Genomic DNA, 135,113 nt, shown 5'->3' with positions numbered 1-135,113 from the left:
AAATAAATAATTTGAAATTATTCTAGCCCCCACCTCTTGCTGTACAAAAGAAAAAACAAAGGAGAGCTCTCTGAATAGGTAAAAATAAGCTTTTAAACTTTTACAAAGATAGCAGAAAGTCAATTACAAGTATCCTGAGCAGACACTGCCAAAGTCATGGAGTCTTTTCTAGAATAGATATACCTTAAGCCGAGACTGATGTTGTACATGAAGAGAGGATTGCCAGCATGCTGAAAAGCAGTATAATGTACTTGTTAGTGAGTATAGCAGAAATGAAATCTTTCTTCTTCTTAGGGTAATAGAGAAAGAAGAAAACCATTGTTACCACTATGATTTAATAGCATTTTGTAGCCACCTCTTGCTTGATACCAAGCTTTTTCTCTGTTTAGAATAGCATTTGTTACTTTCTTATAGATCTCATGCAGAGGAGGGATTCTCACTGATCTGTTAGTGCTCACACTGGGATCTTGTTAAATGAGTCTAGAAAGCTGGCTGCAGTGACTGAAGAAGTTAGCGCCCCAGCAGTTGTGCACCTCTGGCAGACATTGCGATTCCTATAGCAGTGTCAGCAGCATGTCACTTCTGTTTGCCACTTGGTGTTGCCTCAGTGCAAAATCTAACCATGTTTCTTAAAGCTATCCTCATTAGGTATTTAGTAGAGATGCCAAACTGAGCATTGGACTGGTAGACAAAAACTGATCTCTGTTTTGGGACTCAGAAACTCAGAGTACTAATATGGCTTATCCGTAAGGCAGTAGATGCCACAACTGTTCTGGATATGAAGAAGATTCAGTGTCCCAAATTAGTTAGTGACATGTTAGTTAGCATCAGTTAGGCTATGCTTCTAGCGTGTGCTAAGTTGGAAGGTAAGGGGGAGACAAATGAGATAATCTTTCTTTAAAACTATTGTAAGCAAAATCAGGTTTCAGCCCAGATTTAAACACTATCACTAGCTGAAAGCTCAGATGGATGAAAGCAATTAACAATAGCAGTATCTCAGAACATCTCTGTACTCAGAGGTCAGTTGATAGAACAGAGATCCTATTACCTCATATCAAGAGTTTGTAGAGTTAGAATTACAAAAAAAAAAAACAAACAACACTTCACCTAAACCAGATATTATCTTTTGGAATAAAATCCTGCTCCAAAACCAAATTGACTTTCCATTTTAACTTCTGCTGTCATTCCTACAGAAAGGTATACTCAGAGGCTGTGAAGCCTCCCATCTCTGATGGCAGTTGTGCTCGGTGCTTCATTCTTCCTCTATAATTGCTCTCCTTTATGCTCAAGAGCCCTTCTTTTCAACCTTCTTGGACTTACTTGGACAAGTTTGCACACCATTCAGTACAGAAGGACTAGCATGAAAGGTGGATAAGTTGCTGTATTAGTTTGTTTAAGTAGCTTACCTATTATTTCCAAACCAGTCATGGGGAGTTGCACAAGATACTTTCATCTTTTAAACAATGATGAACGCAAGCTGTACTACCTTTGATACTTAATTCTTAGATGGCATCCTGCCAACCACTTCAGTTTTACTGTGATACACATTTAATGTGTGGACTGATGGAGGAGAAACTAGATTAACACAAAAAATAACCCCTCACAAAAACTTAAATTACATTTTCACAAAGCGTGTAACAGAATCTTTCTTTTATTAGCATGTCACACTTCTCACAAGGACAAACATGCAACTTTTATGTTGTTACATCTCATTATGATGTTCTGCTACATTTAATACTTCTGTTTCTTCTTGATTTCCTGAATAAATTGCAGGGGAATATATACCATATGATCCCATTCTGCCATGCCAGTCACAGCAGAAATGTTTCACCAGTATGTTTTGGTGGAATTTTTCAAATAAATACACTTGGTACGTGTACCTAGAAAAGGCTCATTTACCTGGATTCACCTAGAAGACCATTTCACATGTTAATCTGAGAATGACTGATTTTTCTATTCCTCATCTTTCACTAGTACAGTTGTTCTGGAATGCTACCACTCTTCACATAGATGGAGATACAGTCACAAATAGCAGTGGCTAGTGGTTTTCATGATCAAGACCAGGGTTTTGACTTTAGAGTAGAATAAAAATGAGAGTCAGTGGAAGCTGAGAGCATGGAGTATGCTCTTGCAGCATGCTGAAGACGCTCACAGGATGATTCTGTCCAAACTAGAATCCATTGTCTCCATCTGCATTGAACCAAAAATTCGAGCAAGAGATGATGATGAGACAGCACACTGCAGCTGTATAACTGCAATGGCTCCAAATTCAGGAGCTGAATGACTTTCTTTTCTGTCATTGATTCTTTGTGGTGAGTTAGGAAAAAGGACTATTGTCTTGGCCTATGTCTAAAACTTTGCAGTATTTCTGTGTTTCGTCATCATTATAATTATCAGCATGCACAATTTTTATATGCAAATATTAATATTCCACAGAAATAAAAGTCCATGAAATGTTTTCAAATAGTGTTATTTGCTGTCTTTAAGTGTCTCTTTTGTATTTGGCTAATTTATTGTCAAGATCTGGGTATCTTGAGTTTGGGTATCGGTTTGCAGAAGTGGTTACCATATACTGTTGGTTTTATCCCAATGCAGAGAACATGTGTCATTTCTGTTGCTGAAAGAATTTACTGAAGTTCTTATCTCTGTGCTACTGATACTACAAAAATGTAGTTTGGGTATTTTTTTGGTTGGTTGCTTGGTTGGTTTTTTGGTGTTTGGTTTTTTTTTTTTTTCCCAAAAGCAAGGTGTCTCACATCTGGGTGCTATTTGCAATAATCATGCTATCAACAGCACCTTCGTCAGTAATATATTTTGGATAACACCTTTATAACACTACTGTCAGTTCAGCAGACGGCTTGGATTAGTTGGACTTTTTTTTAGCTAGAATTCCCTTGCAACATACCTTTCATTTTGAACATACTCTGATACGGAACCCCTTTAATTTTATTCACCAGTGCTTTATAAAATGTCAGGCTTTGTTATTTAAGAATGCAGGAAGGCATTTTCTGGACCACATACCTATGTTTCTACACCACAGGTGCCTGGGGTTACTTCTCTGCTTTCACATCTGCCATTGGTATGAATTCTGAAGTATGCTGTGGATTTGTGATTACACTGCTGAAAAATGATAGCATTTTTGCAGATTGAGTTCCTGTAGACTGCACTACTAAAGCTTATTCCTTCCTCCTTGCTGTCCTCTTTTTGACCTTCCTTGTCAATATTCAGGTAAAATATAGCTCTGTGCAAAGAACTTGAAATCTATTTCAAACACACACATAAAAAACCCCTACAAAAGCTGGTGGCAGAGGTAGGCAACTAATGCCAATCATAAGCTTTTGCAAATGAGCTTTTCTTTGAGGGTGATTTTGAAGTAAGAGAACAAAGCTGCTCAATGCTTCAGGTTTGGGGTGGGATGTAAGAAGACAGGAAAGTAAGAATCCCAGAAAGACACTGGCAAAGAGAGTGGGAGTTAGTAAGATGCAAGAAGGAGGCAGAGTCAGAGCCATAAAGACCTGGAGGATAAGCTTGGTCTCAATGGAGAGAACAAGAAGGAACCCTTGGCAGATGAAAAGAGAAGGTAAAGGGAGGGAGAGCCCATCTTAGCTCAGACGTTCAGCTTCCTTTGCCCTGAAATGGAAGAAGTCCACCACACTGCAAATGTGTACCCTTTGGCTGCCCAATAGCTCTGTGTTAGGGGCTTGGTTAATGAGGAAATGATCCCTAACCAGTGTTTAGTCTAGTCCAAATAACTTCTCATTGTCACATATATAGGTAAAAGGAAAAGATCAACTCTCTTAGCTCAGTCTTCAGAAATAGAACCTGGAAAAGCCCTGGAGCTCCCTGCTGGAGCTGGAAAGCAGCAAATCATCTAAAAATCTCCCCAAACCAAGGCAAACTATCTGAGTAAAATCTTCAGACCAGAAGTTGTTGCTCTGTCAGCTGCTGCATCTCTCCTCTGCTTCAGGATAGGACAATTTAGGAAAGGGGATCCTCTAGCTTAGGTGCTGCATCATCACTATGTGCTGATACTGTGTTGGTTTTCAGCAGCAAAGAATGAAGAAAAGAATGGAAAAATATGATTTTAAAAACTGTAGTGTAATTCAATTAAATATGTTAAAATAGGTAAGGTCTACTCACAATTTTAGTAAGATACACAAAAAACCCCACACCACCACCCATAGGGAGGGTCAATACAATTAGCAAACTATGTGTCACATCTGGCTCACTTCACTATTATGTAATTTTCTACTTTATATATATAGATATATATATATATAAAAATAAGGTCTTCATACCCAAATGGAGGTTTGGAAAATGTCTTGCACTTTGTGAATCTGTGTTTCACCTCAGCCTGCTGCTCTTCAAATGTCATTTCTAGATCATCTGTGCATGAGGGTCTCATGTCACCCTCTCAGACACATTGTGGGCTGGAAACTGCCAACATACAGCAACTAATGACATTCTTTAAGAGCCAGCTGAAGACACATTGGAAAATCCAGCTGTGTCCATGTGTAAATTCTAAGGTATGTGTCAATGGTAAACTTTACTGTCATGGCTTTTATACTTTGTTTCAGGTTTCAGTTGGTATAAACAACCTCACTTTGGCTGCCTTTCAAAACATGAAAACTGAGCACATGTGGATTCATCAAATGGGAAATTAGTCACCCTTACTACTTTAGAGAACCCAATCATTTTAAAATCCCTGCCATGTCAGTATGCCCCCCCCTGAAAAAAAATATAATAAATGCCCTAGAGGATTTCTTGTTCTGAACGTTGTCTTAATGCAACTATCTAACTACTAAACCACAGTTCACCTGCTGAAGTATGGAAAAGCATCCTGAAGTATAGCTTGTTCAGTCAAAACGTCTGGACAGACTTGGAATCAGCACAGTGTTTACATTTTTGTCTGTTATCTAAAAGTGTTCACTGCTAGAAGCTGTCTTTTTCCAGGCAGCCTCACATGTGATATAGTAGTGGGAAAAAGAAAAAAATCATGAAGAAACCCACTGTCTTTTTATACTGCAATTAGTAGCAAATCTAAAGCTGTTCACTCTCACATCACATGGATCCACACATTATTTCCTTAGCTTTGCAAAGGCAAGCTGTTTCTCTAGGTGTAAGAAAAGAGTGCAGGCTCAGAAGATGAAGTGTTATTGCCATGGTGCAACACACTATGGTGGTACAACTCAACTCCCCATGCTCTATAATAATGACATGTGGCAAGCAGGTCGCTGGGACTCTGTTATGGGAAGCCTTCCCTGGTCTTCCAAAAGGTGAATCAGGCTAAGTGACAGCAATTGACCAAAGAGAACACTAATAATACCCACAATGGCAAAATGACTTTGGTCAATAGCAGAGCTTTCTGGCTCTGAGTCTGCTCCAAATATCTACGTAGTCATCACTGAGAGAGTGGCAAACAGGCTGTTTTCCTTCAGAGTGCCTCCTAGTTGAAGATCCTTGAAGCTAGGCTCTGGAGCATCACTCCTACAAAAGACATGTGAATGGCAGGCTCAGAGGCACTGAGAGGGAAGGTAGGGGATAATTTGCACCTCCTGTTTTGTATTCACTTGTATTTGTCATAGCCAGTTCTGTTCCTTCACTGAGGCCCAGATCCTGGTTGCTTGTGAAGCCTTGGTGAGGAGCACAGGCTTCCTGACCACTTCTGATAAAACCAATGGCAATTCAGGTTTCAGGTGAGATGAGTGATGCTGCAGTGGTGTGCTGTCTGTAAGAGAGCCTAAGGCAAATGGCTTCTCTCCTAGGAACTCAGTTACATACCATAAATTAGGTGGGATGGATCTAAATGACAGGAATAACTTAATGATCTCTACTATTTCTCTCTTGCTGTGTCTATAACCAGTAAGTGGAGCAGACCAGCTTACTGGATGATTTTCATTCATTGCACACACACCCGCTTCCTTTGGGCTACAGCCTAGGAATAGTGGCTAAATTGACTTGCTCAAGATAATCTCAGATCTGCTGCTTTTCCAGATGGCTGCTTGCTTTTGATGCTTCTTACAAAACTGAAGATGAATCTGATCAGCCTACTCACTTTTTTGGGGGACTTAGTCATGGTCTTGAGACAGAGAATTTCTTACGAAAACTGATAGCAAGCTCCACTCTGATTCCTCTCTTTGATTAGGTGGTTCCTCAAACTCACAAATCTGGATTTTTCATGCATTTACAATTGTATTATTCACAGTTTCAGGTTCCTCACAGCATTTGGTATTGGCTTCTTATTTTCCTTAATAATGAGACTTAAATTCTCTATGCCAATATTTCGGCATAGTTACTAGCCATTAGGTTCTTTTATTGTTGAGGAATTTCACAATTGTGTGATTGAAATAACAGTGTATGTATGGCAGCATAAGAAGCTCTGAGCCACGGAGTTATGGTTTTGGATTTTAAAACTAGTCATTTGAGTGTGCTCAGGGCTGTGATAGCAACAGATTGATAAGAGCAATTCAGGGACAAGGTTTCACTAAGTCACTGTTAATAATACAGCCTGCTGAAGGTTTTGCTTTACCCAAAAATAGGTTGAGAAAGCCGAAAAGTTAAAGCCTGCAAAGTCTGAAGCAAACCAGCAAATATTTAAGTACTCTCTGAAGCATCTTTCTCCAAAGAAGAATTTCTAGACAAGTTCCTGTGTTTTGCTGAACCTGGGAGCCAGGTAAGCAGCCTAAGGACAGCATATGCTACCACATGAAAGAGTTCCTGGCTTCTTGGGGAAGAACAAACTGGTGGGGGGGGGCGAGGTTGGGGAGAGAGGGGAGAAGGGATGGGAATGACGATGACATGACTGGAAGTAGTTTCACTTTCTTTACTTGGTCTTGGCTGTAACTGCCAGTTCAAATGACTTTGTGGCCCATTTTCTCCTTGTTTTTCCTCTCACTTCACAGCAGATAAGAGAAGAAAATGGGGAACACCTTACATGGAGAAATATATGCAAAGAGCTGCCAAAGACCGTCAGTCCACTGGAAAATAGTGTACTGAGATACATACATTTCCCCCTAATTTCTTTAGGGCAGCATTAGTAATCTGAGGTGCCTATGTGCTTCACAGGAGCAGGTATGCTCAGGTAACAGTGGTTTTTAGCCTGAATATAAAATATCAAAATAATAAAAAATAAAATCTGACTACAACTTTCTATCAGTCACATCTCTTCTTGTTAAATATAACTTACCTGCTTAAATTTCACATGCAGATTACTTCTCTGGGGTATCCAAGGGAAAAGTAATAATTTACCAAAGTATTCACCTGAAAGTTCCTAAGATTATTTAGCTATCTATTAGACTCTAGACAGAATAAATATAGGCATGGGGAGGGGGCACTTTCTTTAAAATCCAGGCCTGGAAGAGTAATTCATGTTGCAGCAGCAGCCAGCAGGGCCACCCTCTTACTGCAGCTCTGGGCTTAAAAATGTTTTAAAACCTCTGTTTTAAAACCTTTCTTCACGTGAGAAAAGTATGAATCAGGGAGGGAGGCATTGCAAGAAAGGCCATCTGAAACAGAGCAAACAGTACACACAAATCTTACCCCAGCTCTCTGAGCAGGCGGCTTTGGTAAGGGAGGGCTTAAGAGGTGAGATCATCCTTCCTGGAGTAGCAGTGATGCTCTTTGCAGCTAGTTAGTTGTATCTCACTACTCCTTTACCCCTCTTTCCACAGGTATAGACTGATAGACCCTGCCTTAGTTCTACAGTATAAATAGCAATAATAGAGGCTTATGGCTTTCTCTATAGATAGCATGACATTTTTGCTACTTTTGCAAAAGGAGAAGTAGGGTCTATCTCAAAGTCTTTCTAATTGCAGCCTCATAACTTCTGTCTATGCACTCAGTATAGGTTGTTGTGTTTGTAGGTTTTGGGGTTTTTTTGGTTGTTTGGTTGGTTTGTTTTTTTTAATTCATTGCCTTATTTAAGGAGAAGGTTTAATTGGTCTGTTCAGCTGCTACCTGGTAAATGAGGCAAAGAGTAGTTTGAATTAGTTGATTACAAATACCTGGTGAACTCGTGAAATTTTCTAGGTGTTTACATTTCTAGTCCATCTTCTAGCCAACTTTCTCCAAGTGTTTTGCATGTGTTCCTGTGTAAGTACTCACAAAACCTTCCCTTGCTTGGCAAATTTCTTCAGCATCTGCAGTGAATAGTTGGAGGAACTGGGGTGAGGAGTCATTTAGACATTGATCAATGGGACCAGTGATCTGTTTAAAGCCAAGCACAAATTTAAGTGATTTACCACACCAGGCCTTCAAGTCTTTGCCAAGTGTCATCCAGAAAGTTGATTCTAGTAGCCGTATCTCCTACAGCTCTGCCAGGCTCGGGCTTAAATTATTATAGCAAACTAGTGTTTAATTTAGTGAAAAGAAAAAATCTGCTAAGCTGGGAAGAAAAATTGACTGGGTTGGTGATAGACTGTTGCACATGGAAATCTTGTATGACAGCAGTACAAGATGGGACTCAGTCTGGTTACTCCCCAGGAGAAAGGACCTTAGACTGTTTGCTGAGAATCTGTGAAGTAGAGGGATGGATGTCTTCTGGGTAAATCCTCCTTTGTCAGGCTGTAGAGTTTTTAAAATAAGAGGCAAATTTCACCTGCTTTCCTGAGAGGTGAAAAACATTAAGATATCTCTAGCTTTTGTTGCCTAAACCACAATGGTATTCAGTAATTTCTTATTAGGCATGGGACAGTCTATTTTAAAATCAATACTTTGTTTCATTAAAACGTATGTTACAAGCAAATGTAAGGTTGCTCTGCACAACTTGGAAGGAAGTAAAAGGTAAATGTCAATGAGCAGGATAGAAGAAGACAATATTCTTGGCAAGTTTTGTTTCCTGTGGCAGCCAGGGCTGTCAGCCCTACAATGTGATATGCAAACCCCAGAGTGGCCATGTTGCCCTCAGCTAGCTCAAACTGAATTAGCCCTAATGATGCCCTTAAGTGCCTTTAGCTCTTTGAATGTGATTCTTTTTGTTCAGGAGGTGCAGTCCTCACCGTTAGTGGTTCATCAAGAAATGGTTCATCAAGAAATGATGGCCTAGGAGTCAATTTGTTGGGTATAAGTCTGTGTGCCTTTTCTTCCACATACATCCCTTTAGTTACAAGGGTAACACGGTCTCTCAATTTTCAAGTGAAATTAATATAATTCTTAATTCCCCCTTTTTTCTTCTTCCTCAAAGGAAGAAAGGAGGTTTCCCTGCTCACCACATAGAGTGAGTCTAGAGCACCCCATTTTAAGAGCCTAGAGCACATCTTACCACTGTCATTTTTCCTGTACTGCTGCATGGTGACACTCAGAGGCACTTGCAACCACAGTATAAACACTACTGAAAGCAACTCCTTCTCCATTAAATTCAAGAGCTGAAGTTAAGTGTTACACTTATGGCAATGCTGTTCTCTATTCCCTCTCTGGTTGGCATGTAAATGACATAATTTGGCCTGCTATAATAATTGCAGGATGATAAGCCAATTTGAAAATTCTTTAGCTGATGTTTTAATTTTTTTTTTTCAAGTGCACACTGTTCATACTCTAGAATTTAATCTATTTATGCTATTATACTCTTATTATATGAACCAAGCTAAATCAGGCCAAGGATGTCTGTGGTGCTGGGTGGCATTAGTGATGTATTTGCCAAGTGCTCTCTGATGTCACCTAACCACAGGTACTTGATACTGAGATGCCATGTATAATACACCCTGAGACGACACCCTGAGCACTAATCACCTATGAGTAGTTCCTGAATAAATTCCTTGTCCTGTGAGTTTGTTTTCTCAGGCAGAGTTCTCTTTTGCAATTGAAGCAAGGGATCTGATTCTGCCCTCCAACAGGTATTACACTTTGTGACACTCCAAATGTGTCATGTGGAGGACAAACCCCTTCCAATGCCTGTATAGCTCTGTTCATGTTGACAATAAATAATATATTTTCTCTAAGTTGTACTTGACACATATTTTGGCTAATTCTAGTGTTTGGGTTTCTTTTTCAGGCAAACTTCAGAACCTTCACATGGTTTTTTGTCTTCCTTTTAAGGTGTTTAAAAATTAGGGATGAACCTTGCAATCTGCTTTATGTACATTGGGAAATAGCTGACCCAGTGCTGTCCAGAGTCTTTGGGCACGGAAACACCTCTGGCTGCAGCATCAGCCATAGTGGGGGAGCTCCACGCATCAGCCATAGTGGGGAGCTCCCCACAACAGCTGTGGTGCAAGAGCCGTGCACTTCTCAGCCAGTAGTTAAAATTGTCAAAACAAGGCTTGCTTCATCTCTATGAAGCTTGTTCTTGGCTCTTCACATGGAAGGACTGTAATCCCTCATCCCTTACCCGTGGTCTGAAGAGCACAGGGCCCAGAGCATGGCCAAAGTGCTGTGGGAGTCAGCTCCAGATGGGTTAGCGCAGCCCGTTACATGGTGTACTCTTTTCCACTCTCTCTCTCTGCTTGGAAAGATCTGTATTCCTGGCTTTTTCGCCTCATTTCACAGCCATATATTTGTACAGGGTTTTTATCCTGGCTAGTGTGATTACGAAGGAAATAGTGCAGTAGCCCCTCAAATAGAGGGAAAAGAGAAGATCAAAACACACATCAAACTCCTTAGCCGGCATGCCAACTACCACAATATTGGGGAAAATGCAGTGTGCAAGATTTTGCTGCATGTGAAAATGAAGGGAAGGGAAATGAAAATATATACTACCACGTCCTCTAAAAATGTGTACCTACAGGGTTGAAGCAACCATGAGTGATGCTGTGCAGACGGTTTTTCTCTTGCCAGGGAGAGTGTAGTGGGGCCAGAGTCTTTTAATCTGTCATAAGTATAACCTAAGATTTACAGTTGGAATCAGACTTGAAAATGTAGATGGATTTTCAATTACAGAGTCTGTTCTATCATAATGGCTTTCGTTCAAGGCTTTGTCTGGGTAGAACAACAGCTGTTCTGCCTGTGTTTTTTCATGTTTTATTTTATTTTTAGACTTTTCTCATATGTAAAATGCCAGGAGATGGACACAGACTGGGAGACATCATGGTGATGTCTGCTAAATAAATAAAGTGCTCCCTGTGATACTTCAATGGAACTACATTTAAAAGGTGTTTTCCCATCTCTAACATTGCAAAACACAGAAGGAGAGAGTTGATTTCAGGTAATGAAGAGGTCTGACCCAGAATTTTGACCATCTTCCCACCCCTAACATGGCTAATCTGGATAAAACAGGATGCGGAGCTCTGATCTTACTTTGAAATTAGCATTTTGCTTGAAATCACCAGCTGATGATTGTTGAGAGTCCACAAAAGCTTCCAAGTTTTGCCTCTGAAAGTTAAAAATTAGGGAGCCAGTGGTCAGTCATTTTAATATGCCACCTTTAAAACCACTTCAAGCACTTAGGTATTTGAAATTGAACTGTCTGGTGTTCAAATTCAACAATTGTCTATCTGTTTGTTTAAGCTAAGCAACCTTTTTGTTTCAATAATTCCTCTTTCCACATCTGTACATTTCTTCTGTTGTTTATTATGATTTTTAAAGATGCATGTTTGACTTTTCATAAGGTACACCTGTTCAAATGCAGATATCAATGAAAGTTTAGTACAGAAATAGGAGTTAGAAGTCCAGATACTGCTGTGGATCTATTTCCCACAGCAGACATTGTTTTGTTGCTTGGAGACCTGCTGTATGTTCTTGCTTTAATCTGCCTTCCAAAGCTGAGCTCTGTGCTTCTAATACAGCTGGAAAACTAGCAAATATTCTGTGTTTCAAAACTTGTGTAGGAGGAAAAGGACATGTAGGAAAAACCTACCAAACACCAAAACAAAAGCTCCAACCCAGCTCCTTTGAGACCTGGAGCCACCAGGAATTTTTGTTTGTGCTGGGAAAGTAATACGTAACTTCAGGCACCAACTGAATGACATGCTTCTCATGCAAGGCAGGAATGCATTCTTTTCACAACCGAGAACAGGAATTATGAGAACCACGACAGAGCCCTGTTATGCTGTTTCTGAGAAGAGAGCTCCTCTGTGGTTGATCTTACTAGAAACCACAATGAGAACATCAGGGTTCATTTTCCTCCTCAGTCATTCTTCATCTATTTCTCTCCTCCCTATCTGTCCCTTTCTCTTTCTTTTGTTACTTTTGTTCTCTTTCTGTCCTCAACTCTTCTCTCTTTCTGTCTCATCTTTTCTCTCTTATCTTTGAAACACTGCAGGCCTGCCTGCAAGGTTGCCCCTGTCCATTAGAAGATAGAGCAGTGACAAGACTGTACCTGCGCTGAAGTTCGCTTCCACAAGCAGGTAGCACTAAGCTGTGTGCTGTTCAAATATCAGTTCACACTGTTCTCACAGGCATTAATCCAGGACCACTATTTGCCTGATACAGTGCAATACTGCAGTGCCAAAGGATAGGTTTTAGTATTTCCATTTCCAGGCTTTTATTCTGACATAGAAAAAAAAGTGGACAAAAGTACATTGTTGCCATTCAGAAAAATAACTCATCTGTTTTACATGAGTGCTGGTAATAGAGATGGAATTAAGGAAATGTCATCTTTGCAGTATGCCCAGACTTCTGAATGAGAGGGATTCCCGAACAAGCGTCTTCCAAAATCACATTTCAGACTCGCAGTTTCCATCAGCAGGACCTCTGGCAAGGCTGGCAGGAGCATGACTGCAAACGCGGGGAGTTTGGAAGCAGCTCTCAGAGCGTGGAACCACAATGATGCCTGATCCACGGATTTGCGCCTTGGCAAGACAGACAGATCAGAAAAAGTGGAATTGACATGCTTATCTCTGAATCGGAGATTTTAATCTCCTGAAGAGCAAGGGTCTAAGTCTGATCTGCATTTAGATTCTGCTCCGGTGTAAAGCCAGAATAAATGTGCTTAAGCTCAGACCTACCAACTAGTTTTTCAAACCTATTATAAAACATGGCATTACCTTACAAAAAGCCAAGCTCTTGTAATCTACTCTAATTCAGCAGCAAACCATCCTCTATACACATTTTGTTGCTCCCTGTCCTCCAGCAGTACTAAGAAGAGAAGAGTATGGAAACTTCCACCCTTCAAAGAAGCCCAGCATGTCCTCAGATAATCCCTTGTGGGGCTGGACAGTGGGACCAGAGCCAGGCTGTGCTGTCAGGGCTCCCCAGCTTGTTAGAGGGATGTGTTTGTTCCCAACCATTCCTTACTGTCTCAAGATGAATGGCTGCACTGACCACCACAATTGCTTGATGGTCCCAGAAGAGATGCTATTTAAGCTAAAGGACAGCACTTGGAATGAGAACAAATGTATCTAAACAGGCCATAATTACTTTCATGCTGGTTATTAAAAGAAGGTTCGTAATAAAGTTTTGGAGGATCAGCCAAAATGATTAAAGGGGAATCTAATTTTTAAAGTAGACCTTGGTTCAGTTTTTGGAAGATTTATTGAAGCTGGGCTGCAGGGGAGTCAGTAGTCTCAGCAATGCTTGAACCTCCTTCCTTCCGATCAAGGGGTCTCTTGGTAATTTAGTGTCATCTGTTAACTCTAACCCACACAAGACATTGCTCTTTACTGGGCTGATATTGCTGTCCTGTAATCACACTGAACTCTACTCTCCAAAACAGCAGCAGAAATGGCCACCCCCCCACAGTAATGTGGGAGAGACACTATTCTGTTTAATTGAGCATTGAAAAGCCCACTCCATTCACTGAGGTGTATGAAAACTAATTTTCTTTATGCCAATACTGGTTCTGCTGGGAAAAAAAAAAAAAGGAAAATCGGTAAAAATCACCTCCCCAACATATGAAAACAAAATCTCCCAAACTGAGACATCCAAATGAATCATATTCTTGAAAATCTTCTTTTTCCTTCAGTCACAAAATCAGGCTGGCAACACTGACATGCCTCTGGGCAGCCCTTTGGGTGAGAAAATCCTCATGGCATGCAAGATCTTGTGTAAAAAGAGCATTATTTGCCTAGTGATTTGCTTTTATTGTTTTAGTATGAAATAAAAATCTCTATGCACATTTTGGAGTGTTACACTGAGTTTATTTTGAAAAAGATATCAAAGAATGCTTTTTTCATCTCTGAGCCAGACGGAAAGAAAAAACAAAAGTATTTCACCCTCAGAAAGAAAACACATCAGAACTTCCAGAAGTTATTTTTGCCAAGATTTTTTTTTGTTTGTTTTTGTTTTGGTTGGTTTTTTTTTCACTAAACAGCATGGAGAAAACGAGATGAAGATGGTGAGTGAACAAATAGGCTCTGGTTTTAGGAAGGTCTGGCTTCTGGGAAACAAGGGCTTTGTAAAGTCACTGTTCTTTCCCATCTATAGGTACCCGACCTACCTCTGAGTGAGTGCAGGTAAGTACCGGGAGCCTCCTCCTCGCTCCTGCCCATGCCCTGGGAGCAGAGGTGTGTCCCAGTGCAGGAAGAGCATCAGCAGCACAGGGCCTGCTCCAGGGGCAGCAGTTATCTCCAGGGTGCACGGAACACCCACAGAAGTGAGGGGTGAGAAAGCAAAGCCTGGAGGCTGGGGCTGGAGACATTTTGTTCCCTTTGGATGCTACATCTGTGTGAGCCGCTGTGCTTCTAATGCAGGAAGCTGCGCTGGGGAAAAGTGGTTTTGTTTTCTCACACATGAATCAACTTGGCCACCTTTCCCTTACTTGCTGCAGAGCAGTTTCCTCTGACTAGCTCCTTGCCTTGCCAGTGATCAGAAACCAACTCCTGCTACTTGCTAAAAACAGGGGAGCTACTTGCCAGGAACAGAAAATTAAAAGAGGAGGTCAACCATCTGAGAAAGCGAAAAATAGCAAGATCAGATTAGCCATTATAAACAGCCAAATTAAGGTAGCTGCAATAATGGCTAATCTAGGAACTGATCCTGCTCTACTCAAGACGTTCCTCACTTGGGGGCCCATCTGCAGTGCTTTGCATGCTAGAACAGTGAACTGCAAGAGGGAGTTCTTGGTACTTAAGACCTTCTCAAAGGTCTTGCACAGCTCAGACCAAGTTTCTAGCACCTAGGTGCTGCAAAAACAATGCCCCAAAACTGCAATTAAGGGATAAAATAGCACAGTCATTCTTCAAACCAGGATGGTGTGAGAAGGAAGGCTTTAATGAAAATAATTCTCATCAGTTTGACTTTTAATACCTACAAATAAATGCTTGTGGCTCCACATCTCTCCTGGTTACACAAGCACGCACAGAGTAAACAACATTCACTTCCATGTCTCCGCTTACTGCTTCCTTTATTGAAACATTTGCACATATTATTTATAGACATCAAATGGGATGAAAGTTTGAGATTTATAAGCTCTAATCAGCTGAAGATGTTTCCAAATAAATTAATGAAGGAAGTCAGAAATTACATTAAGAAATCCAGCACTGGAGGTAAAACACAGTGACTTTGCACCCTCTCTGCCTTCCCCTCCCCTTCTTCCAACAGTCCCAGTGCTTGCCAGGGTATGTGAACTTGCATTTATGTTGATGTAAAACAAGAAAAAGGACAATGGAAATGTGTACTCAGCATACCAAGTTACAGCATTTGTGCGTAAGAAAGAAAGCCAAAACTCAAGCTGGGACAAAATAATTTCTTATAACTTAAAACTTTCCATACAACCTGCATTATTGCTTAGAACATACAGAAAGTGTATTTAATGGGGATGTTTCCCAGGCCCCTTTCTGGTGTCTTGTTTGCATCTCTGTGAATCTCTCCTTTCTGTGGCAGGTTCTTGAAGCTGTCTTAACACTCTCCCAGTCCTCCCAATGATTTCAATCTGTGTTGCCATTTGACACCTCTGTTTCCCTCCTGCAGGAATACTGGGTCAGAAGGATGATCTGTCTCAGCCCACCTGGCTGCTCAGGCCAGAGTCTAAGGATGACTGGATACTCCAGACATTCAACTATAGCACTGCTTTCCATCCAGCTCTGCAGCTACACTCTTTGCTTCAAATGTGTGAACAGAGAGCTTGAGCAGAGGCACATGTTTCTCAATTAAAGGTAATTAGAACGTTATTATAGATAGCTACAACCCAGCACTGAAATTCACTTTGAAATTAATATTTAATTCATAAACATGTTGCACATTTAAACTGTCCTGGTTCAATGGTTGCTTCCCAACTGCCCATAAATTAACATAGCTGCTGTGCTAGTTTCCAACTGATTAAGGAGCTTTCACTGATCAACGGCCATTCTGTAACCTTATGCAGCCGTAAGTACAGCTATAGCTGTTGATCACTGCTGTGCAGAAAACCTCTTTAGAGGGACCGGAGGATGCTAGACGATTCTTGAGCCATCTTATCTTAATATGCACCATCACTGCTGTTGCTGAAGGAACAGAAGGATGAAAAGGCCAAAGAAGCAATATAGCTGGGGCTTACACAGAGGTTTCTCATTAACTTCTTTTGTCAACAGAAGTCTATCCCATCAGTAAAAAACAGGAAGAAGGTCATTTAACATGGCAGATGTTCAGAATGGACTTATTTCACCTAAGTAAGCCAACACTCAAACAAAGGTAGAAGTGCTTCTAATTCAGTGTTATCTCTGCAAAGCTGCACTCACCAGGATTTGTGAAGCTATCTGGCCATGCAAAGTAGTAGTATCTTGTTCCCCAAATAGCAGTTTAACATTATCTCCACAGACACTGTGTATAAATATATAAACACTACAGTGTGTATCTACACACAACTAGGTACAGCATGACAGTGTGTATAGCAGAATCGTGTTGCATCTAAGACTTGATGAAAAAGCCAACAGAGAAGTCTCAGGAAATCCAGACTGTCTGAAGAAAAGTCCTACCTCAAAGATGGTGACACATGGTTTCTGCAGCTGTGATACACAGATCTTTCACTTTTAGTTAAACATATGCAATTTTCATGTTGTTCCTGTCTAATAGCTAATATGTACCATGAGACAGATCCCCAAACGTAACATGTTATTTTCTTTAATAAGCCAAATGAACACTGGAGGGAGTATGGGATGTAGGAAAGCAACAGTCTTTAATTGGTTGGTCTTAGGATCAGTATTTGAAAATCAGAAGTACAAAATCTTGTCTCTTTCCAACAGAGCTGGAGTATTTCAACAAACTTAATCTGCATTCAGCCAAGGTAAACGGCAGGTCAGGAGGCAATGGAAAAACAGCTCTCCTTCCCAAGAAGCCAAAACAACTTCCTTTGTGATGCAGAGTTTGGCCATGTGAAGAGTATAAAAACTGGGAACCAAAACCAGGGTTTCTACTAATGAACTGGTTCCTAATATTTTTTTAATTCCTGATAAGCTGCATGGGACCTTATGGGACCATGGAGGAAACTGGCTACATGCCATTAGACACACTGCTTTCTGTTTTGCAGTGTATTTTATTTTCTACTTTGTTTGGGAGAGTAGTGGCCCAGAAAACAGAGAGATCGATTTACAAAGCACTCTGGAGAAGTTGATTTGACTTTTCTGAGTATGGCGTCTTTTTCTTACCACATTTTGGAATCTGTCTTAAAAAGAAACATATTTCAGCGTGTGCAGCTCCTTTGATTCCGTTTTCATCAAATCCTTCACCTGGGCTTGACTTGCAATATGGGTAGCACCTACTGGGGCACAATTCCTCATGAGAAGGGAGAAGGAATGGAAGCATGTCAAAATCATTCTTAAGAGCTGGTGATGTACTTCAGTGGCATTTTCTCATGGGTAGGTGGAAGGCAGGAAGGCAAGATGGCTGGCAGGCAGGAAAGCAGGCAGACAGGAAAGAAGACAGGCAGGTAGGCAGGCGGGATGGAAAAACTTTTATTACCATGGTCTTTGCATAGTACCCCAACGGAACACTGGCTGTGATCAGAGCTATAATGAGTATCTAGTTCTTAGTCAACTTACTTGTTACACATGCAGATTAGACTGCATATAATATGAAAAACACTACCTAAAATCTGCTTTAAAAGTTATTTAACCAGAACAAATCATCTGGGAAAGTACAAACATTTCTAAATGGAAAAATGTTTCTCTATAGCTGAGCTAGGCCTGACAGCAAACCAGCAAAAAAATTAATGAATTATTAGTACCTTTATTGTTTTCTTTGGCCCCTGTGCACTATATTTGTAAAAAAAGTCAGTAAAAAAGAGAACAATTGTAAAAAGCAAATATTTTGTACAAAAATACAAAGTTTTAAAAGCTCTTAAAAGTATATTCCATATTATTGATAAGAGTTGGACTATATATATATATTTATATAAAATCTATATATTCGTGTATCTGTATAATTTTCCTACATTTGGGATTTAGCAAATGAAACATACTGTTTACACAGTTGCTTTATACGTTTTTCTATATGAGTGACCAACAGTCTTATTCAGATTGATAGAATGTCTTTTCTTAGAAGACGCAAGTCACTTATGTATGTGGTTACTGGTTGGGAAGAAAATCTGTAACAGAATTAGTCCAACGGTATTTCTTGATGCTGTGGGTTGAAAGGCCTTGAATAATTGCAGGATGCTGGAGAAGAGCTGCTGCTGAATTCCTTTATACACTTAAACCAGTTTTGAGTTCTTGCTTTTGTTTGTCTGGGTTTTTTTCCCCTTTCAATTTTGGTAGGCAATGTTGCTCTTTCTCCCAGGATTTTCTTCTTTAAGTAAATTTCCATAGTACATACATATCTGTTAAGTCACAGCCTGTTACACTCCAAATATTTGCCCTGCAGCATAAGGGAAAAAAAGAAAAACAAAGAAAAAAACCCCATGTGTAGTTGAAGTGCATTTCCAAAAAGAAAAAAGAAAACTTACAGAGATCAAGGTATGTGCAAGTGGACTCATATTCAGCTTCTTTAAGTCCTGGAGGGCAAATATTTGTAAACCATGAAGTTTTCCTAAACTAACAAATGTATGTAGGAAAACGAGCAAATTACATTACAAGATTCTTTGCTCTGGACATAGAAACAGAGTTATACAAACACAAAGCTTGTTCAGCACTTTGTTTTGGTTTCGTTTAGGGGAACATTTCAGTGGATGGGATTTAATTTTGGCTCTAGCTGACATTTCTGTTTGCCTTCACTGAAATTCAACCTACAGGCTTTCAACTGGAGCAGCCGGGCATCCTTGGCAAAGCAATGTTTAGACAGGTTGTATGGAAGAGATAATGTTTTAGGCAGAGCCCCACCACGAACACAAATACCACCTAGCTCTGTGATGATGGGGCCAGGCTCTAAGCAGCCATGTGAACTACTTCCCGTCTGCTGTTGCAGAAATGCATGTGTACCAGAAAGAGATGCCCCGTGGCAATCACCTGCGTGACTGCTGGGCCGCATTGGCAGTTTGTAAGTCCTTCAGTCCAGCTGCAACAGATGAGTTACTTACAGCCTGTGGGCCCGGCCTCTCAGCCCCATGGCTGAGATGAGTGGTGGGAATTTTAAGATCTCCTTAGCAGTCACCAAGTGCCTCCTGTTGCACAAACTCTCAAAGCAGGGTCTTTTTGGGGTTTTGAGGCTGGTTCCTGAGCCATCCTAAGGCCAGCTTTCCCTCTTGTGTGGCCACTGAGTCTATAAATACAGCTTGCAGTATGGCCAGGGTCTGAAGCATGTGCCAAATCATGCCTGAAATTTTAGGCATGTTTAATACCTGCAGGAGACAGTCAAGATGCACAGCAGGCCATGGCTACAGCCAGAGACTGCCTGGAGACTGCTTTTACCAAATGCAGTAAATCCAGCATCTGCATTGCACAGGGTATTAGAAAAGTGCATGCCGGGCAGGATCAGAGTAGAAGTGCTCCACATGTGTTTCCCCTTCTTCCTCAAAAGACCCTGTCATAGCATCTAGCCAGGATCGTCTGCTCTCTAGCTGCAGAAAATTTACTGTGGGTCTGGTGAAGTAATCAAACCAACTGCCTTGCTTACCTTTGTCCATGTCTTTTTCACAAATGAAATTGTTAACGTCTTCACAGTAGAAGTCATTCCAGAGCCCAGCATAGATCAACCCAGCACAATCTTCCCCTGGCCCGTGCCCATGGCTCCAGTTATCAGGTTGCCCAGTTTTCCAGTTCCTTTCAACCAAAAAGCAAGAGATATGATTGCACAACACAGCACACATGACAGTGTTTCACAGCAAGAAATTAACAAAAACATCATGAGATCCGTTCTGAATGGGAAATACACACTGAAACAAACAATACGTGACTCTTACTGAAAATGAAAAACAGATGTATTACTAAGAAGGGAATCTATTTGGCCTCAGGCTGCCAAAATTTACAGACCTAAAATTAGACTGATGAACTTTATTTTAGTTTCTGAATGTACATGCACATAGAGTGGGAGTGCTCCACGCTCCATGTATATTACTCCAAGCTTGCAAAGCCTGCATGCCACGTTCCTGCCGGCAGATGGGACTGAGAAGAGTCCGCAGGGTCATGAGTCTGCCAAGATGGCAGCACCCTGCCATCACTCACTGCAAAGGAGCTCAGCCCTCTGACTGCCTCTTGGGAGGGACAGCAAAAATCCATGTGTTTTACGGGTAAGTTTATTTTTGTACTTACAAGGAAGGTGCAAAGGATATATAGATATATCTTTTGATATCAATAGGTTTGGTGGTGAAACTTAATGCAGCATGTGAAAAACTTACAGCAAGTGTTTCCTCATCCTGTTTTTGTTTAACAAGTGAGAAATACTTCCAGTCTTAGGACTTAAAAGCTCTATTTTCCTGCAGAAACAAGTTGTTGAAGGGAGCTTGTGATTGCTGGCTGATATGGTCCATGCTCAGCTAAAAAACATGCCTGCCTGACACAGGGCATCTGACCAGGCACCTGGGAGGACACAGGGCTTTCCAGAAGTAATGGAATACTGTGAAAATCAGTAACTGACAGCTCTGAGGTTATGACAGGGCACCTAAAACCACGGTGTACTGGAAACCTATTGAAAACAGCAGTTTAAGTGGGATTCAGTCACAGTGCTGCCATAAAGAGAAAGGAAGATGAAAATGGGGAGGGAGAAAAAGGGAAAAATATTACAGCTCATTGGAACTGCATCTGACTTTTTCCATGTTTCCCATCAAGATAAACACCAATGAGATCACAGCTAATCATTTCGTAACATGTGACTGACTGTAGCCTGTTTTTCTGAAGCACAGCATGCTCAGCCCTATAAACTCTTTAGTCCACTCCTCAGTATTAAAACTTTGGGTGGTTGTAATCTGTTCCATTTAGGACAAATTAGGTGTAGCCCTAGGATTCCTGGAGAGCTGCCAGTTCAGCTCTCAGCTGGCCAAAGCATAGACACCCTTGTTTCGTGCATTTTCCTTATGTTTAATGCTTTCCATTTGGATTTGGGCTTTATCTAAAGGCTGGTCGTTTTTTATCAGAATGAGTGCTCTATTTATAGCCAGTTGTAATGCAAATAAGGAAAATTCAAACCAAGACAGCAAAACTGTCTGTCCTTTCCATCCCAACTTTGTAATAAAAGTCAGGAGCAAATGTTTTGGCAAGAAACATTGTGCTGCGTAGTTATGTGATACTTTCATTCAACATTCAGTTTTCTTCCTGGCAGGGAAAGAAAGACTTGTGCATGGAGAAGGGAGGGAGCAAAAACGCAGTTCAGCAGTACCCTCAGTAACAAATTATTTCATTGGCATCCACAACCCTCTGGATCCATTGGATAATTTCTAGATGACGCTTTTAGAAGTGTCAGCAAGAGTGGCAGCATCTGCAGAAAATAAGCACCATTGTTTTTTATTTACGTACGTGTAAACTGGTAAGGATCCATCCAGCCATCTCCATTCATTTTCCTTCTCTGAATCTGTTAGTCCAATCCAGAAGCTGCCTTTTCCAAAAATCTGTCTTTTTATCCATTGCTGTGGAAGAAAGATCTTGGTTCAGGACAAACACACACAACCATCTTTGCATAAGCTGCTCTAGATCCATGAGCATCTTTGTTATGAGAACAGGAAGGGACAGAAAAATTTTTCTAAGCTGAGGATACGCTTCAGGAGTCAGCCTTGACACCCTGCACCCACATTAGAATCCACCACAGTGTTTTCATCTGAGGTAGAGAGAGCTAGGCATGAAAAATAGGTTGATGTAAAGTCACAGGCAATGTCTTACAGATACAAACAAGAAAAAAAACCCCAAAGTAAGCAGTTGTATCTTGACAACCCCATTCCTATGTAGCCACCAAATAATTATGTTGAACAATTGTAAAAGTATAGCTACACTTACAGTTGGATTAAAAATATTTTTTGGTCACAGCAGTTTTAGGCTGCATGTATCAAATCAGACAATTTAAAATTCACCACAGCAAAAAAATACATTCTGGATAATATGCAAGGCATAATGGACTACATCTTCAAAGGTTCAAAACACTCTGCCCTTCTGCTCATGTAGAAGCTGCTGAGCAGGCAGAGAGTGAACAAAATGATAACTGGAGTCAATCACTGTGTCTGCTTCACCATATGAATTCATAAGCTTCCCACTTGCCTTGTAGCTTCCACATGCTACATAACATCAAATTCTCTCCTTGGAAAGCAAAAAGAGAAGGTGATTACCTGCTCCTCTTTGTTGTTTATGATAACCAAGCGTGATGCCCTCTCTTCACAGAATAACTTTGCCTCTTCAAAAATTTCTCTTTCAATTGAAAAGTAGTAGCACTTTTCAGTATAGTTCTTCCAATGAGGAGAACAACCTGTGATATGAATTTTTTGTGTTAAGTTAGTTACTGGTAACTCAAGGGGATGGTGGTAACTTTCTGCATAGGGCCAATAGTAGGTGGAGGATCCCACACCCATCTACAGTATGGTGAGACCCGAAGCACTTTAGGGATTTGTTTAGAACCACGGAATAAACTAGGTTGGAAAAGACCTTTAAGTTCATAAAGTCCAAACTTTACCCCAGGCCTGACAAGTCCATCACTAAACCATGTCACTAAAGGCCTCACCTACACAGCTTTTGAACACTTCCAGGGATGGTGATTCCACCACTTCCCTGGGAAGCCAGTTCCAATGCCTGATTACCCTCAATGTGAGTAATTTTTCCTAATATCCAGTCTCAGTTATTAGGATCCTGACTGTGTGCAATCAAGGCTGAGCTGTGTGGTCAAGGGGATTATTTATTACTCACAGTATTGCTGCTTTTTCTTTAGCTGTAAACATTAACTTTCAGGTCATCAGAAGGACAAGCAACAGGTGAAGCAACATGTCTTCACTTAACAAGGCTCTTTGTGATAAATCCCAGACATTTAGTCTAAGGAAGCAGAGGTTATTTGAACTAGAAACTAAGTGGTGAGCACCCTCTACTATGTATATTTGTATCTCAGTAAAAGACGCATGCAGTTTGTTGATAGCTTACCATTAGCCTCAGGCACTGACGTAGGTTCACTCTGTAGGGCCATTGGCATCCCTGGACCTGGTGGCCCTGGTGGCCCAGGTGGGCCCTTTGGACCAGGCATCCCAGGGACTCCAGGTAGCCCAGGTAGTCCTCGAGGTCCTGGTACCCCTGGCTCTCCCACAGTTCCTTGCAGCCCTTGAAATCCTGGTGGACCTTGTGGCCCAGGTGGACCATCTTTGCCTTGTGGACCTGGTGGTCCTGGGTCTCCACTTTGTCCAGGCGGACCGGTCTTGCCTGGAGAACCTCTCTGACCTTTGGAGCCAGGTGATCCTCTAGAACCTTTTCCTCCTTTTTCTCCTGGTGGACCGGTTGGCCCAGGTGGGCCCTTCTCACCTGCAGGTCCTGGTGGTCCAGGCTCTCCTTTCTCTCCTTTTTGTCCTTTTAGGCCAGCGGGGCCAAGAGGACCTTGAGGGCCTCTGTCACCTTTAGGTCCCCTTGGACCAGGAGGTCCTGAAACAATGTAAGCATGAAAAGTGGGGATATGGACAGAATAAAAAGCCCACGAGGGGTCCTCATTTAACGTGTCTCAGACCAGCAACGCTGGATATTCAGAACTGTGAAAACCGAGTTAACAGTTACTTTGAGTAACGCTTGTACATCTGCTTCTTGGGCGCTATGTAACATTGATCTTTCCTCAGCCTCTATGAAATACAGGATGCAGAAGAAAATAATCTGAAGCACCTTGTCCTGTGAATTGGACAATGACACTGTGCCCTAGGTGACCAGCTGAGGCACCAGTCCCTGCAAGGCACACTCTGTCTTGTGTGTTGATGCTCCCATTCCTTCACTCTGCTACTTCCTTCTAGCCCCACCTCTCCTCTCTTAGACTGTAAGACTCTTTCTCTTGCAGTGACCTTGTTCCCTGCTTTGTCAGTAATGGGTTGTCAAAAAGGGACAAAATGATGAATAGCAAGTAATAGGCCAACTGTGGGAAAGACCAGAAGTACAAGTTGCAAACTGGTCAGCTATAACATGAAAGAGAATGATACACACATTAGGAAATGGCAACATTGTGACATTAAAAACCAAAATAATTTGGGATTCTGATCATGGATGAGCAAATGCCTTGCCATTATTCTTCCCCCCGCCGACCTACGTATTTTTAAATCCTCCAGAGATAAATTCCTAAACTGAAATCAGAGAGCTTATGGTTACAGACATGAAATCTTGGCTCTAATTCAGCCTTAGTTTATTTGGAGCAATGGATTTATATTTGTGATTAGGCTTTTAGGCTTGACTGCTTCACATCAGGTTGGAAATATGAGTGTTCTTTTCATTTGGGATAATACTTGGCTGGGAGAAGCTTCCTAAACTTGATGCTATTTATTTCTGGAGAAAATAAAATATCCCAGGATTAAAAAACTAAGCAAAGTAGGATGTTTTCTGGCAGACTAACAACTGGCTGAAAGTGAAATAGCAACTTGTTTTTCAGTAAGGGCGGACCTTGCTGGGAATATTCCAATGTATATTTTTTAGCCATTTCCTCCTTAGCAGGCATTGGTTTTTTGAGGTTCCACACCTTCACTCGCTTATTTTAGAAACTAAATCAAAACCAGATCCAGTCAGTCAGTCAGAATAAATTTTGCTAAGTCAGAACCTTCTTTCATAACATCCCCATTGTAGCTATGTAAAGAAGGCATAGGAAAAGTAATAAGGAAAATTCAAGCAACATTTACATTCACAAGGTTTAGGATTAGATAATGAAAACCCCAGAACTGTGTGCCAGCATACACTATCTTCCACAGAACTAAACAAGTAATGCAAGGAGGAATCTGGCATAGACTATTAGAGGCATCATTAGGGAAGCTACATACCTTGTAGGATAGTGAAGTTCTTGATGAGCTGGCCATGTTTGGAATCCACCAGCTTCATTTCTTCCATGATTACTGACAAATTGGCAACTTCAACATCTAACCTTGACCTCATCAAATCCTGTTGCACCTTGAGAGATGCGGAGTCTAAGCGAATATTGGCTAGTGTGCTGTTCATAAAAATCAGCTCATCTGAATGTTTACTTAAGGTGTCTGTACAAGTTGTCCTGACCTCATTGAGATTGCTAGTCAGTGTTCGTAGATGATGAGCAGTGTAGCTGATGTTGCTAATGATATTGACTATATCAGTTTCGAAGACCTGGAACCTCTCTTCTAGCTGGTTAAATTTGGCAGAAGTTCTGTTTTCATATTCTTTATGTTGTTCCTGGAGATCCTTTAGATTTTGTTCATTGGCTTGGGCAATTGTGGTGATGTTCTCCATTTGCCCGCTGAAGGAGCTGAGCTGATTGTTCATGTCTTCAAGTGTATCATTGTTAGCTTTAGCCAATGCCGAGTTGTTGGCAGCCAAAGTCTGCAAATTTTGTACTTTCTCCTTAAGCCCATCGGTGTCCTTCCGGGCTTGAAGGACAACCTGCTGCAGATTTTGAAAGTCATTCTTGATTCTTAGAATAGCCAAGCTTGTATCTTCCATTGACTTCTGCAAGACACTGATAAGATTTCTTTGCTGCATTTGTGTCAGGTTTAAGTTGTTCAGGTTCATGATGACCACATTATGAGAATGCACTTGGTTTTGCAAGTTTGTTTGGATATTACTTGTGTCTTGTTGAAGATTGTTGATATAGCCAGTGTATGCCTGAAGAGTCTTATTAACACTGATGATCATGATAGAGTTACTATCTAAGGCACTTCTCATTTGACTCTGTCTATCATCTAATACATTTCCAGACTCTTGCAGCTTCTCCAGTGTATCTTTGTTTCTGGTAGTTTTCTCTGCAATATCATGAAGCTGCTGACGAAGAGCCAGAATGTCAGATCTGAAGCTAGACAGTTCAGTGTTAGTGTCCATGGCTTTTTGCCCAGCTTGGTCATCTGTTGTACATGAGAAAAAAAAAAAAGGAAAGGCTTTAGGATGAGTTTTTAAAAACACAGTATAAGAAAGCACAGTGTATTTTAAGTACAGTCAGGCTGCCAAAATGTTTTGTCAATAGACAGAATGCTGTATTTTTCCAGAAAAGAGAAACCACTAAGCAAAGTTCTGTCACTAGCAGAGCTAAAATCAAAGAGCAATCAATGAAGACCTTGTGTTTTTTTAAGGAGAACAAAATAGCGATTCTAGCATCATATATGGGAAAAACTACCACTGATGAGTAAATGCAGTCAAGTAGTGCTGTATTCTGAATGAAAACTGAATGGCAAACAGAATTCAAAATATTAGAGGTATCAGTAAGTATATGTTTTGAAGCCACAGTTGGATTTTGCTGAAAGCTCGTAACTTTAGCTGCTCATATTTTATTCTTCTTTTTCCTGGCAGGTGGAATATCTTCATCATGATTTAGTATCTATAGTTCCATTTTTTTAAAAATCTTTGGTTTAGTTTTAAAAAAGTTCTAATACTACTTTTAAAACAATCTGGGTTAGAGACAAAAGCCTTGCCAGCAGGCTACTCCAGATATGACAGGATATAATGTATTTCTGCTTTTCTCTCTAATATATTACTATTGCTTTTAATGACATTTGTTTTGTTATGGTTTCCTCATGTTCTGAGTTTGAGGAAGGCAAAACCTTTAACCTTGAGGACCATCTCTGCTCTTGCTTACACTGCCCTACAGAATAGTTCTGGAAGCTTGTCTGAATATGATTAAACTTCTTCGGCCGCACAGCTTATCAGCCAGGACATGGAAACCAAGCAATTCAATGCTCACTTGGAAGATTCCCTTTCTTGACCTCAATCACTTCTCTCTCCTACATGCAGTTCATATATGATTGTCCTCATCTAAGTGTAGCTATATTTATGAATTACACACTCTGAAGTCCATCATTTCATATGTTCCCAAGAGAAAGCACTCTGGTTTTCATGAACTACAGTGAATACAGCTGTGTATGGAGCTTTCTTCTGGTGTGTTTGAACGAGTCATGATGGCAAACATCAAATGGTGGCTTGTGAGACTTCAGTCTGAAGTGTTTACAAAGTCTTTTGTGGATGGACATCTTCCCAAGCACAGTTCCTCTCCCCGGCACTTGTCTCATTCCATGATCTTCTCAGCTCTGACTCTGTATTTACCTCTTTGTTATAGCTCAAATTATGTTGTGTTCCTCACACAGCTCTGACAACTGCCAGGTTCACACAGCTAATCCCTGAAGGCCTGTCTTTTATTCACCACATGCTGTTATCCTTCTGGCCCTACAGCAGTTCTCTTACCTTTATGCCTCCCACACACATTGCTCCATGACTTTTTTAACTTCCTCCATGGGCAAGTCCATTTAAATGGGAGCTGAAGGTCCTGAGCATTTCACTGGCCATCCATCCAGCAGCGTGTAAAAATGTGTGGGCATGAATGAATCAAAGGCACTCCAAGTTGTGAAAATTTAATCAGCATAACATAATAACCCAAATATAACCCAAAGGTTGCATGTGCTTGAAGGTGTAACATTTACTTCTGTATATTTATCAGTAAAAGCACATGCAACTGAATTACTCCATGTCTTTGAACTAAATGCACTGTGCAAATAGCTCAGAATCCAGCTATTTTTTTGAGGGGAAAAAGTTGTAAAAATTTACGATCAAGCTTCAAGCAAGTAATTTTTCCTAGAAAGACACATCTCAACATGTGGTTTATGAAGCTAAACAAAATTTATTTCAGTCTTCAAATAAATTGCACATGCGTTATGCATATATTAATAATATTCATATTAAATATATTTATATTTATATCAGAACCAATTATTTATTTTTACACTAAAACTCATTATATAAACTATATGTCTGTGCATATATAAATTGATAACAAGCAGCTATGCTTCCTTTCCAGACAGGGAAGAAATGTAGAAATGTACACTTAGTGAGTACAATGATTTTTTCCATCTTCCTGCAAATTGAGAACTGCAATAGCACTTGGGAGAGCTGAACTCATAACAAACTCATAACAAACTTGTGTCCTGTGGTCCCTGAGTTGATTAAGAAATATTTTATGGAAGTAATCAACTTGCCTCACACATCAGAATTTTGAACACCTCACTGCTTGTGCACCCTTTAAAATGGCCTTCAGGTTTGAATCCCAATTGCTAAAACAGCATCAGGATGACTGGGTGACACTGATTTCTAATTTATGTAGAATCTGTTGTGCTGTGGAACAGCTTCTGCTGTGTTTTACATCTCTACCTCAGAGAAGACTCTCTGCTGAGGACAACCTTTAAGTATCTGTTTATTTTAGTATAAATGATTTCACAGTGATTTCAGCGGGAACTGTAAATACTGAAGTAGGCTTAAAATGCTGTCCTGAGGAGAGCTGTTCTTAACTACTTTGAAGTGCTATCCCAAGTACTTGAGACATTAGAATAGAAGTGCTGTATCTTGTCAGAGCCACAGATTTTTCAGGCAAATTTCCTGCTGCTACCTTCCAGGAGAACACCTTAAAGCCATAATACAAAGGGGCTTTGCTTGTGTGTGTGTGTATTACCTAATTTCTTCAGCCCACTCTCCACTTCTGTGAGCTTTTCTGTGTATCTTCTGTGGGATGTTTCCAGGCCACCTGTCACATTGTCCATTTTTTCTACAACTAGAGGAAAGAGAACAGTATGTTACGGAAAGAATAAAAGTAAAATTATTTTAAAAGTCTAGTAAACAATAAATGAAATAAAAAAACACCCCTAACATCAAACAAAAAAAGAAACCACCTTAAAATTGCTTTGCTTACCACTACACTCTTCTGTGGCTCTTTAAAACGTTGGAAGGATGAGCTCCTATCTGTTGGTGGGACCCACCATTCTTCCAGTTCTTCAGTTTACTTACAGTTCCCAAACATTTCTTTGCTCATGAGCCATATCTCTCCTGAATGAGGAAATCCTTCTTTGTGGGTTTTCCTCATGAACCAAATCCTTTTAACAGTATTTCCATGCTTCAAGCACAGTGCCATGTGGCAAAGGCCGACTGATTCCTAAAGGCTCAGACTCATGAGCCAAGGCTTCCTTTTAGTTTGCTATGAGCCATTTTTCCTTTAAAAGGATTTTTTTTTTCCTCCAGTGCCTTTTAATAATTAAAAAATACCACCTGGATAGCAAACTTTGGACTGAGATTGAAGTTTGAAGGTGCAAGTACCAGATATTTTGGAGACAAACTGTTAAACATCTTGACAATGGTACAGATATCACTCAAAATGGTCTTGAAACCAGCCTTCCTCATTAAGATTGAAGGGACAGTCACTCATCAAGTGCAGATTTTTAGCTCATGTGCTCCTTATTTTGTCATGTCTGAGTCGTTTTCTTGTCACTGAGGCAATCTGATTATTTGATGGGATTGATATTGAAATGGAAAAAGCAGAGCAACAAATAAAGAACTAAGGGTAACTTCCGGGGGCAAAAATGGGAAATGCTTTCAAGGTCAGAGGCAGCCTCCAGCTTCCACAGCAAACCTTATCTCATTGGCTTTTCATTCAAGCCACAACCAGGGGCATAAATTGCTTCTAATCATGAGATTATTTAACCTTTTTTCTACACTGGGAGCAGAATGGATCTGAACCAACCATGGGAGAGGCTACAGCTCCCTCCTTTCCATCAGAAGAAATAAGGTGCTTCCCATGTCTTGAGATAGTGAAGCCAATTCTGTAAGCTGGTATGGGTTAGGGGGTAACTTCTGTGAGATAATCAGCTAAGAAACAGCTTCATGGAAGTTGTTGCTATGTAAAGATTTGGGTTTTTACTAGAAGTGGAAATTTAGGCAATCTGCTGCTCATGAGCCACCACAGGAATCCTAGACCTTTAAAGTGCAGTCCACCAGCCGCTCCTTCTGTATTAACCTTTGTCCTTGTTTTTCTGACTGTGGGTACTACAGTTACACATGAGGTCTTTACTGCTTCCCCCAAACCAACAAGAGAAAATGCAGACTGAGATTTTCACTGGTGCAACTGAATTGAAGTAAATAGTGTTACAACAGAGAAAAAGTCTCAAGGTTTTCAGAGAGACCAGACACCCTTGGTGGATTACCTGTCTGCTCCCTTCTGTATTGCTAACAAGCCAGTAAAACAGAGACTTCACTCTGTGTGCAAAGATACAGTCAGAGTTTGGCTTTCTGTATCTGAGATGACAGCAGATTGCTAAAGAGTTCCAGGCTATAATAATGGATTTGCTTTTTCAGGGGAATCATTGCTCAATAACTTCTGCCTGGCCTACTCCAAGTGTTTCTGCTGGACCTGTGCCTTGACTAGCAATGTCACATTACCTATGGGTCTTGTTAATCAAGATTTAGTGTAATATTCACCTGTTTTCTGCAGTCATGCAAAACACTTGGAATTGGAAAATTAATATATACATTATCAATAATGAAAGGAAAATGTAGCTCCTTCCTTTTCCTGTACAAATAAATGACAGTTTGTATGTCAGATCTTAAGTTTGTAAAACTGAGATTTTATACTGTCCTATGACAACAAGAATGTTTTCATGGTTGAATGAATTCTGACACTAGAAACTTGGGTTAAAATATTCCCCCGAAGAGTCCAAAGCAATCCTATCAATATGTGGTAGCCTGTATTAGCAGTTAGTTGAGATAGGATGGAATTAAAGATACAAAAGCATATGGTGTTTTTCAGTGATGAAAGTAAAAAAAATATACAAAACCACGACTCCACACTACAAAGACTGAAGCTGGCCTGTGGCTATGGATATTCTTTGTGTGGAACACCCCAAAAATTTGTTGAAGTGGGACTTCAATCAGAAGCCTTACTGGTATTATTGACAACTGGCCATGATATGTGGAGAAGACAGTGCCTGGGCCGTGTATGAAAGGTCACTAATGAAGGCCATTAAAAGGTCTTTCGGTCCCCAGCAGCTTGTCTCCTGCAGAAGGTCATAGCTTTTAATTCTCACTTTTAACTGGATGCCAGACAGCAGCCCTGGGCTGAAGTGCTGACACAACATTTATCTAGACGATGCTGGTTTAGAGGCTGCTTTCAAATACAGAAGGTATTGATTTGTATTTGACACTGAACAAGCGATGACTTATCCAGATTAACTGATCAAAGTGCAGAATTAGCTATATCAGGCAAATCATTTCCTTTATGTTAATTCTGTTTCCCCCAAGAGGACAAGTCAGTCCTGTCATGTGAAGTGTAGAGAAGAGAGGCTAGAATCAAGTTCAAGCCATCCAGCTCCAGCAGTAAACCCCATAGAGATCTCTGCAAACGTGAACTGCAGGGTTTGTTCAAAGATTCTTGGTGATGCAGGCTAAGCCGAATTTTGTCATCCCACAGACCAATGCATACATTTACTTTTTGCAGGGGCAGGATGTTAGCCTCCATGGTCAAATAAATGGTGTGCCTGGAGGACTTGATTTTGTACACATACGCCTTCCCCAAGTGAATTGTAGCTTCTTTCTTGCTAGAGCCCTGCAAGAGTAAAGTATGAACTCTGGGGAGAACAAGTAGAGAGTTGTGGCCAGAGTAGGTTGTTGCTCTTGCTGCCAAAAGAGATCATATGGACAGATGCCCTGTTATTTGGAATGCTTTCCCTTCCCTGGCAGTAGCTCCCACCACCATCTCTGGATGGAACCTTCAGTGGCAGGTGAGCATGTGAAGCACTCTCAGCAGTGGAAGTCAAGTTCTCAGGAGTGCCCCCGGCTTGAACAGCCACTTTCCATCTCCTACAGAAAAAGGCAAAGGTGAAACATGCAGACCAGCCCAATATCCCTTATGAAGGCCACTATGCTGCTCCCAACAGTCTGCTGATCTCAGAGCCTTAAGCTTGCTTTTGGATATTCTCAGCTTGTCAGAGCTGTCTACATTGTCATCTCACTTTATGACCAGGTGGCTGAGGAAAATGTGGTAAAGATCCTCCCTAAAGAAGGCAAAATTTCAAGTAGTTGCTGACTGGAATAGTGAGGACTGTCTGCATACGAGCCATTATTTCAGAAGCAGGGACAAAACGTGCCATCTCACCAGGATGTGCTGGCCCTGGCTAATGGCAGGCAAACTCTGCCTGGGAGACATAAAATGAGTAGATGAAAGTCACGGTGGGCATTAGTCAAGAAACTTAAGAACGAGGACTGACTAGAGAATGAGAACTATCAAATTCAAGCTGAAAGCAAGTTAACTTCCCTCACTGTAGTGAGTCACAGGGAGATCATTCACGTTCAACAGGCCAAGCTGACACTGGCTCATGCCAGAAAAAGTGTAACTTTGTATTTTGCATTTAATTTAAAGCGTAAAAAATTACAGATGTTTTGAACAATATTTTAATATGCCTTCTCAAAGCAGATTAATAGTAAACTTAGCTTGTTATTCCTTCGTGACCTTGATGTTTAATTCATGTTTTGGTTTCAGGTTTCTCTAACCTACTATGTAATTTTTACCACCAGTTTGGAGGCTTGTTCTGTGTTGACTTTGCCTCCCATTGAGTTATTTTTTTGCCTGCCATATTTAATCCACTGATTAGTAGTTTTAACATTTTAAATCACAAAGGAGATCTAAATACCACGTAGGAAATGGAAGTTTTAAAAGCAGTTTTGGGCTTTATAAACATAAGTGTGGGAGGCAAATTTAATGGAAACTCAGCTAAGAGAGTGAAAGAATCCCTGATGCCAGCAAAATTCCTTCTTTCAGTGTAATATTTCAATAAAAAAGACAAGCCAAACTCTGGTGCAGAGTGGAGAGTTCAAGAGCTCTATAAAATGTTGAGTTTTCTTCTTCCTTGAAGGTCTAATTCCTTCCCAATGATCAAAAATATTGCAGTAAGTCCTCTGAATGTGTACTGTCAGCTGGGGTTTTGTCTAATTCATATTTTGCCTGCAAATCAGCACTTAAGCACTGTGGAGTCAAAGGTCTTCAGCTGCAGGTACAAAGGGTTGTACCTAACATGACCATTTGCTGCTTGGCTTTATAGAAGTAACACCTTGGAGTAAACATGACTTTTCTCCAGAGTATGCCTCTTGCCCTTGACATTCGGGTGGAGCATTCGGTGAGTGGTGGAGCTGTGGTCACCAAGATGTCTTAAGGTGTATGAGCAAGATGTGCATTATCCACCTTCCTACAATCTTCTTTTATTTCCATTATTTTGTGGGAAATTCTTTTGTCCTTGCCCTGGATGGATGTGGCTTGGAACCGCTATGACAGAAGGACTAGTCTCTAGTCAGGCACCAATGACTACTCAGTACAAGAAAGAGTTTTAAAAATGAGTGTAGCAAAGGTGGGTACTCCAGAGCAAAGACTAGGGAAAAGATAGTGCTACAGGCCCCCATGGAGAAAGAATCTTGAGGACTGTGGATTGAAAGAGAAACTCCCTCTCCCGGAGAGATCTTCTGGACAGTTTCCTTACTGCTATAGCTTCCCACACAAGAACAAATGCTTGCCAAAGCAAGCTATACAGCAATGTTCCCTCCAACTTGATAAGCTGTTTCTGATGCTGAGTGAGATCAGAGTATTCTGGTGAGCCCCAGAACTGACAGCCTTGTATAAAACTCTCTTAGGAAAAGTTCTGTTACATCCCAGGTGTTTACTGGCTGGGTTACAGCCTAGAAGGATTCCAACCTCATCTGCTGTAAGCAGATCTCTGCAGATTTGTATCTGCAAAAGTTCTAAGTTTGTCCTCCCCATTTCCATATAACCAAATGATCTTACCTCTAGAGATGAAGAACAAGTTTTTCAATCTGGGCACCCTTTTTTTTCCTCAGAATTTGACTTTCAGAGACCAGTTACACATTCTTCAAGAGAATATGTGACCAATTATATATGTACTGTATTTATTTGCATTCAATTTTGACACATTCCATCTGCTTTAACATTAAAAAGGAATACCTATATGTCTCTATCTGTCCTTCACATTCTCTCATCTCCCTGGATGAATCTTCCATATAAACCAAAAAGTTTTAATTTTCTTCCCACTCAAAACTGTACCAAATCCTCTTAAATAATTATTTATCCCTTTCTATTTCCACAATTTCCTTTTCTTTCACTGGCAAAGGACCAGAGGTGATGTCAGCTCTGCTATGAGCGCAGCTGCTGGCGGCACAGGATGCACTGCATGCTAATCCCATGAATATTTACCCAGCTTCTTGGAGAGGTTTTGAAGCTACTCTCAGAGCTATACTCAAGTAGCTTGTTTAAAGCTAGCTTTGTTTTGTATGCAACATACTGCAATGCCCTGTCATAATACTCACAATGATGCTATTCACTTTGTTTTTCTTACCAGAAACTCATATCTTATTTATTTAACTTAATATAGCTGTGACTACTCCAAAACCAGACATTTACATCAAAACATTAATAGGAATGCCTAAGTGGCAACAGTTAATTACTGCTGAGGACATATGGGAATTTTAAGTTCTGCTTTCTAATACACCCTAGCAATGACTTGCACAAATGACATTTTCTCCATTACTGGGTTGCCTAACTACCAGGATCTTTGAAATTACTGTCGAAAGCATCTAAGCATCTTTTGTTCATCAAAATAATTGTAGATAATACATCGACACCTCCTGGTTCAATCTTTCTGCCAGATATTTCAAAGTAATATTGATTCTACACTTTGTTACTGTGATAAATATTGTATTAGTAAGACTATTTCTGGCTCTCTCATTAAGGATATTTATTCTGGAAAGGTGAGGTATAGTAAAACAGCTCAGTGAAATCAAGGTATATGTTACAGAGCTTGAAGGCTTCCAGTTAGTACTCCTTCATGGTAGAAGAATGATCACTTTGTTCTAACATCTTTCTTTCAAATGTCCAATCTAGTTTCAAAACTCCACAGCTGTTTGAAACTCTAAGGTTGCAGTTTGTTGTTATGTGTGTACAAAAGCCAACGTTGCCAAGGTATTGATATTTAATGTGATAAATTGTCTGTCTACATACGTGGGAAACATGCTTGGCTGAAAGTGAAATGTAGGATTCAATGCATACATACCTTTGTATCCCAGAATGGCTACTGTGATTGTTAACAGGGCACATAAAACATATAATAAGATGATGGAAAACTTCAGTGCCCAGTTATTTTTGCATTTGGTACATTGAGTCCCCTCCTGAATACCTGCAAAATAAGATTTAAAGAATTTTAAAACAACCCAAAGAACACATTGCTAGTTTTATCTCCCCATTTCCTTTCCTCCATTTTCCAAAGAACAAGTTCTTTATGTAAGCAGATGATATACAGGGGCCTGTTTCCCTAATCAGCCAGGAGAACCTCCATGGCGGTTAAAGCATCAGCTTAGTGATACAGTCACTTTAGGATATTAGCATGTGGAAGAGAAGTCAGTTCTGCTGTAGTGGAAAACCTGTGGCTTTCCTGAGAAACAGGACTATTTTCCAACTGTGGTAATAAGACCATGGTGAACTTTGGAAGCCAACTGTTCATTACTGTCTCCTCTGTCAGGTACCACATCTCAGCAGCTCTTTCTTATCATTCAGTCTCCCCACTGGGGCAATAGGAGATGGTAAATACTCTGGTGGAAGGAAAACACAGAAATAAAACAGCATTGTGAAACTCTGGTAGGAGTACCATTCCTGCTTTGCAGCCATTACCACAAACAGTTACCATGTGAACACTTTCTTTCCATAATGAGAGAAACTTTTTTCCTTCTTTTGGGGGGTTTGGAGGATATCCTATTTCCACAGAAAAGGAAGGGTGCTATCCTGGTAAAGCTAGTGGTCCGCTTATACCAGCAGAAAAATGCTGGTGAATTTCCCCTTGTGGTAAAGTGTAAGAAAAAGGGCCTCAAGCTTATGAGAGAAAACGGGCCTTTATTATTCTGTATTTGAGCTTTTTGCAGAACAGTTTGATATCTTTGAGTCTATTAGGGAACCAGTATTCCTCTTTTGTCTATGTGTTCCTTGGGAACAGCTCGAGACTGTTGGAAGCATTAAGTTACCAAGAAATTCATCAGAAACACAAATGTGTAAAAACATGAAAACTGGACCATTATGCTGGAACAAACGGGTGGGATTTACCCCTCCATCCAGTGTGTGTTACACAGGCCAGGATTAACGTAGCTCTCTGTGTCTGTCAGAAAATGCATTTCTTTGATATTTTACTCTATTTGTGTACTATTAGGGGAGTCCCACAGGAAAGCTTTAAGCTCTAATAAATTCTATGTACCAGATTACTTAACTAATCAAAACTTGCTCTGTAGGTTTTTATGAGTAACTTATATTTCCCCTGAGGCCTAACCCACAGCTGATTTTACTTTTCCCAACTCAAGACCTTCTGCAGAGCGGTTTTTTATTTTTCAATTTTAAGAGAAAAGCAGAGGCCACTTCCCCTGGGTTCACAGAGGACGGGTGACCAACATATCAAGTTAAGTTAACTGCATTTCTGCCTCAAAGAACAGAGTTTTCCAGCGACTTCTTTAAGCTCAGGGTACTTGAAGGAGGGATTACTGTGCTGGGGCAACTCAGTGAGAGAGTTTATGCGAAGTTTATTTGACAAGGCACTTTCCTCAGTTCCCGCTACATGTACACTAGCTGTGCCTGAGACAGAAATGCGTCTGTCACAGGTCAGCCCATCCTCCACATTATGACATCACATGTTTTTTCTAAACATTTAATCGGTGACATCATGTTCTGTTGGCATGTGATGAAAGACATGTCATAGATTTGGGTTCCTTGGGGTTTAGGCATAAAATAATTTGGGAACATCTGGGTTGTTGGGTTTTTTTCAGGAAGAAGAACATAAGGGGAAAATGAGACAAAGACTTGTAAGCATAAACCTCCCAAGAACAGAAACTCCAGAGGCTAAAGGCTTCTCTCCTGCCTGTGTAGGTTGGAAGGAAGGGGGCTGACAGAAACAGGCAGTTGCATAGCCCATTTATTGGTGACTTAGATTTGGAAGGCTGGTAACTCCTGAACTACAAAAGAAAAGGGGATGTGTCCATAATTCAATAGCCAAGTTTGCTTATGGATCCTGATGTGTGGGCTGGTTTTCTTTGGTTGGTTGACAAGCTAAAGGAGTTTCCTAGTGGGGAAGTGCTGCTGGAAATGGAAAGTACAGTTTTCTAAAGGTTTGCAGTAGGTATTCAGAGACTGAAATTTCATAGGGGGAACTCGTGGTGTCTAGAGCACCATTTCACTGCTTTTAGCCGGTACTAATGGGTTCATTGAACCCCTGTGTGCTGAATGGAAGGTTCTTCCTCCAATGGATTTAAAATTCAGATTCAAATCCTGTAAGTCTTTGAACATATCACATACCAAAAGCCAGGAGAAGCTTGCGCAAAAAGCACATCACATTTACCTTCTAAACACACAGATAACAGAAAGCTTGATCCTCCCTATTTTAATGTTGATGGAAGCAGGACCGATCCATAACTGAGAAGACTGATAGACTGCAGAGGTACAAAGCACAGAGAAAGGCAGAAATAGAAACAGAACCTTTGACAGCAACTACACATAGAAAAGTTTCACTTGATTACTGTCTTGCATTAAGATTACTCATTTTATGACACGACCTGCTTTCTGTCACTGTACTCTGGCTTTCTGTGTAGTGTAATGAGCTGAAACTTCGCTGATGTCACTGGATGTATCACAGTTCAGCATCTAGCATCATGTATGTTCCAGTGCTTCTTAAGGATCTTGTTTCACTTGTCTCAGTCCTCTCCATCACTGGTTCAATAAAACAGCACTTTGGCTTTTCAGAACTTTTACTTTCAGCATATTTCAATTTGACATCAGAATACCACCCCAACAAAAGCCAGACCCTTCCATCCTTTAACAGTCCAGTGCTGTTGGTATCGATAACATAAACACAGTGTATTAAAGCGATCGTACAGGCTAGAGCAATTCCATTAAGCTGGGCTGGAAGTGTGTATTGCATTGCCTGCTGGCGCTTTCTGGATGTCAGCTTAAAACTTCATTTGACTGACACTGAGCCCCTGCTACCCTCATCTAACATGTCCCAGGTCCAGGGCTGGAGTAGAACGCCAGGAGCTCTCACACACTCCTTTGTTTTCCTTCACCTACAGATGGACACAGTAAAGTCTTCCAGAGGTTTTAAATTTACTCTTTATTGCAAATACATAGTTCTTCACTCTGCTGCTAGTTAACAGATGACTTTCTAGTCAACTAAATATATAAAAATTACTAAAGACAGAGGTACCTTGAAGGAAAGATTTGGGAGACTCATTCTGATGTCTTTCTGTGCAGTTAAATAATCCAGGTTATAAGCAATGATAAAAGCCAGGAATGCAACCCTGTCTGTATACGGACTAATTACAGTGTAATCAGGGCTCCACAACATCCCCAAGCACTGAGCCTGGCTTCAAATTGCCCTGTTGCTCTTCTCCACTACCCTGTTTAAGGACCAAGCCCAAATAAGACTGTTCTAATAAAGGAGGGCAGATTTAGTCTGTGCTGTGAGGACACTTATTTTTATTGAAGGGTTTTATTGAAGGGTTGCTCTGAAAAGATGTGATAAGCAAAACACTAAGGAACAACAGACAGGAGATGATTCAAATGCCCATTGTTATTAAACCCAACAGGTTGGCATAAAATCACATACAGGTTTATCACATTGGAGTCGAGACTCCAAGGAGCCCATGCTTGGGCTTTAATTTGACAAAACTTCCCCAATTTTACCCGCTTTCGTGCCTGTTTTCATGGCTTACATAAAATGAAGAGATGTGTAACCTCTCATCTAGAAACCTGTAGAGTAAATGTACAGGGAAAGACCCTACATGCCCAATCCATCAATAGAACATACATAAAATGTATTCTATCCCCTACAAAAAAGGGATTTTCAGATGAACTCAGCTCTTCTCCACTTGTTAATGTTGCTCTAGTGCTGCACACTTCTCTGTGTGTCCTGTACACATGTTTTCAATGCTGGTCTGCTCACAGACATTTGTCACTGACTTCCAAACCCAGGGAACCAGGGTCACTTCCGCATGATGTGCATTGCTCACTGCAGATTTGATCAATGTTTAATAAATATCAGATGGGACACAATGTGCCTCGTTTCGCTGGACACATGCTTTTTTCCATTCCTTTCCCTGACTTATTTTAATAAGAGCTCTGTTTTTTCTGTCTCACTGTTGGGAAGACATCTGGCCAAACAGACAGCGACCTAGTACAAAGAGATCCTGCTGGCTCACATGCTTTGGGGACCCCCTTCTCTGCAAACCAAGATGGTCACAAAAAAATATGCAAGTGAGACATCCCCCTGTTACCAGGCTTTGTAGTATTTGTTTTTATAGCATTGCATTCCAGTGACTGAAGACTTTGTTCTCACACAGGGGGTATACATCTGCAGATTCCTTTTGGGCTCCAGATAAGCAGAGGTTTTGCTAGAGGAGGAGCTGGGTTTTTTCGATTCTTTTTTTTTTGTTGTTGCTGTTGTGCCATGTTTTTTAATCAGAGACTAAAAATCTTTGCTTTTTGGCATGCAGTATAACCACCTTATAATGCCTGACTCTTCAACTATATTACACTTCAGGATCACATCTTCGAACACTCAAATACGATATGCACACACTTCCTTTTGCTGAATAATTCTTGTAGAAGTATTTGCCTCTGTGTCATTTTCTTGGCTCTTGCTACAGAGTGGCCTCAGAATCATAGGTGGCCTCAAAATCATAGGTGGCCTCATAATATTTCTTCTAGCAGATCAGTTGACAAAGATGCAAGGTTCCCTTCGTAGCCCTGACAAAAAATGTACTGATAAGATGATTGAAGAAATGTAGGGCAGGAAATGAAAATACATACATTACTTAGGAGGGGTTTTCCCTGGTGTGATTAATTGAAAAGAGATAAGGTCCCTTGAATTTCGGAAGGAAGACTTCAAGCCTAGTTTGCAGCCTTCCAAAGATAAATTTCTCAAAACTAATGTCTTCAAAACTGATGAATAGAAGACCTAATAGTTATATTTAAATGGGCTGTGCAACCTACATATATCTAGTTCCAACTAGAAACAGCTGGAATCCCTGCCCATGGTAGGTGGGTTGGAATGAATGATCTTCAAGGTCCTTTCCATCCCAAACCATGCAGAGTTGCAACAAGCTCCCAGTGGATGCCTATCTCACTAGCAAAAGATTATTCCATGAAGAATCAATCTCTAGGTTTAAATAACTGAATGACTAGAAAAAAACAGCTGTAAGTGCTTAAGTTCAGGCACTCAACTGTAAAATTGTGTGTTTTTACTAATATGTATGATTAACCATTAGGAAAGTAAGTCTGTCTCTTAGGACTGAGAGGATTTTAAAATTCAGGCATATAAGTGTGTATGTATATAACTACATATACACACACATTTATGTTCAAATATATAGAAAACTATGTGTGTGTGTCTGTTTTTCACAGAGAAGCTTTTGTACTGACACAAAACCAGCATATTAGCACTCTCAAATCAAAAGCAGACGTATCTTTGCCCACAATAAACTTTGTATAGCTTTCAGATTACTGGATCCAGCCAGCCACAAAATTCAAAGTGAGACTTTTGTCTTCTCTTCTGTGTGATGTTAGAGGTTACTAACCTACCCTTCATGAAAACAATTCCTATGGTCCTCCATGAATGGTTTTGTTGCTGTCAGCAAAACTGATGATTTGATGGCTCCATATGAGTAACTTACCTCAGAAAGCAATCGATCTTTATAATTATAAATGGCAAAACCTGAAACTGGTTCATGTTTCTTTAAATTACTCTTTTGAGGTAAAAAACTTTCCTTCAGTTTAGAGTCTATTCTCACAGCATAAAGGCTGTAACTTGAGCTAAACATAAGAAGATGCCCCACATTTTTTATTAACTAATATGTAAATGTCCATGCTCATGCCTAAGTTATTGAATGGAGTTAGCATGAGCAGTGGTCCCTCTAACCCCTCTGCAGGTCTGTAACCTATATGGTGTTGGACCACCTCCTGGTGGGTAAGCCTGGTGAAAAGAACAAACATCACGGTTAGTGCATGACCAGTCTGCAGGGGGGCTCTGAGCCCTTAGGTTGCAGTTGTGAAGTGCCTGGGTTGGGAGGCCCAAGCTGCTGCCTTCATTCAAACTGAGCCATTCCTCATGCCACAGCTCTCTCATGTGTGCACATCTATTCTCAGGGCTTTGTGGGGAAGAGCTCTTGACCAGGCAGACCAAGGCCTTTTATTGTATGCTATAAAACAGGGGTGATAACACCAAATTGTGTTCACTGCTCCCTCCTTCTTCACTCCTCATTCAGTCTCTTGCCAAGATTTCCTTTCCATTTGGCCCTAGGGGGAACGTGAGTGCCAGCCTTCTTCCCACATCTACAGTCTCCACAAACCCTGTCTCCGCAGCGGCAACTGTCCTGCTTGCCCATGTGGTGCAGTGCTGGCTTGTGGCAGGTGGATTGCAACAGCCTGTTTAACTGCACTGCCAGATTTTTACAATGCCATTGCAAAAACATGCTGTCATTTGTCCTGGAATTTACTAGTTTTACTTCTGGTTTTGTAATCAAATAGGGATAAATGCAAGCTATGTTTGTTTTGAAAAGCTTTCTGGTTATCTATTAGGAAGCAATAAAAGGAGGGAAACTTGACATCTAAGCGGTGGGTATGTACTCACCTAACTTGTGCCAGTTTTCCTGTGCCAGGTGGAAAAGAAGGAAACATGCCAGCAGGACAGAGGCTGAAACAGTGACTGTATTTCAAGTAAACACTGCAAGACACAGAGCTTCTTTCTTCATAAATTAATAAATAAATGGACTAACCCCAAACCGTTCCATCCTCACAGGTTCTACAGTGTTCTGCAGAACCTGATTGCCTTGTCACAGAGCTTGTGCTTGTACGAACAACCTCTGGAAAGGAAAAACACACCTTAAAAGCCTGTTCTGAGAATCTGTGCCTCAAAAGAGGTGTGCAACTCCTGCTGGGGCCAGTGGTGCCAGTTCCTGTGATTTTATCCTGAGCTTCACATTATGGGATTTCTTTTCTGTTCTGGTCGCCCTTTCTTTCCAAGGTCAAGGTCCTGCACCTGGGTTGGGCTAACCCCCAGTTTCAAAACAGGCTGGGGGATGAAGGGATGGAGAGCAGCCCTGTCGAGAAGAACTTGGGGATACTAGTGGATGAAAAGCTGGACATGGAAAAGGCAGCTCTATGTGCTCGCAGCCCAGAAAGCAAATGATACCCTGGGCTGCATCAAAAGGGAGGAGGATTCTCCCTCTCTGCTCTTGTAAGACCCCACCTGCAGTGCTGTGTCCAGCTGTGGGGCCCCCGACACAAGAGGGACGTGGGGATGTTGGAGTGAGTCCAGAGAAGGGTGAAAAGATGCTCTGAGAGCTGTAGCAGCTCTGCTATAAAGACAGGCTGAGAGAGCTGGGCTTGTTCAGCCTGGAGAAGAGAAGGATCTGGGGAGATCTTAGAGCAGCTTCAGTGCCTAAAGGGGACTACAAGAAAGACAGGGACAGACCTTTTAATGAGGCATGTTGTGACAGGATGAGGGGTAATAGCTTTAAACTGAAACAGTAGATTTAGACCAAACATAAGGAAGACATTCTTTATGACGATAAGGGTGGTAAGGCACTGGCACAGGTAGCCCAGAGAGGTGGTAGATGCCCCATCCCTGGCAACATTGATGGTCAGGTTGGATGTGGCTAATGGTAAATCAGGGGGTGTTGGATGTGGCTCTGAGCAACCTGATCTAGTTGAAGATGTCCCTGCTTATTGCAGCAAGGGGTGTAAACTAGATGACTTTTAAAGGTTGCTTCCAACCCAAATTATTCTACAATTTTATGATTCTTGAAGCTATATAATTACATGAGACTGTCAGTCTGCATTTTAGCTGAACAGCATAGTCCTAGACTGTTAGAAAAAGAAAGTGTGGATTTGTTCCTTAAGGCTTAAGGCACCAGAAGAATTCACCATTCACAGGACTTTAAATAATCCTGCCACTAAAAGGACACTGTCACCACTGAAGGGGCAATGCTGGGGAAGTGGCTGGCAGAGCTCAGCATGTCCCTTGTCCCCTGAAGCTGAAGGGGGCACTTTGTCTCGGGAGTTCAGGGCATTTCAGTGGAAATGGGAAGGGGGGGTTCTTTTCTGGGACACTTTGGAAAAAACCCACTGTTGATGATCCGCAGGTTGCAGCCCTCAGCTCTGCATGCAGGGGAGGCTGGGCAAATTCTCCTCCACCACACTGAGTCTGTTGGAGGCAGCGGCCACTTCCTGTAAATCCAAATCCCACATCTGACATAATAAAGAGCCTCAGAGGGCCAACACTATTATCTCTGGAAAGCTTTCAGCCTAAGAAATACTTTATACTATGCAATGTACACAAACCCTTTCATTAAAGAACGGGAGAACCCTCATTTTCAGCCTGACCATCCTCTCTCACTTATTTATATAACCCAGCCAGCATTTTCTCCAGCTTTGTTCTTCTTCACAGTAGACCAGAGATTCACAATGAATTGTCAGAAATTCTAATTATACACTTCAACAAGCACCCCCATTTAATTATATAGTATTACCAAACAATGTCGTACTGTGATTAAACCCTAAATATCTTAACTGAAAGGATACAAAAAGCCCAACCACAACACAGGCTAAGCAACAACTCGTGAGTGTTTGAACTGTTTGTTAGGCAAATATTATCAACAGAACTGAAGGACCAGTGTGATAAATGTTAAGGAAAATCATGGATTTGCAACATTTTAAGGCCCAGCCATAGCAATGTGGTAAGAACATCACACCACCAGAGGATCCAACATTCCATAGACTATTAGATTTAAAGACATGTCTAGAGCTTAACTCAAACCAGGACAAAAACCACTAAGTGTTGGTGCTTTTAAATAACTGTCTGGAGCAAGAGAGATGTGTCTGTCCTCAGTTATTGAAAACCAAGCAAGGGATCACTCAGTGCATGTCTCGAACTAAACCCCAAAACCGAATTAGACTGTTTAGAAGATGAGAGAAATACTAGAACAGTTAAAAGAAGATAAAAATTATGTATTAATTAAAGACCTGTTCAATGACAGGTAAGACAGCCTTGATAGATGACAGCAGATCCTCTCTCAAACTGTATCCCAATAGAAAAGAATTTAGAGTGACTTGCAAGAAAATATATAGCTAGATCGATAGGGAGATCAAAGCCAAATCTTTCATTTGTACAAGAGTCTCCTAAGACAACCTGAAGATAACCCATGCAATGAGTTAGTTAAAACTAGAGTGAACATAGCATTAGCAAAGTTACAGAAGGGACCTGCTTTAGACTTACAGCAGGTGGTGAAGTAAAATGCCATTTCTGTCTAAGTCTGGGCCTTCCATTCTGAAATAAACAAGCTTCCTGACAAAACATAACTACTAATTAACAATTTAATGATTAATGTACATGATTTTTAGTCTTAATTCAAATTACATTCAGCTGAAGGGAGGAAAAAAGATGAAACCTTTAAAGTGCGTATTTGTTTCCCCATTATGATACAGTATTCAGGTATCACAGAATCCCAAGGGTTGGAAGGGACCTCAAGAGATCACCTGGTCCAACCCCCCTGCAAGAGCAGGGTAACCTAGAGTACATCACACAGGAACTGTCCAGGCGGGCCTTGAATATCTCCAATGTGGGAGACTCCACAACCCCCCTGGGCAACCTGTTCCAGTGCTCTGTCACTCTCACAGTAAAGAAGTTCTTCCTGATGTTAACGTGGAACCTTCTATGCTCCAGTTTACACCCATTGCCCCTTGTCCTATCACTGGATATCACTGAAAAAAGCCTAGCTCCATCATCCTGACACCCACCCGTTACATATATGTGACCCTAGTAATGGTATTACATTAACTGGTAACTCTGTGCTTTGTGTATTTTGATGTATGTGTTTTTAAGAGGGCAGCATGATCTCACCCGGGGCTATGAGTGTGGTAGATGTCAATGCCTCCAGCAGTGACACCTGTACTAAAGAGCAACTTTATTGTGAAGTCATCCAGAGCCAGGTCAAACACCATTCTCTTTGCAGGAAGTTTTCAACCTTTGTTTTACGAACTTCTGCAGCTTTTAACATTACGGACAATGCTAAAACACTGGATCACTGTTTTGCAGAACAAGAAAAGATTGCCCTTGCCGAATGAAGACTCCAGCCACACACAACGAGGCAACATTTCTGTATTCACTGCTGCTGCCACAAATGCTATTCCAGCATTTACTGAAATCAGATTTTTTCATGTACCTGCACAAGTCAGATGGGGATACTCGGCAACCATCTGCTCCATGCAGTTTTCTATGCAGGTACATACATGCACACATGCACCCCTAACATGGTCAGGCAGGACGTTCATTTAAACACGTTATAAAATCCCATGTATCTCTGAAAAGTGTGAGACACTTTAAAAAATAATGTCCTGTAAGATAGGAATAACTATGCCCAACTTCATGTGGGAAAGTTATGAAGACTGTGATTTGTCAGCATTAAAATGCAGATGTACCTGTGCCTACAGGTTTTGTTACACGTTCCAGGTGGAATGCTGCAATGACATGCTGACATGAACAGATTCAAAAAAGGTTAATCAGGATTTGATGCCTCAAATTAATATATGGACCTTTACTCACCCTTCACTGGATTTAGTGGAAAGGCTTCCATCTGCCTTCATTAAGAAGTATTCTAGTATAAAAGTAGTATCTTTTCCAACTGAAAAGTCCATCTGAGGACATTATTTGAAATTTAAAAGACTTATGTACATGTAAAAGAAGTGGTGAAGATGTTTCTATTTGTGCTTTAGTTACATAATTACATAGGCCCCTTGCTTGGAGTGTGAACCCAGAAGTGAAGAGGGCCACAAGGAAGAATGCAGTAAGACTTCACAGAAGAAAGTGGGTGCAAAGAACACAGTGTGTACACAGAAGCTTGCTCTACTCATTTAATTATGCTGAGTGCGAATTGCCACTTCCAACTAGCCTTTTCTTGATGGTATCAAGATTGCTTGGCTGAGACACCAACACCAGAGAAGAAAGGACCCCCACAGGCACTGCACTGAATGTAGCTCATGGCCACAAGCCCACTGGGTGTAAATTTGTTCCTAATCTCCTGAGGCTAGATGTTCAACTACAGGAGAGAAATTATGTCCAGGTATAAACGCTGCTCCTCTGGAAGTGAAGCCTTACTCCCCTTAGCTGAATTGAGACATGCCATTAAATCTCTTCCAAAGGAGAGGGGCTGGAAGAACTAGTAAGTATTTTTCACCTCACTGCTCTTCTAAAACCACTTTCTAAAGTCAAGGCTGTTTCCTCAGATATACTGCAGGCTTGATGGCAGAGACAATAAATCCTGATTCCATCCTCCAACCAAACATCCCCCAACCCATCTTAGTCTCTGTTTCCTTTTCCTGAATCTTCTGTTTTCAAAAAGGGTGTTTTCCTCTGTGAAGATGTAACTCTAGGCTAAAAGGAAGGACTGTGACCCCAAACAGCTATCGTCTCAGTTTTGGCCTTCTATTCTCCCCTTTTCCCTCTTTCCTGTCTTCTCTGTGTCCTGCAGAATCTCCAGCTCCTAAACTCTGCCCACACCCTGGCTCATACACACCTCATTAGCATCCAATTTCCTGGATATAAAGCAGACTTAGAATGAATTCCTCAGGCAATCAGAGGGCCAATATGCAATGGCTGTACAATGTAAGAAGAAAACAGCCCTGATAAATGGATTTTTTCCACCTAATACCACCACAATTTCCGTGATTTTTCCCTGCTTGATATTCACCTGTATCTAAAAAGGATATTTTTTATTCTGTAAATTACTAGAAGTTTCCTGTGGACAGGTGGTTGATGAACGAAGTTCATGTTTTCCCTCCTAATAAACCAATAAACCAGTTGCACTGTCTTGACAAACACTGGGAAGTGCTGAATTAAATCTGCTTGTTACAAGCGAGGAAAAACTATGCAAGAGGGCAGCCACACCGCTGCAGTCTCAGACGAGATAAGTAACTAGCCAGTACAACAAACACACTACCTGCCTAAACAGCACCTACCCACTGCTTTTCTAAAGGCAATGCAATCACTGTGTTACATAGGTGAAAACCCTACTGCAATCATGGAAATATAGAGGTTGACAAATCAATTAAAACCACAAACCTACTAAATCTGCAGGGTGTTGTACAAAAAATCTACAAAATCTGTAGCCTTGTAAGAACCTGCCATGTTTTCATACCTTAGGACACTCTCATGCCTTTTATATACTTTATATATTAGACCACCCCCTAATAAAGCATTAAACTTGTTGCTACGGTTACAACAGTAATAAGAATACATGCAATGATAATCTTCCTGAAGCATCTACTCCTTGCTATAATCCTCTTCTTGGTAGCTTACAAAATTATGGAAAACTAAGCATTTTTAAAACACTTTCTTAATGGAGCCAGGGAATTTTAGAGTCTCTGGCTCCAGAGCAGCACAAAGGGGAGCGAGCTGCCATAAGGCCAGGATCTCCTGGGATTCCACATCTGCAGACAGAGGACTCCAGCCTTACCAGGCATTTCAGGCTCATTGATACGAGTCTTACCAGGTGACTAGGTTGACAGTGAGAGGCTTAAACTGCACGAAATGCTTTTCTTATCCAGAAAATTAAACAAAAAATTAGAACTATTTACTATAAAATTTATGTGCTTTAATTGAGAGAAAATTTCAAGTACTAATGGACATTTTTATTAGGAAGCAGAAGGCATAATATAAATCTACACCTACAATTGGGAATTCGTAAATTTTAATTTACATGAGAAGTTGTAAGGAAGACTTGTGGGTTTTTTCCCCTAGTCAATATGTAAATACATTATTAAGTTATTGAGAAAGGTACAATCCTATGTAATAAAAAAACCCCAAACCAAAATCTTAGCTTGTGTTTTAGTGAAAGCTATCCCAAGGTAACTGAAAATAATGTTTACTTCTTTGAAGGGCAACAGTTCAGGAAAGAAGGAAGAAAGGAACTGAGTGAACTCAGACAACTGAGAGGAGTCATTTTTTTATTTTGAAAAATTATTCTTCCTGAAGTTAATGCCAGAGACTTTGCGACTGCAAACCTAAATACCGGCCTTACAACTTTCACATTGGCTTGCCAATATTCTTCTACACTTGTAACTTTATCATACCTTTAACTTTGAAGAATGTTGAAGTCCTCAAATAATGTCTATAATGATCAGGTTTCCCAATTTTTATACGATATGCCACTGAAAATATGATGGAAATGGTCCCTTTCTGTAAATGATGGCAAGCTCTTAAAAAGTTAATAGAACTGCACAATTAGTGTCAGCCTTGACTTTGCTTTTCAACTCTTACATTTGGCCAAATACTAAGATATATTGGTCCTTGAAGAAAAAAAACAAACCACTGAAACAAATCTGGGGTCAATATTTAACTTCTCGGTCAACACATCTTGCTTTTTCACTCCCAAAGAAGTCCATATCTGCTGTTATTTATGCCATACTCTGCAGCTGCTCTTTTGAACTCCAGCAGAGAAATACATCACACCCTTGACCCAAAGTCTTTCAACCTAAGTATGAAGACATGATAATTTATTTGCTCAGTGCAAGAGTCAAATGTTTTCTGCACTAAACACTCTTGCTCCTTATCACATTTTCGGTTACACAAGTGTAACCTCTCTGGCTTCCACAGTTACATGCAATTTTAATCAGTGCAGGTGAGCTGGAAAATGTCTTTTATTCCATGTCAAGCTAAAATAATAGAACAGGTGAAGCAGCCGAACTGGCGGATCAGTGGAGAGTTTGGATTAAAAAGTTAACACATAGCACTATAAGCTATGTAAGGATAATCCAATGAACTACTAAACAACTCTTTTTTGTGTCTTCAGAGCCCACAGGCATTGAGTCTGTACTGCTCTAAGATTTATAAATAATAGGTTGAAAAATAATTTTCATGTATTAAAAGTAAAGTATTTTCTGCTTCTCAGCAGTTTTGACTAAGAACATATATGTATTGGCTGGTTCCTTGTATGCCAGATTTCAGCTCAGTATGATTTTTTCCATGGCTGAACTGTATATTACTGAAAAGCAGAGCTGGAAATGTTGAAAATCATAAGCTATAGCTAAAGGCACACATCACAAACAGGACCATGAAAAATAGAGCTTTCAGTGTAAGGAGAAACTTCTTTTTTAATGGAAGATGCATTCTGTTTGTTAAGCTTACTTCAGATATCACCTCCTCCTCCTCTGACTGAATCTTACTCAAGCCTCCACAAGGAAGAAATGTTTGGACACAGAGATGTAGAATTTTCACTTAACAGACTAATGGCTTTCACTATTTTCCATGCTCGTCTTCTCATTCTGCACTTCTTGCCTGATCCACAAAAAAACCCGATGTCCTGTTTGCTCATTTGAAGAATGCATTCCTCTATTTAAATAGCTTAGATAAACTTCCTTTAATGATGTGAAAACAAAAACTTCTAAAAATGTTTTTAAGGTGAATTAATGGATTCAACTCCTTCATATCCTATCATATGCACACTATATTTTACTGGTGAGATCGATGTTTGTACAATTTCAAGATGAACTGTGTTGAGCAGTTGGGCACATGACCCTAAAATAGATTGAAGTTCTTGATAAATGTCCTGGTAGCTCTTGTGTCAAAAGAAGAGAGAGGATACGGCTAGTGAAAAATGTTGTACTCCTATAGAAATTGTAAGGGCAGTATAATTTGTTATGCAGGTTCTCCTCTCTTCCAGTCCTTGTTTTGCTGAGAGCTTTGCTGAAGGAAAATCAGAGGCACTTACAGAAATTTCCTCTATGTGTTCTGCCAAGGTGCATGAGCAAACTCAGGTCAAAATTTTGCTGTACATGGGCAGAAGCCAGAGGACAGAAGAGCACTTCATTTTTAATCATTATTTCATTAGTTACTCAACTGCTTAGCTGCTTCACAGTATTTTGTGTTGTCTGAAAATGGCATCCAGCTTTGTGGGAGATCCTTCTTTGGCCTCTCTCAGCTCTGAACACAAACCTTAAAGGGTTTCCAAAAGAACACAAAACTTAATGCATAACTAATGATGAATACAGGGCAGCCATTCAAGGAAGCTGAATCACAGGATAAACTGGAACCACATACAGAAACTATCAACATAGCTAAGTATATGGTGGGAACAAAAAGCATAAACCCCCTGTGCTGTGCTTGGAGAGCAGTGGATCCAAAAGGGGTAACAGGGGTGAAATGACAAGAAGACTATGAAAGAGTTCCCACCATGATGTTAGAGCCTTGGGCTGGTGACCAAGGGCAGTTCCTGATGTGGTCAGGAGCCTCAGGGGGCTACTGGCTCCAAGGTACCATGTATGGGAGGGAGCTGCTATTGAGCTAACCATCCTCATGTCCATAGTGGGGAGGCTGCAAGTCTTACCATACGCTTCCTCTCCTACAAGTCTTACCAGAGGACTGGGGATTACGGTGAGAGGCTTCAACTGAACCAAATGCTTTTCTTACTCAGAAGAAAACATTGAAAAAACAGACAAACAGAAGACTTGGCTGCAGACCCTGGGAGCTTTATTGGAACACTGGCACTAAAAGGCACTTTTATGAAGAGGCAGAATGAGTAACATACACCCCTGGCTACGAGTTGGAGGTAGAAAGATGCCTCTTGGAAATGAAGCAAACATTCAAGCAGTGGGGGTGATTACAACTGGAACAAATTACAATCACGGGGGATTCCCTGTATTTTAATGTCTTTAGATCAAGCCTCACTCCTCATTTAAAAGATATGCTTTAGCCAAAAACAAAATCATTGGACTTTGTACAGGAGTAATTGGATATAATTGTGCCACCTATCATACACAAGAGTTCGGAGTAGTTAAGCACTTTGGCTCTAATCCCTACAGATAGAAATATGTGTGTCTCTGCTCTGGCCTGCTGCATAGAAAATATATGTCTTTAGGGGAAATCAACGGTGATGACAAGGCGTCTCACTGCCCTGAGGGGGACGTGCCTCTTGGATCCAGCTGAGCTCAGAATTAAAACAGGGAGTGAACAGATAACCCTCCCAGATGTTTTATGGCTGTGGATGGAGACAGCAGATGATAAGGGTCAGTGTAGCTCTGTATGCTGGGACATGAGAGTTGGTTGGTTTTTTTCTAAATAAAGCCTGTAGTAAGTGTGTTCAAGAAACAAAAAGTGATTCAAAAGGAATGAAGGCTAGAGGCTAATTAAAAACCTGTTTCTACTAATACAATGGGAAAAACTGCTCAGAACAGTTCATTATGTTGAATCATGGCCCTGTAAGAGTGCCAGAAAATTCTAAGAGCTTTGGTGAGCTGTCTTCAGTCCTGCTTATTAAGCATGACCACTGAGAAATCACTCTGTTGCTTTCCCTAAGAGTGGGCACCATCTCCCGTGTTCGGGTATCCACCTGGAGAGACAATAGCCAAGGCAAGTGCACGTCTCTTACCTAGGGGTGAAAGGACACATTTCTCATCTTGGCCCTTCTTTTTTCATTCCCTTTAAATGAACATACAGAATCAAAGTCCTAAAGCTGGCTCTTTAGTCTGCAGGGTCTTCTCTGAAGAGAGCTGCCCACCAAATTCTGAAGGGAAGCTCCTTTTAGTCGAGGTGTAACTTTCACCTTGAAAAGTACACAAAACGTATGGAAAAGTATGAGGGGAGAACAACAGTTCTATCAATTAATACAGACTGGGAAAATACAACAGTGCTAAACCACAAGTACCATGACTACTCAAATCAGTGAAAATTTGCTGATAATGCTAGTGACCACTAAAAGGCAGTGTATGGAAAGTAAGGTTTTAGGACCAGAATGCGAAACAGGTGTTGTTCTCTAGGGAACAGGAAAGGGCTAACTTTGAAAGGCTTGTAGAAGCTCTTTACTGAAGTACTAAGTAAGATGGAGCCCACTTGGCATTCACAGAAAACTTCTGAGATTCAGCTGGTTTCTGCACTCTCTAATTCTGAGCATACTTTCTGCTGTATTTGCACCCCCTACTTATGGTACTACAATTAAATGCTGCATTTCAGGATAATTTGGTTACAATCAAAAAAGTATAATGAATAATACAAGAAATCAAATACTGGAAGATTGCTAGGAGTACTGGACAACCGTGCATGAAGGCTTAAGCATTCAAACCTGTTTTTGTGTAAACCTTCTCTTACCTGAATCTCTTGGGAAGTTTCCCTGTAACTTGCAAGAAAAATGAGAGAAAAAGAGATGGGTTTTTTTTTGTCAGTTTTTCAAGGCTTAACAAATTGGTGCATCAGCCTTCTGCAGCCAAGAAACCTGCCTCCCTCTGAGCTGTAACTTGAATCATTCACCACACTAGTCACAGCTGGGGGTGGCTGCACTCTGCTTCCAGCCATGACTTTGTGGCTCTGGGAGAAGAGTTAAGGGCGCTTTCGGGAATCTACAGCATAGGAGTGACGCTGTTATTCAAGGGAAGCAGTCATTGCAGACAGTGTTGCCACCTACACTTCAGGGCAACACGTTCAAGGGGTGTTCATATTCATGCTGAGTTTTTCTGTAGCCTTTAGTCTGCTACTGCTTTTTCACCTTTTTCATCTAGTAGGCAGCAAAATGTGCAAGGCTGAGTGCCCAGACATACCATATATCCAGTCTGACACCTATTAACAGGTAAAATGTCATTGTAGTACTGCAGGTGCTTTTTAATTAGCAGTGTTGCATTTCAACAAGGATGCTTAATGTGTTGCAAAAAGAAATATTGAGGGCCTGTGTCTTCTTAACTCATCTGAATAGTACCTGGCAGCCTTACAGAGTTAAAAACATTGCTGTGAATTTCCATTAAGGCTCACTGTTTGCATTCAGTGCCAGCTCTCACTGGCTCACTCCATCTTCAAGATAAGTCGCAGATTAATCTATTTTACTTTCTGGCAGCAGTGAGGCCAAGTTATCTCTGTAATTGCTCCAGTGGTGTCTCACAGAGTTAATGTCATCACACAGATAAAACTCCAGTATTTGGTGTGCTGGTTGCTGCCTTTTCTCTGCTTTTCATCTCTTTTTCAATGCAAAGAAGAGAACCCATCCTTTAGCTGTGTGGGACAACTACCAAAGACACTACTGCTAAATCAATATTTTTGCTTTGCATACTTTGCTTGATCAAGGCTCTCTTTGGTGAATATGCATTATTTAAACAGACTGAATTTGCTTAACAGCTATTAAGGACTGAAATTCTGCTCTAAAACATTATTACCATGAATTTAGGTAATTCTCTGTAGTGTAAATTCACATTATAAATCAAATCTGGTATTCATATGGCCATGCTGACGTGCCAACTCACTTGCAGCTGTAGGCACTCGGAAATCAGCAGAATTTGTCTCTAAATCTGCAATTGTTTGATGACACAATTAATGTGTTACGACTTTCAAATGAAAAGATTATTTAACGATATTTTCTAACACAGAGTTTCAGGATAACTAGCACAGAACAGTACTGCTGATAAAAATGAGGAGAAAGTGGAAATTAGTGGGTTTTTCTAGTTCTGCCCTCACTGCAGTTTTTCAGATATATCTGCCTCTGACATGCTGGTCAGCAAAGCAAGCATTTCTTCAGTATGGACACACCATTCAGCTCCATGTGGAAGTTGAAAAAGAGATGCTCTTGCGCCACAAGAATGTAAAGCACTTCCAGGTTCAGCACAGTTACTAAATAAACAGCCTACATTTCAAAATTACCTGCCAACTCCTATTGAAATTGGGACCATTCATCAAAGAAACACTTTAAATACATGAGTAGGAGGTAAACTGAAGTTGTTCTTTGGTGGTTCAGATCTTTTGAAATATGGTCTATTTTTACTATTTAGCAAGTGCCTCCATAGCCAAGGTCCCTGTTTTGAAGACGCTGGATTAATCCCACTTCCTCACTTATTTCTGTCAATCAAAAAGTGACTGAAGTTCCTGATTTTGGCCGAGCAGACAGAGTAAAGTAAAAGCTCTAGAAAAATAACTCTACATGTTTGGAACAAACACTTAATTCATGAGAAAAAACCCTGTAATTTAGCAACCATGGAAGAGAAAACAATAAAATATTTTTTCCTATATTTTGGATATTTTTACAACAGATAAGTCTATGTTTACAAAATTTAGAAATTTAACCCATTTTTCAACTGTAAGATAAGCCACATTCACTAGTTCTACACTATTCTACACATTTTCTATATGTACATATTTGTCCTTTAAATACAGACTGCTGGTCATGCTGTCCACCTTAAATAGCACAGAACAAAATGTGACTCCCAGCAGGTAGTAGTTTGAAATATCTGGTCCCTGTACTGCTGAGATACTCCGAGCAAAGTCATAATAACAGGTTTTCCATGGAACTTGCTGCCTTCCTGAGCAAATTTTTCCTCTGAACCAAATTCTTAACTCTTACATCAGTGCATGTCCAGGATAACTCCAGTATAGTAGCTTCAGATCTAAACTGGTACAGGTGAAAACAGAACAGCACCTGGTGCATTTATAATATTACTTTTTGAAAGAAACTGCAGAAGCCATGTCCAAAAGCTATGACTTTGCTGTTTTAAGATAGTCTGTGGGGTATCCAAAGGACTTCAAAAGAAGGGTCATCAATTCAGAACAAAAATTGTGTTTGAAGTCAGCTTCTATCTTCCCAGGACGAAATCTTCCTGTAGCTCCTTCTAGTTCCCTGTCAAGGAAGTGCTTCCAGGAACACCCTCAAAAACTCTGAAATATGGGCTGTAAGGAATAATATCATTATTTGTGATAATTTATGAGAGTAAAGTCTCTCTGCAAGATCACGGTGCATGTTTGTAATGCCTCCTGTACCTAAAATATCTTCCTCCTTTATGAAGAACAGAAAAATCTAAAGACTCACTCCACACTTTTAATAAGTGATGTGTATTCAGAATGCCTCGTAATTAACATTTAGACAAGTGAGTACTTACGAAAGTGTAAGGCTGAAGAATAACGTGAACCCAGCTCACATGCCTCCATCCTGACCTAGCTTCCCTGATTCTCCAGTCCCCGGCCTCTCTTCTAATTTAGCTAGTCAATTCGGCAGATACCAGAGATATAAGAACCTGGCTGGGATAAATTAGCCCTTTAAAAACTAAACTTTGAATTTTGGCCAGATGAGGTAAAAACTGAATGACTCACATGTGGTGCAGTAACTCACTGTTCAGTTATCTTCAATCTTCTTCACACAACCCTATCTCCCCCCTCATAAACACTCTGAAGAGCTTTGCAGGTCTCTGACACTTTACCTGCAGTACCTATCACACAGCTAATTGCCCCTGTTTGAACATACACACAGCTAGATACCACACTCCATTTCTGTTGGTATCCTGCCTACCTGTGCAGGATGTTTCTCACCTGCTCAGCGATTCCAGCCTTTCCTGTGATAGCTGGAGCCTTGTGCAATGTGAGATTAAAACTGCCAGAAAGCCTTCCTATAGGTATTTACAACAATCTCTTTAAGTTTTCATAATCCAAAGGGGTGCATATCAACATTTCATTCCTTGCTGGTTTATTAGTAAATCTCACTCAGGCTGCTGCTGTTATTAAGTCATACGGGTTCTTTCTTTAAATGTTTCTACAACAAGTTTTCTTCACATTCTTTCTGCTAAAATGTTGGACCCTGGGTTGCCCACCTCTCAACTCAATGATTAAAATCCCCCTGCCACCGGATTCCTTAACATTTCTTTCTGACCTCCTCCAGAAAAGCTCCGATGCATCTGCTACCTCCCCTTCCCCCATCTGACTCCATACACCATATTTCCTGCCTCCCTCTGCTACAGCACCCTGTCCCACCTCTGCAACACACACATGGGCCTCCCAGTTGCTCGAGAGGTCCTTTGGAACCATCACCCCACTCCTAATGTCTCTCTTCTCGCACCCTGATCTTTGCCATCCTCCTTTCACTTGTAAGATTTCTGACACCCAAGGCAAGCTGGGTCTGCTCTGTCACCCATGAGAAGCACCCAGTTTTTGCGCACAGAGCCCCAGTGATGCTCTTACCACAATTCTCCTCCCTGCTACTTCTCTGCAGAAGTCCCTGGTGCCCTACATGCACTTGCCACCTGGTACCTTCTTGGTTTGCTTCTGTCATGAATATCTGTCCTGAACCTGGAATCAGTTCTGGGCAGGGACTCTACTGAGTTACAGTTTGAACAATGCACCTTAAAGCATACTGTAAACGATTTGGTGAATTTAGTGTTACAGCTACTCTGCCTGGAGTCTGACAGTGAGAGCTTCTGAAACACTACAGAACAGAATTTGTTAAGCCCTTTTCCCCCAACATCCCCCCTCAGTCCCTGACAGAACAGGAGACAAAGTAATCTACCCATTTCCATGGCAATACCACTTCCACAAAGGCTCAGAGAAATATCTGCTTTCCCCAAATCACATCATATCATGTAATGAGGCTGCAACAGATGTTGACTGTATATCAAAAGACAGTTACCACCGTGTTGATAAACTCGTTATCTGAGGGCTGCAGTTGTCAGAAGGGCTTTTGTACAGACCTCAAGCCCACCTGCCTGTTGAAAGAGGACCATCAAAGAGGCACCGAGCCAGAAACAGCCTGACATGAAACACATATTCAGCACCACATCCTTTCAAATGGCAACATAATCTCCAGCCAGATGCGAGAGGGTATGGGGAGTATGTCTGTACAGCATAAAATACCTGGCGGCTGTGGTGGGTACTTAGCAATGTTCATCACAGTCTATGGGTCACGGCTGGAAAGCCCACCAGAGGACACAAACTTTGGAAAATAGAGAAGAGTCAGATCTACAAAGGACCTTGATTATGAGGCAACTGACTTCACCTGCCCAACATTGTCTTTTCCATTTCCAACTCAATATAAGAAGTGAGAGGCCAGTTACACAGGAGGGATAGGTGACTGTTTCCACAAGTGCTGAAGGCAGTGCTGATAACCACCAGAGCCTGACAGAAGGAAACCCTGTAACTGAAGAGAGTAAATGCAATGGGTGGGTGTGTAAGCAAGATGAGAGATGTGGTGTAACTGTCTGGGGATGCTACTGGGTGTATACCATTTTTGTATCTGCTCATTGAAAAACTGAAATGCATCAATGGTTTCTGCAGTACAGACAAAAAGATGATAAAAGCTTGCCTGAAAATGAGGGGCTAAAGCACCTCATTTTACTGAATTTATCAAAGACGAGGCAAAGCTGACTTATTCATGTTTTGTCTATAAATGAAACCCTAGTAAACAAAGTCATAACAGCCAATGTAGCAGACAGTGAAACTGAACATATTCCTAGTAGACACGAGCTGATGATTTTTACCAGAGATGGTGATTAACAATGGGAGAGAGTGGAAAAGACGTTTAATGGGTTCTCTTGTCACATGAAGCTTTAAAATCAAGACTGGATGTCTGTTTTAAAAATATGCCTTAGCTCCAGAAAAAAAATATTTATGGGCATCATTCAGCAATTACTCAGTCTTGTATTGTGGAAAAGGTCAGGCTGCACGATCATAACAGTCCCTTCTGGTCGTGAAGTTAGAAGCCTATGCATTTTAAAAGTGTTCTAAGCTCTTGAAAACAATTAATTGCACCAAACTATATGATTATAAAAATGAGTCATTGTCTAGATGTACAGGCTGAAGAGTGTGTCTTGCAAAGGTCAGTAACCAGGTGCTATGCTTACAGAAATGGACTCAACTGCAAAAAGCAAACATGCAGATACCATGTGGACGTCTGTGCAAAAGCCTCCCTGAGGGCACAGAGGCTGCCTAAGCCACGCTGGGTACTACTTTAGGTAGACCAGGTGTTATTAATATATTGTGCTTGTTCCCTTTGTGCATGTGAAGAGATTTTTATCTGCGCCCAGTTTTCCTGTTGCACCAGTAGTCACCCTGTCTACCTCCCTCTCGCATCTAGTAATGGTGCTTGAGCTGCGACTCATGTTTGCAGAGCCAGGTGGGTCAGGCCATTCATGTTCAGACTGGCCAGGCCCACAGGACTCAAGTATCACCACAGCCTCACTGTGCTGGAGCCTCCCAGCATGAAGACAGGCCTGGCTCCTTCCACCCTCAAACCAGGGGCAAGCTCCCAGGTAGGCAGCATGTATCACCAGGGTGCTGGGGCAGGTTCAGCCTTCAAATGGGGACCTAATGTCACTGTACAGACTGGCAGGCATTGCTTGGGAGGAAAATGTTAAAGAGAAAGCACTTGGGTACACGTAGGTCAAAACCAAGCTAAGTCTAATGCATTTCTGTTGGGAAATCTGGGACAGAGCAGAGACTGAAGAGACACCAGACACTTATGACAACTGATGAGCCCCAATATGATTTGGTGATGTCTTTTCACTTCTCTCTCCCATTCTGGCTCCTCAAAAAAGGCAGGGAGAAACTTCTCCTTTTCTGTTTTTAAAAAAGCGTAAGGTTTTTTGAAGTATTCTGAGGCATCAGGGTAAGCCATTTAAAAGAGAACTCCTCTTAAACAATGTACAAAATTATTGCTTTTTAAAAAAATCCATCCCTGCAACTATTACAGCATGTTTCAGAGGAGTCACTGTGGAAAAATGATGTCTGCAGTCACTTTTCTTACTAAATAGTTCACTCTGTCCTTGAACATCGAAACAGCTTTCACCTCACCTTTCAGTTTGCTGGGAACTCTTGTAATTGAGAAAAATATTTACATCTTCTTTGGCTTTTTAATAATGCCAAAAGATGCAGCTTCTTTATTTTACTCTACTTGTACAGTATTAACAAAACGTCAAACCTCCCTGAAGAAGAACGGGTGACCTGTTGGTATGAGCCTTTGACTTCAGAGACTAACAGATTTCCTTTGAGACCCTGCAAACATACCAGCCTGTAGGACTGCTCGTGTATCTATCCTGCTAAGGTGAAACACAGTGCTGGGAGCCCCAAGTTATCACTGACCCTGTCCCTGGACTGACAGCACCACAGCCTTACTGCACCTACACCCCTGGGCAGCACTGCTGCACCATATGGGCACATCAGCTCAGCACCTTTGTTTTGTGTCCTCCTGCCTGGTACGACGAAACCCACCCCTCACCACTTAGGCACCACATAAATGAAAAAGGACTTAACATGCAGGTTTTGAGAAAGCTTTTGGAAAGACACTGGCATAACGTAAAAGGGATTCAAAATCACACAATATTCCTAATCCTGCAGTCAGGTTCCGCTTCTGTCTTTAGGTTCAAACTCACAGAAAGCTTTGCCTGAAGTATCTCACTAGCCCCCACACAAAGTGGTTTAAAACAGCACTAGTTTCATCAGACACAATTGAGTTCCTCCCCTGCAAAAAAACCCAAAAGCTTTAATGATCTTCAAATATCAGGCTTTCTGAGAGGACCATACGCCAAAATCTACTTGACTTTTCCCCTCAGCCTCCCTGTCTTGAAAAGCAAACTTCACATCTGCTTGTTATCAGTAGTTATCTCACAGCATGCCTTTGAATCATTTAGAAAACTCAAAGCACATGTTTATCCCTGCTGAGGAACCAGTCATTATGATGCTATTTACAGGCCCTTGGTGACCCAAGCTCACTACATGGTGTAGAAAACTGCCAAAGATTTTGTCTCAGGGGTTCTCACTGCTGCTAGATTTAATTACTTACCATCAGCCTTTCAGCCATAAGGCTGCACTCCCTCCTTTCAAGCTGTATTGAAGCATGCCTGTGTGAGGACATGTGGGAAAGCTAAGATAAATCAATTAGACATATGAAGCATGTAGCATGTGACTTAAAGCAAGTTAAGTCCTCTTGTGGTTACTCTTATTCAGGAGAATAAAAAGACTTTCACTTTCCTGTGTAGACAACTTCAAAGCTGCACCATTTTACAACTGTCACGTGTAGTGCAAAGCAATGAAGGGACAGGAAGAGATGCCACTGGTCTTGGGCAAATGCATTCATATCTGAACATGAAAAATGCTCATTGATGAGTAATGTGGAAGGATGATAAGACCTCCTGAGACCAAAGACTGCTATTCACAGAACACTGTGCACACAAACTCCTCCAAAGGCCTTTCTGTTTAGATAGCCAGATGAGCCTTATATTCCTCTTAGCACAAGGATAAGTAACTATATCAATACAAGATGTTCACATTAAGCCTGCTTTCTGTGGGACACAAGGTTTGATGCAGGGCTACCTTTCCACTGACCATCAACACCTTTGCTCATTATTTTTGATATTCAGGAAAACCATTTAAAGGTCTGATCTTACAGTCAGTATCCAGCTTGCAACTGCGCCTTACTGTACCACAGAGAAAATTCCCAGCATCAAATCCAGACCTTTGTCATTCTGGAGCAAAAGGCTAAGGATACTGGTTTCTTCTTGTGCAAACCCCAGAAATTTCTTCATATGATTCCTCATAACCCTCTTGAGAATCTGTTCAGAGCTAGCCCCACGTTTAATTTTTTCATGATTTTGAATCAAAAACAGAGCTGTATGGTTTTTGCTTTCCAATGAATACTTTCAGCCGAGATCCATCTTGAGGTTTGGGGTTTTTTATTTTTTCCACCTAAAAGTGTTTCAACAACTTGAAAAGATCTTTAAAAGTCTTAGTGAGACTTCAAGGAACTGCAAGAATCGCAAGACTGCCTCTTCATCTCGTTTTGCTAAAGCGCATTTTGAAAAGGTAAAGGCATCAGACAGGCATGTTGCAGCTGTTACTGCTGCTTTCAGAGAATGTCTCTGTGAGGGGACAAACAGAGAAGGGAGCTCCAGTGCCAGGCTCCAAGTCTTGCAGTACGCACATGAAAATCCATCTGAAGCTACTTAATATAGCATATTTGTGTGATGTACCAATTACAGACAGAGCCATCTACTATAAATTCTACAGACAAGTTATAAGGTGCCTGTCATCTTCTCAATTAAACTAAAAACCAAAAGGGAATTAAAAAAAAACACCAAACCCAAACCAAAATACTTCAGCAGACTGGAAACAGCTGAATGTCACCAGGATTTCCATTCCTTCATGTGGAGAAGTATCTGTAACTGACAACTTCAACCACACGTTCTGCATGCTGCCTCGTTTCACACTGTGGGGGGGATGTTTATATATCCACTCACACACACTATGTTCTTTACTAACATAATATGGAGAACTGGAAAACTTTAAAGAGAAAGCATTTGGGTATAGACGGGTCAAAACCTAAGCTAAATCTAACTTAACTATGCCTCAATTCTCATGCTCCTATTACTAAACTAGTACAAAATTTAACTAAAGTTAACATTTCTGTCTTTATCTTGAGAAAACCATGAAATTTGGGTTCGGATTAAAAAAGTGCTTCAACTGAACTGCAACATGACATTGGAAAAACAGTCTAGAGGCAGTAAGTATACAGAAAATATCTGTTCTGCCATGTAAAAAGATATTGACAGTTTAGTTACAATCCCACAGTAGTATGATAGAACAGACTTTGAACAAATCAAATTAGAAATGAAATATGTGTATGCAATTTCTATTTCTAGTCTATGATTCTAATATATTTTGCACATCCTAGTGCCACTGATCCAGTTCAGGAAGTGCTAAGGGGCAGCTGCATTACTCAGATGGGAAACATGTAATTCAAGTCTCCCTTCATTAAAACAGTGGTTTTCTTTACTTCCCCACTTTTTGTCTTGCACAGGGACTTGACTAGACTGATTAGGTTTGCTGAAGCTTGGCTTGACCTGAGATGAAACTCCAGAGGTGTACATCACTGACATACAGGAGGGAAAGACAAGTGATGCACTGCATGGAGTCTGCTGCCGTTGAAGACTCCTTTCATGCAAGAAGCTCATGAACTTGAAGTCAGAACGCCCTCCTAGTTAGGTCCCCACATAGAACTTGCTTCAGTGAAGGCTTCACAACCTTTTCTTCAGGCCCAGGTCCTGCCATAGTTAACCAAAGCTTTCCACTTCCATTTAATTTTTCTTCAAGATGTAATTACTGCAATGCACTCAAGTTTGGAGCTACTCAGAGGCAACAGCTGCCACACACTGTGGCTTCCCACTTGCTAGGAATTGCTCACCACAGGCAACATGTCACAACAACTCTTTCAACACACTGTACAGATTTGCATCTCTCATGTTCAAAGTTGCATTCATGTAGACTAGCTGAGACACAGGGAAGCTTGCGTCTTTGTGCTAGCTTGCTGAGGCTGGAAAAACAAAGGCTTGGTCCACAGAAAGCTTAGGCAGCATCTCACTTTTGGGTATAGTGTATTCCCATGCCTTTCAGAGCTGGACCTCACTGCTTCTGCCCTCTCTTTTGCTGCTGCTTTACTCCAGGATCATCCTGGTACCTTCTTCTGCACAGACCTCATCAACAGGCTCCTCCAGTGCCCCTCTGCCTTCCTTTTGTCCCTCCTTGCTGGGTCCCTGATGTCACATTGTACACCAGACATACAAGAGCCAAAGCTGAGGCACAGCTTCTCAGGGCTGTACTCTAACCTCCAGACCACCTAACTGCAGCTTCTAACAGCGAACACCATAATGGAAAGCCTGGCATAACTAAGGGATAGGGTCTTCCAGACTACAAACCAACCTCTTTTGCATAAGAAAGCAACTCTGACTGTTTGAATTTAGCTAGCCCTTGTTTTGATCTGGAAGCAGCCTGTTTACATATGCCTAACTGTAGTCATTCCTGTGGCTTTGTTTGTTTGTTTACAATGGTATTTGGGAGTTTGGGAAAATGTTGCAAGAAATTAAAATTGCAAAAATAGTGGTCATTCTTTAACCTAATGTTTATAATTTATAGGAGTGCTTTGACATGCATTATAACATTACAAAACTCCAGAATGTCTTTGCATAGTTTGTCAGTATAAATCTGAGGACAATTTATGCAGTGCTGAGAAACAGCTATTTCTGGTAGATTTGTAAGCTCTTGCAATAGCAGGCACACAAGATAAATTACCTATTCAAAGATAATGGAAACACTGTCATTTGGAAATACTGAGAGTCAAAACAAGTTCACTATTAACTAACTTCTGCCATTGTGAACAAAATGTGTAAGACGTTCTGGGATACAGAAAAGGGGGTGACACCACCCTCCTATTACATTCCCACATGGTATTTGCATCACTGAAGGATTTACAGTAGTATTACTTAATTCCTGATTGCCCAGACTCAAATGGGCTTTCTGAAGATGTCCTGAGCTGAGTTTGTATGCTGTATTTCCCACACTTTAGTATCTATATTCCAAAATTGTCCCTTTTCCCAGGATCTTTCAATCTTACTGCTACATCGAGCTAGAGTCTCAACCTTCCCAAAGCCTGGCTGGAGATAGTACAGTTCACATGAAGAAGCAAAGATCTGGCATCTTACTTAGCAAGAAACAATGGGGCAATTCAGGAAGGGGGAGTTTGAAGAGCTCTGCGACAGTTAAGAGCTGTGGTCCAGCAGACTTACAAAGAAGGTATTTTGCTTCTACAGTCATCAGATAAGTACACTGGAAAATTTTCCTCACCTTCCAGTGCAGGGCCCTAAAACCTACAGTTCTGGTGCCATGAGACTGAAATAGCTCTTGAGGTGGGACATCAACAGTCTTGTTTAACAGCAGTTAAGCGCTCCGACACATCCAGTACCACAAGAGCTTACTAACTAACTCCTTGTAGACACTTTAAGGTGAAATGTTCTCGCCACACACTTTGCTCTTCCTAAAACCTATATCTAAATTACCAGATTTATACAGTGAAGTATAATTTTTTGTTGTGACACCGATGGCATTCACTTATTGTGCATGGTGTATATTCTAGCAAGCACAAATACTTAATTCAAGATGTTCATTCTCTGTTGCCTGAACTTGAAATTTTTGCTCAAAATTGCCCAGGGTTTTGCCTTGCTTACTTTTGTCCTTTATTTTGTGGAACCTCAGTGTGTTGAGATTCCCAGTCTCATGCTCCCCCTTAGTATTGAGAACTACTCTGGCTTGTGGTGAAATATCCATCTTAAACTTTCTTTCCTCTTTGTTCACATCTGGATCGAGGCATGATGTCATCAGTATGGTATGTCATCTGCCTCATCTCCCGTGGTAAAAATGAGGAAATTTGCTTGATGCTCAGCATTCATTCAAGAGCTCTAACTCAACATGAAGCTGCTCAGAGCAGTCTACCTGCTCTGGCCAGTCTGATTTATCTGCGCCATCACACAGCTCCCTGGGAGGACTTTCAACAGCCATCGCCGTGCTCTCAGGAAAAAATAACTTGTCTCATTCACAAATCCTCATTCCTCTCTGCCCTTCCCCTACCCTCGGATCCCATTTCTGTGCCTTGAAAGGTGAATTATTTTTTTGTTTCCCTTTCATTCCAGCAGAGAGATGACTCCTTTTCTTTTTCAATGGGATCCGGGCCTTCCTGCAGCAGCTGCACCCTCCTGGCCAGCGGCCGACTCTCTCATCCAAGCTCACTCTTAATGAAGTTTATTTTTCTCTGTCTTACTCGTTTCATTCTTTGCCTTTTCTTCAGGCTGGACCTCTCTTAATCAGTCTCAGTCTTAGTCCTTTTCCCTTTCAATTCAGCCTTTTCTGCTGTGCTGGGTTTGGGGGTAAGGGAAACAAGGCTTCCTTGAAGTGATTTGCTTACTCTCTTTCTTCCTGATATCCTTGCTCTTCTCTTTCTCTGCCAGAGAGGTCAGGCGAGCTTTGACCTTGGGTAACACTGCAAACTGGAACATTTGTGGTTGCAACAGAAACAATTCTTTAATTAATAAAATGATCCTGAAGTTGCAGAATGAAGCCAACAGAGCTATCCTGCCCACCGAGACCTGCTACACTACGTCTTACAATGCTTTCCAGGCTGAAGCTCACTCTTAAGGCACAAAGTCATGACTGATACCACCCCTTCTTGTCAGTTCATACATATTTATTTATGTGTGTAAATTTTTACCTTAATTTATTTTAAATTAACCCTTAAAACTCAAGTTTGTGTTGTTGTGAACCCTTACTTTGCTTCATGTGGCTTTTGTTTATACAACTGAAGGGTCACAAAGTTCATAGACTTTCAATATTCTACAAGAATTCTGTGAGATTGTGTAAGAAATGATGATATGAAAGTTTTACAAGAAAGAAGTAATGCCTGTATTTGCTCCTATGGATGGCACTAGGCACATAATACTGAATCCCATGAAAAATGAATGTGGCCCTACAGTTCCCAGTGAAAAGTTTTAAAGACATATTGGCCTGAATGGGGTCTGAAAATTTGTCCCGTATGTATGAGAAAAAAATACTCTTCAGGAGACTTTTTTGCCTACTTAACACGTGTTCACAGAGATCAAGCCACACTCTCTAAGAGTTGCAGGATCACTCAGCCAAGTAAATGATTTAAGGAAAATCCAGGGCAATGTCAAAACACCATTTAGTTCCTCAGTGGAGGATTATCCCACCGGCTCTCAAGCATATAAGCTGACTGTTTTAGCAATGTCAGCTGTCATAAAAATCACAAAAATCATAAAAAAGCTCTCGTCATTCTGATACAAAACCATAGTTACAGGAAATGATGAATATTCCATGGAGAAACTGTCCTTAATTAATAATCGTGTTTATTCAGAGCCACAAGTTTGCCATGTAGTGTTCAGTAGCCTCCTTTTATGAGTAGCCACACTCTACCACACCATCTGCAGAAGAAAATAACGGCACTGAATGGAAGCCTCTCTTTATTTAGAGCTGCAGGGGAAACTAATTAAAGGTAACTGAAACCACAGCTGCTAAAATAATTATATGGCATCTAAGCTATTTTAGAAAGCTGTTGTTTCTCAGTGTATCATATGCGGAATACGACTGGAAACCTACCATCACCTTAAACAACATAATTGTGGCAAACGATGTGCTTAGAATGCTATAGGATACTAATTAACATGGAAACAGGTAACATTTATGTTTTATGCATATGTATACACACAGACACACACATTGTATAAATGGACCTTTTTGGTAGTACTGGCTGCATACAGTCTTCAAGACTTAGGAGAGAGAAAGACTGTGGCATTGTAAAACTTTAATAGAGATGCCCTCTTTTTTTTTTTGCAAAGCAAAGTGTTTTATAATCACACATGGAACTGATTGTTTGGAATTAAATATATTAAACATTACTCAACCAGTCTTCAGTCAAGAAAGAATTTCTTTCAATCGTTTTCATGTCACAAAAAGGCTTGCACTTCATATATATACAACGAATGGCAGTGGTGAAGCTTGGAAAAGAGTTTCAGATGAGGTTTGAATTATTCCAAACTAAGGGCTCAGCGGGGAGCTCAGATTCTACATTTGCACAGGGATGCAGCTGTCAAAAAGAGGTAAAATCAGTTGACAAAAAGCACCAGAAAACTAATCTGATTTTGCCATTTGGACCTTATTCAGAATGAGTTTTTTGAAATGAAGAAGAGAAAGGATGTGCATTTGAACTCCCTTCTACTTTAACTGTTTCTGTCCAAATGATGTTCATCATCATGGACTTTCAGTCTCTTTTTAAAATGATTAACACAATCAGGTCTGCAAAAGGGAGGCATTATCATAGACTGTTCCAAAGTTGGATGGTTTTAATTTTACAAGCACATTCTTCTCCTTACATCCAAGCCAACATTTGTTATTAATCATACTAAATGTTTTAGGGTAACGGTGTTTCCCCAATAAAACCACGACAAACTTGTGTGGGAATGTGGGGCACTCCCCCCAAGGGTGCACACTGTCTCTAGCCTTCCCAAACCCAGCAGCTTGGGGCTTTCCAGAGAAATATCCCCATATTCATCTCCCATTAGCTGACTGGCGCTTCACTCTCAGGGAAAGACAAGTGTGGTGGTCTACAATACAGTAATTTCAAAGTTTATCAACAGTAAGCTTGGTTTTGCTGATAGTCCTGTTCTTCTAAGTGACAGCACAGCCAACATGCAAATATCTAAGTAGCATTTAGCATCACAAAAATAAAGTATTAATAGTTTGATATAGAAAAAAATAATCTAATGAGAACCTTGGTGACAACTTAGCATAAATATTACTTGGAAATCAGAATGAATACCAGAAATTAAATAATTTCCATACCTTGGAAACAACATACTGTCCCTCTGGAGATGGAGAAAAGGAGATGAGGCCACAAATTGGCTGAACAACAGCTGCATTTACCACCTTAAACAATATATGGTCAGCAACTATTGCTGAAAGACCAAAGTACAAATCTCCAACTCAGATATTACTTTTGTCATTATATGTGGATGTGAAAGATGGAAATCTATCAAGCATAGACAGTGTCTGAATGCTATTGAAAATAAACACTTCCAAAAAATACTAGACACTAAATGAACTTCAGGGATAATACATACCAAGATATACCAGAGCATCCAACAACTCATTATTTCTAAAGCAAACTAGAAAAACACCCTAATGAACAACGACAGGCAAATGAGGTGAGGAAATATGTAAGAATAAAGCTGATTTATTTGCCATAACAGGCACTGAATAGGGCAGTGGATAAACTCTCAGAAGGCAAGAATTCCCTCCAAGCCTTGTGGGTGTAGGAAAGGGATAGTACTTAACAACATGCTCAGCATGAAAGCAGGAGTTCCAGTTAGTCATCAACTGGATATAAGGAGGATATAAGGAGGAAGTTCTTTACTGTAAGGGTGATGAGGCACTGGAATGGGTTGCTCAGGGAAGTTGTGAATGCTCCATCCCTGGCGGTGTTCAAGGCCAGGTTAGACAGAGCCTTGGGTGACGTGGTTTAGTGTGAGGTGTCCCTGCCCATGGCAGGGGGGTTGGAACTAGATGATCTTGAGGTCTTTTCCAACCCTAACTATTCTGACTCTATGATTCTATGACTGCAATTACTCTTAAGTGCCCTAAGGAGCGTTGTGTGGCTTAAGAAAGGATTTAAACCCAGATGTGACAATTTTTTACAAAGTAATTTGCCTCATTCTATTTTTTTTAAATAATTTCTATTTTTCCCATTGCTTTCTTGCGCCTCACACATTTTCCTTGGTAAAGCCAAGTAAAACCAGCTCAGAAGCCAGGATTTTGGCTTGGAATGGACAATGTTCTTCCATTGACTTCTATTGGGGCTCAGAGCAAGTAATGCAGGCACAGCCTCTTAAAAGCATAAAAGCACTGTATCACTTGAAGATGCAGACACAAACCTTCTGTGAATTTAAAAAAATGCCTTAACAATTCAATTCTGCTGGTATCAAAGAAGCACTAAAAGACAAGCAAAAAGTATCACCTTGTGACACTGAAATCAAGCATGAATTAAAAATGTAAAATTTCTTCAGGGTCAAATAGTCTGTCAAAGCTAAATATAGTCTGTACAGTTTCTATTTTCCCCAAGTTTTTCTCATTGCTGGTCTAATGGACCCTGTATGAAACCAGAAGGCACACAGTCCTAAAAGAGGTATATGGAAGCTATAGACTGTGTGAGGCCTGCTCTCAATTACAGAAGAGCTGGAAGGCATGCAAATGAAACCCAGACTGACAGTCTGGCTATTTTATGTCTCAATGAGACCTGCAAATTTAGATGGTTTCAAGAATGTCACATATGAAGTTCGATAGATAAAAGGCTCAGAGACTGAATGGTCTCAACTTGTAGTCATCTCCATTTTGACTTGATTGAAAACATCATTCCCTGTCCTGGATGGTATGTGGGTCACATCAGTAAAAGTAGATTAGATTCACCCCGTTGGTACCCTTTCAGATCAAAGGTATTAAGAATGACCCTGACATGCCAGAAGTGTTGACTGACAGTCTCCTTCCCTCAGATGCTGGAGAGGATATGCAAATCACAGTGTTTACGAGCTGCTACACAAGACCTGAGCCAAGTTTGGTAGAACCACCCCTCCATTTCACTGGCTCATAAGCCCACCCAGAGGAGCTGGAAACCTCAGACAGTGTTCTTTTCTTATGGAATGAGAAAATGCCACACTGAATTTAGGAAACTAAAAAAAAAAAAAAATAGACTGACTTCTGTGCCAAGATATTTATGTTTCAATTGCCTTTTTAAACTAAGAGCAGAGAGTAGCTTCCATTTTCCTCAAAACCATTTTCAAACAGGAGAAAGGGTCTGAAAAGTGAGTTACAGACTGTGCCAGCAAAGAGGATTAAGGTTGTCAAGATACTATGATGAGAATTATGGTGCTTTCACATTAGGATTTGGGATTGGAAGTATTGAAAGAGGGCCCTGACAAAGAAACTTGGAGGCTGTCCTCATTCCCCCTGCTACACATGGATCATAGCTGCCTTCCCTTCAGACTACAGTAACCATTAGAATAGAGAAGCTATTGATTTTAGTTTGGAAATCCTCTCTAAGGCCAGCAAATATCAATAAAGTACCAAAACGTTGTTGAATAAATTCTCTAAATTCCTAAATGTGAAGAAAAATGTCCACTAGCATTATAGCACTGAAATGAATGTCCTCTTCTGCAGAAATAAGGACTGGTTCCCCCACAGAAAAAGTGTGGGAAAGAACTCACCTTTGTGGTACAAAATAAAGTCATATCTCATTGCTCAGCTCTGCACTTTCTCCATCTTATCTTGTCTCATCGCATCTCAATCTTTTGATTTGTATTTCAGCTACAGCCATACCAATGCTGATGAGTGCAAAGTCTTACTTGAAGTGATAGAGTGATAGCCAACAGTCCAGTTTATATGTCCTCATGTGAGATGGAGGTGATTCACTACAACCTGTGGAAGTGTCTGGGCATCCTCCATGCTACATTAGTCATGCACACAGGGAAGGATCAATCTCTCAAGCAGGCTCAGGGCAGCACACTATGAAGAGCAATGTTCTTACTCTGGAAGTTCCAACCCATACATCTTCTGACCCATGAAAGTTTTCCCATGCATCTGCCAACATGTTCAAATATTGAAACACACAACCACAAAGAGGAGGCAAGAGGAAGACAAACCACAGTTAGGTAATTCAAGGCTGCATCTTTACAGCAAATAAAAATGGGCATGAATAAGGCAGGCTGAACTTGCCCCCACATGGGCACTCTGTGGGTTGCTTGTACAGTCTACACGAGGAGTGTATTGGAGTGTGTTGGTCAGCATTTAGCTGGCTTTCCAAACTAAGATACTGCAACAGACTCTGAGCTCAACCAAACTCAAACCCTATGAATTACTGTAGGCAAGGGTGATGCTCGACAACTTTAACCTACATGAAAATAATATTTTAAGTCTTCAGAAAATTGTCTACAAACAAAAGGATGTTCTCCTGTTGAATGTCAAACTCTGAAGCTGGGATCCTGCATGTGTGCGTGAATTATTAAAACCATCAAAAGAATTGAACAATTCCATTCTGAAGTCAGTCATGCAGCTGGTTGAGTAACAAACGTGTTCAGAGAGAAGTGTTTCTGAATAAAGAGTGAAAACATTGCCAATTGTTCTGAGTAAAGAATTTCTAATGACTAACTTGACCTATAAATTAATTCCATGAAAAAAAGTGATTTGGATAAGCTTGGAAGTCAAAGGAAGGAAAAGAAGCATGCAAAAGTTTGGCATTTAAACAACCCTAAATAGAAGACACGTGGCCGTAGATGAACAACAAACTCCTTTAACGTGTGGATTTGCTGAAGAGAAAAGAGCTGCAGATATTTTAGATGTTTTCAAGACATGCTGCTATGGTTAGGGTCTTCATTTTTGAGAAGTTAAAGAAAAGCAATGCATTGTCTAGAAACACAACATTATGCAGATAAAGCAGATTTAAGAGTGGAATTTCCTCTTGATATTGAAATTATTAGTCTTGTGCACCAAAGATAACATAATTTCAAAAAGCATAACCTCCCTGCAATGCAGAAAGTATAAAACAGTTAGCAGGATGTGCTAGGCTTACTTGCTCTGACCTGTCTTACTTGGGCCCCCACAACCTGCACCCTCACCTGTGGCCAGAAGCACCAATAAGCCAAGTCACATGACCCTTGTCATGGCCAGGGCTATGGCATCACCTTGTACCAAGCATACACTGATGATTTACAGGTCATGCATTCCCAGCTCCTGGTCCATGGGCTTGCTGGAGGGCAGAAGAGAGTGGTGTCTTGTACACCAAGATGAGCAGTAGGGCTAGAAAGGTGCTTTTGAAAACTTGGTCCTTCCCAGCTTAAATAAGAAAACTAATAAGGCAAACAGCAGAGACTCTAATATATGATAATAATTAAATGTATTCAGATGGTGAGAAATGAGAAAGGATGTTGAAGGTTAGAGAAGAAGCGTAATTGTAAGGCAGTAGCTGAGCTTCCGCTTCTTACAAAAACAAGAAAGACACTATGAAGGATGCCATATTGCACTTGGCTCCTGTCCTAAAATAATTCCACATTATAAATATTTGACACAGCACTTAAGACTATTGCCTCCACAGGATTTAATGTAGTATAATGTAATACATCTGTTTGCTATCCACATGGTATGAAGAAAGCAAATGGGTAAGAGATGGAGAAAAAATGCAAAACCATATTGTATACTATTAGTTCTGTGCTGATCATGCTACGTTCATTGCCTATTGAATTAAGATGATGGAAAAAGTTTTATAAGAACTGAACAGTGTTATCTCATTTGTTGTTTTTTGATCTCTTGGACTACATCAACCCTGTTCCTATCTTAACTTCCTGTACTCATGGGAAGTACCATGAGAAGTTCTGACTTGCATGGACACTGTGTTTAACGTGAAAAGTTGGAGTACCTGTATGAAAATGCAGCAGAATAAGACAAGTATGGTTAATGAATTTAGAGAAATATGCCTGCTTTTTATGTCTTCAATTTCAGTAAAAAAAGAAAAACTACCAACACCAGCTTACACTATCTGAAAACTGTGTATTGAAAATAACTGTGTTAACCAATAAACCTTTCCATTAGCCACATTGCACTTTCGTTAATTGACATTTTCTTACCCTACTTTGAAGAGCTGCAGGATTGCCCTACTTTGACTTATCTCCTGTGTGAGCTCCTCTGCTTACGATCCTTCCTGCTTACAGGGGAATCTTTCTTAAGGGTATCTTTCTGAAGAAAATTGTACTGTGTATCTTTCTTAAATCGTAAGTCAAAGAAAAATGTTAAAAGCCACAAGTCACATTAACGAGTAAACAAACTGATGTGTGGACAACACATAAGGGATGACACACACTTTCATCACTGCAGGTCTGTCATTCTCACGACAACAAACTCTACACCAGCCTTGTTCTTCTTCTGATGGTGGTCCAGCTTGGTTTGAAAAGAAAGATACACTGAGGAGGTTATCACAGCACAAACTGTTGGTTTCCACATGGTGCCATGAGCAAAGTGTGCCAATCTGTGGTGCTCCCAAGCTCAACAGAGTTTAAAAAAGAAGACAGAAATTCTTACTGTGGGACAGAGGAAAACCACTCTAGCCCCAGAATATGGAGTCTTCATTCGTGTTTTACGTTTATCAAAGCATTTTTGTGTGTTGGTAGACGAAACCGGGTTTTTCAAAGATGCAAACCAGCTTAGATGTGCTTTGTCCCCTGGAAAATGTCAGCGCTGAGTTCCAGAGAGATTACATGTGGTTTGGGAAAGGGCACAGCTCTGTGCTCCTACCTGCCCAGGGCAACCAAAAAGCAGGGGGTGGCCATGAGACACAGTTCAGCCAAGAGCTACAGCTGTGCCAGGCCAGGAGACAAGGTTCAGCCAAGAGTTACAGCTGTGCCAGGCTTCCAAGTCCCACCAACACTGACTGACCCATTACTGAGGGTTCTGGGAATTCATTACAATGGATGTACTTTCATATGCTCAGTATCTCTGTGACAATCTTTCCCTCCGTCTGAGCCACAACATTTTGTTTTCTCTGAAAACTGACGATGAATCAAACACTAGGGTTTTTTTGGGGGGGAATTGTTTTGGCATCTCTTGGAATATCAAAATGAGAAATGATTTAGCAGAGAAAAACAGATTTAGGCACAATCTGGCATGCCATTATTTTGACTCCTTTACTATATAACTTCTCATAACTGTGCCTCATCTGGGAAAAGACACAGATCTGTCATTTTTGGGAAGCTACATAATTAGTCACTCTAAATAACAACTTATGAATTACAGCTAAAAGCTAACCAGGCTGGTAAACAGGAAGTGCAAGACTCTGATTTTTGCTTCTTTACCCAGAGCTTCACATAGATTAAATAAATACTTAATTCAGCCCTTTTCCAGCAGTGGTTCAAAAACTAGAGGTGGTTCATGAAACCGCTTAGCTTACTCACAGAGCTGTACTGAATCATTAACATCTCTCAGCTCTGTTTGAAGGCACTGCTCATGCCCCTCAAATTTGGTATTTACTGGTTCATTCACTCACTGCTTGGAGATCTACAGTTTTCAGTTAGGTCAACCGAAAGATCAGAAATGTAGCCAGTTGTTCATAAACATTTTTCCACTCAAATGCACAACAGCCTGATACAGCAGCCCCTTAAGCCAACAGTAGTCCTGCACGAGCCAAGAAACCAAGGGAACAGAATCTTGAATAAAGTATTAAGTTTTTTACACTGTACAATGTTTGCGTTTTTCCTTAGCAAATAACCCATCCATATGTATTTAGTTACGGGTGAATTTCTGATTTCAAACACACTGCGGGCAGACGCTGTGGTCAGAGGTTGCTAGGAGAGGGTATGTGTATAGCTGTTAGTCATCATGTTCCCCTGTCTTTGTAGAGGACATAATTAAGAGTGTATCATTCACCTCTTTTGTTTGCCTTATGGATGGACCTGGCTGAGAGCAGCAGGAATGATCTTGAAACCTGGGTCATGAATGCAGATGACTACAAGGAGGATCTCAGCTAGACATTTGATCTGAGCTTGGAGGACAATTAGAGCAAAACCAAAGAGCTTAAGTTTTTCTTTAATTAGTCTCCAGTCTGCAGTGTATGGGGGTTCAGAGCTTAAATCAGTTCTTACATAACTCATGGTCCTCTTTTCTTTTTCCATCAATATTACTATTTCCATTGAAAAATATTTAGTTTTTAGAAAGGAGGGAAATGTGATAGTCATTTATTGCCCCCACACTGCTAAGAAATTCCATGCTTTTATGTGCAGGAAGCATTGTGTTGATGTTGGCTACCCCATGAGTTAAAAATCTTGTTTAAATGTTGCAGAATCTAAATGCTCTTTGAGGTTTTTCTGTGTTGTTTTATGGAAAGGCTTCTGCCTGATTATTTACAGATGCTGTCTCTGAGAAAGCCAAAAATAGCCCTTTACTAATTCAAAATTTAAACTAGCAGTTTTATTATTTTATTGTGTAACCAAGAAACTCTGCTCTGGGGTCCTCAGTTCAAAGAGGAAAACAGAGTCCTTCGGCTCACTGTTGGCATCACAGCCACCGCTGACATTCCCATTGGCAGCGCCAAACCTTGGCAGACTGTAAGGCCCTCTCCAGCAGAAGCGCAGCCTCCAAACCATCTTGCAGCAGAAACTCCCCAGGTTATGTGACCATTAAGGACTCACATTGTTTCAAAAATTACTTGTCCCACAGTAGCACAGGGTGTTTAAAACAATTTTAGGAATTACGACAGCCCTTCCAGCCATGCTGCTTTTCTATTGCCACGTTGGCTGAGTGTCAGTAAGGGATTTTTTCAACAGTTCATGAAGTGCTAAGATGTATCTTGACCTCAACAAACAAGAAGTGTTGCTCAGCCAGCTCAGCAACCAAGTGTTTCATCAGATGGAACACTCCTCCTCAGTTTCTCTTCGCTTATCCAAGGTTGAGTTTTGAACGCTAACAAACAGGAGGACTACCCTTCATAAAGAGGAGCCAAACAGCTTACCTCTCATCATTACCAGTCTAAAGACAGATTTTACTCTTTATTTTCTCAGCAACCAGAGGCAGAGAAGTTGCACTTCCCTTGCCACCTCAAGCAATGGCTTTTCTATCCTAGGTTCTGCATATACCTGGTCAGGGGCTTGTTCCACTGATCTGAATACCATTCATTAGACTACTCCCATCTTATGAATATGGCAGCTCCAGCAATCCCGGGAAGTGGCTAGGGAACAGCACAACTAGCAGTATGGGAGCTGGTTTACCAGTCGTTATTTCTGCCTCACCAATAGCAACAGTAAGTACATGATTCAAAAAAGCCTTATTTACCCAAGTGAGCTTATCAGCCTCTCCAAATCCCTGTGTCATGCAATAGTTAGGACGAAGAGCAATGTATCAAAAACCCAGCATTGCGGCAAACAAGCACATACGTTACTGTTATCATTATAGAAAGTTCTGCATAAAATATTGTTGATAAAACATTTTCAAACGTAATTTTATGCCTGTCAACAGATACTAATACCAGCCAAAAGCTGCCCCTAACTCAGTTTGCACAAACACTTACTTGCCTACTACTCCATGGCTTGGAAACAAAACAGGAGCTGTTTCTGAACCACCAGTTGTCTCAACCCAGAAGTGAAATAACACACAGATACCGGACAATGTCTGTGGGCCCACATGGTATTCTAACAGACGTCCACTCCGGATATCTTTCAAACATAGAGCTTGGGAGGTTTGTGTTTATTTTCTACAGTCTAACTTCTTAACTGAAAATAGCATTAGTTTTCTGAAAATATCAGCAAACCCCTCTCAGGTGATTTCTTCACAGACATTTTTAATTGATACAGAATGTGGTGGTGTTCTGCAGTTTCATTTAAAAAAGGAAAAAGAAAAGGGAAAAGGGAAGGAAATAAAATAAATAAAAGGGAAAGGGAAAGGGAAAGAAAAGAGAAAAAAAGAGAAGGAAAGAATAAAGAAAGAAAAGAGAAGAGAAGAGAAGAGAAGAGAAGAGAAGAGAAGAGAAGAGAAGAGAAGAGAAGAGAAGAGAAAAAAGAGAAAAAAAAGAAAAAAGACAAAAAAGAGAAAAAAAGAGAAAAAAGAAAACTGGTCTGCGCTTACTTTCTGCAGTTGAAAATTTCCTTCACAACAGGCAGGCACAGCTACCAGAGTGGACTCAAGAAGCTGATACAATGACAAATAAATTAGGTTCTTACTTGGATGCAACAAGATATTCTGAATAGCAGAAACCTCTCTAGAACAATTAGCATTTTAGGGGTTTAACTTTCTGCAAACTGCAGATTTCTCCCACATAAGAAATCACTTGAGAACCAAGATTACAGTCAAATTTCATCTAAAATTGAGCTCTGATCTTTCCTCCTGAAAGACAGTGGAGCTTGGATTCCTTCAGGTTCTGTCTCAACCTAACTCATTTCTAGGACTGGTACAACAGCATCTGCTCTTTCTGAATCTGCCATCAGCTGAGACATGGGGCTGAACTTTCAGATTAAATACAAGATGGTGAAGAAGGAAGAATTCCTAAAGGATATATTCCAGAGAAGCTGTTAAATATTTAATTATAATACAATGTTCTGCACAATATAATTAAAGCACAAGCAAGAAACTCTGCTCTGGGGCCTAGGACCCCTTGGGGAGTCTTATTAAGGATGACACAGTGGAAAGACCTGGTACATTTAGTCCTGCAAAGCTTCCTAGCCACAGCAAAAGCCAGCTATCTAGAGTTAACATAGCCAGCCAGCCATATAAGATAACATATATGAAAACTAATTTGCACTGCTCTGTTACTTTTCCTCAAAGGATTCTCCAAGCTTTAGAAATACCTGTTATTTCTCTAACAGTACCATTCCCTACCATTGCTGCAATTTAAGAACCTCCCACAATAACATCTAACTTTCAGTAAGCATCCCAAAACTTCTGGCACTTACCTCCTGAGTTACAAATTACTTGCTCAGTGTACTGTGTGTTTTGTTTCCATTCTGGGATCATGGGTCTAAAATATATTTGGGTAAAGTTAAATGGATACCCTCCACCAGCCTTCCTTTGTCTCGAGGTCCCTCACTTTCTCCAGAGCTCTGTGGTCTGCTGTTCTCAGAGGCAGAGAACCACATGAACTCTGTAAAGTGTGTTTTCTAACTCTTTACCTTTTCAAATGGAGATTAAGTGAATTTCCCAACACAACACAGGCATTCCCACAACAGCTAGAAGACTATCAGGATGTCCTGCCTCTCCTCCTGCTCTTTACTAGAGCTCAAATTAATTGTTAATTGCTCCACCAGTTCCTCAGGAACACTCATCTGCGATGGCTACCAGCAAATTCCTTGCCTCAGTTTTCAGTCTCCTGACACAGATGATGTCACAGATTTCCCTTGTTGAAAAGATCAGTGATCACTGTGAGATAACCAGTGGGCTCCTACTGTTGATGAGGAGATTTTCATTAAAACCCTTCATCTGTTCTCACCTTGTTGATGAATATGCAGTTCATTAATGACATGACACATGAGAAACCAAAAGATTTGTGAAGAGAGGGGGATATCTCTTTTTCTAATAAAAAGGAAAACTGGCTAGCAAACATTTTCTTTAGCTTCAGATGTCTTTAGTAAGTCAAATGGATGTGCAGGATGTAACTAAGCATCTATATCTGTAAGTATATGCTGTGAGAATGGCGTTTTCTGAAGCATGGCTTGGTAAACTTTTAATTCAGTTTCTGAAATACAAAATTATAGGATAATAGCCTGTGGTGAAGCAATATAGTAATAATCAGGATGTTTCCCTAATTCTGCTGGTATTATTTTCACCATCACTGCGTTCAAGTACTTTGTACCTGTTGGCCCTAATTTCTACATTGTTTCACTGTGTTGGAACATGTGAGGTATAAACTAGACTCCACAGATATTCTGCTTCTTGCTTATTAAAAGATCATTCTTTTAACAATCATATCAACATGGAAAGCCTACACGATTGACTGAAAATTGTATCCTTTTTATCATTTTAATGGTGGAATAAACCTGCTACAGTTGGCTCACAGTATTGTACTGATATTGAGAATATTAGGTGGCAAATTAAGTGCTTTACTTTTGAGGGATTTTCTCCCCTAATCTTTCAACTTACACATTTATAGGTCTCCAAGTGCTAAGAGGAAATCTGTGCAAAATTAAGTACTTGAGCACAGCTACACTGGCAAGACTCACATCTAGCCAGAGCCTAAAACTGATGCCTTATAAGAGCACCTCTCCAGGCTGAATTTATTAGCAATTTGAGCCTCGGTGCCAACCACACATTGCAGGCAACTCAGTCAGAAAATGGGCTTGATGCTTGGTAGGGTTGGGAATTTACCAGCCCTCCCTGGACACTACTGCAGAAAGTGATAAGCATGACCCTGGATGCTGGTGGTACTAATTAATGTGTGTTTGTGTGTCCGCAGTTACACAAACAGACTTGCGAGCGCAGTGCTAGCCACCTGCATGATGAGGGAACCCTACTGGGGTCTGCTGATAGTGGTCTGGCTGGCTCCTACTGTTTTATCAGAGAGGATTTCCCAGGACCTTCACACCCATTCCTAGGACAAAGCAGAAGCACCAGTCTGAAATATATTTTGTCTTCTCTTATTTTGGCATGTGGTCACTATATACTACAAAAGTCCCCTTTTCTCCTGTGTTACGGCAGGTTTTATTTGTCATTAGTCAAATCCTGCGTCATCTCAGTGTTTCTGCCTCAGACCTGGAGAGAATGTTAGGCCAAAATTAATGACCCACAGCTAACAAGCAACATGGCTAATATGCAATCAGGACTTCACCTTCTCAAGCAGCAGTCTCTGCTGAGCATCAGTCTTTGCCTTTCTGACTCTGCCATACTCCTCCATGTAGCTTGCTAACTCAGATTACGTGTAACATCTTTTGTTGTTTAACACTAATAGGATCCAGTTGAACTATGCATAATTACATCCAGGTCTCCTTCAACGGATGGCTTGTTCCCTCTGTCAATGATCTAATAAGTAGAGAGACATACCATAAAATAGAGAATGAGTAATGCGCACAGAGGTGATTATTATGCTGTGGTGCTCATGCTAACAGCTGGAAGAGATCAGGTATTACTGAAGCTACATGGGCTTTGGGATAGCCCCTGAAAAACATTTTCAAGAATCCAGAACTCCTTTCAGTGCCTATGCTAACATCTTTCCAGGCTGCTTTATCCTTCTTCCAAATGACTGTTTCGTTCACCCCATTTCCCACATCCTGAGGAAGGTTATTTAATCTCATCATTGAGATATCCTTGTGAAAACTGGGGAAAACTGGGTAAAAGAAAACTGTGCAGCTCACAGTCACCTGTAAGTAATAGTTAATGGAGGATCCAGGGCACAAAATTCTCCTTCATCAATACCTCCTCAGTTCAGTTAGCATGATAAAAGCCATCAATAGGCGTAACAGCCTCACACTGGACAAGGTATACTGGAGAGATGGGTCAAGTGAAAAATTCCCCAGTTTGTTAGGGTTAGGGGCACATTGTCTGGAGTTGGAGACAACGGAGCGAAGGAGAGGTTCATGCACTGAACACTGCTGGGGGTATATGCTGTCCAAGTTCTCACAAGTGCTACAACCACCCCAAAAGTGCTCTGAAAAGAAGGTACATGCCAACTGCCCTCTGACTGCATAGGGTGGAAACAAGGGTTTGATTCACATGGAATTGGCTCCTGGACTAAATAAATTGGTACTGCACCTCCAAGAAAAGAGGGAGCCATCAGAGGAACAGGGTCACCTGAGGGGCACTCTGCCAACCACAGGAATCAGAAACCAGGTTTCCCTGAAAAAGGCTGTTGCGACCCAGGGAGAAGATGGAAGGGAGCAAGAGTAGTAAGCCCTGAGATCAGAGTGAGCTGCAAGTGCTCACACTGAGCAGGGAGATTTCTTACTTATTGACACAAGCCTGCAGAAACCAGCATGCAAAGGCTCGAGCCGCACCATCTCCTCAAGGTAGCTCTTCTTCCCTGCAGAGCTCTATCCCCCCCAGTTATCCAAGGGTGAATTAGCCCCTCCTTTACTATCCCATGCATAGCCAAGGACAGCTACACTCCATTAGCCCTCAGCAGTGAGCACACCCTAAATTGACTCTAAAAACCTTCCTTGCAATTTAATCCCTGACCTGCCTGGTGATTCCCTAGCTCCTCCAAGGCATCCAAAAGCTTTTGGAGAGGAACACAACAGGTCAGCCAAACTCCATCCAGACTTCACCAGAAAAAGCAAACTACTCTTCCTGTTCATGTTTCACGTTTTGGGAGCTGGAACACACACCTCAGCCATAATGCTGCAGCTCACTGATGATCTGCAGCCAATTCCTAGACTTCTCTGTAATGTGCCATGGCAGCCTTCAATGCTGATCTCCTTCTGCGGAGCTGAAGGTTTCACAACAGCCTCTGTGACCAAGCAAATGCAGTCAGTATTCACCTACAAACACACAGCAGGATGGGCTTCATTTCTACAAAAACTTGATGAATATCAGTATAATAAATTATGCATCATACACAAGAATTACCTGTCCAGCTTGCTTTACTACATCTGGCTACATCACATTCAACTTAATACAGACAAAAACCAAGCAGAGCTGATGGACTCAGCTGCCTGAATAATCCAAGGGAAGACTTCCATCAGGTTCAGCCAGCTCCTTTCCTGTCTCCACAGTCACAGAACAAAGATACAATTGAATATCATGGATTTCTGTCAGGAGAAAGTGCATGAGGGTCAGATCTCACTTGTTGCCCTCTTCATTCGTAACAAATTTCAGTTATTTAATTTCTGCTGAGAACAGTCCGACCACCATATGAAACTCAGATCTTGTATGTGAACACATACTGCAGTAATAAAAAGAGGCTACTGCCATCATTACAGAAGACGCACATAGTAAGTTAAATATCAAAAAAAAGCAGTAATTTCATGCAGTAATTTTTCATCGGAGTAAAAATGTGTTTTCAGCTGGCTCCATCTTCTCTCCCTTCAGAGCTTTTCAGGAAAAACACTATCCCTCTGTTCTGGACAGGTCACACTCCTGCTTTGCCACAGCTGTGAGCCCTGGTTCCACCCCTGGAATTTGTACAACCTGGACTGGTTTGTTTGTATTTGACTATAAAGAGCCGAGTTAGCTCTCACAAATGCTGATGTGGAAGCACGGTGATACCACAAAAGCCTCAGACTTGCCTAACCCCTGCCAGGGACATGCTGAATTAGCTGTAATACCTTCCGTGATGCTTCTGCAGCAAGGAATCTGTCAACAAGTTCGTTTGCAGCGTACAGCACTCCGGGCAAAGACAGCCCTGACCTGTGTGGGAAGCTGAGCAGTTTTGCACGCATAGCAACATCACTTGATGCTAAACCTTTGCTGAACTGATCAGAAGAAATGGGAATGCTACATCTCTCCCCACCCTCCATTCCTGTGCCCCGTTCTTCAAGTTTTAGAGACGTTTTTGTTCTCCCAAGGTGTAATTTGAATGCATCTAGAAATCATACTTGGAGTTCCGCTAAATATTCTCATGGTAATTTTTTGACTGTGCATGATAAACTCACATAATAAACTGGAAACCTCAGTAAAATGTCTTTGCCTTGTTTCCAGATCATTAAGTGTAAATGAGATGATCAACAAATAAAGACCCTCCTTGGTATGTACCAACTGACCTAGGTGTGCTAGATGAAACAACTCAAGTAAAGAAAGTGTTTAGGAATTTGCCTGGGTAATGCTTCAATCTCCTCTTTACTAGCTGTTTGCAAACAGGCCTTGAAGCAATTGTCTGTTCACAGTTATTTTTGTGGAAAGCAATATACACGAAAATATGTTTTTATATGACAGCTAACAGAAGAACTAATTTATTTATTGCTCATAAAGACTTGAGGACTCACTCAGAGGGGAGGCTCTTTGGGAATCGTGGATGCTCCAAAAATGCTACCTCAACTTTTGCTGAACTCCACTGTCGTATTTCTCCTCTGTTTAGATCTCAAGCCTAGAAGCCAGCAGAGCAGATGTGCTTATTGCTGCTATCACATCCTTCCCTTGGCTTTCAGGTTATTATCCATTCTTATATCAACTGCTCAGACCACAAGCTCTTTGGTACCTACATGGTTCTTATAATGAATTTTGGTTAGCAGCAGATGCTACTGAAATAAGCACCATGAGTAACAGCAACAACCCATCATTTAGACACTGGAAAGGGAATAGTTCACTGCAAGCATGAAAATGCTCATGCTTCTCAGATCTTCTGCACATATGAAATACATAGTTTCTATAAAAGCAGGGACAGTTTGTAGTATTTTTTTAGAGCAGGGAGCTGCTGATTAAACCACAGTGAAGAATGTTACACTTTTCTGTGTTTAATTAAACCCAGTGGAAGTTTTCACTAGAATTGTGTCTATGGAATAAAGCAGTTCCATTTCAAAGATTTCATTTTACAAATATTTTCAGATTTTCTCTAAGGAAAGCTAAAATAAGCTGTGGATAATGTTTAGATTTGGACAAATTATAATGAAAAAGTATCAAAACATTATGTAAAACTGAAAAATTGCATTACTCAAATGAAATGTGTTTATTTTGAGGTAACAAAAAGCAGAAACGACATGACAGTATTTCAAAATAAATCACTGTGATATTCTATCTCTGGCATAATCTGGTTTTCCCATGAAACAAAAAAACCCCAAATTTAAAATCAAATGAGAAGAAAGTAGAATAGCTCAGTTGTTCATGAATTCTGACATTGCTTGCGCTTCAACTGAAGACTTCAAAATAAAGCAGTCTAGGCTTTTCCAAGATAATCCTTTCTACAACTGCCCCTTGGTGGTGGGGAAAGTGGGAAGCAAATCACATGTTGTCTTTATTCAGAGCAACAAAACAGAAAGTTAAAGCTAGTGTTCTCTTCAGGGCAAGACCAATCAGTCTCACCTCTGTGCCTGGCAAAATCTTGGAGCAGATTCTCCTGGAAGGCATGCTAAGGCACATGAAAAACAACAAGGTGCTTGGTGACAGCCAGCATGGCCTCACTAAGGGGAAATCCTGCCTGACCAATTTGGTGGCCTTCTATGATGGGGCTACAGAACTGATGGACAGGGGCAAAGCAGTTGATGTCATCTACCTGGACTTGTGCAAAGCGTTTGACACAGTCCCACACGGCATCCTTGTCTCTAAATTGGAGAGACATCAATTTGATGGATGGACCACCCGGTGGATAAAGAACTGGCTGGACGGCCGCACACAAAGAGTTGTGGTCAATGGCTCAGTGTCCAGCTGGAGACCAGTAATGAGTGGTGTCCCTCAGGGACCAGTGTTGGGACCGGTCTTGTTCAGCATCTTCATCGCTGACATGGACAGTGGGATTGAGTGTGCCCTCAGCAAGTTTGCCGATGACACCAACCTGTGTGACTTGGTTGATATGCTGGAGGGAAGGAATGCCATCCAGAGGGACCTTGACACACTTGTGAGGTGGGCTGATGCCAACCTCATGAAGTTTAACCATGCCAAGTGCAAGGTCCTACACCTGGGTTCGAGCAATCCCAGACACAGCTACAGCTTGGGCAGAGAAGAGATTCAGAGCAGCCCTGCAGAGAAGGACTTGGGGGTGCTAGTTGATGAGAAAATGAACATGAGCCGGCTTCAGTGTGCGCTTGCAGCCCAGAAAGCCAACTGTATCCTGGGATACATTAAAAGGAGCGTGACCAGCAGGTTAAAGGAGGTGATCCTGCCCCTCTACTCTGCTCTCATAAGACCTCACTTGGAGTATTGTGTGCAGTTCTGGTGTCCTCAACATAAAAAGGACATGGATCTGTTGGAACAAGTCCAGAGGAGGGCCACAAGAATGATCAGGGGACTGGAGAGCCTCCCATATAAAGAGAGGCTGAGAAAGTTGGGGCTGTTCAGCCTGGAGAAGGCTGCGTGGAGACCTCATAGCAGCCTTCCAGTATCTGAAGGGGGCCTATAGGGATGCTGGGGAGGGACTCTTCATTAGGGACTGTAGTGATAGGACAAGGGGTAACGGGTTAAAACTTAAACAGAGGAAGTTTAGATTGGATATAAGGAAGAAGTTCTTTACTGTAGGGGTGGTAAGGCACTGGAATGGGTTGCCCAAGGAAGCTGTGAATGCTCCATCCCTGGCAGTGTTCAAGGCCAGGCTGCACAAAGCCTTGGGTGACATGATTTAGTGTGAGGTCTCCCTGCCCATGGCAGAGGGGTTGGAAGTAGATGATCTTAAGGTCCTTTCCAACCCAAAATGTTCTATGATTCTATGATTCTATCACAAGTCAGTCAAAGGCTTTTGATAAGTTCTAGTATCAGAGCAATACATCAGCACTGCATTCTCTTTGAACAGAGGTATTTTTGTATAAAACCAAATTATGTAGTTAGAATACAAGACAAAATTCAGCCCTGTGCAATGCAGTTTTAACCACAGTATGTAATCCCCTAAATGAGATCAAAATTATAGAAGTATCTGGTGCTTAGAAACTTCTGCATCACAAATATAAGTGCCATTAATCATGATGAAAATAGACTGAACACCCCTCCACCCCCTTCCACCCAGTCTTTCATGAAGTTTCTACTACATTCACTGATAAAAGTGACTACCAAACAGTCAACTGTTTGGCAGATCATCCTGGAAGTTATGTTGAAATATGTGGAAGAAAGGGAGGTGATTAGAGACAGCCAACATGTCTTCATCAAGGTCAAATCACGTCTGACTAATCTAGTGGCATTCTACAATAGAGTGGACAATGGAAGAGCTACTGATGTCATGTACCTGCCTTCTGTAAGCTCTTTGACACAGTCCCCGACAACATTCTTGCTGCTAAATTGAAGAAATATGAATGGCCTGTTTGGCTGGATGGCCATGTTCAAAGAATTATTCAACTGCTCAGTGCTCAAGTGGAAACAAGTAGTGAGTGATATACTGGCACCAATACCATTAAATATCTTCATCAAACATAGTGAGATTGAGTGCACCCTCTGCAAGTCTGCAGATGACACCAAGCTGTGTGGTGCAGTTGACACGCTGGAGGGATGGTATGCCATCCAGAGGGACTTTGAGAGGCTTAAGACCACTATGTCCTGAACAGCATAAAAAGCGTTGTCAGCAGGTCAAGGGAGGTGATTCTCCCTGTCTGTGGTGCTCTCATGAGACCACATCTGGAGTATTGCATCCAGTTCTGGGTGTCCACAGTATAAAAAAATCAGATGTGTTACTGTGGGTCCAGAGGAGGGTCATGAAGATGATCAGAAGGCTGGAAAACCTCTCCCATGGGGACAGGCTGAGAGAGTTGGGGTTTTTCAGCTTGGAGAAGATAAGGCTCTGGGGAAAACTTAACACAGCTTTTCAGTACATAAAGTACGTATAAGAAAGATGGAGATTTCCTGCAGTGACAGGACAAGTGGCAACGGTTTTAAACTGAAAGAGGGTGGATTTAGGTTGGAAATACAGAAGAAATTTTTTATGATGAGGGTGGTAATACACTGGGACAGGTTGCCCAGAGAAGTTATGGAAGTGTTCAAGGCCACGTTGCACAGGGCTTTGAACAACCCTAGTGAAAGGTCTCCCTGCCAATGGCAAGGGGGTCAGACTAGATGATCTTTAAAAGTCCCTTTCAACCCAAACCATTCTGTAATTCTGTTCTTCTGATTATAGACACACAAAAAGGTACCCAAGCACTGAGAGTGTAGATGCAGTAGGGTTCGCGTTATATGGATATTCTGTGCCATCATGGGTACAGGTTTAGCTTTTGGGCACAGACTTGCTTTAAACCATCAGTTACCATCCAGTTAAAGCTTTCCTCATGTATATGATGTCATCCAAAGAGAATCTTTGATTTTCCCAGTTTTACAGCAAGCCACAGGGCTGATTTAATCAGGTTTTGGAAAATCAAACTCAGAGCATGTAATGAACATGTACACAAAGATGAGAGTTATTGCACAGATGATAGGAATAATGCATATCAATATCTGGGTGAGAGGGGTGGTGCATAAGAAGGAAGAACATGGCAGTTTATTATTGAAACATGAAAACTGCATTTTGAGGAAGTATTTTCAAAGTAGTAGCTAATCAGAGCTGAAGACCTTTGACTCTATTTGCTTTCTCTAGGATGTGATAAATATATATGTATTTTGTTTACAGATTATATAGAGTATACAGACCCTCCAAAACAATACATGAGTTGGCCTGATGGGTATCTGATGAAGACAACAGCCTATAAGCCTTTATTTGTGAAGCCCTGATGGCAAGAAAGTGAAAAATGACAATATTCTAGGAGAAACTGTGGTAATCTGGAAGATTCTACCAGCAGCTGCCTTCTTCTTGTATCTGAAAAGCTTATGCATTTACTAGTACAATTTTTCCCAGCAATTTTCCCATTACAGCACTGTACCACAGTTCATCACTGACCCCAAAATACGCTCGAATGGCTTGATTGTAAAAATATCTCATGTTTAGGAGGAGAACTTGGTTCCATCTTAGTTGTGTTTTATAAACAGAGGTTACTGAGAACTCAAATTTGCAGGCAGGCATGAATATGAAGATCTTCCCACAGGTATGGCGTGGCAAGGGCATCCTCACACCAGTGGGAGTGGAGAGCTCTCTGCTGTCTAGGCAGCAGGATGACCAGTTGGCATGGATCCTTCTTCGCCCCTCTCACCACCCATTTTCAATTCTTGCTCTAAGATCCTGAATTTATGCCAAAACAAACAGGGAGAAAAAAACTATCCATGTTTTGGGACAGGGGGATAAGAGAGAAAAAAACCTCTTTTCATTGGCAGCCACAAGACACTGCTCACAGGTTTGGTATGCCAGATGTGGTCCCAGTGGAGACCGTCCTGCAAACAGGCTGCAGGTGAGGCAGCTGCTCAGCCAGGGCTGTCACCACCACAAACATGTTTCACCTTTGCAAGCTATTTGGTACTTATTTCTCCCCACCACACTAAACAGAGACAATATTATTAAACAAACAAAATCATATTATTAATATGTTTTCCACAGCCTGTAATTTGTTGTGACCAGAAGTCTGTGACAAGGATCCTGTTTGGCCAGTCCTGACTTTGCAGTTCCTTTAATTGCATTATCACGAGAGGAAAGTAGCAAAGTACATCACACTTCCTACTATCTTGACTTCTTACATAGTAGAGGAAAACAAGCTCAGGCTCAAAATAACCCAAGAACACCATAACAAGACAAAAAAAATAAAACCCATACAAAACCCAAACTGAAAAATTAACATTCCACATGTTTAAAGAATGTAAACAAAAATGTCATCACACAGACATGCAGAAAACTGGTGTTACTCAAACCAAGCGCTGCTAATTCTCCATCTAATGAGTTGCTGAATCCCAAGACAATCAGAAACGGCTCGTGAGAGCTTAGTGAAGAACAGCATTTGTTTTTCCTTCTGATTTCTCCTTATTAAAAGCTTCAGGGAAATCACTGAGCTAGAAAGACTACCTCAATTACTCTTAATTGCTGTCAGCTCTGATTACCCCAGACCACATTGATCCAGCAACATGCAGCACAGGGGATAAAGCAAGTGCTCTGTCTCCTCACAGCGCACTCCACTGGAAACGCCATTGAGGGAATGGGTATGAGCTCACGATTCACAGAGGCTGGTGGTGATCCTCATGACCGCATTTTGTGTTAAAAACAAGGCTTGGCCTTCACGGTTTGCTCAGCTTTCCTTTTTTTTTTTTTAGTATGAATTTTGGGCAGCACTCCAAGTAATCTCAGAAGTGAAACCCCATCTCCAGCGTGCAGTGCTTGCAGCCCACCCTTGCAGAGCAAGAGGGGGGTTATTGCTTGGATGGGAGCACGAATGCAGCTGCAGCAGGTTATCTGCTGAGCAGGGATGTGTGCATGGGCTGGTGGGATGGTTACCTAAAAGCAGCAACAACCATTTCTCTAAAATCAAGATGAAGACAGAGGACTGCCTCAAGGTAGCTGAGTGAATATTGATGCTTTTTTTGAGCAAAATAGAGGAAGTGAGATAAGCTTGATTCTTACTATTTCCCCCTTGGTACAGATCTGCAAGTCAGTTAGAGCATAACAAGAAGTAACCAACATGGTTTCTTGACACACAGCATAATGTAAAGATAGTTAAGAGAACAGAACTGCTAGGTGGCAAAATCTGAGCTATCCAGCTGGTTTCTTATAACCATTTCCCCAGTAAAACCTAAAAAAAAAAATCAGAAACACTGAGTTGGATAACATGTATTATCAAATATAGATATGGATATTGTTTTGAAACAGAAAATACCATAAACCCAAGTTTAACTATTAGCCCTTTTACTACCCAGTCATCTAGGACCCCATTCAACGTCTCTTTTGTTCACTAAAAATTAATAATACACTGAGAATGTAGGAATGCCCATCTCAAATCAGCTTGCAGTAAATACCATCTGATTAGGTAAGTAAAGGGAAAGAGACTATCTTAATACTTTTTATGACTTAGTTTCTGCAGGAGGCAACCCAAGCTCCCCTGACAGGTGTTAATGGACTCCATGGTGTGTGCAACCACAAAGGAAACTGGTACTGCTCACTGAGAGCCTGGCTCTGTTTCACTAAATAAATACAATGAAAATAAATTATGGGTCTTACTGTGATTTAAAGCAATGTACTTATTTAGACCTTTCAGTTGCCTGCAGAAATTTAACATCATTTAACTCTCTGCCTTCCGACAGTAGGATGACGTAAAACTAGACAAATCAATTAACGACTCAACACTGGCAGGAGCAACGGTGCTTTAATCAGTGGAGCTGTAGCTATGTACAACAGAATTGTCTGTGAGCTAAGAATGTAATTCATCAGAGATAGTCAGAAAATCCTTCACTCTCCTCAGATTTCTGAAAGACATTTAAAACTATTATGACAAAATCATGTTATAGACAGCCCGCATGAATTTCAAACAGAGACTGAAGCAAGAAATTCCAGGAAAAAAGCCCCAGCCATTCTCTACCTACTGTACTGTACTGTATTAAGGGAGTGGAGCATCTCCCTTATGAGGAAAGACTGAGGGAGCTGGGTCTCTATAGTTTGGAGAAGAGGAGATTGAGGGGTGACCTTATTAGTGTATATAAATATCTAAAGGGGGAGTGTCACGAGGATGGAGCCAGGCTCTTCTCAGTGGCAAACAATGAAAGGACAAGGGGTAATGGGTACAAATTGGACACAAGAGGTTCCACTTAAACCTTTCTTCTCAGTGAGGTGACGGAACACTGGACAGGCTGCCCAGGAGGTTGTGGAATCTCCTTCTTTGGAGACATTCAAAACCCGCCTGGACACGTTCCTGTGTAACCTTATCTAGGTGTTCCTGCTCCGGCAGGGGGATTGGACTAGATGATCTTTTGAGGTCCCTTCCAATCTCTAACATACTGTGATACTGTACTACAGCTGAAATGTGGAATCACTACTTATTTTAAACCTTGGGAAATCAGCAAGGGAAAACACAAATCCTCATAGCAAACCGTAGCCTGAAGAGAATGGGGGGTCTGCAGTGGGTATCTCATCTGCATCAGGCAGGGCTGCAGTAAAATCACAGATCACCCTCCTCCTACATCTGTCTTTCTCCAAAACTTTCCCCATGCCCCTATTCAAATATTTCAAAGAAGCCACTTTGACTTAAATGCAGTTTACTGGAAATCTGCTGGCAACACCCTTATGAGTTGGTTGAAAAACAAGCAATGTAATCTGCAAAGCTTTAAACCAGCACAATTTTAAATGGGGACATTTGCTGACTGCTAATGCTTTTTCTCTCCCTTAGTAGCGGTCAGCTCTGGCATTGAAATGCTTTGAAACTCATGCAGGCCGTGCTAGAAAAAGATCAAAAGTGGATCCGATGGCAGGGCCAGCTCACATCAGTCTCGCAAGAAAGAGGAGAAAACAAACAAAATGAGAAGCTGAGCTTTTCTTGCCGTGCATCACCCTGTGCTACCCACCAGCACATGTGGGCTTCTGGGCACAATGCAGCGTCTCTGCCACGGGCCCAGATCCACAGAGTGAGGGGGACCCTGCTGTCCACCTGTACCCCATCCCTCTCCCCAGAACAATGTAAGTCTTTATTCTGGTGCAAGCCAGCCTTTTTCTCCCAGCGCTCCTCATCACTGGGCTGCCACTGCTGGGGACGAGAAAAAAGCCTGGGTGCTGGTTTAACTTGACTATGGAACAGCAATAGGTTTAATAGGCTTCAGAGTGACAGTAGCCCTCCTCACAGGCAGGTAACTGATACACTCATATATCCTGCCTGTCTCCAAGGATGGGAGGTGAAACACTATGGGTCTGCACTGAGTGCAAGCAATGACTGGTCATGAAACAGGTCTCCCTCCCTACTCCACATGCCATTTCATCCATTTACGTTTGCAAGACTACACAAACTGTGCTGTGCTAAAATGTGCAAAAGGATGCAGTTAATGCTCTTTTTTTCTTCGAGAACATGAAGCCTTTTAAATGCTTTGGAGGTCAACCCAGAATCTTGACTGCCCTACTCAATTTCTGTGGGATTCTCCTAAAGGGCTGTGTTGGGACCTATATAAAAAACAATGAGACAAGTTTATAGCTCTGTATATCCCTTCTGGATAGGCACACAACAGCAGCTGACCTTCACCACCCGCTCTCCTTCTCTCCACTCTGCACACTCTCAAGTACATAAGGGAAGGCAGCAAGTGCCCACTGATTTTGGGGCAGGCCCAGCATGGCTTAAACCTGCAAATCACTAAACCCTCCACTGGGATTTCGGAGATGGCTGTGATGACATGAGCAGCGACAGCAGCAGCCCATGCCCTGCTGACACAGCTGGCCCAGGCTTGGGCTGGTTCGTGGGTGATATTGGGTTACAGGGCAGAAATCATAACAAAAGCAGGAAACAGATCAGCACTCCCTGGGTTTAACACCCTCTCAGGGGACTCGCCGGTTTCCAGACTGCAGATGGTTTTAACCCTGTCCTGAAAGGCGCTCGTGTGGTACGCTCTGCTCTGATGGAGTCCAGCCTTGTGCATAAAACAAAAGTAATTCAAGGCAGCGCAGGAACAGCCCCGGCAGGCGCCAGCTGGAGCAGTCCGAAGGGTTTTACATCGCTTTCTATGAATGGGCTTGGAAATATGAACCCTGCTGAACTGCATCCAAATAATAGTAACCAAACTGTCACAATGGGGTCCCTCTGCTGAGATTTGGGACGACCCTCTCTCCCTGTTATTCCCTGCCTGATTTGCATGGCTTTGCCATGCTGACACCAGTGCCCAAGCCTCCCTGCAGCCGCAGAGCAGCTTTTTCACCTTGCAGTCTGGCTCTATGTGTTTTGCTGCTCTCATCACGGGGCAGGAGGAAAACCCCAGATGACCTCATGCAGCTTTATCAACTCCAGCTCCATAACACCAGTTGTGCCCTCAACTGCTCAGTTTTGGTAGCTGAGTTAATGCAATGTATCCATTGGAGAGGGGATGCCTTTCATAAACCAGATCACCTATGCAGAACTGTATTTCGTTAAAAATAGCTCAAAGGAAGTTGTATGACTGATTCCCCCAAGTACTGATTTGCTTTTAGGTGTTGTTTCTTCACTCTGTGGCAGAATGCTTTAGGAATAGATCCCACCTGTAACCTGAAGTGTTGCTCACTCATGGGGGAGAAAGGGAGCAAGCTGCACCATCTCCAAACTGAAAGTGTTTGGGGAAAACAGGGCATTCCCCACAAGACTGTAATGAATACAGCACCATCCTTGGTCCCCACTGGAACTCTGATGCTCTGGAAATAGCAATCTCAAAAGGTGAAATGCAGATACTTAGAGATTATTAATCCATTTCATACCTAAATCTGATAGCAAAAGGAAAGACAAGCAGCTGCCAAGAAGTTCTTGCTGGGAATTTGCCAGCGTGAAGGCTGAAGGACTAGAGCAGGATCATGGCTTCCTTCCAGCAGAGCTGTCCAAAGGGCTCATCTACAAAGGTGGTGATAGTCGTATAACACATCACCCTGCAAAGCTCCCGTAACTGGTGGAATAAGGTTTATTAATTCAGCTCCTTCTGTACTAAAAGCATATGAAAAGTAAGTCATAGGAATACAGTATTATAAAAACCCAAGCAAACCTCAAAACACACCCACTCTGGAAATGCCTCCTATTCACAGCTTCACTGAGTATTTTCTTTTAACTCACCACAAGTCTTCCCAGAAGAACAACTGAAAAGACATTAGACATTGTTTATTTTTCTTTCTAGAGTACTGTTTCAGAAACCTCCCAGAGGGGAGAAAAATAAGGTAAAATTATTGTAGTGCCACATCAGCACAATCAACAAGCTCAAAATGAAGAGGACTACAGCGGTGTAAGTATTCCCTTGACGTAAGATGATTTTCAATTTCACAGCCAGCTCTTCTGCTTCCTTTTACAAAGACACTTCCATGTGATCTCTTCTAGGCCACCTTGAACACCCACTGTATATATACATATTCTTGGTAGTTCTTTTGGTTATTTTGTGGGGGTTTATTTTGTAATCTAATTTCATGCATGTGAAAATTCATTCTCTGCAGTAAATGAAAAGCTTTCACAAGGGGTCTTCTTTCCACTGGAGACGTGATTAGAAGCCAATTGCTATTCAAACCTCGTGTAATAAAAAGGGCTTGTTGTGGAGAACACTGCTCTATTTCTCTTCATTAAAGCTCAAAGCTACTCACAGTAACCTCTCGCATAGATGACTGAGAATAAAAACAGCTACACCATTTCATAAAGCAGCTTGCCAAGAATATGAGTTTCTCAGGAGGCAGGATGCAGAGCTGCTGTTGAGGAGCAGATGTGGCTTTTGCTGCAAAAGTGGACCCCAGCTAAGCACCCTCCCATCTTATGTGTCAGCACGCACGGCAGTAACACACTGAGCAAAGGGGTTAAAACCCATGCCCTCTCTTCATCTGTTCTTGGCCCAGAGTCAAGGTTTGCTACAGCAAGAGGTGAGCTGTGAATTTTACAGGGTTTATAGGGTGCTGACTGCCCTCTGACAAGGGCAGGCATTTCCTTAAGCTACCAAACTTCTCTGACACATCTTGGTGGGCTCAGTACTGAACCTGAGGGCTAGGACATCATTTTTACCTTCTGCTAGACTACCCCTGACCTCATCCCTATGGGCAGGAGAAATGGGGGAAATCAGGGACAGAATTCCAGCTGAACACAAAAAGGATAGGAGACACCTCTGCTTTACTCCTGCTACTTCTTGAAAAGCAAAGGAGAATATGGTGTTCCCTTATGGCACCACGGACCAGCATCTCCACAATGCATGTTGTTTTCTGCACCTCAATGAAGTAAAATTTGAACCATGAACACCACACAAGGCAGAGGGAACTTCCACAGACATTGCTTCACACGCTGTTTTGGACCCTGCAGAAAGGATGTGTCTGATCTGGGACAAGCAGGGATGGAGCAAATAGGGGCTGAATTACAGGTCTCTGAACATGCATCTTTACTTTGATTCTGTTTGATGATCCAAGAGAGAGACAATGAAGACACGTCTACTCCTCTTCCTCCTGAAGCATTTCAGCTGGTTCAGACCCTCACACACATCAAACTTGCTGACAAACCTTTACACCTCAAATTTTTTCTCCTAATTTTAGCTAACTGTGACTAACAATTTAAAAAGGCACCAGTCTGAAAGTTTTGATATTTTGGAATGCTTTTTCAGCTCCTCTGTGATAAGCAGAGGAAGCAGATGTTGGTTTGTTTGCTTACCCTTAAAACTAAGCCAGATTGTGTATTCAACAGTCCTTGCCTCTGCTGCTTTCTGCAAGGCACTTTGAATAAAGAAATTTTGCATAACACTGCAATATGCATACAGCCGTTTTCATAAATCTGTAAAAGAGGTTAAACATGTACTATCATTAATTAAGCAGACACCTGCTTAAGGAGACAAGTAAGTTATGGAGCAACGTTGGCCTGTTTGAGGCAGAAGAGGAACTGTGACTGGTGACTTGGAACAGGGGGAGGACAAGAACCACCCTGTATTTGGCTTTCCAGACCCAGGGAACAATACACCCAGGAGCACATCTGGGGCAAAAAATTCTAGATGGGAAGTACCTGCAATCCAGCCCATGGGTCTGGGGTTTGTATATTTGAAGGCATGCTGTTAGGGAGTCCAACACACCGACCTAAATCCAGTTTGGATGCATCCATATGAAACGAAACACATAGTTTTAAATGTAAACACCTCTGCACACAAGCAGTGACATGCAGTAACTCCTGGGGACAAATGAATTTAGCTGTGCACAGATGCTGTGTTGAAACCTTGAGGGTGGGTGATCGGATTATTCTGGCTTCAGAGTGTTCAAAAAGTTAATTAAGAACAAGACCTCTCCCACTCCAAACCTAAGTCCTACAGGTCAGATGTAAAATGAAATCATCAGTTATGTGGAGCAATATATGACCTATTTCCATCTGAAGCAATTGATTTCTAGGGAGAAGGGAGGAAGTAAGAGAAATATCTCTTGGCTCTATGCAATACTATTTTTTGTAAGCAGATGATCCTCCATTATATGATAAAGCAGAAATGTATGTAAGGAATCTTACGTCACTATGTACACAGATGGTCTGAAATCATACCTTAACCTGTTAGCAAAATATATAAGGCAAGTATTTTTTCTGCCATTGAGCACTACAAAATGTAGCACTACAAAATGCAGCACTACAAAATGCAGGACCTTAACAAGCCTGTCAAGTAAAAGCATCCGTGTCCATTCCTACGCTAATTCAAAATATAGATCTCGGTAGAATTTTCCATGTTCCTGGCAAAGACCTTGGTAACAAGCACACAGATGTATGTTACCTAAAGCAAATCAATAAGCATTTTCCAAACTTTCAGAATTTCAACTTTCGAAGGATATGCAGCAGAACCCTGTTAAGCAGACCCTAGTGCCCAGACATCCTCAAAATGATCTACCCTCCATCTTTGTAGCATTACAAAATGCACATCAGAAAAGATGCCATGAAGTCCTCTTATGCTGGGCCTGAATGTCTGCACAAGACTTAACACAAAATCTCTTTAAAAGCCTTAGCTGGGTTGAAGAGAAGTGGATCCCTGTGTCTTGCACTCCTTGCATCTCCTACAAAACCTCCAGCTGCCTCCATCAGGAGTTACAAGCTGAACCACAAAACCCCCACATTCACGTTTTATTTATTTAAGGCATCGATATATCTCTCTCTCTGGCTGTGTGGATTTTCCAGATGCATTTCTGACCGAGCTGAAAGAATATCTGCAGGACACAAACCTCTGCACATACCCATTGCGCAACACTTGTCTGTACTGGCTCTGGGCACCAAGCAAGACTCCTTCCCGCTCACACCTCCCTCCTAGCCCCTCTATCCAGAATCTCAGCCCACTCACTTAACTCAGGCTAAAACAGGACAAACTGAAATTTCTTGGCTGCCTTACCTAGGTTTACCCATATGCAGAAGGTTAATAGAGACTGGATAAAATTTTATTTCATCTTTCCTTTAGCTAATCTTCTTGTACTGCAGCACAGCAGAGTTTTGGATTGGTTTTGGCTTAGCAAAGCAAGATACTGTTCCTTGTTAGTGTCTGCAACAGGCAAAATCAGCCCAAAATACTTAAGAGATTCTTTACTTGCACTATCCTCATTACTGTTCTCTCTCACAGGCATCCACATGCTTTCCCCAGCATTTAAACAGGACATAATATGTTATATTTTGCCAAGTTGGACAGAGCTTTGGATGACATGGTCTAGGGTGAGGCATCCCTGCCCATGGCTGGGGGCTGGAACTAGATGAACTTAAGGTCCTTTCCAACACTAACCATTCTATGATTCTATAATATCTATGTAGTAACTCAAAATGATCAGCAACATGACGCTCTTGCTCAGGATGGAAGTCCCTTCATGCAGCAGAGGTAGATGTCAAGGTTCCCTAAAGCAGGTGCAGTGACTCCCACCATATGACCTATATTCAGATTTCATATGGAAGTCAATCTCCAGACAAAAAAATTTTCTCTCTGAAAATCATCTAGAAATTTGTCAAGTACAACTACCTGATATACCACATTTATGGTGTCACCCATCTCAGGACAATGGCTGGGCTCAGAGCTGCTGAGTGTGATGCTGGGGGACAGCAGAGACCACTGGAACTGGGTTCAGGTCTAGGTCCAGATCTGGGTCTGGGCCAAGCTGGTGAGGTTTCACACCTTCCTTGTAGCGGCTCCCCTGGAAGCATGGGAAACTGGGCACTAGCCACACAGAGTCAGGGAAGCTTGATGTAATATTAAATGACATCTTATGTCAAAACATCATGGCACTTTTGTTCTAAAGCTTCTGAGAGTTCAGCAGACAAAACATCTTATTAGCAATTTAATCCAATCTTCCCCCTTCCCTGGGATGATGCTGAAGTGAACAGTAGGAGATAGGATTGCTCCTTTAACTGGAGCAAGCAGCAACGACTATAGGGGCTTTTGACCAAGGCAGCCAAAGACAGAGAGGGCTCCTAATCTGATAGCTAGGGGCTTATTCTATGAGGTAGTGCCTGTGTTTACCAGCATGTTTGTCAAGCTAACTTCTATCCACTCTTTGTCTTGGTAGCTGCTAATTAAAACATACAGCTCTTTGTTGTTAGCATACTTGCTCATAAATTGCTGACAAATTAATGGCAGCAGCACTGCTTTATGCAGATTGCATTTTCAGGGGCTTGGCTCAATTGGATACTGAGCTGTGTTTGCAAAGAGCTCTGTGCCCTGCAGAATCCAGGTGCGGGGATGTCACCTCTGCCACATCACTTAACATAGGTGTTAGAGCTCCAGGACATTTTCAGGAAATTCCCAAGAAATAGAAGGAATCTAGGATACCAGTATTAAGCAGCACACAACAGGTATGTGTTTTATGTAGCATGTGGATGTATCTAACAATCTATCCCCAAGGGAAAACAGCAGTCTCTTTTTTTATGAGACACCAGTGCACCTGTGCCGCTGGTAGTAAGTATACAGCACAACACCCTTCTGATGGGGAATAACTCTGAAGTTGGTACAGAAGAGCCAAAGACCAATTAGACACATTTGAGCACTTGCAACCTTACAGTTAACAGCACACAGTAAAGAGCAGAGTATAGTAACAGCTGGCTACAGATGCAGACTTGTATTTGGAATACAGCTTAAGAGGAGCTCAGGAGGAATGCTGGTGTGTGCTACAGTTCCACAGCAGCACTGTGAGAGTCCCCTAACAGGTACTTCCAACCATTTTTTCTTGAAGTTTTCATTTCTCCAAGTTTTTGTGTATTACTCCTTTGCATGGAAACATAATGGTGCTGAAAATTTTCCTTCCAAGACTTTAATTTCACAGGTAATTTTGTCATGAAGTTGAACAGCCCATAATGCAGCATAGGTGTTTTGGCAGCAAGCTGATATTACCAAACATCATTATTTGTCCAGCTAGTTTACAGGGAAATACATATAAAATCCCAGGTGTTGTTTTCAGTGTAGCCAGTGTTTTTCATTCCATTCAGAAATACAACATGCTGTTCAGCCCACACACCTATTTTATGGCTCTAATGAATAAAGAGAGAGCAAGATTTACACATCATGGTGACCACACCGCCTTGCAACGCGCCTCTAAAAGACAGCGATTGATCAAACAGGTATTGCTCCAAGCATGCAAATGCAATATATGAAGAAACATGTCAGGAATTTTAATTGTACTAGATAGGACAAACCCATAACTAAGAGAAAATAGATTGCCTACATTAAGAGCACACAGCTGGAATGACTTTAGTCCCCACGGCATTGCTAAGAGGCCTCTTTATGGGTTTGGATTAGAAGAATTGCCTTTAGCCAGGCACAGCAGGACAGGTTGGAAAGGGGCAGATCCAAATCCATGGATCTGAACAGCTCCTACAGCGCCTCAATAAGTCAGCACAGGACACACAGATCTGATAACTTTCTGGATCTCGCTATTACTGCCTGACACTGATGGATTAATCAGCAACTATTTTCCATCTTTAGGAGGACTGGTGGTTTTAAATTTGTGGTTTGGATATATCAGCAATAATCCATTTATCACCCATGTCTTTTATATTGCAAGAGATAGAGGCTACTGACAGAGGAGGACCGTGCTGGCAGCACACAGGCACCTTGACAGCTTGTGAGAACCTTGATGTTCCTCTGCAGTGGCAATACTACACACACGTCAGCCTTTGTTTATTTATCTATCAAGACTTCAACTCCCCCAGTATTCTGGAAAAAAAAGAAAGACAAAGAAACTTTTCACAGGCAGTCCCTCTGCATGCAGCCCCTGATGCATGGGACTGAAGCCCCAACACAAACCCAGGACACCCAAGAGTCCTGAGCTCTCCCCACTGCTCACGGCTCACCCCAGGAGAGGGCAATCTCAGCCCCTGCCACCTTACTGGCCATGGCAATTGAAAGTGTGGCTCCAAATGAAACTTCTCAGCCTAAAATGAACAGCCACATGGCCACCACCATTCAGTGGGGATTTAATTACCCCAGGATGCACACAGGCAAAATCCTCATCAGATAAATATGGCCAGATCAGTGAAGTGGAAGCAACATGCCCAACTTTCCTCTGGCTTTGTAAGTACTGGTGACCCTGTGACTTTTTATTAAGCCACATGATTACACGCTGCATGCATACATGTGAAAGAATGCCCAAGGAGGGACGTGGCTTGTGGCACCTGAAATCCCTCACTGGTCATTTACAAACCATAAAGAAAAGCTGACAAATTCCTAAAGCTTAGAATTACTTTTTTTCTTTTTGTTAGGAGCTTAAGGTTTGTATGGATCTAGCACACCACCAGGCCTTTTTCTGTGCATGTTATTACAGATATGAACAATAGCCTGGATTTATCCATACATAAGGACTGAAATTATTCCGTCTGTGCGTTGTTAATGAGTGAATGCTATTCCTGAACTATCACAAAATTCTAAGCCATGAGTTTTGCTTACCATAGTCATGGTTGAACTGCTATTTACAGGCAGAAAAAAAAAAGTATTTAAACCCTTTCCTGAAAAATTATTCCATTTCAGTTATCATTTATTACTGTAAACCATTCATAAGGCTCTTATCGTTTCATTCCTAAACCTCCCCAGCTGCATCCTATCAAAGGTGGAGAAATAATATATAGCTTCTCACTGTATAAAATATTATAAACAATATATAGTGAGAAAGCAGTTATTAAATGGATTTAGTTTAGGCTGCTCCCGAGCCACTCGTGAAGGAAAAAAATCTTATTTTCCAAATATGTTGTTAAACACCTTTTACCCCCCCCCCCCCCACCTCTTTTTAGTGTAGCAGATTTCATTACTGTGTGGCACGATGATTCATCCATTTCTGATCCAGAAATCTCTAGATTTAATTCTCACACCTGAAATAATGCTCAGGAGCTAGACTGGCATGAGCACACAGAAGTGACATCCTGACGCAGACATCTCTTACATACTGTATGGAAGATACCTAAAAATATACCCACCTTACTTGATAGGAACCCCAATTAATTTTTATCCCTCCTTTCCTAACAGCTGTTGACTTACAGGGTGTGGGGAAGACCAGAGGGCCAGTGCCTTGGTGTACACTGGAGATACCTGGGGACACACAGGACTGTCCCCTACCAATGGCTCAGCCCCCATGGCAGAGGAGTGAGAAGGTGAAGGCGAGGAGGACCCTGACTCATGATCTAGAGCATAAGGGTGACTGATATGAGTCTCACTGTGAAGTACAAGCTTACAGCCTCCAATTCTGGCTGTGTTTGCCAAGGGCAAGGGGTAATGATCTTACACAAGCTGTTTAGTCTTCTACTTATCTATAGTGCACTGGCCCTATCTTCTGATTCCTTGAGAGGTTTCTCTTCATCAGCAGGGTTTTCAGCCCATTTCTTCAAAGCCTGTTTTCTAAAACATTGACAAGTGTGCTTTGCAACAGTTCAGAGGACATTCCCTTTGACAGCTCAACAACTATGTCCTTTGCATTCAGCTGTTTGATATTGTATTGTAACTTGCAATGAATAATTTCACATTGAAATTTCTACGTTAAATACTCTGTTCAGTAAAGTGCAGGTTTTAAGATCTAAAACATTAACATAAAAAAAACCAAATTCAAAATGATCTCTATATCTATTACCTGGGAATGCCACAAACTAGGAAGACAGGCCACCTCGGAGTCCATTAGTTCCTTTCAATTTCCTCATCTGTGCCTATGCCCAGAACCTGAATCTCAGAGTCAAAACCCTGCCATAAAGAGATGTCACCCTGCTGCCATCTAGACACTAGCCTAAGCTCTCAGGCCTGAGATTTAGCACCCCAAAAGTATGTAATATTGAAAAGCAAGTTTTGCTCTTTCTTCATTCATTCTTTCCCAAAGTGGAGTGTGCATGGGGTGGTGCAAACCAATGACGCTGACTGACGAAAGAGTTAACATTTCGTTAAGTTATGCCTAACTGGATAGGCATAACTTGTTATCTGGAGCAGATAGCTTCAAAGCAGCCTGAGCAGTGACTGATGATGAAGTAACCATGATAAGAAACACGCTTCCTCACGTGCTTTTTCAGTGCAGTAATCTGGAGGCACTGCAGCTGAGCATCGCATTTCTGGCAGTGTCCCTGCACATCTGTAGCATCCATTGAGAAGAAGTAAACAGCATCAGTCAGCTGGAAAGAGCACTTTCCTCAACCCCCCCTGCCCCCCGGATTCCCTGTGGCAAAAAAGGAGAAGCGGTGCAGGATATTGTGTATTCAGTCCTCTTTTCAAAAGCTCCTTCCCCAAAATGAACACTGTTGAAGAATGCTTCTGTCCCTCCTTCCCCCTGCAGATCTCTTCCTCCCTTGAACCAAACTACAGTCTCCAGCAACACGGCAGCTAATAATAAACTCCTCAGCTGAACTCTAGGAAAGCAGTTTGATCAAGGCTTTGCCTGCCAAGTGCTGACCCACACATGTTCCCAGCTGCCAGCAGTGACTCACTGCAATCCATGTTTTTTACAAACCAGTTGTGCTTTAGCCATCTCCCCCTTGAATACATTTTGCTCCAAACAAGGCCTCACACTTCCAAATGATGGAGTCAAAGGCACTTAAGTCATGGACCTCTGACCATGTCTCATGTCAACAGCACACAGAGGGAGTACTCTGGTCACAATATATTAACACCACTTCCCTTAGACCACGGCTCCTGAAACAAAAACCCCACTGCTGCATTTATTGCTGCCCACTCCAGGAGGCTGTACATGAACAGCACTGGGATTTCTGCAGTGCCAGCCAGTAGGCAGGATGGGACTCCTTTCAAGATGACTTTTTATCAGAATTTGGTTCTTGCCTTGGGTTTCCCCTACATTGAGCTCTCTTACCAGTGAGGACACAACGCAAAGAGGGAACACCAGTTGGGACAGCAGACTTAACATTTCTGACTGGTCAAGCAGGAGCTTGAACTACTAAGATGCATTTCTGCCCCAAGAACAACCTCTGGTGCTTCATTGGAAATGCTGATGCAGCTGGCCAGTGAATTTGGAGCTCTTTAAAGACATGCATATCACCTTACTAAATGGAGGATCTTAGTGCCAGGTGAAGCAGCCAGCACTGCTGAAGGCATATGGCTCCCACTCCCACCAGAGGTTGCTCAGAGGCTGCCTGGAAATGCAGTGAGAACTGCAGAAATGGGAATGCACTGAGTTGGGTTTTCTGAAGGAGGGGGAACAACCCATCTATTTGAGAGGCTGGGAAAGCTGGGGCTGTTCAGCCTGGAGAAGAGAAGGCTGCGTGGAGACCTCATAGCAGCCTTCCAGTATCTGAAGAGGGCCTACAGGGATGCCGGGGAGGGACTCTTCATTAAGGACTGTAGTGATAAGACAAGGGGTAATGGGTTAAAACTTAAACAGGGGAAGTTTAGATTGGATATAAGGAAGAAGTTCTTTACTGTAAGGGTGGTGAGGCACTGGAATGGGTTGCCCAAGGAAGTTGTGAATGCTCCATCCCTGGTGGTGCTCAAGGCCAGGTTGGACAGAGCCTTGGGTGACATGGTTTAGTGTGAGGTGTCCCTGCCCATGGCAGGGGGGTTGGAACTTGATTATCTTAAGGTCCTTTCTAACCCAAACTGTTCTGATTTATGAGTGCTTGCAGGCAAACAGCACAAGTGCTGGTGGAGGGATGTAGGGAAACCAGGTCCACCTAGTTCCTCCATGTGCTGCCCCATGATGCTGGGAAAGATGAGGAAGGGGAAACAGGAAGAAGTTTGGGCTCAGAAATAGTATGGAGAAAGAAAGCTTCTTAGATCACTACACCACTGAGTTACACAACTCTCACCAGTGCCAATGCTACGGCTTCATAACCCCTATTCACCCTTTAGCTGAGGCTCTTCTGCAGATGTCTGCAGATGTCTGCACTGCAAGCATCTGGGACAGTTCCCTGACCACAGTCATGTTTTCATGAAGGAGAAGTGCGTTATGATTGTTTCCTAAGGGTAGAACTACCCTGTCTTCTTTTGTGGTGAAGTCTCTTTCTCCTGCCACTGCCAGACTGCTGGCCCTCTCTTCCCTCCTGCCACATCACCAAGCACAACAGCACAAGCATTTCTGGAAATGCTCAGATAAACCTTGCATTTCTAAGGGAAGAAATAACTCACACTGGTAGACCACATTACCCAGGAGAAAGAAATGAAAGCAACATGCAAAAGTCCCATCATGCGCATCACAACAGTGCACTTACTATTGGGATAGTAAGGACAGTGAAGCGCTCGCTCCTTGCTAAAACCTGCCACAGTTCACTGCAAGAGCATGCTGACCAGGGATAGCTAGGTAGCGGGCAACACAGAGGAAAGCTATTTTTATAGGTGGTAATGAATCCAGCTGGAGATGACAGAAATGAACAGTTCACATTTCTTCCCATTTCTCAAGATTTTATTTTTTTTATGTTCCAGGGCCTAATAAAAAAAAAAAAAATATAAAAAATGAAAGAAAAAACCCCTGTGTGCAGCCTTATGGCAGGACTTTCCAAGCCACAGATGCTGGCTCTGTGGTTGGCTGATCTATCCAAAATAAAGCTCAACAGCAGGGAGCGGAGGAGTAGTTCAGGGGGGAGAAGAGGTCATGCGAATGTGCTCCCCACCTCTTGAATGCTGCATCTCCTTACACTGCCTCCCCCTGCTCGGAAGGGATTGTTGACTTATTTTTCATTTTCAGCCTGCCTTTCCTATCCGTTTGCCAAGTGGGGTTGTTCAGAGTGACTCTTGCTGCAGCCATTTTCCCAGGAGGGAAAAAATAAGGTGAACTTTTATCCTGATGGCTTACAGCTGAAAAGGCAGATAGCAGCTTGAATGATGAGACCCCCTGGCTGCTCCAAGAAAGAGTCGGTGCTGTGGGAGCTCAGAGGACACCATGTCACCTCCCTGTGCTTGTAGGAGTAGCATTCAGCTGCCTTGGGCAGAGACTGAAATGTTACCCTGAGGGAAAGAGCACGGGAGCCTAGAAAAGAGGATTCTTGAAGGCTGCTGACCCCTGTACAGAGATGTACTTCTTCACACAATAAAAGGAAAGAAAGTGGGAAAAGGAAAGAAAGAGACTGACCTCATTTTACTAATTTTTGACACCACAGTACATTCATATCATATACTTTTACTTCTTTTTTGAGAGGGGTGCACAGCATATCTCCTGTCACAGTTGGCAGTACAGCTTCCGCGAGTCTACAGGAGGTTCCATGCCACTGGTACTGGGAAAACCTACAAACCCTACTGCACATTGGTCTGTGGGCCAAAGGAAAGCTCAAATGGGCAAGGGACATGGAAGAGGTGTGGAGCCTTTTTAGCAGCCAGCACATTAATTTCTGTTCAGGCATTGGCTTCAGGTTTGTAATGCTAGTGATTAAGTAACGAAACCAATCACTTGCTTCAGATCAGGGCTATTGCTGAAGTGTGTGCTTGCCAAGAAAATAAACCAAGTCTAAAAATCACACCTTCCACTGGGCAGATATTAGGCTGAAGTGGGTAACAGGACTGTACCTGCATGTTTGATGCTGCCAGCAAGGGAGGTTTTCATAGCAAGTGTTTGGCTTACCATAAGCACTATGCAATAGCAAGCTGAAAGATCTGCTGCCACTTACCAAACCTCTTGTAGCCGAAGGACTGTACCTCCTCCTCCTCTGCAAAATCGTCTGGAGAAAACAGAAAGACAAGAACAGATTACTACTACTACCACTGGAAAAAGATGGGAAGTTTTTACAGAGTCAAATTCATAAATTAATGTGAGTTTAATTGATCTGTAAGTCATGTTACCGATCTTCCCCTCCACCGCTCATATCCCACCTCTGTCCCCGAGTAGAAAAGGCAGTTCAGAGCCTTTCCCTGAGCTGGTGTCCCAAAAGGAAATCAAGACTACAAATGGTTTATCAGCTGGCACCTACCCTGAGGCCTGCTTATCCATCTATGTACACACTGGAGCAGACATGCCTCTTATCACAATGATGGCCACAATTGTCACAAGCATGCTGCTTGGGCAGGCTCATCTGGAGCACGGCACTTGCTCCACCCCACCACTGCCTATGCCACCCAGGCAGTTGGGCTTGGGTTATACGTGCACAAGCTGGGCTGCCTGCACAAAGTGCTACACATTGCTGTGCTGAGTAATGAGGAGTCAGAGGCAATGGCTGTCTGTCCATCCACTACCTCCCATGGGTGCTAGCTTGGCCTGAAGAGGTATGATCCAATAAAAAACTGGAAACAGAACTGATAACCTCAAACAGATGAGAAAAATAAACACCCTTTAAGCCCTTTTGTTCTCATCTTCACCAGCCAGCAAGCAATAAAATGCTAATAATCTCAAGGTTTTTTTGGTTTGGTATTTTGTCAGAAGCTTAATTTCTCTCCATTTCTTTCCAGCAGCAAAGGAAAAGGCTGGCATCAGCAGAAGAAACACACCCATGACTTCTTTAAAAGGATATGTTTGTGTTTGTGTGTTCAGCTGCCTTCTACCAATACAACTCCTCTTTCTGCTGAGCAGGAAGGGCAAGAGCCCTGCCTCATCACCAGCACCAGGCTTTGCAACAGGAGACCAACTGCCAGGGAGGGCAGCACAGGCTGCTCATCTCCTGCTTCCCTGCTTCCCAGGGGGACCAGAGTAGACCCATTCCCCCTTCTCCAAGCACCACTGCAAGTTGGGGTAAGACTCTGCAGGGCTCTTTTTAAACAGGACCTAGGACACAGCTTCCCAAACTGTGGCTGGTGGTTTGCAGCCCAGTGCTGCACTGGGAAACCACATTTCTGAGCAGAAGGGTGGTGTCCTGGGTTCTGCAGTAGCAGTCAATTTTTCTCCTTCTTAGTAGCTGGTGCAGCGCTGTGTTTTGACTTTCAGCCTGGGAACAGTGCTGTTAACACCGATGTTTTTAGTTACTGCTCAAATGATTTGGTTTGGCCAAGGACTTTGTAAGCCTCATGCTCTGCCAGGGAGGAGAGAAGCCGAGAGGAAGCAGAGACAGGACACCTGACCCAAACTGACCAAAGAGGTATTCCATACCACAGCACGTCATGCCCAGGATGTAACTGAGAGTTACCCAGAAGGGCCAGGACTGCAGGGCTGGACGAGGTATTGGTCAGTGCTTGGTTGGGTGGGGTGAGTTACTGGTCAGCTGGTGCTGAGGTGTTGTATTCTCTTCCCTTGTTATTTCCTTTATTATTGTTATTAGTGGTGGTAGCAGCAGTGATTTGTGTTATACCTTAGTTACTAAACTGTTCTTATCTCAACCCATGGGAGTTGCATTCGTTTTTTTATTCTCCTTCCCATCCCTCCGGGAGCAGGGGGAAGGCAAAAAAGGGGGTAGAATGAGAGAGCGACTGCATGATTTATGGCTGACTTTGTTAAAACCACGACAGGTGGAGACAAGCCTCCCTCCACACTGTGAAAAACACCCACCATCATGAGCTTACAGCAATCCCCACTCTCCAAAACCCAGGCTGTTGTTTTCATTGCAGCAGAGGGGAGGCAGACACAACACCCTAGGGAGCTTCAGTGATGCCCACTATCTTCCAGCATGGGATGCTGAAGAAGCCTATTCGCAACCTCTCCATCCAAGACCTGTCCCTGACATGAGATGTGAAGGAAACAGAAGCTCAAAGCCAGTCAAGCACTTCACCAGAAGGAACACTTAGTGAGCGTCAGGGGAAAAGGAAGCTCAAAGCAGATAAACAGACATGGTGGAGTGAGAGGTCGGTGTTCAGTTAGACGTTTACTGTCCACAGACTTACTGCATCTTGAGACTGGGCTAACTAGTGCGACAGCTAACTTGGGTCAAACTAAAGCCTTCTGGGGATGAATCTGATGGTGAAGTAAAGGTATGGTACACATCCAGACCCAAATCATTTGAGTGTATGCCCAGCAAGAAATCTAACCTCCACCTCCTTCTGAGTTGCAAGGTGCCATGCACAAAAGCATGAGGGAGACATTTCCTGAAGCAGCAAAGAAGTCCATGACATGCATAATTTTACAGAATGACAGCCTTTAATCGGACACCACTTTTGATAAAATAGCTCAAAACTCATGTTCTTCCCCAGGTAAAATGTTTTGTTCACTGCCAGAGGCACTCCTGTCTGTATCTTAGGCTACACCCCCCAGTTCAGATGTGCATTTAAGAAAGGGAAGAACCTTTTCATAAGGAAGAACCAATGGACACTCTTCAGGCAAAACAAACACATTCTGATTTTGAAGGCAGAAAGAAACCTTTAAAAAAGCAAACCCAACAAACGCCTGCAATTGTACCAAATGTTATCTGAAGACAAGGTCACCCAACAAAACATGACAAGTACTAATAAGCCATAAACAGTCAACCACCAAGCTTCTTATCCCACAATTGAACTACTCAGGAAAGGTCTTCCCCTCTTGCACAAAAGATAAAACGCTGCACAAAAAAGATACCAGCTCCAGAGCCCTCAGCTTCCTGCCCTCTTCTGCTATCAGGGCTGAAACACAATTCACCTCTTTTGTTTCTAAGAAGCATAACCTGGTTTATCCAACCCATATCTGACATACACAGCCAGGCTGTTTAAATCACGTGCCTTCATCCTATGTCACATCTACAAAACCTTCCTCCCAGGCTGCCAGACTCTTCCCTGTTCTTTAGTTTTTCATGCTTAGCCCAACAGCATTGCTCTGGCCATGCATTAGAATTGTAGAATCATAGACTGGTTAAGGTTGGAAAGGACCTTAAGATCATCTAGTTCTAACCCCCCTGCCATTGGCAGGGACACCTTGCACGAAATCATGTCACCCAAGTTTATTAAAATGTTTTTGTTTCTTTGGACTTTTTATATTTGCATACTATTATATATGTTTCATACACATATATACAATATACATTTATATACACACTTGCATATTTTCTAAATATATATATATTTATACTTTCTAATGTTTGCAACAGTGCATGCCCTGCTTGCTAGGGATGATTTTTCTTTTTTCCTCAGCTTTGAATACTTTAGGATTATTCATTAATCTCCCAGTTTTGAAGAGTGCTTGTGACACTTGGAACAAAGAAGTGGAGACGGACATGGACAGTTTTGTCACCTGGTGACCTAGCTCCTTGCTTACTAAAATCTGAAACATCACAGAAAACCTTTTCAATCCTTATGTGTTGATCTAGCAATATGCAGCAATGTATTTAGAAGAAGCCTATTAAAGTTATTTAACAGACTAAGCTCAGTGGTCTTTCAGTCACAGCTGCCACTAGGCACTTGGATCAAATCATGGTTTACAATATAAACTGTAATGTAATGATTATAAGGAAAGTAAAGATGGGAGGAATAAATTAATAAACCAAGGTTAGACTAAATGTTCAGAAGTTAACAGCACTGTATCCTTTGGAAAAAGAGACTTGGATGGGTTGAAAGTCCTACTTCAAAAGAAAATGTGTTTGAAATACTAAATAAGAAGTTGACAAACAAGTCTATAAATTTGAGTCCCAAGGCAAAGCCATGTGCCCTGGACTGCTCCCCCCATGTCTTCTGGGCAGCATTGTGAAACTTGGCTCTCCGCTCCCTGTTCCAGTGCTAGAAATATCAAAGTTTTGTCACAGAGTTTACAAAAGATCTCAAAGCTTCCTGAAATCTTTGAATTGGGAAAATACACAAGAACCTACGTTTGTGTTGTAAAGGGAACAGCTTTTCTAGAGGAAACTAAGAAAATGTGATCTGTGATGAATTACAGAGGTTAAGAAAATACACGCCAAGTAGGAAAGCAAATAGTAAGAAAACATCCAGCATGTTTTTATGCCTTACGCTTTTAAAGGCAGTATCAGAAATTGGAGTGGAAAAAATACACAAGTTTTGAGCACCAGTGGCTGATATTACAAAAGGAGATTCTGCATTTTTACACCAGTGCTGCCCATACACCTGAGTGCGACTGCAACTGGTGTAAGAGGGTTTTGTTTGACATCGTGAAATGCATAGGTTAGAAATATTTTTCTTTAGTTTAAATCCAGCCCTTCCTGGTTACAGAGAGGACTGGAATGAGTGCAGTATTTCCGCTACATACATATACATTTAACGTATAGGCAAGGCTTATTTTCCTGGATGAAAAATACGAAAGGCAGATTCCTCATTGAAACAGACAATAAAGCAGATGTCCCAGACAGAAGAATTAACTCTTTAGTGCTGGGAAGACCAGACACAGTTTAGTTAAGAGCTGCTCTACCAAGCTCCTAGCTGTGAGCTGAAAGATAGAGAATCCAGAATAAGAAAGATGAAGCAACATGAAAAGCTGGTTAAAATGTAATTTCTTATTACACTGACTTCTATTGAGCTCTGGCAGAAAGAAGGTCCATAAAAAAGGTGAACTTTGGGCAGAACAGAAACATATGTGAGCAACCAATTGTATTTAACCGTGTAGCAAAAGACCACCAGAGAGCTCCTGTTTCATCAGGTTTACAAGAGTCTCCTTGGAGGCTGCAACAGATTGTCACGCAGAGCTTATAGCAAAACACTAAAAATAAGTGGCTTGCTGTAGCTGAGCAGCAGCACAACAAATATTTTAGGGAGTCAGTATAAAGCAAGAGCTCTGGTCAAAAAAAACACCCCAATCTTTGAGATATTTGGGCTATATTCACACCCAACCAAGTAACAATGCTAAATTCTGCTTGCCCTATAGTTATGAATTATCACTGCAACACCTCTAATACAGTTGTAGAGTTAAACAAGTTACAGTAAAACCCTTCAAGGGAGTGGAAATTCAAAAAAGCAGTTCAGCTGTGGATTAACACAGCAAACAGAGGGAATTCATTTAATCTAAAACAAATTAGACTCTCATTTGATTAATTTGCTAGAGGCAAAGCAAAAATCTGTGGAGTAGAACTGTGTAATTTCTACTTCTTGTTCTTAAATCTTAAATAAATTAATCATGGACCACTTACGAGTCACTCCGAGGTCAAGTAAGAAAGAGCTGGCCTGGAGCCAGAAAGGATGCCAAATCTGCCCCGGGACTATATGGGGCCTATAACCACTGCATCACTCAGTCCTGTTGCGGGAATAGCACCAGATCTGAGGAGCCTTTGGTGCAAGGTGATTTTAGGGAAATTGTTTCCATTTTATCCCCTTCCTTTTGTGGGTGTCAGTGTTGGCATACACAAGGTGTTACATACGTCCAGGTGTCACCTTTTAACAGTACACCCCACTCAGCCATTTAAAGAGCATTAACTTAATGAAGCAAACAAGAACTCAGAACCATTAGAGATGCTGGGCTGTATGGCGGCTGCAGACACATCCTCTCCAATCATTTCTATAACTTTTATGTGCACTAAAGATGGGTTCTAAGTCTGTTTAAAGACTTTGTTTGAAGTCTTGAATTAAGAAAAGACACCAATATTCTACACTATATTTAAAAATCTGGGCAAATCTATTTCAGGAGAGAATGAGGCATCTGAGCTGAAAATCATCATGCCAAGTTTCAATTCAGATTTTAGAAGTTCCTTTATAATCCTTCTGAAAATTCAATTTACAGTACATTAGAACTTACCCCTAAATACCACGCTGGGAACTCAGGGCTATAAGATTAATTTGTAGTAACAATGATATCCAGTGTGAGAGTTTCCTTTAAAATAAATCTCCCAAAGAGCTTTAATAGCTGGGGCCCTGCCTTTCCCACTGACTTAATGGGAACTACATAGTTATATCCCAGTGCAACTCTGTAAAATTAATTTTATTATCAAAACCAGATTATTTTTTTTTTTGGTACAGTTGGAAAGAAACTGTGCCCATTATTTGAAAATGGTGATACTCCTCTCTTTAACCCATAAACCATTATGGATGGAGAACTCTGCTCCGAACCACACAAGTGCATCTCCATGAGGGACTGCTTACAGTGTCCAAAAGCTACTTCTGCCCTCTCTCCATCTCAGCCTTCTCATGGAAAGGAAAAACTTATCCACTTGTGAGGTTTCTGTAATATTAACAACTGTTCAGACAGATGAGAACAGTGAACACCAATATCTTTCTCAAAACACATTTCAAAAGCTTTTTGAGCAGCTACCACATTTATATGCATTTCTGGTCACTATTAACTGGGTCTACATTCAAAGTACTGACCTAGAGGTGAAACTGAGCCAGCAGAAGCACAGCAAGCAGCTGTGGCCTTCAGATATTGATGATTTCATCAGTCTGATCGGTTTCCACAGCTTTTATTCTGGACAGTCTCCTGCTTATGCTAACAGGCTGCTCATTCCCCTGTCTCTTCACAGATGCTTTGTTTCACTTGTCCTCTTCTTCTGCCTTTCTCTGCTTTTTCCTTGTAGCCCCTTTTCATGCTCAACCCTTTCTTCCTGAATCAATTTTCATGAGTCCTGTGTCGTAAAAACCTACCCCACTCTTAAAACGGTTCCCAACTGACAAGGTCCCAAGCCAACACATCATGCTTACTGCATCACTGTTGTTGGCTGTATGGTGCCTTCATTTTCCAACAAATCCTTTGTCCAACTTGTCACATAGTACACTCATTCAAATGGGGCTTACATGGATACTGCATTTGCAGAGGACCTAGTCTTTAGGGGTGTTGTGGCAGAGGTTCAGCTGAGGAAGTCCTGGAAGAGATCCCACCTCCCCACATCCCAAAACATCCTTTGGGATGTCATCTGGGCCTGGATTCTGGCAACAGGACAAAGGTTTTTCCCCACCTCTGTCATTCAGGCAGCTCATCTGGGAATTTGTCTGTTTTCAGTATCACAAGAAAGAAGAAGCAAGGTCCCAGATCAGAGATCTTCTCTTGACACATTAGCTAGGACTTGGATTGTGTCTCTCATCACCTAACCATGCATAAACCAAACAAAACATGACAAACGGGTGCACTGTAATATTGGGGTCTTGAACTATTCCGCCACTGCTATGTCCAAAAAATGTGAGAGCTCACATTAAGAATAAAAAAACAAAGCAAAACAAAATAAAACAAAAAAAAAGATTAAGAAAATCCAGAAATTGCTCTGGTTTTGCTTTTCAGGCTCAAAATGAAAAGTGTACATTGGGGTGTTTCTTAGCCTGTCAGTGCTGCAGACCATTGCTACAGCACTGGGGTCAGGACCAGCTGCATGGTGCAGAGGGTTGACCTTAGAAGTTAAAAGTTTAAATCATATCGTATTTCATTGTAATGATTTAAGAGCAAACAGATCTGTTCTCATTAGTGCACTGAAAAATTGTGCCCCCTGTCTATATGTCAGAGGAGGCAATTAACAACAGCATTAAAATGGCATACACATTCCTAACAACACACGTCTCTATTACCTCCCATAACTCATTCACTTTGTTCCCCAGTGACGTCGCAGTCTTCACCTCAAATTTATGCACCGAAAGGGACTGCAGTTGTAGGTGGAAGCAGTCAGATTCCGAAGGCAATTCATCTTAGGCTGGTCCCTCACTTGTACAGACCACATTCACATTATTCGGAGGATCAGGTTCACTTTCAGTGCCTGGTGAAAAGCCTCTTTATTTTGCTTTCCAAGGGGGAAGGCTGTAAGGAGGGAATCTCTTCTGACACACAGAACCTCAGGATAAGGAACGTTTTGTGAAGCTGAAGATAACTGGGCACACATCCTTCACAGCACTGAACTGCTTTTATCCTTGACATTTCCTCCAGTTCTCTTTCTTTATTTTACTTCGTTTCCTCTGCAAGGCCTGACCAGCTCTATCTCTCTTCAAGATCACCTTTCCCTCCTTATCCTAGCAGGCAAAGGCGTTTGCACCTCTGGGCACAATGGTCTTCGAGTGCAGATCTAAGCAAACTGCTCAGCGATTGTGACTAAAAAGGGCTCTATTCTGCTCTCACCTGTAGCAAAGTCAGCCTGGAATAAATTTATGCTACCCAAAGCAGCAGAAGAAAGAGCCACAGGAGATTTTAAACAACTCTCTTCTTCACAGGGATAGGCTTGCTCATGCTATTCTTAGTCCAACATGGATGGTTAAGGTAGAATACTAAAAGTGAAGAAGTGATTACTGAAAATATTCCTCTCATAATTAGCTTATATGCTAATTCTGTTCAATATCCATTGTAGTGGTACAGTAATATTTCTATCTGTGAAATAATGGATTTCTCTTGTTTTCACAAATTCTAACACTCCGCTTTTCTCTATACTCTTAATAAAAATCTCCTTTGACACATGCTTGCTTGATCCTCTTTCTAATTCATCTGTGCTACCAACCAATTCAGGATACACACTGACTGTATAGTAGCATTGCTTGGGATTTGTTCTGCATTGTATCACACATTTATTATAACTGCTCATGCCTTTGAACTTCTGCGGTAGGGTCCTGTGACATGTCCAACACACACCACTCAGAGCTCCTGCATATGTTTCATGTTTATGTCACTATATTCATACAAGCTCTGTTACAACTGGCCTAAGTAAAGGTTACTGGATCACTCCACTTCTAATCCTTGGTTTTCAGATGCTTTCTGGCTTCTGCAGAATGCTCAGGACTGGATTTTTTTGAAACCTGCTATTTGCAGATGCCTGTGCATTTGATTTTGTGCACGTGAAGATTACAGAGAAAGACCTTTTCTCCTGTATTAGAAAATTAGAACATTCATTCCTTTATATTGTAAAAATAGCAATGTCATCAGAACAGAGGAAAGACAAAAGCTGTCAATAATGTAAACGTCATATAAATAGGTTATTTGTTTTAAATTTTCAAGGCAGCTGAGAAAGAGCAACTGAATTTGCATGTGCACTCAGCTCTTCCAAACGGAAGCTCTACCTGCAGATTGCATCCGGGCTCCAAGTTAAAACATAGAATGAATGATTTTCAGATATAAGGAAGAAATTTTTGTGATTAGTGTGGTGAAAACTGTCACAGGCTGCCCAGAGAGGTGGCAGATGCCCCATCCCTGGAAACATTCAAGGTCAGGTTGGATGCAGCTATGAGCAACCTGATTGAGTTGAAGATGTCCCTGCTAGATCAGATGATCTTTAAGGGTCCCTTCCCACACAAACTATTCTATGAAATATAGGCTGATGTGCCATTAATTGTCTGTTAAAGTGTACACTTTATAAGGAAAACTTGAGGTAAACCTAGCTGGCACATCCAATGAAAGCTCAATATACTCTATGTACTGAAAACTATGTGCAGAAAGCATATGGCGCTTTTGAGGCAAACGACACTAAGCTAGGCACCCAGACTAGACTACTCCTGAGGCAAGGGCTGGCTTCACCAGTTTCAGTGGAACACAACAAAGGATGAACCTGTCTCACTGTTTCACTCCATGTGTCTTTTTTTAAGCAAGAGGAACTTCACAGGAAAGTGTATTTGGTCACATTCCAGTTCTCAAGCACGACACCAGATGTTTGTCCTCCAGAATCATCACAATACAAGTGGTACGTAGCAACAGGAGGAAGGAGGAGGAAGAAGAGTGGGAAGAAGCATCCGAGCTACCTTGGGTATCATAATTAAGAGCTTCTCTGTCATCCTGGAGCAAAAGTCCCAAAATGCCCACCTTGACTTTGTCATTGCCTGATTCGGGGCAGTAGTATTAAGTCATTACCCAAACAATATCCACATTTCAGATGAAAATAGTTATGACCAGTACTGCCATGACAGTGGTGATTACAGATACAGTTTGCAGTAATAATTACAAAATATATCACAGATATACAGAAAGAAGTTCTTAGTTTTAACAGCTCTTGTCCCTGTCTTAAATTAGGGCCAGTGGTTTTGAACATGTGGTGGTGTTTGACTATGAGGAAGCTGTTTTCATTTGTTTCCCAGGCAACAAACACTCATTCATACCCCAGTAAATAACTGTAACTTAGAAGTATCATTTGATAAAAATATATCTGACCCTAAAGCAGTCAAGTCTCTTTGTAAATCACATGAATTATTACTAAAGAGTATCACAAAGTTTCTGAGCTCAGTGTAGTTTGCTGGAAATAAAACTGCCAGCATATTAAACATAAACTTCAATTTGTTTTACTGATTTAAAACATAACACATTATGAATACCAGCAATGGAAAATATAATTTATTCCTTACAGATTTTTAGTGATGTAATTATTTAGATATTCCTCCATTCTCCAGAGAGGGTAGATACAGAGACAGCTGCAATCAACAGATCATTTGGATGTTATTGAGAAAAATGTGTAACTACACCAAGTCCTACAATTACTACCACCATCAAGTTTAAAGAGAAACTAGGAGAAAACAAGTCTGCACCCAGAAAAGGAAAGCACAGAGTCAAAATTTAGTTTGGCTCTCTGATTCCCGTAACACTGGCAATGGCACTTGATGTGATGTTTTGTTTGAAGTTTCTCTTTTCTCTTGCTATTAACACAGTCATCTAAGAGTTTACCTTTGTATGCTTTATTACTGATTTCTGCAACTCTGCAGGGAAAAGAAATAAGATGGCCTTGATTGCTCTTAGAGAAACTGAATAGTGATGGCTAGAAACCAGCATGAAGCATCTCCCTCTCTCTAGAGTGCAGGGCACCAACATGTGCTCCCAGCAGGAGTAACATCTTCCCTCCAAATGCCACTTCCCTGCTCTTCAAAGAGGTGGAACGGAAGGAGATACAAGTCACATTCTATCTTACTGCTGTCCTTGGATCTTTGCATCCCGCCTCCCCCCAAAACCAGTGCAGCCTCAGCCCTAGCAAAAACAGAACTTAAGGCTTTTGGTGGTAACAGGCAGGAGTTATAATACTGGATCCCCATTGTTTTTGTTTGTTCCTGCCATTACACTTATGCTGATAATGACAAGCTGATGACAAAACTTTTGGCACAAGTACCCCATAAATAAAGAACGTTGTAAATACATTATTTTTAATGTTACATGGCCCTGTAGAGACACCGTGCTGCAGCGCCAGGAGTAACTTGCATAGTGTGTGTGGGCTTGCAAAAATAACCCCCCAAAAAGCTTCTCCTCCCTTCAGGCAGCTATTCTGGCAAGTGAATAAATAATCACATCATTTGGTTTCCTGGGCTCTGGAAACTAAGTGTAACTATCATGACGTTTACTGGCCTCCTGGCATCTGGAATCAAACTCTGCAATCCAAGCACAGGCACATGGGTGCCCAAAGCAATTTTCTTATCCGCATGGGTTTTTTCCTTCCACCCTTTGAGTTTATTTTTACCTCTGAAGAAAAACTAGATGCAACTCTCACAAACTCCCAACTACTTCCTAAACTTTCCATTATGTCCTTTGATGTTTTCGTTGTAAGTATTCCCCAGAGTGTAAAGGCTCTCTGCCTTTTGCTGTAACGCTATCAATTTTCATAACCAGGAGGCTGTCTTGCAACCCCCCATATACATCTTTACTAGGTTACAGTCTACCAATTTGGCATCTGCTTCCTTATTTGATTTTAAAAGTGTGTAATACCTCTCTCTCAGTCACAACTTTGCAGGATCGGGCCAACCAGTAGAAGCGGCATGTTTCATGCATTTAAAACTAAAAAAAAAAAAAAGAAGCGGGGGGCAAAGAAAAAGGAAAGGAAACAAAGTTTCAGTTTTAACAGATGCAAAGCAAAGACCAAATATTTTCCAGTCGGTGGCTGTTGAGAAGAAATATGCCAAATACATTTCACAAGCCAGTTAAGCCTCTACTGGCACCTAATCACTGCCAGATGTTTAGAAGCAACACCAAGAACATCGCAAAGCGTTGCAAAATATAAACAAATAAATTGGGGAGAAAGAAAAGTCTTCTTCTGGGAGGGGGAAGAGAGAGAGAGAAGCGGGGTGCCGAGGGAAAACGCACTGGGGAGAGCACACATGACGGGGGACACACCGGGACACCCCAGCTCCCGGGACCGGACTGACCAGCACAAGCCAAACCGAAGGCGAGACCCGCTCTCTGTCTCTCCCGGTACCGGCTGCCTGCGCCCTGCCGATGTTCTGCCCGCAAAATGCCCGCACCGTGCCCTGCCCGTACCCTACCCACATACTGCCCTGCCTGCACCCTGCCCGAATCTTGCAGCAGCCTGTCCACATGGTGCGCTACCTTCACCCTGCCCGCACCCTGCAGTCCCTACCTGCGCCCTGCCTACACCCTACAGACGCTGCCTGCGCCCTGTCCGCCGCCTGCTCCATGCCTGCACACCCTTCCAGCATCCTGCCCGCACGCAGCCCTGCCCCTGCTCGGTGCCGGCTGCGCACGTGTGCGGGCAGCGGAGCGGGCGCCCGGCTCCCGTCCCTACCTTTCATCTTGGCGCCGGGGCGGGTCACATAGGACGGACGGGGAGCGGCGGGGGCTGCCGCCGGGAGCGGCGGGCTGGCGGGCGGGCAGCGCTCCCTGCCTATTGCCGGGCCATGCCGGGGGCCGGGCGCGCCCCGCCGCGGGCCCTGCTGCGCAGCCCCGGCCGCTGCCGCTGCCGCTCGCCGTCGCTCCTCGGCCGCCGGCGGCACCGCGCTCTCGCCGCCAGCCCCGAGCGGCCCGGCCCGGCCCCGCCTCCCTCCCTCCGCCCCGGGGAAGGGGCCGCGGCCGGGGCCGGCCGGGGGGGCGGGCCCGGGGCTTAGGCGGCGGCTGGGGATGGGGGTGTCGCAGCCCGCTCCTCAGCGCGCCGCGGAACCGTGGAGTACCCGTGGTGGGGGGGGGCCGTGGGCAGCAGGGCTTGTCCGTGGGGGGCAGCCCAGGACTGGACTTACAGGGCACCCACCGGGGGCCGGAGAGCTCGAGGGGGACGTGGTGATGCCAGGTCCCTCCCTGCCCTCCTCACGCGCGTGGCAGGCACCTGCGGGTGTTTGACTCAAACCACCGCGCTGAGCGTCGCCCTGTGCAGGCATGCCACGGCTCCCTGCACCAGAGGTCCCGGAGCTGTGGGTGCCCGTTTGCCAGTTGGGAAGAGCCTGCAGGATGTGCAGTTCACCCTAGCATTGAACGAAGGGCCACAAGAAGTCCTGTTGGATTCAATGGGCTTGTGTGCAGTGCACGCACTGAAGAATGCATGTAAATATTTGTGGGATTAGGGATATACAGGCCAGTCGTCTTTTATTTCTCTGGTTCTGGATACTGACAGGGATAATGGATCATTTCCAAGCTCCCATTTTCCTGAAAGGCATGCTTTGATTTTCTGCAATCTACCCATTTTTAGGGCATTAAAGTGATAAGTATTTATGACCCAGCTTAATCTATTAACATCGGTGCTGATGAAGCAGAGCTCATGCAACATGAGCTGGTTTGTTCGGGGGATGAACAAAGTAGCGGACCCACCAGAAAGCCTTTCCTCTTGGAGGCAAGAGGTGTGAATGTGGAGATGCCCAAAGAAATTATTCTACATGGTCTTTTCAGTGAGCTTATGGGTCTAATAAGGACCATAGTATACCAGAAAGGTCATGGTACAGTTTACAGCATTAGTTTACAGCATTAGTTTAACACCAGGTCAAAAAGCATTGGAAACCAAGTATGGTCTCACCTGAGTGAGGAATGGAGGATTAAATCCACAAAAAGTAACCATTGTAGAGCAAAAATTAAAGAACAGGTTTAGAAATCTAAATTCCTTCTGTTGGTCTAATGACTTGAGTTGACATCTACTTGAGCACATTTCACTAACTTGGAGGCAGTACCTTCAGGTTGGGATTGCGAAAATCCTTGAATACCAGCTGCAGTAGCCATTTGCTGCTTTAAAGCAGGGCTCAGATATCAAAGAGACGTGACTCAGCTTTTAGTTTAGCCTCTGGAAGTTGACTGGAACATCTATTTTTGGTACAAGTTGTGAGTAAAACACTTAAATATGAATACAGTCACCAAGTAGTTACAGGTGTCCTGTAGTGTTGTGTTGGATTAGGACAACAGTTCTTGCAGTGTTTCTCAGACCAATTAATGTTCACTCAGTTGTGATTTACTTTGGATCCTAAGTGAACTTACAGTTTTCATACTGAATAATCAGCATCATTCAGTTACCCAAACTAAAAACTATAGACTCCCATCCAAAGCCCATCAGAATGTTTCCAAGAAGGAATCTTTCATTAATTCTCATAGGCTGGATGAAACCAATAGTAAGGCTTCATTTCTTCAGAAGAAAAGTACTTATATTTGAAAACACAGTGCAGAAGGACTGCTTTTAAAAAAAAAATAATTTTGTGACTTTAAAATTTTTAATTTGCAGACATAATGGGACACTTTATATGTCTAAAATAAGTTTCTACATTATCTTTTAATTGTGTAAGTTGTTTTCCACACTGAATTTTTTATAAATAGGTTATATATTTAGATGGCTGATGAGCTGCTACTGTTCCCATGCCCCATGAGCTCTGCCTGCAGTTACACACACAGGGACACTGGGAATCACCCAGAGACACAACCAGTGGCCTTAAAAAGAAATTGCTTTCAGTTTTTCCAAATTTCATCCCTAGCTACCATGCAGATATGCCAGCACACTTTGTTTCAGGTAAGGAGAGAAGCCTCTCTCCAGCACCTCTCCCCTGCCTGGGTTTCAGATAGATGCTGACCCTGAACAACCAAATTGGGGGCCACTTTCAGACTCACCCTCTTTTTTCTGCTTAGGTGTGAGCTCCCCATGAAGTTTGACCTCCCAGAACTTAAATTTCATTTCTTACTACATGGGGCTCAAGAGATATTCCTACTAGCTAGGAAAACCACTGAATACCTACATATTTAGGGTGCAATACAGTGTGTAGTACAGGGTACAATATGTAACCAGCATTTCCTACTTCTGGGCCTTCACCAGCTTGAACCTTTTATATGCTCTTTTATATTTTTCAAGTTTCATTTAAAGCTATGGTGAAATATGCCAAACACAATTACACTGCCTCCCTGGTTTAAACCACTGATCTCTGAAAAAGCTTCAAGCATATTTTCATATTCTTTTTATTTTAAGGAAACTTTAGTCTGTGTTCTAGGGAAATCTAATTTTACAGAAACACTTTATTTTAGGGACTTTTTCATTACTCTAGTCGAGGACATAAATTATGAGGCCTATTCTTTCATCCAATAATAATAATATAACAACAGCTGACGACCACAACGGGCTGCCTGTCACAAAGTGATCCCACATTGCAGCCAGATTCCGAGTCAGAGAGGGTCTGGAGGATCTAAACAAATCATCCTTGATTGGAAATGTTTACATAATAGCTTAATATGGCTTGTTTATATGGAACTATGACAATTTATTCATCAAATGCTGAAATAAGGTACCCAAGCGAGAGCTTTGCAGTTGCTATGGCATAGGGTGACTTTAAGAACTTACCAGCCGCGTGTGTATTGTTCATTTTTTCCTTGCTACAGTTTTCTCTTGATTATCAAGGAAGTTCATTTAAAATGGGTCACACTCACTTTTACTCTGCAAAATGTGTTCAAATTTGGCAGTAATCCAAAAGAAAAAGATACAAATTAAATCTCCTTGTATGCACTTCATAATATATTGCATAGACTTTGCTGAAGTGATCTAAAACCAGAGGTAATGTGCCCATTTCCTATTCACGTTGATTGAACTTCACAATGGACCATTACCTTCCCCTGTCTCTTTCCCAGAGCCTAACCTACAAACTCTGTTCTCTGACCACAAGCTCTTTGGCTATTTGGCCAGTCTTGTTGATGCTGGAAGCCTTATCCACGCACATGGGGTATGTGTGGCATTCTTCTTTGATTGGCAGCCTTCTCCTTGCCTGGGGCCATACGCAATACAAAGGGCAATAATTAAATAAAAAAATCCCCAAAATTGCATGCGTCATTCAGAAGAACTGCATGTGACATGGGAACCATATGTGGAAGATCATTTGTCTCAACCATTTGGGTTCAGTACAGAATGTCCATTTGAAAAGTTAGAGTTAAGTGCTATAACATATTTTAATGATAAATCTTTTTCTCCACAACAATTTCATATTGTTAATGACCATTTTGGATCTGTGCCCAGAGTGAAGACGTTATCCTTGGATCTGGGTAATGAGTTTGTAAATGATCCTGAGCAAATGGTGAAGTTATTTACTAATAATATTGTTAAATCTGCAGATGAGTTTTTACTTATTCTGGGTAATTAGCATCATAATTTGAAAGTATTTGGTTATCTAGATTTGCCTCTGGCAAGCAAGGTGAGGTTTTGGTTTTCTTTTCCTAGGTTTTGATTAACTGGGAAACTGAAGGAAGGAAATTCTGAAAGCAGCGAAACACCTGGCTGTCTTTTTGGTATGCCAGAATTACTCAAAAACACAGACTTGTTCTAGATACAGTTTGGATATAGATCATGCACCAGTTCTCTTGTCTTTAAATTGCTGTGGCATTTTTCTTTTAGAAACTGGATTTCTTAGAAGGAAGGCACAAGATAGCTCTAGAAAAGGCTGGATAGTCACACTGTTCGAAATTTAAAGAAAAGCAAAATGCTGGAATGTAATTAAAAGTACAACTATTACAAATAACTGCAGATGATATCTAGGATCCATTGCTTCATATTTTTGATATTTGATGAAACACATAATTATGGATTTTGTTCATATTTTGAACTAAGAGCGATTATTTCCAGTTCAGAAAATTTGGGAAATTTTATTCTGGCAATTTATAGACCAATTTCCTTGCACAGTATTTTGTCAAATAGCCTAAAAAATTGTAGCTGTTGTGTCTGTTGTATATTTAAAACAATAAAATATTTTACTTTTGTGCTCCAAAATTTTACATAATGAAAAGTAATTCCATTGCTGCTGGAGTGCTTCAATGCTGAAGACAGCCAAACCATGATCAAATAAGTGCCAATTTTTATTAAGATGTTTGCAGGAGTAGATTTTTATGCATTAGTAATAACATTTGCATAATAACAAATAACATTTGTGTGTTTCTTTCAACAAGCACAGTAAAATAATACTGATTTCCTCAGAAATAGTTTCCTATTCCTATTGCCTGAGGTCTAACCAGATCAGCTCTTCAGCTGGAGTACGTCAAAATGGTATGGGCCAGGGCTGGGTTCACATTGATGAAAGGAGGTAAAGATCTTGCCATGTTTTGAGTCTGTCCAAATTCCAGTGACATTTCACCTACCAGTTATCATCAGTGGGAGCCAGCAAGCATAAACAGAGAATTGGGCTGTGTTAGCCTGGAGGAGCCTCCTACTGTTGTTACATGCCACGTGTTTCACCTGGCATTGAGAGACACCTGAGTGTGTTCTGCATGCTCCTGTTTGGCTGTGTGACTTCTCCCAGATATAAGGTGATGCACAGAGGTGTCTCATCTGGCACTCTATAGAGGGAGTGGAAGCTGGTGTAATCTACTTAGACACACACGTGGCTAAATTCAGGTGTGCCCTCTCACCAAAGTTACTGGTTATGTCAATATAGATCCATATGGCAAGTCCAAATGCATCATATATGGTCTTCCTGAGCTCTTGCCTTGCAGTGCAGACCTCAAAGTCAAGCAGAGGCTAAGTGAGTGTGGCTTGTATACTATTGGCCACAGGAAAGGAGCATAGCAAGAAAAGCAAATAAAAAGAGTGAATCCTCCCTACATTAAGTTAATATTATTGCAATGTATTTTGGCTCTTCTGCCTGTGAGGTACACCCACAAGGACTCCCTGACACTTCCAACAAGTGGGTGTAAGTAGCTCCAGGGGAATATTAAATTATAACTCTTCAGCTCTGAATTTGGCCCCAAAAGTACAGAAAAAAATCCAACTTTGAAAATCAGGGAACGTCATGATTGCAATTGTATTTTGCTCACTGTATAGAACACATCTGTAATTTATGTAAATTAGTTTTTATGGAGAGTGTCGAACCTTTCAAGTTTTGCTTGTGAGGGTACAATGACAATAGAAGATATCCACTCTAGTAATGCTTTTTAGTCATATTTACTAGGTTTGCATTGGTCCCTTTTGTATTGCTTCTGAGATTATACTGTCTACAGTTGCTTCCAATGCAGTATTTCTGTCTTCTTTCCAGTAGATTACAGGGCATTAGATATCCACTGAAAATATTATGAAAGGTTTGGAGAGATACTACGTCTTTTTCATTTTGTAAGATTTCACAAATACCACATACAAATAGTTGTGGTCAAAGAACGTTACTGACGTGGTGAAATTGAGCACTCACAAATAAGCAAATGCGAAGAGAAAGATTTCCTATGGGACCGTAACTTACTTGCATATGTTTGGAGTTATTGACAAGACATACTTATTCCTACTGATAAAAAGTATTGATATGGATGATAGTTTATAACAGTGTATTAATTTTTCTCCAGTAACTCTATTTATTCAGTACAGAGAAGGGATTAAAATAATTTAGTGAGCACCCTTTCAATATTTTATCTACTTTTCATTGTTCCTCTAGGTCCCATTCACTGCAACATTCATGCTCTGCTCTGAAAATAAAATTATGGATTTTCTCTATGCCTGTCATCAGGGTAGCATTTATGTGCTTCATGAAAGTTAATTAAACTTTGCAAGCGATAAGGAATATTATTACCTCCATTTTATAGGACTGAGGCACAGTAAGATTCAAGTTAAAAGCTATCCTCTCATAAGAAGTGAGTAACTTGAAGTGCTGTGATTTCTCAGGGTACCCAGTGTTACAGTCAGTGTTTACACTATACACCCAAGGGTATCTTCCACTTTCCCTTTTGCAAGCCTAGCTAGAATCTTAGTCACAGCCTCAAAAGACTCAGCTACTCCTGATTCTGCCTTTGCCCTTCTTCTCCCTCCTCTGTATGAAAGCTGCAAAGAGCAATCCTGGCATACTCTGAGCTGAATCCTGCATGTGGATGATGGAGAGATCAGGACATTAGGTGTGATGCTGATAGCATAAACCCAGTGATCCAGCTACAGCCATACACAGTATTTTACACGCCTGAAGTCTAGACCCCATTGACTTCCACGGCAGGCATGAGTACCCAGCCCTCCTGCAAATGATAGGGCTTCTATCAGGACTGTTGAGGTAGTCATTGGTAGTGGTAAACTAGGATGAGCTCAGTACTGGTGAGCTGCTGGGGTGGGTTGAGGCCAGCCAGTGGCAGCTCAGCCCTCACCCAGTTGCTCCCTCACTTTCCCCCAGACGGACGGGGGAGAGAATTGGAAGCACAAAAGTGATAAAAACTCATGGATCAAGATGAAGGCAGCTTAATAAGTGAGTGGGGGGTGGAAGTAATCCCAAATTGCAAAAGCAATAACTCATCAACTCCCACCAGCAGACCAATGCCCAGCCAGCCTCCAAGCAGCAGCTACTTTGGAAAAAGAATCTCTGTTTTATTGCTGAGCATGATGTATATAGTATGGATTATCTCTCTGGCCACTTCAGGCCAGCTGTCCCCTCCCAACCTCTTGCTTCCTCCCAGCCTACTCACTGGAGCAGAACAGTTAGAGAAGGCCTTGATGGTATGGAAGAACTGCTCAGCAACAGCGAAAACATTGGTGTGTTATCAACACTGTTTTGGTCATAAATCTAAACCATGGCACTGTGTAGGCTGCTGTGAAGAAAATGAATGCCACCCCACGCAGACCCAGAGCAGTTACTCATGACACATAGGCATTGCTTGCCAGAATCAGTCTTGTTCTCTAGCACTGAAGCCACCAGCTTTGAAAATGAGAATTTCTTTTTTCCTTGCCTTTTCTCTGACTTTTGCAAGAAGTGAAGCAGAACTCTTAAAAGACTTAAAGTTTTCTTCACTACACTGTGGTTGGCATCTTGTTTTTATGCTGGTCAGATTTATACTGGGAAAGAGAAAAGGCCATTCCAGGCGCAAAGATCATCTACCCACCAAATTTTAGGACTGTGCTCCCAAGCCTGGGAAATGAGAGTTTTCAAAAGAAAGCGTCTATAAATTTTTGACGTAGACAACAATATATACATTTTCCCTTAGGTTGTTTCTTGGAAATGACTGAGAATTTTCCAAAAAAACCCTAAAAAATATCAAAAGAAGTCCAAACAAAATCAGCCAGAGGCATACAGCCAGCAGGAGAAATTACAGCTAGAATGACTGAACTTTGGCAAAGCTACAAGGTCCTTATAATGGAAAGTATTGGGTAACTTTAGTGAAGGCCAGAACCAGTTGAGGAATGAAGAAAGAATGACCATGGTGGCCAGTGATTTTAATCTTCCATCTATCATGCAACCCTGTAAAGGGAAGATATAACTCAAAATGCATTATGGAGAGGACACAAGGGAACATGCTGATTTTGGCCTTTTTTATGTCACCCCAGGCTGTCAGGTCTTCTAGAAGCCCTACAAAGCTTTCTCTGCCAATAGAGAAGTAACTTTTCTCTACTTGAGAAATTTATGAAAAATATGTGCATTCATAATTTTCTGAGATCCATGTACAATTACCTACAAACTTACCTTTAAGCAATGAGTTACAGGCTTCAGCTCGTGCTTTCAGGCTCAGCATTAGCCACCCAGACCTCCCAAGGCAGAACAGAGACCATCAGTTTCCCTACTTGGAATATGACTGCTCAGCATGCAGCTGGCTTGCAGAGCCTTTTGTAAAAGTTATTCCAGGCATTTCGGTTTAAATTCAACCACCAAGCACTGTTACTAGCCTGTTTTAATGCAGGTGCTACACAGTGTTGGGATTGAGAGAACTCCCTCGTGCTCTGGCAACAGCACATCTGCTCACTGCTAACAGAGCGCAGCGAGGCTGCCAGCTCTCTGCCTCCCAGAGAGGCAAAAGCACAGAGAGCAGGAGCAAAGCTTCGTGTTACTCACTGCCTCTGTTGTTACTGCAGGGACAGTTGGGAATGGAGAGGGAAGAATTCTGCTATACATTTATAAAACAACACTTTGAAGTGCAGAGTCTTCATGCTGTCATTTTCAATATTGTTTTCTTCATGGCAAGAGACCTGATGACGGAGCAATTTGCGGTCAAAAACTCAAAATCAGCATGAACTGCAGAACAAGTAAATGAACACCTGTTCATTCAAACTTTTCCCTTATGATCTGGAGATCTCTGGGGTTTCTCTGGCAATGGAGAACTGCTAAAGCAGGGAGGAGTGTGAAGCACAGAGCACCAGCAAACACCATGTTCAGCCCATGTGCCACATGCAGTGCAAGCAAGAAACATTTCCCAAGGGAAGGAAAACAAGACAAGGCACCAGAGGCACCACCTGACCACTGTTACTGGGATTGTTTGAAGGTTTAGGTATGGAAGGGTTTGGTTGTTCAGTTGCCATTTAATTTTCTAGTTTCAGAGCATTACTATTTTTGCATTGCATTATTCTTTAGAAAGTATACTTTAAAATTGGCAACAGGCAGCTGGCCTGCTTTTAATGTTCTTGACCTCATCTTCAGGTCCAGCCATTTCATCACAATGCACTGAGTTTGGTCATGATTTACCATTCTGGTGATCCCAGTCACCACCTTCTGCTTCATCTGCCCAGAAGCCAATGAAACTTGCTCAAGGATTTTCCTGGAGAACAAAATGAAGTTTACTGGCCTGTAAGTTTCCTAGGTTTTACTTCTTGCCCTTTCTGAAGGTGGGTGCAACGGTTGTCTTTCTCTAGTCACCCGTAAGCCCCCTTTCCCCCTTTCAGAGATGATAGAGATGACTTTCAGTGACATATTACAATGAAGTAAACCAGGTCTTTTGGGACCCTTGGACAAACCCTATCTAGCTGCATGGACTTGTATACATCACGGTTTCCCAAGAAACCACCGAATCAATTCTTTGCCCTTTTTTGAGTTTCTCTTTTCCCTGACCATTGCTTCTAGACACCCAGGTCTGAGAGACCTTATTGGTGAATACCAAGGCAAAGAAGTCATTGCTCAGCCTTGTATTCGCTGGTACTGCTGCATTCAGCAGTGGGTCCAGCTTGAAGACTGTGAAGTGTTCCTGGTAGTGATTTTCTCTCCATTGACCTTACCAGACAAGCCCTGCTGCAGATGTGGCTGGTTAATGTACATTAAATGTGGAGTGTTTGTGGCAATACAGCAAGGATGATTTGAGACTGTTTGCCTTGGCCAAGCTCATAGAAGCAATAGTGTATGTTGTAGTAAAGGCAGGACATCCAAGTGAATCTGCTATGGAGCTGTGTATACTTTGTTTACCCCTGCAAGCCTTCTCGACCTAGCCAAGGAGCTTAGATTTATGTTATTGTATTTTGGTTTACATAGTGATAGTATTTGTGTTTGCAGTTAAAGAAAACTGAAACACATAAGCCATTTTTATGTCATGTTGGCTCAGATGTTGCTTCTTTCACAGAAATAAAACACAGAATACAGAATTTTGTTGGTGGTTGATGTAGCCCCTTGGTCTCACAGGAAAAGGGAGGGAAAAGTTTTGAGTCATTCAGCAATAACCATAGGGAAATATAGCAGCATCCACATTCATTTCAAGAGAGGAATTTGAGGTTTGGATGATATAAAAGAGGAATTACTGAGGGGGAAAGGACTTCCCAGGCTCTGAGGATAGAAGGACCTTCCAAAGTGTAGATGGATTTTATCGTTCCTATAATTCTTCTAACTCTGTGTTTCTCATTTTATGAGTGTGAGCTGTCTCTGCTTCCCTGCCCCTTCCCGTTGGGCTCATTCATCTTTGTGGAACCCTGATTCAGCAGCAGCTTGGTTCCTGCAGGGATGAGGGTGAGAACTGGCTGTATTTGCTGGCTACAGGAACAAACATTACCTTGCCTTAGAGGAACTGTGCTGCTGCCAGAAATCAGAGTCAGCAAGCAGAGCCTTGGCCGTAACTGCAGTCACCTCTCATTTCCCCCTCCTGCAGGGACTTAGCTCTTTCAAACTTAACAGCGCTTTCAAGTAACTCTTCATGATGCCTCAGACATTTTTGCAGCCTTGTGGTGAAGGAAAGAGATATGGAAGTGCAATCTCAAAATTCAGAAAAGGTGTTCAACATCCTTCAGAAGTAACAGTCATGATGAACTGAAGGGGACATTCATGCTATCCTTTTTAGCTGTACAGTTGGGTGCTCATCGGGGCTTGCATATGCACCCACTTCCTTAATGTTTAGCTCCAAGCTTTAAAAAAGAAAATAATTACAGTAAACCCCACTTTCCCATTCATTCAAAATGAGTATATTGTTATTGTGTTGGAGGTTTTCATTTGGGTGAGGAGAGTTATACCTTTAGAAAGATGGCAGAGCACTAACATCATCTTGGACCTACTGGAGTCAGTTACAGCCCAACTTCCACTAAGTGCAATGCAGTTGCTGTGCATACTAGGTATCTGTGAGGAACAGTTGGAGCTAAGCTAAATCACAATCATGAGTTTTACACAAGTTATTTGGAAAAACATGGAGTATGTAACACTCCTTATGTCTTTTCAGAATAGATTCCAGTCCCAAGTCAACTTTAAAGGCATGAAACATGAAAATCCTCACTGCACTGATACCAAGTTCATTGCATAGTCCTGTGTACATGATGTGGCCATGATCAAACATTTATCCAGCTACAAGCAGACTGCTCCTGTAAGTCCTTCATTGTCTGCATTTTGGAGCTTCTTTGCTGATGTTGGTAGTTGCCCCAGAAACACAACCGATGTAGGAGGTGATACTGCGGGAGATGAATTCATTCAGTGACATAACTATGTGGGCATCTGATCATGAGGCAAGAAATTCTGAAATGGATTTCTTTTATGGTGGAGTCGAAGTGTGAAGAATGCAGCACTGAGATACGACCTCTGCTAACCAAGTAGGCTGCAACATTTTATATCACTGGAAGGCTTTTTTCAGGGTGGTGTCAGTTCTCATAATGGGTTGCTCTTATCAAAAGGTGACTCTGAATCTAAAGAGTTTTATGAAAACAAGACCGCAAATAGTAAATGCAAAGAATGAATGTGAAAGCTTCTTTCACAACCTCTATGTGTCCAGGTGAACCCAACTGAGTGGATTGTTTTGTGACATCTTAAATTTTACATCAAAGTCCCTGTTCTTGCTAGTTTCATGGCAACTTTATGCTGGTCATGCAGAACATCCTTACAACTGATATATTCAGGCATATTCACTCAGTTGTAGACCCTGGTGTTACTGAATCAGATGAATGACTTCAGAGCTATCCTCTCCTGCTGCTGTTGTATTGGAATCTCTCCTGATAGGCTACTGTATTGTATTTCTCCTGATAGGCTGTGACTGTGGCTTTTCTGGTAACTGAACAACTTTAACCATTCTATAACCTTTTAGCAGATGGTGTCCAATGGCATTTACACCCAGCCAGGACAGAAGAGCAGCCAGTGCGGAGCCTGGGAGCTCACAGATCACAGGTGAAGAGCCTCGTTCATGGTCCAATGCACTAAGCCTTCTGCAGGAATTAATTGGTCATGCAGGCAATACTCTTGTTAATGTTTTTCTTGGCAGGACTGAACATAAATGGTTTGTATATAATTACACGGTTTTACTTTGACTTGTGCTTCCCAATTATGCTGATGGGCAGCATTTTTGGCTATTAAGAAACCTATATATAATCTTATACTGTACATGGTGATGAAATATGAATTGATATTGGAACAATGACTGAATTCCTTCACGGTTTATTAACAGCATTCGGAATTTAAACAGTTTTAATTAAATGCTTGTGCAGACTCATGCTGTTTTATAACCATGTGGTCCTTTTTGAAAAGAGGAATTTTCTTCTAACCTGTTTGCGTAAATACCAGTTCTGATCAAAACATGGAATTTACATGTTCAGGAAATTTTGCCATTGAAAATTTGTTTTCATTCTCAATCAAAAGACAAATAACATTTGAATCTATTTCCCCTACACCCCCTGGTAGAGAAATTTTAAAAATACTGTCTATTTAGAAAATTGTAAATTTTATCTTGGAGTTTGAAATTTTGTCATAAAATTTTTAACTGTTTGCTGTGTTTTCTGGTTTTACATTTTTATATTTGTATTATTTATGCTGGTTTTAGTATTCTGAAATCAGTTTATTACTTCAGCAGGACTATATTTCATTGTACTATTTTAAAAAATCATTACATTTGGCTTTTATTTACTACTCATTGGAACATTTTATCTTCTCGGTATAACTGTCCCCTGTTTCTGCTGGGTTGAATCCATTTACCAGAGTGTTCAGTTCCAATACAAACAGGAAAGACTTGGATGGGAGTGACATACCAGTTCTTTGCAAAAAACCACTGTGATCAAGGAAATAGGTTTCATTCAGTGATAGAAAGAAGCACACAGTAATGATTTCAAGAGATAGTGCCACCCAGTAAGAGAATAAAATATTTCAGCTATGGTGCTAGTTTGTATTACATTATGCTGTCATGTGCCAGCTGCAGTAGTGCATGACATGCCATAAGCTATAGAAATTATTTCAAAATTAATGCAAGAGGAACGTAATTTTGGAATGCCAAAATAAATTTTCATATTGTGTGATGAATTTTAATTTCTCGAAATAGTCAACATTTGTGCTGGAAGCCTTTGGGGTTGGAGTTTGTTTGTATCAATGACTACATATATACATATACAATGTATATTTTAAGATGTTTCAGGATTGATGAAAAGAGAGCTACTCCACTGGAAAATACTCTGATGGAAAGACAGTGTTTTAGGCGCTATTCTAAGACAGGATGTCAGTTTATTAAAACCTATGTGTGAAGAAAACGCATTTCAAGGACATGCCTACACATGGATGTAGATGTTGCTGCTTGTTCCCTGAGTGGCAGACTGAGTTGCCATTAAAGTAAATCGAAAAGATTCTATTTATTTTTCATCTCTTATAGGAGCAGGTATTATTTTTAGTTCTTTTAAAGACATGATATCTGCTTGAACTTCAAATGCTCTTTCAAGATTCTCTTTCCACAGCAGTTTTATTACTTTTGCCTTTCTGATGGTGCTAGATCCTTTACGCAGCACCTTTGCAGTCATCCTTCTCTTTAAACTTTCACATTCAACAGCTCGGAAGACCAGAAGCCATCACTTAAATCTTGGCCCTTCTGAAGTCAGTGGGCTATCTGCCACTGGCTTCAGGAGAGCCAGGATTTCACTGCATGTCGAGAGGATTACCTTTTTGTATTATCTTGGCAGAAAGAAAAGCCGTGCAAATCCAATACAGTTAAACAAACATATGATGGGTTTGGATGTGTAACTCCTCTTTGTATGCGCATTAGAGGCTGGAACCTGCCTGTGCTCACTGCAAGCAGACAGCAGAGTGATTGCTGATTCGTAATAACACACAAAGTTGCTTGAAAGCCAGAATTTTCCATACATCTGTAGGAAATAATGTTGCATAGATCAAGGCAAAGCAATATAGAGGGGAAGGTGTGTTTATTTGAAAAACCAAACAAATTTCACTCATACTCACACTCTTGTGCCCATACTCTGATCCTGACAATCATATTCAATCATGAGTTGTATATAATCCAAATGAATGCATTCCGGCACCCAGATGTGAGTTCCCGGATGGTCTGGTTGGGGTTCCTTGGCAGGAATGGGGTTGGGGTTCCTTGGCAGGGTTGGGGTTCTTTGGCAGGCCACCTATGAAGTCCTCCCCACATCTCCTGGGATTTTTTCTTAGGCTGGTCCATTCCTCCTAGTCCTAATGCTTCTACTGCAGTTCTCTACACATTGATGCAAAATTCAACAGACTTTCTTTTGCAAATTTTGCAACAAGATCTATACAAATCTGGGCTACTTGTGAACAAATACAGCCCCTCTTCACTTATTTGACTTTGAAAGTGGCTCTGTTCTGATACTAAGATTAAATTTCCCTCTCAAAAAAAAATCCATCTTATAATGAGTAGTTTGTCAAGACTGCAAAACTTCACTGAATAATTCCTATGTTTATATATATTTTTTGTATTACATCATATTGGGAGGCCTCAACAAGACATATTTTTGTAAGTTTTTGCTAAAAAAAATCATCTTTTTCAGCTTAACTTCTTGGCTATGTGATTAAGAGACACTCATTTGATGGGGCCCCCTGGTGCTAAGCCCTCAAAGATGAGTAAAAAAGACAGTACTTTGTGTCAAAATGTAAACATCGCATACTCTTAGAAAAAAATCTCAGATAAAGGAACTACATAGTAAAGAGGTAACTTAAATTTATTGCCTAATGGTTAGTGTAGGTTTTGCCTTTTGTAATTGCTGCATGTGAAGAACTCTGTGAAGTTTACCAAATTAAAAACAAAACAGACAACTTTCTATTGCAGGAATGAATGAAAGCTTTAAAATGAAATGCAAGAACAACCTTCCACCCACAAAACCCAGTCCAAAAGTAAGATTTTGATTTATTTTATCCTAGACATATTTTTGTCATTAAGCTTTGTAGCTTATTCTAAGCTTTTGCTGCACTGTTATGCATGTTAAGCCACTGATTCCCACATGGTGAGCTAATGGCAAAGAAAACACTTGTGTCACCACTATTGAGGAGAAGAGAAAGTCTCATGCAGAGGCACAGAAGGTTTCGATGCTCTCACAGATACATTAGCCTACATGGACATAACAGCAGATGGGATTTCTGGGTTCTTCTCTCCTGTCTTAGGACACCAGTCACAATGGTTGAAAGGAGGACAGAATTTAATGAAATCACAGTAAGGAAAAGCCAGCTAAGATATTTAATTATAGATAGCTGGGCAGAGTAAGCTGTGCATTTTTGGAATACATGAGTCAAAATTGCAGATGGTCACGGAAAAGAAGAAGCAAAGCTGTTGATAGTAACAGCAGAGTTGCATCAACTAAGCACGTGTGTGCGTGTGCATGCAGGCATCAGGATCCCCAACCATTCACACCCTTTGAGTGCTCAAATGATAATTTTCAGAAGTGTTTCTGTAAGTGGGTGCTATATATGAATTAGGAGTTGGCTATATAAACATTTCATTAATTAATGTATTTGACTTAAAGCTTGGCTGTCCTATGGACTTCCTCTTGCTCAGCTGTGTTAGTCCTGGTCCTGAAGGGGTGCAGAGAGCAAGACAGCTTCCCTGCAGAATCTCTTATGTATTTCCTGCTATCTGGCACCTGCAGTTTCCTCCAGAGGTGGAAGAGAAGGGATGGAGGGAGCAGCACAAGTCCTTGGACGTTGCCTGTCTCTTTAGCGCTCACAGGAGGGGCAATTCACACAGGCAGATACTAACTCTTGGAGGAGATTCCAAGAGGGATGCAATTCCCTCCAAACCAAAATACTGTTGCAGCTACAGAGATGCCTGTCTTCACTTCCAAGCAGACCTTTGATTTCATCAAAGGTGGCCTACTTGCAGTGGAAGGCCAGAGTCATTCTGTGAAGTTCTGTTGTTCAGAAAGGGCCATACAAATAAGCACTCCCAAACTGACAGATTTATCCCCACAAACTCTGTGTATTTGTGATGTTGTTCTGTGAACTCCTTTTATTGTGTGAGCACGAAACTCCATTTATTGGTGAAAGCTGTGTCTTCATTAAAGGTGTTTGCCAGTGTTTATCAGTCTTCCTCACTGAAGTACCACCTTATGGGTTGGGGGGAGAAAAAAGTCAAATGATCAACTCACACAATGTTGCCAAGCCAGTTTTCACTACAACCAAATACTAAGTCCAGGCTTCAAACCCACATCGATTAGTTTTGTTTTCTCGCCTTTTTCCTGGTTGCTTGTTTGCATGTGTGGGAATGTGAGTGAGTGCATGTGTTTGGGGTTTTTTTTGCAATTGTTTCACAGTCTCCCTTCTGATGTCTTGGAGACCACACATAAAGGAACACTGGGTGTTGACTATTTGCAAGACTTTCCTAGTAGCATGAATTTAAGCTTGAAATCCCTTCTGCTCTTTTTCTTCCCGCAAGCAATATCAAAATGCCAGCAGAGAGAGAGACATTTTTCATATGGGAGCATCCAGAATGCTCACATGCTGGAAGTGTAAACCCATCAGGTATGGGACAAGCCAGTAAGTTACTTTGAAGTAAATCAAGGTCATGAATTCACAGCACAGCTGGTGATAACTGCAGTTCTTTTCCATTTTTCTTCATGTCAAGTACTTTACCTGCAGTCACGACTGGGCAACCTGCCTTCTGCTGGCTCCACAATACGAGCGCGCACCAAGGTACTGCACAGTAAGGTCATGGCTGTGAGAATTTGTTTCTGATATTTTAAGGCAGAGGGCAAGATTGCTAAAACAAAGGCAAAGAGGCAATAAAATGCCATAGAAAAAATGAGGAAACATGCACTTCATTTAAAATATATATATGTATGTGCTACGCTCCTTCAAAGTAAAGTACATGAACACACAACAGAAATAGTGCTTCATGTTTCTTTTAGATACGGGATATTTGTTAACATTGTCAGATGGACACAAAGCCAGATGGCTTCATTTTGAACTGTTATACAGCGCTCTGTTTCCACTGTGCCTAACAAAAAATCATTTCTGAAGCAAAAGAAAAAAAAACACACCTTCCATTATGTAACTGTTAATTCAGTCTCAAAAAAACCAAAACAAAACTAGAAAAGAAGCCATTTGGGATCCCATGGAAATATGACTAGATTGTTGCTGAAAATGTATCGCTTAAGACAAACGTTGGATTAAACGACAACTATTATAATGGCACCTTCGTGGCCAGTACAAGCACTCATGGGAAAGTGGTTAATATTTCCTGCAAAGCAGCTGAACTTTTAAGAAAGGCAAAAAACTTCACGTTTGTTTTTCAAAGGCAACCCGTGTTTTCTGAAACTTCACACTGCTGGAGGTGCCCAGAAGCTCCAGGTGACTGTGAGCATCTCCTGCCACCAGCACTTTCCCAATGGCCCCCAGCTCCCAGAGTACAGCCCAAAGTCTGTAAGGAGCAGCACTGCTGGGTGGCAAATGATGAAAATGAAGCTGAGAGGAGCCATGCATCACATAGTGTGATGGTGACAGGGCCAGGAATAAACCTAGACCTCCTGACTCCTACCTTGTGATCTCCCCACTAGATGTCTTCCTGTTTTCCTTTGAAAATGTTGGCAGCTTACTGGAGAGGAAAATCTACAAACATTACACATTCCACCGTCAAAAAAAGGGCTTTGTTATTTGATATAGGAACTCTTTTAATTATCATGGTAACTTCACAGCATGAGGTCACAAAGGGCAAATTTGTTAGCAGCATTTATGAGTGATCTCTCCATGGGTACCACACCAGTCCGAAAGAACTGGCTTGACACACTGGATTTTTTTACTCAGTCCCATTCAAGAACATTTTAAAAATAAGCATCATAACTTTTTGGACTGGAAATACTGAAATTGGTACTCATCCAGTGAGTACTGAACTGATTTTTCATGCAGCGCTTGAATCAACACTGAAACCCATTCCAGCTCCTGTTTCTTCGGATTTTAGTTGCAGATAGAAACAGATGTACACAAATCCAAAGAGAGGGTTTTCCCTGTAGGAGCCAAGAGCTTCAGACGTAACTTTATATACTTCCATGTCATTGATTGTATTTCAATATCTGAGCTTTCAGAAAAAGCAAACTTGTTATTAGCAGTACCTATTAGATATCTGGATAACTAATATGAAGGCTTTCATTAGTCACAGTTTCTTATTAATATTTCTATTAAGTTTGTCCACAATATGCCATTTTTGCCACTTCTTTTTAACAGGAATATTAAGGGGTTTAGAACAAAAATATGTCACAGGCATATGTCACATGCACAGTAAACACACAGTAAAAAGAATAAAGTATTCAGCCATGTGAAAGTATGATATGAAGACTTAAATCCTAAATTGTTCTTGATCTGAAGACAACAGAGAAGTTCTGTCACCTTTATGCCTTCTTACACTTAATGGTATGGGGCACATTGGATTCGGCACTAGGACTAAGGCTTAGAGAACCTGGCAAGCTTTCCTCTTAAAAAAAAACAGACATCAGGCTACATCTAACAAGCCAAAGCACACATCTTTGGGAGTTTTGCATCACACTCAGAATTTGGTCTGTGTCTGAATAAAGCGCACTGGTTTAATGGAGCATCTTGATGGGGTAATTCTGCCCACAGGCTTGTGCTTTTCATCACTGGAACTTGTATGATCTCTGCACCCACTTTCAAGCAGGCTGTACACAGTGACTGTGATATTACAGAAAGAGATGTA

General features: G+C 41.6%; 1 protein-coding gene and 1 long non-coding RNA gene across 2 annotated transcripts in view; one reads left to right on the top strand and one right to left on the bottom strand.

Annotated features, from left to right (window-relative positions):
* Nucleotides 1-16,939: 16,939 nt before the first annotated feature.
* On the bottom strand, nucleotides 16,940-116,647 carry COLEC12 (collectin subfamily member 12). The gene is made up of 10 exons (XM_061360459.1): nucleotides 116,413-116,647; nucleotides 103,867-103,917; nucleotides 35,183-35,305; nucleotides 28,756-28,854; nucleotides 25,121-26,167; nucleotides 23,268-23,756; nucleotides 22,469-22,605; nucleotides 21,669-21,778; nucleotides 19,834-19,979; nucleotides 16,940-18,639 (listed from the first exon to the last, which is right to left on the bottom strand). Exons 1-10 carry the CDS (start codon nucleotides 116,417-116,419, stop codon nucleotides 18,620-18,622), a joined length of 2,229 nt encoding a protein of 742 aa, XP_061216443.1. The 5' UTR covers nucleotides 116,420-116,647; the 3' UTR covers nucleotides 16,940-18,619.
* An 8,837-nt stretch (nucleotides 116,648-125,484) lies between these two features.
* The window catches only part of LOC133216111 (uncharacterized), a 12,592-nt gene continuing 2,963 nt past the window's right edge, over nucleotides 125,485-135,113 (top strand). Inside the window, exons 1-2 of the long non-coding RNA XR_009726557.1 lie at nucleotides 125,485-125,575; nucleotides 127,424-127,559. This is a non-coding gene — a long non-coding RNA (uncharacterized LOC133216111). The remainder of the gene's footprint in view (nucleotides 125,576-127,423; nucleotides 127,560-135,113) is intronic.

This window comes from Neopsephotus bourkii, unplaced genomic scaffold (assembly GCF_033783945.1).
Source record: "Neopsephotus bourkii isolate Nb327-2 ecotype Australia unplaced genomic scaffold, CSIRO-AGI_Nbou_v1 NB_1027, whole genome shotgun sequence".
In the NCBI taxonomy this organism is placed as follows: domain Eukaryota; kingdom Metazoa; phylum Chordata; class Aves; order Psittaciformes; family Psittacidae; genus Neopsephotus; species Neopsephotus bourkii.
This window is presented reverse-complemented; position numbering and strand designations above follow the sequence as displayed.

What these genes read in the sequence shown, in the direction of transcription:
- COLEC12 (XM_061360459.1), bottom strand. An exon ending in AGCCATTCTGGGATACAAAG is followed by an intron (nt 28,855 to 35,182) that starts GTATGTATGCAT and finishes TCTTTCCTCTAG; the next exon opens with TTGTAGAAAAAATGGACAAT. An exon ending in GTCAGTGCCTGAGGCTAATG is followed by an intron (nt 22,606 to 23,267) that starts GTAAGCTATCAA and finishes TTCATATCACAG; the next exon opens with GTTGTTCTCCTCATTGGAAG.